At 35.2% G+C, this 144,179-nt stretch overlaps 11 protein-coding genes and 1 long non-coding RNA gene across 20 annotated transcripts in view; 6 read left to right on the top strand and 6 right to left on the bottom strand.

Annotated features, from left to right (window-relative positions):
• Positions 1-3,418, top strand: part of LOC141648227 (uncharacterized) — a 4,368-nt gene extending 950 nt beyond the window's left edge. Inside the window, exons 5-10 of the mRNA XM_074456739.1 lie at positions 136-164; positions 1,169-1,205; positions 1,289-1,345; positions 1,481-1,557; positions 1,682-1,755; positions 3,171-3,418. Of these exons, the coding sequence (XP_074312840.1) occupies positions 136-164; positions 1,169-1,205; positions 1,289-1,345; positions 1,481-1,557; positions 1,682-1,755; positions 3,171-3,190 (294 nt within the window). The 3' untranslated portion in view covers positions 3,191-3,418. The remainder of the gene's footprint in view (positions 1-135; positions 165-1,168; positions 1,206-1,288; positions 1,346-1,480; positions 1,558-1,681; positions 1,756-3,170) is intronic.
• Positions 3,419-6,906: 3,488 nt separating this feature from the next.
• LOC141648226 (ubiquitin domain-containing protein DSK2b-like) lies at positions 6,907-13,859 on the top strand. The gene is made up of 8 exons (XM_074456738.1): positions 6,907-7,362; positions 10,045-10,809; positions 11,286-11,491; positions 11,564-11,677; positions 12,543-12,601; positions 13,032-13,060; positions 13,147-13,236; positions 13,325-13,859. Exons 1-8 carry the CDS (start codon positions 7,149-7,151, stop codon positions 13,471-13,473), a joined length of 1,626 nt encoding a protein of 541 aa, XP_074312839.1. The 5' UTR covers positions 6,907-7,148; the 3' UTR covers positions 13,474-13,859.
• A 1,618-nt stretch (positions 13,860-15,477) lies between these two features.
• On the top strand, positions 15,478-24,693 carry LOC141648225 (uncharacterized). The gene is made up of 4 exons (XM_074456737.1): positions 15,478-15,604; positions 19,381-20,127; positions 20,480-20,563; positions 24,446-24,693. Exons 2-4 carry the CDS (start codon positions 19,434-19,436, stop codon positions 24,538-24,540), a joined length of 873 nt encoding a protein of 290 aa, XP_074312838.1. The 5' UTR covers positions 15,478-15,604; positions 19,381-19,433; the 3' UTR covers positions 24,541-24,693.
• Positions 24,694-24,848: 155 nt separating this feature from the next.
• On the top strand, positions 24,849-26,445 carry LOC141646356 (zinc finger protein ZAT2-like). Its single transcript, XM_074454267.1, has one exon. The coding sequence runs from the start codon at positions 25,091-25,093 to the stop codon at positions 26,264-26,266; it is 1,176 nt and encodes a 391-aa protein (XP_074310368.1). The 5' UTR covers positions 24,849-25,090; the 3' UTR covers positions 26,267-26,445.
• A 38,773-nt stretch (positions 26,446-65,218) lies between these two features.
• LOC141648222 (protein NLP2-like) lies at positions 65,219-69,587 on the top strand. Of its 2 annotated transcripts, XM_074456732.1 has the most exons (5): positions 65,219-65,416; positions 65,777-66,826; positions 66,977-67,024; positions 67,250-68,222; positions 68,597-69,587. In XM_074456732.1, exons 2-5 carry the CDS (start codon positions 65,909-65,911, stop codon positions 69,436-69,438), a joined length of 2,781 nt encoding a protein of 926 aa, XP_074312833.1. In that variant the 5' UTR covers positions 65,219-65,416; positions 65,777-65,908; the 3' UTR covers positions 69,439-69,587. The 2 variants fall into 2 exon arrangements, with proteins under 2 accessions (XP_074312833.1, XP_074312834.1); XM_074456733.1 differs by having other exon boundaries at positions 65,219-66,826.
• LOC141648223 (pentatricopeptide repeat-containing protein At2g17140) lies at positions 67,512-73,982 on the bottom strand. 2 transcript variants are annotated; one of them, XM_074456735.1, is made up of 5 exons: positions 71,402-73,982; positions 70,156-70,646; positions 69,928-70,015; positions 67,686-67,810; positions 67,512-67,609 (listed from the first exon to the last, which is right to left on the bottom strand). In XM_074456735.1, exons 1-2 carry the CDS (start codon positions 73,891-73,893, stop codon positions 70,520-70,522), a joined length of 2,619 nt encoding a protein of 872 aa, XP_074312836.1. In that variant the 5' UTR covers positions 73,894-73,982; the 3' UTR covers positions 67,512-67,609; positions 67,686-67,810; positions 69,928-70,015; positions 70,156-70,519. The 2 variants fall into 2 exon arrangements, with proteins under 2 accessions (XP_074312836.1, XP_074312835.1); XM_074456734.1 differs by lacking the exons at positions 67,512-67,609; positions 67,686-67,810 and having other exon boundaries at positions 69,782-70,015.
• A 2,916-nt stretch (positions 73,983-76,898) lies between these two features.
• Positions 76,899-81,001, bottom strand: LOC141648221 (putative serine/threonine-protein kinase PIX13). Its single transcript, XM_074456731.1, has 6 exons — positions 80,619-81,001; positions 79,429-79,754; positions 78,251-78,386; positions 77,977-78,119; positions 77,753-77,876; positions 76,899-77,556 (listed from the first exon to the last, which is right to left on the bottom strand). Exons 1-6 carry the CDS (start codon positions 80,689-80,691, stop codon positions 77,132-77,134), a joined length of 1,227 nt encoding a protein of 408 aa, XP_074312832.1. The 5' UTR covers positions 80,692-81,001; the 3' UTR covers positions 76,899-77,131.
• Positions 81,002-95,153: 14,152 nt separating this feature from the next.
• Positions 95,154-102,256, bottom strand: LOC141648224 (putative serine/threonine-protein kinase PBL21). Its single transcript, XM_074456736.1, has 6 exons — positions 100,995-102,256; positions 100,320-100,507; positions 99,813-100,002; positions 96,928-97,319; positions 95,908-96,324; positions 95,154-95,381 (listed from the first exon to the last, which is right to left on the bottom strand). The coding sequence occupies exons 1-5, from the start codon at positions 101,080-101,082 to the stop codon at positions 96,055-96,057; spliced, it is 1,128 nt and encodes a 375-aa protein (XP_074312837.1). The 5' UTR covers positions 101,083-102,256; the 3' UTR covers positions 95,154-95,381; positions 95,908-96,054.
• Positions 102,257-104,830: 2,574 nt separating this feature from the next.
• On the top strand, positions 104,831-108,921 carry LOC141648220 (uncharacterized). 6 transcript variants are annotated; one of them, XR_012545952.1, is made up of 8 exons: positions 104,831-104,922; positions 105,015-105,313; positions 105,494-105,588; positions 106,155-106,272; positions 106,511-106,546; positions 106,838-106,896; positions 108,003-108,099; positions 108,834-108,921. It is a non-coding gene; the product is annotated as an uncharacterized LOC141648220 (long non-coding RNA). The 6 variants fall into 6 exon arrangements; XR_012545954.1 differs by having other exon boundaries at positions 104,831-105,313; positions 105,513-105,588; XR_012545956.1 differs by having other exon boundaries at positions 104,831-105,313; positions 106,158-106,272.
• An 8,828-nt stretch (positions 108,922-117,749) lies between these two features.
• LOC141648219 (uncharacterized) lies at positions 117,750-119,974 on the bottom strand. The gene is made up of 4 exons (XM_074456730.1): positions 119,618-119,974; positions 118,932-119,038; positions 118,377-118,579; positions 117,750-118,024 (listed from the first exon to the last, which is right to left on the bottom strand). The coding sequence occupies exons 1-4, from the start codon at positions 119,809-119,811 to the stop codon at positions 117,920-117,922; spliced, it is 609 nt and encodes a 202-aa protein (XP_074312831.1). The 5' UTR covers positions 119,812-119,974; the 3' UTR covers positions 117,750-117,919.
• A 3,667-nt stretch (positions 119,975-123,641) lies between these two features.
• On the bottom strand, positions 123,642-125,284 carry LOC141648217 (uncharacterized). Its single transcript, XM_074456727.1, has 2 exons — positions 124,880-125,284; positions 123,642-124,100 (listed from the first exon to the last, which is right to left on the bottom strand). The coding sequence occupies exons 1-2, from the start codon at positions 125,216-125,218 to the stop codon at positions 123,834-123,836; spliced, it is 606 nt and encodes a 201-aa protein (XP_074312828.1). The 5' UTR covers positions 125,219-125,284; the 3' UTR covers positions 123,642-123,833.
• A 1,566-nt stretch (positions 125,285-126,850) lies between these two features.
• Positions 126,851-129,068, bottom strand: LOC141648218 (uncharacterized). 2 transcript variants are annotated; one of them, XM_074456728.1, is made up of 4 exons: positions 128,623-129,068; positions 127,933-128,039; positions 127,423-127,625; positions 126,851-127,065 (listed from the first exon to the last, which is right to left on the bottom strand). In XM_074456728.1, exons 1-4 carry the CDS (start codon positions 128,919-128,921, stop codon positions 126,961-126,963), a joined length of 714 nt encoding a protein of 237 aa, XP_074312829.1. In that variant the 5' UTR covers positions 128,922-129,068; the 3' UTR covers positions 126,851-126,960. The 2 variants fall into 2 exon arrangements, with proteins under 2 accessions (XP_074312829.1, XP_074312830.1); XM_074456729.1 differs by having other exon boundaries at positions 127,933-128,015; positions 128,623-129,006.
• Between the last annotated feature and the right edge of the window lie 15,111 nt (positions 129,069-144,179).

Here is a 144,179-nt window from a genome sequence, read left to right as displayed (position 1 = left end):
AGACCTTAGTTTAGAGCAGAACTTAAGATCAAAGAGGATATCTCCGTGTCGTTGTTCTTACAGTAATAATGAAAATTGACGTTCTCTTTTGTGTTCATTATTGTTGATCTCCTGCTTTTGTTGTTAACATTTCAGGTTCAACAAGCTTTCTCGGACTTAGAGAGGTAATTTTATCAAGTATGGACTATGGAGTACTTAATGTTGCTATCTGTACATTTACATTTCAGACTCTCATGGTTAGAAGTAGTAGACCATTGTCATCATGGTTTCAGTACAAAATTATTGAGGAGGTCTGTTGGCGGAAGATTGTGAGCTAGACTTTTGACCAGTCTTAGTTTTTTTAAATAAATCATGTACTTCGAACTCCTAGATTTGTGAATTGTGATGTATAGCAGTTTATGATTTTGGGTGAATAAAACGAGGAAGGCGGTGTACTAGAAACTGTACTATGCATAATGACGTGTCATTGGTGACCAATAGAATTGAATCAAGGTCGCTTATGATCCATGGAGGCTTAGTAATTACTCTTATCTTGATTAGATTCAGCTTAATAAGTTGCACTCTTACCGACTTGCCTTCCTGAGATCTTCATCATATTTTGCTTGCTGCTAGTCTTCCTTATTGATTATCCAACTTACACTTGCCTTTGTATATCCTCTAATTTTTTGCTTGCTTGTGATTGTCCATCACTGTACCATCTAGCATATAAAAGACTGCCAGTTTTTCGTTGGCGGTAAGAGCCTATAAGCTATTTGGCATATTAGCAATGGTATCCATATGAAGTCTGTACTTCAAGGCTATAACAGTAGGAGTTAGATTAAACCTTTTCAAATGACTTCCCCCCTTTGTCTCCATTTGTTTCTCTAATCACCGTCTTGTTTTTAAGTCAGTGGCTTTTACTCTTCCTTCTTTCCAGTGGCATATGATGCTATTTTCATCATGCCATATCACTTAGGTTGTTGGGTATAAACATGGATAGAGTTACCTCGCTATTCAAAGTTTACATATAGCTTTGCTATGTAGAGGATATTTCTGTGCACATACACAAGGGTGATTTTAGTGAAAGAATTACAAGTCACAGTTTTTTGCTTATCCTTGTAAATTGAAATCTTAAAATATTGCATTCTTTCTCTTGAAAAGCTTATCTAATTGGAGTTTTGTGTCACAGGGGCCGAGGATTTCTCATCCATGATGATGTTTATGAGGTAGTCTAATCAATCTCAAACGCCCATGTTCCAATGAGTTTTTGCTTGCTGATACTTGAGTTTTTTCGCTCGTTTTTTGCCAGGCACTAGTAAAGCTTGGGTTCTCGCTTGATTCTCCTGCCTTTTATACAGCTTGTGAGGTGATGCATCTATTATAAAAAAAAAAAAAAAAGGACTTTCGTTACATATCATACAATTTCATTAATATTTCGTACTTTCTCATTTAACTTGTGATATTCTCATTTATCAACATTTCTCTTTCTCTTCTTCTTTAGAGCTTTGATCAAAAGAAAAATGGGGAGTTTCGACTGGATTCTTTCATATCTTTGTGCACATTTGTACAATCTGCTCGGTAAGTGGCTTTCAGTTTTGAGATCTTTATAATTAAATAGGCGCCTATTGGATTTCAACTTTGGCGGACTTGCATTGATGGAGACTTATAAACATTTGACCTCTGACTCTTAATAACGTTACAGCAATCTTTTCAACTCCTTCGATACGAGTAAGCAAGGCAGAGTCACCCTTGATCTAAACCAATTCATTTACTGCAGTAAGTATCTACTGTTTTTTTCCCGTCCATTTTTTCATTTTTTTTGCTGCAAGTACGAAGGCATGGCATTAGTATATTTGTCATTCATTTTGATTCTTATATGCTAGAGACAGTGGAAGAACGAAACATCTGATACTCAGTATTAACAGTAGGTCTCCCTTGTGACGGGTCGGATCTTGCGACGGGTATTATGTGAGTGGAAATGGGTAGAGGGGACAAGGTGGGCGCCCACCCCATGTGCTCCTTCTCTCACCCTTATGGGTTTTGTGTGAGACGATATGGTACCCGTCACAAGTTTGTGACGGATACCCTCCGTCATAAGGGAGAATTTGTGCAGTATTAAACGTTTAAAATATGTGGCATTCTAATAGATTTAATGAGTTACAGACTTACAGCAATGAATTGGACAAGGAGAATTTTGTCTTTTCTGGCAATATTCTGGAGAAGTAGATTTACTTGAGATTACTCAAGTTCGAGTATGTTGAAATGGAATTGATCTTCCAACTTTTCTTTGTCTGATAGATCATCTACAAGTAGAAGGTTTACTTCAAGTAATAGAATGACTGCTAATTACAGAAAATAGATACTGCAAGTAATAAAATGACCATCAATAATATAAACCTAATGCTGTGTGGGACATGATTAGAAAGTTGTGGCATTTATCTAATTACGCTACTCCACCCAAAACTGAACAAATATGATACCCGAGTACTCTAAGAGGCTCCCGTTCATGGCGAGATAAGTTAGTGCTCAGAGTTACTTAGTCCTACCCTTGCGTTGAACAAAAATAACCCTTTTCATAATTGTGCAGTGTCTTGTATAGACTAATTGCTACTCCCTCCGTCCCGTTCATTTGTTTACCTTTCTATATTAGGAGTGTTTTTTATGTATGATTTGATCATCCATACCCATCATGATCCACTTGTCATTCCATAACACTAACTACAAGGGGTCCCTTCCCATCTCCTTAATAATTGTGCCAAAAGTCCAAAACCAAAGGTAAACAAATGACCAGGACAGAGGGAGTATTTCACAATAGCAAAAACGCAGACAATTTAGTGAACCATCCATCGAAGATTAATAAACTCAATTCTGTACCATATGCAACCATCAAACTAACAATTCTAATCTTTTGTCCCTATCACGTATCAACCAAGGGCTTGTTTTTCCTCTTTCTAATAGTCAAATTAGCAGCAACTCTAAACGAGTACCTCGTAGTTGACATTATCAATTATCAATATCATATGAAGTTTGAAGTGACTAAAACAGCTTTCGGGTGTGACTGTAACAACCGAACTCTTAAATGATTATAATTGAAAATTCTGTCATTTGCGTTTTTTCTAACGTTTAGATAAAGTGATAATCGCAACTGGTCCTAATGTATATTATCATTTCATTATTTTTGGTGGTTGCAGCTGCGAATTGTAGGATATGAGAATATGAGAGAGATGGCACTCACCTTGCACATTTTCGCGTGAAGGCTTTTTGTACATGCCTTTGTGTTTGTTCATAATGTACCATCTTCTGTGTATGCATCGATATGTAATCATCTCCTTTCTTTTTCTTTGTCCTGCTGCTGTAAGTTTCAAGTGATAGATGTTGTAAGATGTACTGTATAGTCTACAACGATTTATGTTGTTCTGGCCTGAATTACTTCTTGAAAGATTTGATGACATGAAAATCTAGTGAATGCATCATGTGACAAACAGCCTGACCCATCATCATTTACAAAGATCACACAGCAACGTCACCGCAGTGTTTAAAGGTTTCCGTAAAAAACTGCAAGGTAAGGACTAAGGAGGATCAATGAACGCAATCGTAACCTTGTTTTAAGGTTTTAAGAGACAGACTATTTCTAAAGGAAAATGAAAAGGCGCCACCCGGTGACACCCAATTTGGGCGCCACCCTCTCACATTGGGTGAGTGGGGACCCCTTCAATTAAAAAGGGTTGTGAGAGGGTGGCACCCAATTTGGGCGTCACCTGGTGGCGCCCTATCACTATCCATTTCTAAAACTCTGCAGGTTGAAAATTGCACCAAAAATTACTCCCTCTGCCCTGATCATAGTTAGTACGTACTTGTAATTATAGTACACAATTTCGTTTTGTTTCGCCATAATTAGGCTGCAAGAACAATGTGCCTTTTTGTCTCCTACAAAGATTATATGCGAAACGCAAACACCATGCACACGACTCACACGACTACATGGCGGTAGGGCAAAGATTCTCTCCATTTCTTTCTCTCCATTTTTTGTCCATTTTCTCTTATAATTCTATATTATATTAGTATTCTACAATTATCTCATCAATCATTTACACCGATCCGTTAGATTGTTTTAAAATATAATCCGGGCCGCTAAGAGGAATTGGAAGGAACGAAATTGAGAGGAGGAAAAATAGAGAGGATCTAAATTGATCGTAGTGGTAGACATAAGACCTAACAAAACTAATCCAACCCGCACCCGAATTGACCGATCCTATCCGCTTCTACCCGAATCTTAATGTCGCATAAGACCTGACAAAACAATTAGTCTCACTATAGACGGATATATCCGTCTAAAGTAAAAGACGGGTCAAATATGCTTAAAGTGGTGACATTTTTGGGTCCCATCATACAACTTGTCGCTTGTCTTATGCTTAAAATGAGTGAATATTTGGCCCGTCTATAACTATAGACGGATATCTCCTGTCTATAATGAGAATTTGCACTGACAAAATTACCCCACGCACCCTTATCTGACTCACAATCTTGCAAACTCGAACGGACACGACCCATATCCGACCCGGATGATAGGCTTAGTTTTTTTTTTTTTTGGGTGTCAAATGAGGCGCAAGGCCAATATAACATAGGAGAGATGGTGAATCGAACCCGTAACCTATTATCACGATACCTCAGTCTTAACCATTAGGCCACGACCTAGGCATACAATAATTTCATCCCCTAGATGCAAAATTTGGAATATTCAAGTTCTAAACTCATTTTTTGTACTTTGTATTAAGATTCTTTCCTATAACCAGTTCCAAGACTATACAACTGGATGTACAATGAGCATTGTACATCCAAGGGTATTTTAGTCTTTTTCCAAATGTTTTTACAAAAAAAATAAAATAACATAATCCAATTTTGAATTCAATCCTCCTACTTTCTCTGGCTGCTTCCATATTTTTCTAACTCCTCTCCATCTTCATCCATCATCCACTTAATGAATCATATTCTCCTTTTTATTATTATAATGGAACAAATCATATGACGTAACTCGTGAGGGGAAAAAAAATTTATCCAAAATTTTTAATACATGAAAATAGTTGAAGCTCGTATTCTTTTTACATTAGCTCATATTTTTATCTTTATAGCTCATATTCTTATGTGCTCGTATTTTAAAACTCTTGATCCTTTTAAGCTCGTATTCTTTTTAAATTAGCTCGTATTCTTATATTAATAGCTCATATTCTTATGCGCTAGTATTTTTAAGCTCGTAATCCTTTAAACTCGTATTTTTTTTACATTAGCTCGTATTATTATCTTAATAGCTCGTATTCTCATGTGCTTGTATTTTTAAGTTCGTGGTTCTTTTAAGCTCGTAATCTTTTTACATTAGCTCATATTCTTATCTTAATAGCTCGTATTCTTATGTACTCGAATTTTTGAACTTGTATTCTTCTAATAATAGTTCGTATGATTGGTGTAGAAATTTACCTCAAATATTATTAGATCCATTTGTCCTTCTTGATGATGATGTAAATTGCTTCTCGTTCACCAAAATATTATTAGATGCGTTTTTCCTCCTTGATTATGATGTCAATTGATTTCTTTTCACCATATTAGAATCAGAATTACGGATCGTTTAAGAGAAATTTAGAGAAGAGAAAGAGGGGGTAGGGTTTGTCGGCTGGAGAGAAATCAGAATTAGGGAAAAATGGAGATGTGTAGAATTTTTTTTTTGGGCTTAAATAATTTAATATGTAATATATGGGCCTGATGTACCATGCTTCCTGTACAACAGGATGTATGATCTTATTTGTGCCTATAACTGGTAGTTAAATAAAAAATCGTTAATTAAAATTACAGAGCACTAACGTATAATACCGAATCTTAGCGAGTTAATGTAACCCTCTTATACTATCTCACATACTTCCTTTTAAACTTTAAAGGTCCATTAAATTAATAGACTTTACATATTGTATATGGGGGTAATGTTAAGATTAATTACCAGGTTATAAGTCCACTTTATTTTATAGACTAATAATCCGTACTCCGTATTAAATAAAGAGTATATTCGCCCTCAAAGTTAGAGATAGAAGCGCGAAAGTAGTGATTAGCCTCCATAACTTTCACCAATTATGAGATTAAGCCCCATAGCTTACAAATATAGCAATTAGGCCCCATAACTTTGAGTAAAAGTGAAATTAAATCCATTTTTTTTATTTCTAACCAAAATTGCACCAAAAAAATCAATTTCATCCATTTATACAATTTATCAATAGAATAATTTTTTTATATATTTATAAATTGTATGAAATTTATTATACATTTTGGGAAAAAAAATATTCGAGTGAATTACATAAAATTTATAATTTGTAGAGAAATTTCATACGTTTATATCAATTATATTAGAACTAGTATAAGTATTTTATCTAAAAACTATGTTAATTACTAAATTATATAAATACTTTTAAAATATTAAAAATTATTTATGTACAATGAGTCTAAATATAAAATGATTTAATGATATATTTTTGTTAAAAATAAAAATAGGGTTGGATTTCACTTTTTGTCAAAGTTATGGGGCCTAATTGCTACATTTGTAATTTATGGGGCTTGATCTCACAATTGGTAAAAGTTATGGGGGTTAATCTCTACTTTCGCGGAGATAGAAGTGAGTCGTACGCCCGTAGTGCATCGTGCCTCGTGCTGGCCCACTATTCTTGAGGGAAAAAATGACACGACCTAGCCATATCATGTCGTGACAATTCCTCTATTTATGCTTTATTTCTTTGAATTTTAGGCGAGTCCATACGTGCCGTGTTTGGACTAGACACGGTCTTTTTTTTCAAACTTCGGTCCAAACATGAGCTATAGCACACGGCCCACGATCCATGACATGCCGTACCGCGTTAAATCGTGCCAATATGAGCCATGGGCCGTACTTGAAAGCCCATTAATCCGCGTATCCACTTCCATCTCTAGTCAAAGTGGATCCACCCTCTGGCCTCTTGGCTAGTTAACTTCTACTTCCCCACGTACGCTCGTCAACCTTAACAAAACACCATGGCGACTGGATGAATCATAATAACATCCACGATAATACTCTTTTTTTCCCCTAGGGTTACAGTTTCAATCAATTTTCCCCCAAATCGATCACGAATCGACTTTCTCTCTCTCCACCAATCGCCATGGCGACTGACGGAGATTCCGGCGGTGGAAATGAAGTTTCCGTCAATATCCGATGCGCTAGTGACTCCAAATTTTCCGTTAAAGCGACGCTTGATTCAACCGTCGGAAATTTCAAGGTCATTGTTGCGCAGAGTTGCGATGTTCCTGCTGAACAACAGAGATTGATCTATAAGGGTCGGATCTTGAAGGACGATCAAACCCTAGCTAGCTATGGTAATTTAATTTTTTACCTTTTTTTTGAGTTTTTTTTTTCTTGTGTAATTTGATTGATCTTTTAGGCAGTGTTAGCAGTGAATGTGATCAATTGAGTTTGTTTGTGGTTATGATTGATGTAATTCAGTGGCGGAGTCAGGATTCGATGTTAGTGATGAGTAAAACATAGTTTAATATTTTCAGGAGGCAAATTAGTTATTAGTTCTACCATACTGGCAAAGCTTGGATTAAAAAAATTTCCAGGTATTGTTTTTTTGTGCTGAATGGAGCTTGTTTGCGGTACTGAGTAGCTAATTCAGCGGCGTAGGCGCGTAGGTAGGGTTAATTGTAAATTCTAGGCGATGAATTAGTTATTAGTTACTCGTATACTAGTGGCGAAGCTAGGATGTGAAAATATCCTAGCTTGCTATGGTGATTCTTCCCTGTTTTGAATTTGTTGTTCTGTAATTTGATTGATATTGTACGTAGTGCTTGTACTTTTTGTTATGAATGGAGTTTGTTTGCGGTATTGACTGATGTAATTTAGTCGCGAGGCTTGGATTCAACCCTGGAGAGGGGTAAAACATAGCTGTAAATTGTAGAAGGCGAATTAGTAATATAACTTCCATTGGCTTGGAGATTGACAACCTTGCTAGCCCTATCGTGCTGCCACTGCTGTAGGTTTTATAAGGTTCAGTCTAATAACAGCTCCGAATAAGGTTCTTTGGCTGTTTGGGAACTGCCGAATTAGCGATGGTGTCAAGACTTAAGAGCATGTTTATTGCGTTGTTGATGTCTTAAGCAATGTTTTCAAGTTTTGTAGCTATTTGCTGCATTGCCCTTTTTTATTCCCTTGTATTCTGTATTAGTTTTATGAATACGTTCACATTAGGTATACTTTTGGGTGACTTGTTTGGGGATTCTCACTTCGAACATAGTTCAATTTATTTAAAAACAGAAGTTTATTACTCCTTAGATATCTTAAAATAAACCTTTTTCTACACACTTTTTACTCGGTAATTGTGATAGCTGCTACTACTCCCTCAGTTTTTTTATCATCCCAATGTAATTCTACCACTTTTTAAGAAAAGGGAAACATTGACCAACCTACCTTTCTCACTCTCACCCATCCCCCCTTAAGAGCCCACTACGGACTCTCATTTACCAAACACTACCCCCACCTCCCAGCACCACCCACCATCGTCAACATAACTGACCATCCTCTACCACTTCTCAACACCTCTAACCACGACTGACCACCACCACCACTAGCAGCTTCAATCAACACCAGCACCATTTATCGCCACCGATCATCTTCCACCACCACCTAACACCACCACCAAACACCACCACGTTGCAGCACCATCATCTGATCACCTCTTAACACCCCCAATCACAGCGCACCCAGACCACCTCAAAAACACACGAAGCCTCATCATTGGACCAAATCTGGTGGTTATAGGGGCTGACAGTAAGGAATGGAGATGTGGAGGGAGATCCACTTAGGATCTGTGGGTGGAAGTCAGCCAAGAGGAAGGTCACGATGGAGGTGGGCGTTTAATGGGAGAAGTACGGAGTATACTGGTGGTCCTCGTGGTAGGCGGCTTCTTCGGAGAGCAGAGGTGCAGGTTGTCGACTTCTTGCGTGTTATGTGGGATTGTGGTGGGTGGGACTGTGGGAGGTGGGGTGGGGTGGGGTTATGTTATTTTATTAAGGTGTATGATTGTAGTCAGTGGGGGCAGCCTATGGAATTACAGAATGTTCATTGGGTGAATTTGGTAAAAACCGTCAAATTTGTTGCCAAATAAAGAAAGAATAAGATGTGGGAGGAAAAGAAAAAAAACTTGCTAAAAAGGAAAGTGGAAAGAAAACAGAAATACATTACACTCTTAGGAGGCAATCTGCACCACTCTGGCAGAAAGCATGCTATTGGAGTGTTTAGTGTGCCGTGATGGACTGATGGAGGCCAGATCATGCCTTTCGAGGATTTTTGTTAATAACATGCCAAATTTGATTGTTTTTCTTGGCGGATAGCCAAATTGATTGTAGAAGAAAGATAAATTGAATTAGTATTCTACCTTTTTTTTTGACGATGCATTGAGGCACTGGATTGATTATCTATTGCCAGGTAACAAATATGCTCAATCCTATCGAGCCACAAACCAGTTTATACTTATATGTATCATGACACTTGCTTTATATATTTTTTATCAGATATCTATCAATAGCGTATTAGGTGCAGATGTTGTGTATTCGTATCAAATTAGGCTACCTTATCTATTGTGCTATCGATTCTCTCTGTTAAAAAAGTTGATTTTGTTATGTAGTGCTGGTGTGGTGTATAGCTATCTTTTACGCCAAGCAGTGGAAGAAAGTATGAAATAATATGTTTATGTCCCACTTTTGTTATATGCTCCTATATGTTTACCAGAAAGACAAGTGAGTCTTTGATTAGTTTAGAGTTAGCTTCCAGTAAGCATTTTCGTGCCACTATTTTAGTGTCATTTTTGTGAACAGGCATTATATTAGCAGTCAAACTTATTTTTCTATTGTGTTTAGGTAATTTACATTGGTTTGCACTTTTGCAGTCAATGGCTTCAGCATTTGCGTAGTTTTGTTTTGAACTTGTGGTGGAACTTCTTTCCTATTATCTTGACTTAATAGGTTCATGCATATAAACTTCTCTCTGTTCTTTGTTGGTAGGATTACAAGAAGATCATACCATCCACATGGTTCGTGGCTTTGCTCCATCTGCTTCGACCACACCTCCTGCGACTGCAAACTCTGCAGGAACCGACACTACTGCTGCTACTCGAACTGCTGCCTCTACAGAAAGCGGAGGCTTGGGAGGTGCCGGTCTTGGGGCATCTTTATTTCCTGGGATTGGTCTGGGTGGTCTTGGCGGGACAGGGGCTTCTGGTTTGCTTGGAGCTGGAATTCCAGATCTCGAACAGATGCAACAGCAATTAAACCAAAACCCTGATATGCTGAGAGAGATAATGAACATGCCTGCCATTCAAAGTTTGATGAATAATCCAGATCTTATGAGGAACCTGGTTATGGATAACCCTCAAATGCGTGAGATCATTGACCGTAATCCTGAGCTTGCTCACATTTTGAATGACCCTAACATTCTCAGACAAACCCTTGAAACAGCTAGGAATCCTGACCTCATGCGTGAAATGATGCGGAATACTGATCGAGCGATGAGCAACATTGAATCTTCTCCAGAAGGATTTAATATGCTTAGACGCATGTATGAAAATGTTCAGGAACCATTTCTGAATGCCACCACAATGGCTGGGGATGCAGGAAATACTCGAAATCCGAGCTCTTTTGCTGCTCTTTTTGGGACTCAGGGCGCTGCTGGACAACAAAGGGATGGATCTAATAATCCATCCACCACAGGATCGGAATCTGGTGTTCCAAACACTAATCCGCTTCCAAACCCTTGGAACAATGCTCCTGGTGAGTTTCTTTTCTCTTCATTATGTCTGTATTTTTTTTGGTTGGCTCTGTGATGTTACAAGTACAAATTGTCTTTGGTCTGGTATGTTCAATTCCACAAATTTATTTGTTTCTTAAGCAAGTCAACAGTGGACAAATTTGTTCTAATATCACTTCTATTCAAGTAGCTTTATCCTTTTATATCCGGGTTGGTCGAACAAAAAATGCCATGCGATCATTTCTGTTATCGATGTTAACAGAAAATAACTGTTTATTGATGCACGATGTGAAAATGTTTTGAATTGTGGTTGATTTCCTACTCATATTTGATGCATGAAGAAGGTTGGGTTTTTATTTATACTGAGTGGTAGACTGGTAGGCAGTGTTTCTGTGATACTTCTGTGTTCACAGTTTACAATTTATTCTTGGTCAACCTTCAGAAGGTAAGGCATCCTTGATCCTAATTGAAACCGTTACGTATCTATTTCCATTGTTAGGTGGTACTCAGACAAATAGCGCTCAGAGGACCAATCCATCAGGTGAATCTAGGCCAGCTCCTTTGGGCGGTTTAAGCAACCTTCCTGATCTGGATCATATGTTTGGTGGAGTTCCAGATCTTTCGTCAATGTCTCAAATAATGCAAAATCCAGCAATGTCACAAATGATGCAAAGCGTTCTCTCCAACCCACAATTTATGAGTCAGGTACTTGAATGAACTTTGTGTTAGTATATGTACCTTCAAATCAGATAGCTAATAGTTGGGTTTGAATTTCAGATCGTCAATACGAATCCACAACTGCGTGCTATGACTGAATCAAACCCTCAGCTTCGAGAAATGATGCAAAATCCTGAATTGCTTCGTCAGTTAGCTTCACCTGATACGATGCAGGTAAACTGCTCTGAGGTTTTGCATTGCTTGTGTAAACTGTAAAGTTATTCTCCAGAGTCTGGACTTTGGAACAATATAGTTTTCTTTTTATTCAATATCTCCTTCTCCTTGGGCACGCTACTGTCCAAACTATCGAATGAAGTTGTCTTGAACTAGTTGGTTAGGATAATGTCTAAGTTAGCTATATGTTGGATTACTATTATCCTCTCACTATCGGAGCCTTGGAGGGTAGAGGCTGCTTGGGGACAGCTTGCCTAGGGTTTACTTGTATTGAGAGTAATTGTTATCTAATAATGGATGCAAAATACGAAGGAAATAGGAGGTACTGGTGGTGGTGGATTGACAAAGGTGATGAAGATGTGCAAATAACTACTTCATTAAGGGAGTACTGGTTAACCACCTTCTCCCTCGGATAATATATCACCCTCATATCGGAATAATAATAATAATTCCCTTATGACCATGTTCATCGTCCGTTGACCACACCTTATCTTCCCTTCAACACTATTGCTTTTCTTCTCTCCTTCGTTTTGAGCGAGCTGATAGGAGTAATTTGGAGTTAAATACACATTCTTCCACCACCACCAACTACTACAACACTCCCACTGCCTCAAGGCCCCCAACTAACGGGTGGATCTTATGAATGCACACTTCCAGTCTAAACCTTGTATTAGACACATGGAGAGGGGCGGTTGTTCGATGATGGAAGTTTTGATAACCGGCTATTTCTCATTGACTAATTCACAGTATATAGGGAGTCGTTATCCTTTATTCCGTCTTACTTTTTTTTATCTAGGTTATCACTTCATAAATGACCTTTTTTTTTCTGGAGTACTTGAACCTTTTTTTTTTGGGTTTTTTGCAGCAAATGATGACTCTACAACAGTCACTTTTCTCTGGTATGAATCGTCCTCAGACAAACCAGTAAGTGAAATTTTTTTCCTATTCCTTGTTGAAGCCGATGTTGTCTCTTTTTAAGAACTTAACATTTGTAGATCTTTTATCGAGAGTTCCTGTGTCACAGAATGGTCATTTGTAGTTTTGTACATCATAAATAGCTGTGGAATATAAGATAGTTTAGGCTAAATAGTACAGAGCCGAATGGTCATTTGTACATCATAAATAGCTGTGGAATATAAGATAGTTTAGGCTAAATAGTACAGAGCCCTCTCTTCCGAAAATAGTCCAGTTGTGGACCTCATGCAGCTTTTCTCTGTGTCACTCTAGTTCCCACCTGCCCTAGATCACCATGTGTCTAATGCTTTACTGTCAAACCGTTTTTTTTTTTAATTTGATATTAACATAAAACAGTATTGATAACCTATTTCCCCGTGATGTTTTTTCTGGATTGCAGAGATTCATTGCAAAGTGGTGGCACTACAGGTAAGCTGTCGGTTACACTCATTTTCTGAAAAATTAGTTTTGGGATTTGCGTTGTTTTAACTTATTAATTTGTATTTAATTCACAGGTAATACAAATAACATGGGTTTTGAAGCATTGATGAATATGTTTGGTGGTCTTGGTGCAGGCGGTTTAACTACACCAGAGAACTCAAATGGTTCACACCTTCTCCACTCCGACCTACATATAATGTTTATGTACCAAACTTTGTTCTCTCTTACTGACTGTACGTTAATCTTTTGCAGTGCCTCCTGAGGAGCTCTATGCAACTCAGCTAACTCAGCTTCAAGAAATGGGCTTCTTTGACACCATAGAAAATATACGTGCCCTACAAGCTACTCGTGGTAATGTTCATGCTGCAGTAGAGCATCTTTTGGGCAACTTGGGTCAATGATGTTGAGTTCTGAAGGTCCTTCTGCGGACTCTGTGGAACCCATTGATAATAGTGTCTTGCTGAAGAGAAAAAAAGACAAGCTTCTACTCGAGCTTGTGAATAAGCAATACTTGGTACCACCACACCACGAGTTGCGACTCTGGATCTAGGCTCGTATTTCCACTCTTCTTTGACCTCCTTTCGTCAAACTTTGTACATGGGACGGTTGTGATTGTTTTTTTCTTTGGATCTTTGAGTTGAATTTTGTCGAGGATCGTCCTGTCACTATTACATGACCAGAATGCTTATCAAATCATAGGTTGTTCAGCGAATTCAATTTTGCTGGAAGGAAAACATTTTCATAGTTCCATGAATTAATGAGTTTGGATGAATTTCTAGCGCCATAATTCCTTTTTCCTAAAATCTGCGTTCTTAACAAATCAAATATTCGGATTCTTTTATTTGGTTTTAGTATGGCTAGGAGAAAATATTTTTGCTTATATTTCGAAGTTATAGATGTTGAAGGCTGATACGATCATACGAACCAAGAATCTTAATTCAAACTATTGTTCAACACTGTAGTAACCAATTTTATTTGTGAACAAGAATCGATCCAACTTGACCGGAGGTCACAGCGTTACACCTCAATTTCTCCCAAGAGTTGGCAAAAGCTGACCCGATCCGAGGAACCCGATCAGATCCACCCGAAACCCGACCTGATACAACCCGAAAATTGGGTGAACCGACCCGATCCGATAACCGATGACAGCCTTATTTTTTCCAACCCGAACCCGATATTTTCTCAACCCGATAGATGACCCGATAATCAACTAGCTTAATAATGGTTTAAATAACACCAAATTGACATTCATTCTAATTATTTTCACTTACAACTACAATTAATACACTCTACCCATTATTTAAACATAAAATTACCATTTAAAACTAAATATATAAGACAAAATATATGATGATAACCTGACCCGAGACTGACCTGATAATGACCCGACCCGACTTGTCACCCGTTGATGATCCGACCCGAAGATGACCCGACATGAACCGAACCGACCCGAACCCGTCACTGACATGACGTAACCCGAACCCGATATGACCCGACTCGCTTTGACCCGACCCGTAACCGACCCGAGTGACCCGATTGCCACCTCTACGTGTGAGGCAATCAATGAACTAACATAGAATTATTGAGAGACGGTCTTTCACTAAATTTATTAAGAGATGGTCTCTTACTAAATTTATTGAGAGATCAATAAAAAATTGATGAAAAAATACTACAAAAATAAATAAAATGGATACCGTACATTATAAAGTGGGCTACTAATAAAAATGGTTACGATGTAGAGGTGTTCATTGGTCCGGGACCGGACCGGACCGGACCAAACTCTCTGGACCGAAGACCAAATAAGGGTTAGGAGGTGGACCGAGGACCGGACCATATTAATATTGGTCCGGTCCGGTCTGGACCATAAAAACACGTGGATCGGACCGGACCGGACCAAATGGACCAAATATTATTGTCATTAACATGTTTTACCATATAAAACTAGAACTCGAGAAGTTCGTAAGAATCAAAATAAACAACATTATTTTCTTACGAGATTTAACTACATAATTACACATATTATAATACGTGTAAACAAAGTAGAAAATAAAATCAATAAAATCACAAATTTAAAAATTTAAAAATTCTTTTATTACATAACTTCGATCTATGTCATCTCTCAGCGTCTATTCTTAGTCCAGACCGAAGACCAAAGAAGAAAGAAATAGGTGACTGTGACCGGACCAAACAAAATTCGATCCGGCCTGCAGGTCGGACGTGTCCGTCTTGGTCGATCTTTGGTCCGGACCACTGAATGAACAACCCTATTACGATGTGACAAAGTTCCGTACTCAATACAACCCGACCTATCGTAACTCGAAACTCGTAAGTCGTAACGGGCCCGAATGAACCGATTACTATCTCGAGTCTCGATTGATATTGCCCGACAAGTTCCTTTTCCATTGTCAATATAAAGGAAACAAACAAACAAAGCAAGTTTTGGAAATCACCATTAATTTACATTGCTGAAGCTCAAGTTCATTGTTGTCTTCTTCCAAAACGACGCATTCCAATACCTTTCACAAATTTAGGGTATGAACATCATCAATATCCCTCTTTCTTCTTTATTTAATTTGGAAAATTTTATTTCTTATTTTGTTAATTTACTGCTTCTAATGTATATATTCAACATGCACTACTTTGTTCTTCATCAATTTGTCTTGTAATGGTTTTTAACTTAGATTTATTAGCATAAATGAGCTGTTTTTTTATCTCTAATTTATTAATTTTGGCATATTTAGGACAATTTAGCTGCGTATTATACATTTTATGGTAAATTACTGAGATGGGTGGTTGTTTTTTATTTCCTTTGATGTAATTTGGTTAACGAAAAGAACATTTTTTGTCAAATAATGAATTACGCTTTCCGTCTGAGTCATTTGTTTACCTTTTATGTTCATTGTGACGAAGGGAGTTAGGGAGTCATTTAGTAAAAGTGGAAGTTTTTATTTTTTTTCATGCTTGAAGCAAAGTTGCATACTTGCATTTAATTGTTGAAGATTTGTATAGTTGTGTTTCAGTGGGATCGATAAAAGAAATGAATCCCTCTTGCAATGTTCCCAAATTCGGGGTTTATTGATTTTCAATTGGATTGATCATTGTATTAGTTGTATAATACGGAGTACTATTAATTCTTGAGATTCAAACACAGAAAGTGTACTTTCGAGGAATTGTGATTTTAATATGCACCCAAAGGCGTTTAATTAGTTTTTGAAGATTGCTCAGGAAAAAGATTTTTTCTTTGTTAGGGTTAGCATGTTTCCGTCAGACCTCTCTAGACGCACACTGTTTTGGTAAAAATTTACCGGTTAGATATTAATCTGTAGGGTCAAAGTGATCGTCTATGATTTTAAACAATTTAAAGGAATTGATGAGCAAAAATAAGAGACAACGAAAGGAAAAGTGACACTAGAGAATTTTGGTGACGCGGAAAACCCGTTGTGGGAACAATCGCGGGGGGAGTCGGAATCCCGCCAATAATTGCACTATGACCACGAATAATTCTCGCAAGTAAGTATAACACTGTTTTTCTTTTCTAATAAACTATCTGAAAGAAACTTCAAAACGATGGCCTTTGCTGCTGCACGCTTTTCTCCCTTTATAGTTGACTTCTTAGGGTTTCCTCTTTTCAGGGCCCTGGACGCCCGTTGCGAGGTTCCTGGGACGGTTACCCCTTTTTTGGGAGATAGTTGTTCTGACTTTTTCTCCCCTTTGACCGGCTTTTTAACTATCATTAAGTGTGTTTGTTCACTTTTATTTTGTGGCCCTGATTTTGCCAAGTCATTAATCCCATCACACTTGCCTTTCTCCACTCGGTATCTGCCACGTGTCACTTGGTAAAAATTGTAAATTTTTCCCCTAACACACACTATCAAGACTCTCATGGTGTTGTTGCTTTTATTGTAACATGGTTAATTAATTCACCTTTAAGGGCTTGCTTGAGATGGAGGTAATTATTACTTAGGTAATGGAGCCTAAATGAACTAAAAAATGGAGGAAAGTCATACTGGTTGGAGATAGAAATGGGGGAAGATAGTGTAATAGCCGTCCCATTAGGGGAGTAATAGTTACCTACCTCCTCTCCCAAGTAATGTATTACCTCCATATGAAGGTAATAATGTGTTACAATCTTGACAAGCAATGGTGTATTGGCATTGGATTGGTGTTAGTAGTTATAAGTTTGAGGAAAGTGCATTAGTTTTTCATGATTAAAATGTTTCAATTTCATGGTGATATATGTTAAATTTTGGATACACTCATGGGTATTATAATGCAGTATCGGCCGCGATTGCAAAATCACGGACTTTGGCTATTGCGGATGTAATGTAGAGGGTTGCGGTTACCTAATGCGTTAAATTTCCACTTCGCCTTAAGATCTAAAGTTTGAGTTGATTTTCCATATTTGTAGTCTATCTTCTTTATCTGGTGTCTTTTTTTTCGTTCCTCAAATACATCCAGCATTTTGAAAAAAAAAAAAAGAAATGTCTCCCAAACTCTTTTACCGAAAATAATGGTTGTCATACATTAAGTCCTGGTAACAATGTTAAGTTATTGCAATATTTTGATTATCTGGGGACATGGCCAAAATATCGGCGTTTTAATGGGAAATAATGTAACATGAGATTCCGTACCGTAAAGGCGTTGCATGAAGAGGGGGATTATAATACCATTTATGGAGTAGATAAGGAAATATTGTGCTTTATAGGCGTATGTGCATGAAGAACTTGGTATTATCTGCTTCTGCAGTTGTATCCATGAAGCAGTTGTAGTTTCCATTTTCTGGTTATGATGCTTATGGTAGATTAGTTACTGGATAATGAGTATCTATTATAGCTGTATATTGTTTTGAATCTTCCAAAAATGTCTGAAGTTTGTACTGGAGAGGCAGTGATGCAATGTAGGAGATGTTTCTGCCTTCTGGTATAATTTTGAATCCTGGAGTGCAGGTCATGTAGGTGTTGTGAATTAATTATCTTGATATTCTTAGGCTACTAGGTCGACTTGTAAGTTCAACAGCAAAGTCCATAAGGGACTAAGCATGCATTAGGTGGATGTGGACTATTACTCATTGTGCCTTTCGTTCTTATTGATTGGTGTGAGGGAGCTGGTACAACTTTTTTCTGTTTTTCTATCGATATATAAATTTTAAAGCCATTTCAAGTCTTTCAAATGTCTGCTGACTCTGGCAACTTTATAATCTCTTGATTTGGAGCATCTGAATGGCTTTATGAAATTCATTTTATGGGAGTATGAGTTAGTAATCAATGACACTGTTATGGTGTTGCGTCTCAAAATGACAAGTAAATTGTGAAGTATTCACATTCGAAGAAACTTAAATCTTGAGATGTCCAAATCTCCTTGGTAGTTTCGGTAGGATAACAAACTTAATTCTTTCACTTACATCCTGCAAAATCCAAGATATAACCAGACTATTGGATGTAAGCTAGGCACTAGCCACTCCTCAAGTTTTGACTCATAGTAGTTTTGGTTATTAACCCTGTAACATAGCCCAGTTTTCATTTTGTTGAAAGAGCTGAGCTACCTCCATCTGACGTTTCCAATGAGCCTAATTCTCTTAACCACTAAACATAAGGGTTATTCTTAAGGTCTGAGATCCCTCATAGTCACTTAGATATAAGTATTCAGCTGTCTTACTCTGTCCTACAGGTATATCGTTTCCAGCCATGATTACTTTCAAGAGAAGTAACAATATAGGAGCAGGTTTATGTAGAGAGCAGGAAAAAGAGAGAAAGCAGGAAACTTTCCTAGGGAAAACACAGTAAAGAAGACAGAAAACCAAGTAGGAAAGGAATGATGGAACATTCTCACAGATTTAGACTTTTTATAATGTAGCCAATGACTCACTATTCTTTTGACTGGAAGTACGTGGAATGTAGTAAACAGCTCAGTAAACCGTCTAAAATAGCAGTCGTTCCATCAAACTATCACACGATTTTCGTTATGGGTTATTCGTAAACACATCCTTATTCTTAACACATGGCTGCATAGGTAAAGGCGTAAAGCTACATACATCTGACTTAACTTACCCTGCCATAGGATTGGAAGAAATCTATGAGGCACTAGGGTATTTTTATGTTGCTGGTTGACTCTTAGAAATTTGAGTTGTATAAGCTGTGCATATTATTCTGAAATTCCATCTCTGTTCTATTATTGCCCGTCTGTTCTAAGCTGTTGTTAATTGTGGTCTACTTGGGTAACAGGTAGAGTTTTCTCCTTGAGTGACCTGATTACAGTTTCAGGCTTTTCCGCGAACCTAACATGCTTTATGATTCACATATGTTGTACAGGCTTTTGTTTTCCGCTGCTTGGAGATCCTTCTTCATGAGCCGATACATTTGAAATGGCCCAGCAAAAAGTTGACTCTAAAGTTAGTGAAGTAGCACTAGGTAACGAAGAAGCTGTCTTGTGTAGTCAGGATAAACAACTTCCAGTGCCTGTAAAAAAGATACCACTAAGAGATCTTCAAAGCGACAATAATATTGTAATGCAAAAAGGCCCTGGCATTCCTCTTGTTCTGAAGGAAGCAATCGCAGGGCCCCCTAAAGTTTCTGGCACAAAGCGACCTTCCGATGCTCAAATGAATCCTCACCAACAATCACCTAACAACAGTGGAGCAAATGGCCGTCTTGTGTATGTCCGAAGAAAATCAGAGGGCGAAACTGGTAAAATTGGTAACTGTGAGGTTATAGCTGACAATAGTCAATCTCCCCAGAAAAGCCAGCCTGGACATCAAGATGGGCCCCAAACAAAATCTTTGGATAAAGAACTACCAATACAATGCCAAACTGAAATTACACCAATTCCTACTTCCCCTACGATGTGTGTTCCGTCTGCCAAGCCTTCCATTCCATCCGCTTTTGGAAGTTTGGATTCTAAATTGGTTTCTGAAGAACATCGAAGTCACACTGTCCCGTTGCCTATCAATTTAGCAGCTGAAACTAAAGCTAACGACCAGAACTGGGAGGAGAGGTATATTCAATTGCAGATGTATTTAAGGAAGTTAGACCAATCAAGTTTGGAGGACCATCTTCAAAGTAAGTCTTTCTTTAAGTATAAGCTTCAGGTTACACTATCTTCAAATTAGTCCCTCCATCTCATTTATATTGTCCTCATATACTTGACAGCCAAACAAGGTTGACTTCGACCAATAGTTTCTCACTATATATTATAATTACAACATTTTAAAAATGATGACATGAAAACAATGGGCTTTGATGAATCAAATCTGACAAATTTTATATTATAGCTCTATATGTATTTGGAGAAATTCATGGTCAAAGTTATTATTTGGTTGCCCACCAAAGTCGTATGAGGACAAGAAATTTGGAATGGCAGTTATACGTCTTATGTGCAGGCTTAAATTATTAACTGTCTGCTATCTGTCAGTGCTTCGGTCTCTTTCAGCTGCTGAGCTTAGCAGACATGCCATTGAACTGGAAAAGCGAGCTATTCAGCTTTCACTAGAACAAGGTGTGTGATTTCGGTCCTTCCATTCCCTACTTGTGGATAACATATATTTACTCTCACGAATGTTATAATTGTTAATTACACGTAGTTATTAGCTTGCTACTGTTTTGTGCCAACATCATACCTTGACAGCTTGACTTGATAACTGCATATGGTCGTTTTGTATTCAAATGGCTTGACTATAGCTCTAGTTTGATTATGAATCTACTTTGAGGTTTCTATTTGTAGTTCAAGATACTATCTTTCCTTTTTCCCGGTATGTGGTTATTAAGGTGCCCTAAAGGTTGTACTGTTGTAGAAGATCGAGTAATCAATATATGTTTTCCATATTATTGGGTCACATAGGCTTACTGAATTCTATTATTTTTATTTTTGTACGAGTACCAAAATACAGGTGAAATTGTTATATTATGTCTTCTATGTTATGATTTATGATATCATGCACATTTTCAATAATATGGACAACAAGTGATGCCTACTGACATGGTATCGGAGGGGCGTACTGGACTTTTTTATAAGAACATTTTTGTGTAATTTTGGCCTTAAATGAAGTGTCCTTAGACACGCGATATGCAACATGCGACACCCCAGCCAAAGTGATGTGTCCAAGTAATTTAGATCCCCACGTGCATGCTCAACATGCCTGCATTCAAGACCACTTCGTCCCTTATTTCAAACTCTCTCTAAGGTGTCATGTATAAAGGTAATGCTTATCTTAACTCCATAGCACATAAACATAGTGTTTGATAGGGAATATACTGTCATCCTTACAATGTTCATTTGACTTCGGCAGGGTGTCTTAGGAAGCTCTCTTGAACTTGTATTATTATAGTATGTACCCTAAAAATTTCGCCTCGAGAGACAATACGGGTGGCTGTGTCAGATTAATTTGAGATGATTAACGCCAACTCATAGACACCTGAAGATTACCTTTTTACCACATCCGTGCCGTATTTAACCTCCCAGTGGTGTTTCGGCACACTTTTCCCACACCACGGGAGATATCATAGATGACTCCATATAGCACTCTTTATTGTTTTGTAATGTATCAAATGTCATTCCAACCGCCAATGTGAACTCTTAGGTGTTAGGATGACTCGCAACAAATGTGATATATTCTGACACGGTGTCCCGGGACTCCGGGAGTCTATTTAAGTGCATGTATTCTAGTTTTCAAATTTCGCCTCTTGGGACCATGTCTAGAGACCGTGTCAGAATGAATAATTATTGGCACCAACGTAACTTATAGATACTCTTAGTGTCCTTTTCCCTCATATGGTCGCTGTTTAACCGCCTAGAGTGTTTGGGTACACTGTTCCATTACCATGGAACATATCAAAGGTGGTTTTATAGTTTTTACTCAATTTTATTGTTTAATTATGCATCATTGTTATCCCCGTACTCCCATAGCCAATAAGTACCCCTAGGATGGTTTCAAATAATTGATTCAGACACCGTACCCGTTGAAGCCATTTAGCCTTCAAATTTTGCCTTTGGGACACAACCTCGAACAACTATGTAAGAATGAATTATGTTATCAATACTAACTCACACACCCAAAAAAAAACTTTTGTGCTACATAGGGACCCGTTAACTACCTAGTAGTGTTTCGGAAGACCGTTCTCGCACCATGGAAGTTATTTAAGATAGCTGCATAGCCCATAGCCAACATGAACCCTTAGAATCGTTCTCCAACAGTTACTACATGATTCAGACACTGTGCCGGTTGAAGCTGTCCTATGCGAGTTTCATACCCTAGAAGTTTTGGTCTTTTGGATGACTTTGGGTGACCCTATTAGAGTTGATGTTGCCAACACTTCCTTATAGACACCCTAAGAATAGTTATGAACCACATGGGTGCCCGATTTAATTGCTTAGTAGTGTTCTAGCACACTATTTCCGCATCACAAAAGATATTGAAGATGATTTCGTACACAACTCCACAGCCAAATAAATCCCTAGGATGGTTCCCAACAGTTTTCATCCAGTTCCAATGGTGTTTCCCATGAAAGTTTCTTGAGCGTGTATAGCCTTCCTATTTAGCCTCTCCAGACTATGCCGGCGAGCGTGTTACTATGTTAGAATGAGATTATTATTAACTCTTAGACACTCTAAGACCACTGTTGTTATACTTGTGTGCCCGGTTAACCGCCACGTGATGTTTCTGCACACCCTTTCTCACCAAAAAATATACTACTCCATTCAACTCCACTCTACCTATTTGTGTTTTGCACAAATATTAAGAAGGGTGGGATTGGGTGGAAAATATTGTAATTAAATAATAGGGTATGATGCAAATAAGTAGGGTATGAGTGGAAAAGGGTGGAGTTTGATGTAAAAGTAGTGGGGTATGAGTGACAAATATTGTAAATGAGTAATGTGATATGAGGATAAAATGGTCATTTGACATTTCTTTTTAGGAAATAGGTAGAGTGGAGTTGAATGGATGAAAAAGGAAATATGGTAGAGTGGAGTTGAATGGAGAAAGTATCAAACATGACTTCATAGTTCATACACCATAAAATTGTTTGATAATGTATCATTGTCATCTCCATAGCTTTATATGAACTCACAGGGTGATTTCCCAACATGGTTTACTTTATTCGGTCACCGTGCTCTGTTATAGATGTTTGTAGTGTGTATAGTAGCCTTCAACTTTCACCATTTGGGATAACCTTGAGTGACTCTGTACTAATGAGTTGAGGCATTTGGGATAACCTTGCGCGACTTTTTAAGAATGAGATGAGGTTCTCAAGACTTACTCAGACAACTAGGGCTTCTTAACTGTCACATAGGTGCCTAGGTTATCTAACCACGTAGTAGAATCTCGGAAGACATCTCCTGCACCATGGAGTTGTCGAAAATGAGTTCGTACACCTTTTTATCGTTTACAATGCATCAATTATTATCCCCATAGCAAGTGTAAACCCAGCAATTTTATCATATTCTGATTCTTATACCGTGCTGGTTGAAATTTGTCCCGGGCGTGTGTTATATACTTTATATAGCCTTTTAACTCTTTAACATTCCATGAGACCATGACCTCGGACATCTATGTTAAAATTAGTCAAGGTTGTCAACACTAGCTCAATAATAGTCGAGGGCTACTTTATTGCACATGGGTGCTCAATTTAAGCGCCTAATGGTGCTTCTGGTAGACCCTTGCACACCATGGGAGATATCGAAGATGGCTTTATACAGCACTTTATTGTTTGATAATGCATCGATTGGTATCCTCACTCCCAAATGTAAACCCCTGGTATACTTCCAACAATTTTATTTAATTTCGTCACGTGCCCTGTGAAGCTGTTTGAGTTTGTATCATAACCTTCAAATTTCAGCTTTTAGGACGACAATGGACAGTCGTGATGGAAGGAATTGCGGTTGTTAACACCGACCATAGACACCTTAAGATTGCTGTAGTTCGATTCCTTAAGGCCATTCAAACTTGGGAAATTTATTTGCTTTACCTGTTACTTGTACTCCTTTTTCACATGTATATTGCAGTTCAGTCATTGCCAAACCTGGCTGGCAATAACAGGCGGTGATTATCGGGCAGGCCAGGTCATGACATAAAAAACATCCCGAATATACGGCTGAGCCAAGCCGGAGGGGTCTGGCCATATAATCACCTCGAGGGCATTTGTCTTCTGAATGCTGATAATAATTCACCTTTCATTCCTCGAATCTGATGCACCTTTGAATCCTGATGTTCCTGCTATATAGTCTTGGGACTGACTGTTGGTAGAGAGACAGGCATACATTAGAAGCTCTATCTATTATATGCAAATGTTGGAGCAGATTTGTCTAAATATAGTCCTATACTCCTATCTGACTAAAGAAACAGAGATTTATTCCGCTCATCTTACTTTGTCTTCTTGTCAGGAAAGGAGCTGAAACGCGTCAAAGCTCTGAACGTGCTCGGGAAAACACTAAAGACCTGCAATGCACCTGCATCTCAACAATCACCACTCAACTAATCCGGCCTGACACGAATATCCATCTGTTGTTCACTATTCTTCACTGTAATATCCCCTCAGATTTCGAAATTTCGATGAGCTTAAGTTATAACTCAACTGTGAAATGTATCAACACTGACTTTTCAATTTATGGTCCAATATTTTCCCTTCAAACATGGGCTCTTTTCATGCAATTTACCTTTCATTATTTTTTTTACCAATCCACAGGCCCAATAAAGCAGCAGTAACCAAGGGACAAAATAAAATGGTAAATTAGTAACTGTAAAAAAAAAAATCATTACAAGAAGACAAGAGCATATTCCCCACAATGGCCCCACATCAACTAACTTCCTTCCTATGTTCCTTAAGGCGCCAAAAATAACCGTCAGTAACCGTTAATGGATGAGGACATGTAACTGCCAACTATGTCCCCCCTCTACAAAACCCACTCTTCCTCCCATTTTCACCTTTTTTCCTTTTCTCCTTTCTTTTTACCCCATTATTTCACTTGCAGTAACAATTTTTTACCCTTAAAATTTCTTCACAAATTTCAGACAAATTATTATATTCCATGGATGGAAACAACAACAACAACAACAAGCCTCCTCCCCATCTTTCGTTCCGGCCGCCACCCCCATTAAACATCCAACCTCTCCGCCCTCCTGTTTCTGTTCCTTCCACTGCGCAACTCGAAACATTTTCCGTCACCCCTTTAAACATCCAACCTTTCCGTCCTCCTCCTGTTATTACTTCCACTGCACCACCCGAAACTTTTTCTGTTTCCCCTTTAAGCATCCAACCTTGCCTTCCTCCTGTCCCATTAACCTCGTCTCCTTCTTCCTCCAACCACCGTCGTAAACGCTCTAAACTCACCCGCACTGACAACCCTACTCCTATCACCACCGATGCAACAGCATCAACATCGAGGGGCCCATCAACATCAACGAGGGCCCCAACAAGAAGACCTGACCCTGATGCACCGAAAATTACTCGTCCATGTACTGAATGTGGCAGGACATTTTGGTCATGGAAAGCCCTGTTTGGACACATGAGGTGTCATCCTGAACGACAGTGGCGCGGGATTAACCCGCCAGCGCACCTTCGTCGTTCTCCTCCTCTTGCTCTTCCTCCGCCTCCTCTTCCTACTCATACTACTTCAGAGGATGACCGTGAGGTCGCTACAAGTTTACTTCTCTTGGGGTCCTCCTCTACGGGTGCTGGTGATCGTACGGACAATGTATCGATTCCTACGAGATTCGAGTGTTCGAGTTGTAAGAAGACGTTTCCGACTCACCAGGCTTTAGGGGGACACCGTGCAAGCCATAAGAACGTCAAGGGTTGTTTTGCCATTACAAGGGGAGTTGAAGAGGGCAGCGGTGGTATTATGGAAGGGTATAATAGTAATTACACTCGGAATACCGAGATGGATCCGAGATTGGACTTGGGCCTTGGAATGGGAATGGGCCTGGCCCATAGGTGTGGCATCTGCTATAAACTTTTCCCAAGTGGGCAGGCCTTGGGTGGGCACATGAGATGCCATGGGGATAAAAATGACGAACCCTCGACATCGTCGGTTGGAGTTGGGCTTGGGATTGGCCCGGTTACGCAAGTCGCCGAGACCCAACATGGTCTTGATCTTAATCAGCCAGCCCGAGAAGAAGAAGCGGGCCGTCCTGTTTGTTCTGGAAGTAGTAGTAGCAGCAGCAGTAGTGGTAGTATGGAATTAGATTTGAGATTAGGAATATAATTAATTATTATAAATTATGATTAATGATGGAAATGTTATATGTTGTTGTACAATTGTGTAGTTATATTATATTATTATAAATGTGTATTAATTAAATGATTAATGATTTGTTACTAATTATGATAGATTGTGGAACATAAAGGTGTTTGATGATATGAATTGATATGTGGATTGATTAGTATGTTACTATGTTGGTGATTGATTTAGACATGGATCGATTTGTAAATTTAGATAGTCTATAATATTATATGCGGTTTTCCTAACGTGTGCCTTAGAACACACGTTAGAAAAACCAAAATGCGGTATATGTTTGATAAAGTAAATTTCTGCATTATTTTATTCTCCGCTTAAGAATTTTATGTGTACTAGGCTACTAGCAATTGTGTATAGCGATGTTTGTCTATAGAAAACATGTATCACATGCGTCTTTTTATTCAATTACGTGCTCATGTTGGCCATTCGATACATGGTGCATGTCACAGGGCTGATATGGTTCGAACCCAAGTTGCAAACACGCATGCCACAGAGCTTGTCATGTTTAACGGACTAGTTTCAAGATTTGTATCGAACCTTTATAAAAAGGAGTATGTTTTAGGGTGTTTTTACGAGTTTTTATTAGTATTCACAGTTTCAATTCAAAATGTTACGGTTGTTCAAGGACTTCATAGGCCGGCCGAGACATCATAATTGCTCCAAACTTAGCACTAAACTTGTTAAGGCTATATATAGTGCGTGCTTTATGGCGATTGTTGGGTTCATTTCTATCTTTGGATTGGTGAAGTTGACTGTTTTTTATTTTAATTTGGATTGTGTGGGTTTGAGTTGGCTTGAGTTGGGTCTTCGGTGTGGTTGGCTGGTCTGGAGGTGGTGGTTTAAATTTTATCGATGTCATCACCAGTTAATTTTCTGTCTTGTTTTTATGTTCTAATAATCTCCTTCTATAGGAGTCTTTATTGTATTCTTGGGGCACGTTCGAGGTTCTTGGCTGGGAGATTAGTTGGGTTGAGCTCTCTAGTCCTTCTTTTAAGTTTACTTGGTTCTTTGGGTTGGTTTTTGGACTATTGGGGTCGATCACCATGGTGTAAGAGATTTTTCTCTGTTGAAGGCATGCAGGCTTGTTCGGCTCGTTCTTTCCCTTTTCTTTCTACGCTCTTGTAGCGTAAGTGCACCTGGTCCGTCCCGCTGGCCTCTGGAAATTGTTAATAAAGTTGTTGACGTGGACGACGTTGCTCGTGTTCAACCTATTCTTCATCATCCTGCCCTCGTTACTCCAGTTTGCTTTGTTGTAATTTTAATTTTAATAAATGTATGTAATCTTTAAGTTTGGCTTCGAAGTACTAGTTTTGCTAGTCGGGCCTTCTAGTGCAACTTAGTCAATTAGCTTGTTTGGTAACTTTTGGGGTACTATAATAATCATCCTTTTTCTATCTGTAAAAAAAAAAGGCAAAGTTTACACAAGATGGAATATAATTGTTAAGCTATGCAACTAATATGTAACTCGACCGGTTTAGGAACTATAAGCCTAACACTAGGTACCTAGAGATAGTTGTTATTATCATGTTTACCTTAATTGGGTTACGGTGCTCAACTACGCGCTCACCTGTACAAGGAAAAGCAACTATTCTATAAATAAGCTTGTATTATTTGGGAATAATATGGCATGCTGGCACTTGGTAGGTACTCCTATAATAGAAGAAATTAAATGTCATTTTATCGTCAACTTTTATATTTAGTACTTTCGTAAACTAGGATTAAATTTTACATATGTAAAAGCACGAAAAAGAAAGAAAAGAAAAGAAAAAGGTGAGGTACATTCAAGCAAGCAACTAATATAAGTAAATCGTCATGACCCATGACTAGCTCACTACTCATAAAGGACCATGCAATACATTCGTGTTGTAAATACATATTCAAAATTTTAAGGAAGACAATCGGTTTTCGACATAAGATTCATCAAATCATCAATAAATAAGGTTTTGGGTTTGAGATATGAAAATGTTAACAATCTAAAATCTCATGAGCACAAACTTTTAAACCTATAGTACAACAACAACAACATCAGAGCCTTAATCCCAAAATGATTTGGGGTCGGCTGACATGAATCATTCTTTAGAACCATCCATAGGTGAACGTACACCTCAAAAAGCGAATAGAAAAGGGAAAATGAAAAATAAAGGGGGAGCGAAAATGTAATGAAAAGTCAAGGTAAACTTACAGGTTTTAAAATCGAATTTCAGATTTCTTTTATAAAAACTTAAAATTTAAATCGAGAGAAAAGATTAAAACGATTTTGAAAACCGAAATAGAGTTAAGGATTCGGAATGCCTTAAAAGTAAACCAAGTAAAATATATAAGAAAGTGGTCGGTAAAAAAAATGTAATAAAGGAGAGAAAAACAAATAATTTAATTTTTTAAATTAAATAAAAACACTAAATATGTCAAAAAAATATCAAATACTAGAAATCAACATGTATCATTTCCCTCCATTGTGCCCTCTCCGTCACCATACTCTCCTCAAGCCCAGAAATCTCATATCGTGCTCTATCACTCTCAACCATGTCTGTCTCGGTCTTCCTCTACCTCTAGGGACCTTTTCTGTTCTCCAAGTCTCCGGCCTCCTAACTGATGCAAAATGTGATTTATAAGTACTAGCAAAATGTGAAAGCCAGTTGTAATAATTCCGATATAAATCCTTACAAAACTCATAATGAGCAACAAAAACACCACCTTTCACTTATTAGTGAACAACTACCTTTCATTTTATTTTTGGCTTTCAACTACCTTTTATTTCTTCATTTTGCGAAAAACTACCAAAAATCCACTTCCGACGGAAAAAAGTCAAGTTTCCGGCATTGACTTACCATTTCATGTTGAATCTAACTCTTTACTTCATAACCTTAATAATCGAGGATAAAGATTGATTAAACCTGACATTAATCACCTCAATTTGTCTATCTCTTACCCGAATCAAAGTCCTAATCACCGAAACAAAATTATCATTGATATTAATCTTAACATGGTAAATAATTCTTCAACAATAATGATCTATTATGGCTTTGTTGGCAAAATTAACTCCTAGTGTTAACTATTCAAAAATAATCATGGATTCACTCGTAGGATCACTTGTGTGCGACTATCTCATTAGTTTTCGTATACCCACCATCTTACCATGAAGAGAAAAAAAGTACTTTAATATGACTTAGATGGACAGTAGGTTGATGAATCATGAGTAGTCAGGTTGTTGAAATGTAAGGGTGAAGGTGAAAGTGGTAGTAAAGGTGACGACGGAGATGGAGATGGAGATTGAGATGGTTGATGCGTTGATATTGCTTTGAACAAACTTTTGATAAGGTGTTGGGCATGGAGATGAGCTTTTTCGGATTTTGTTGGGTGAACAATGGGAGAATTATGAGTTATATGTGTGAAAAAGGGAGAAAAGAGCAAGTCAACGCCTGAAAGTTGACTTTTGTTCGCCGGAAGTGGATTTTTGGTAGTCTTTCGCAAAATGAAGAAATAAAAGGTAGTTGAAAGCCAAAAATAAAATGAAAGGTAGTTGTTCACAAATGACCCTAAATAAAAGGTAGTTTCTGACAAAAAACCCTATTAACAATGCAAAATGCACAAATTTTAATTTATGACAGGAAAATTGTTTTTTTTTTAAAATGATAAAAAGTAATCATTATCTGATAAACAAGAACTTTCGAATAACAATAACTTTTAACCGTCATAAGAAAGATCAACTGAACTAAAAATATATTAGTTTTAAACCCGTGCAAAATTGCACGGGTATGTATTTGGGCCTGTATTAATGTTTTTGGATGTATTTTTTTTTTTTTTTTTGCATTTCTATTGTACTTATTTAGTTGGTCTAAATCAGCGGTCTACATAATTAATTTTTAAACTTGTTACAAATACGTGTTCACATGCAATGGTTTAAGAGGAAATAAAAAATGATATTTTTTTTTAAAAAAATATATCGTACTATCTAGTTTTTAAAATTATGCATTTAATTTATTCGCATTATATGTAATTCAATCCCGTAATTAAATGGAATTCCTTCTCGTAATTATGTAATTTTTTTTTTTAAAATTATGTAATTCATTTATTTGTAATTAGTTTCATTTATTCCGATTTGCAATTCATTTCGTTTATATGCCATTAATTTCATTTATTCGGAATGTATAAAATTATTTCATTGTATTTGTTCTAAGACGGAATTTGTCGCATGTTTGTATAGCCGGAATTCTGAAGAAATAATACATTGCACAATAACGGGTCTCACAAAACATATATTTCCAAAAAATAAAAGTTGAATTATTGACGTGGCACGCTGGATTGAATATTGTCTTCTGAATTAATAAAGATAGGATTGATCAAATAAAACTACTTTTGAGAGATGTTACTTTCCCAACTTGGCTTGTTAAAATGAAGTACTTGGAATCTTTAAAACAAAATAAAAATAAAAAATTATGAAAGGAATCTGTTGTGTTTGGTATAACAATCCAAAAGTATCTTAGTCTGATTCCACGTTAGGTTTCGTATCATGGGTTTTGTACTTGAAAATGAGATTCTCGTAGATTTTCTACTCTTCTTTTGCTTAATTATTGAGGTTTGACTTAATTAATTAGTTTTTGTGTACATCATGAAAGCAACATTTTGCTATAATTAGGGCTGGCATTTTTATACTCCTCTTCTCAGTCATTTATTTGTCTTTGATTTTAGTATAAAAATCAAGGAAAAAGGAGGGATTAATTATTAGATGACAAGTGGATCAAATGAAGTGTGGATAATGCAATGACCTATCAAAGATATTCCTAAAATAAAAAGACAAACGAATGACTGAGACACTCCGAAATAAAATATAACCGAAACGGAGGGAATACCTCATTATTGTCTCACGTATGACGTATTATATGAAATAAGTATTTCCTAGTACTAAAATAACACGCTTTTGCTCGTTACGAAAACAATTGTCATTATCATACCATATATATCGCGTATATATAGAAGAAATTGTTTTGTCTATATATGGAGAAAATGTCATAACGAAAGTATTTATTATTATCATTATCCCAACGTTTATAAGGAAAATTAAAAAGGGCTAGATTTATATATGACTTTTCCTCATCAATAATAGAAAAAATTAATTATTAGAGAACTGAAAGCATGAGTACTACAAATAAAATCATGAAAAAGAAAGCAAATAGCCACATAGGTGCAATATTGCAAGCTAAGGAAAATGAATGAACATATCCCAAAGTCGATTAAATTTAGTTCGCTAAATAAAAGCACAAATACATCATCGTCCCATATTATGCAAAGAAAAAAGAATAAATTAGTTTTAATATTGAAATAATTTTTACATTATGAAAAAATTACACATTGCTACCACCCGATTAATTTTAGAGAGATTCTTAATTAATAATCCACTAATTTTTATATGAGAGTTTCATGATTAATTTTATCATGAGATATCTCTTGCTTAAGTAGTTATTGTTAACTAGTTTAGATCCCGTGCAATGCACGGTATTTTAGATTGTATTAATATATAGAACTTAGCATTATTAATAATTACACTTTAAATTCACTGTTAGAGACTACAATATTGATGTGTTATATTAATTATTAAGATAGAAAAGCGAAAACTTGAGGACAATCTTATAACGAAAAATCAAAATATCATTACATTTACTAATTTTAATAAAAATTGTGTTTTTAGTGTTGTATTTTATGGAGATTTTCGTATTTTATAAAATTACACTAATTAGTATTTCGGCCATGTATTTTTTAAATAAGAGACAAAGATAATTGTGATGGAGAAAATTCTTTAATATAATAATTAAAATAAAAATGGTTAAAATGTGATAATAATAATAATAATAATAATAATAATAATAATAATAATAATAATAATAATAATAATAATAATAATAATAATAATAATAATAATAATAATAATAATAATAATAATAATAATAATAATAATAATAATAATAATAATAATAATAATAACAACAATAATAATAACAACAATAATAATAATTGATGGGGCATATTCTGCACCGCTGACCAAGTCAACACACCGAGCAAGGTCAAAGATATCCACAAAGAAGTCAACGACTTAGACAAACTAGCCGATGCATCCCATCGGCTGTCACCCGGTCTCGGCCGACAACCCGCCGGTGGACACATATCCGCGTACTCACATCCAAGACCCTCGGCCTGCCATAGGTCCATCGGTACCGAGGGAAATGTCTTTCCACGATAGCCACTTGGCCACTTGGCCACTACGTGACAAAAGGTGAAAGCCTATAAATACTCCTCAACCTTCTTTGAGGAAGGAATCCAACAACTTAACCTAAATACACTATTCATCTGGTAATATCTCCCTTATCTCTCTACAACACATATCTAGCCAAGTAACACAACTTAATCCTTTAAGTTTATCGACTTGAGCGTCGGAGTAGTACGCTTGGCACAAAGCCAAGCCCTCGCCTTCGTTCATTGTTGCGGAGAGAGGCCGAGAGGGACGATAGAAGCAAGAAGGGTTCAACTCAAGACATTATTCTACAAGCCACGGGTGGTAACGATACTTGCTCTCGAATTACACCCTTTAACAATTGGCGCCGTCTGTGGGGGAAAGACACTAGAAGCTAGTCACATTCATTCCCAAACAAAAAAAAAAAAAAAAAAACAAATCAACAAAAACCCACCCAAAAAGCTAAGAAAATGTCGAAACAACAAGACGCAGTCGCGACCGACGAAACCGCGTTCGCCAAGATGATGCTTTCAACAACTCGAGTCGTGCGCCCTCCACCGGCGGAGTAATCCAACCGAGTTCGGATGCCAATAATACCCGACACGCTTGCCCGGCCAACCAGTCACCATCATGGGACGGTGGTTGACGTAGCAAAACGAAAATGCTCCTGGACCTAATCGCATACGCCCGCTCACACATCCACGCCGACAAGAGCGGCGGAAACTCGTCCCGAGAGACTAGGGCCCTAAACGTGACTCCAAGAAATTTGAACGGAGCACTAGGAGAAGGCGACCAAGCCAAGACGCCGGGAGCCCAAAGTGGGCGCGGTAGACCTAAGTCCTTCCCGCACTCATGGGAGGACAGCGTCCCCACCACACGAACGAGGCTCACCCCGAAGGAGCCGAGGAGTCCGACTCAAGAAAAGCTGGAGAAGAAGTCCGAGTCGAAGAAGGAGCCCCTCCCGCTACGAGGGGAGGAGCCAGGTTAGGGATGCGAGGAGCCGATCGCCGCGTGTCGTTCGACACGTGGTTAGGCAACCCCTCAACGCCTACGTCCTAGAAGTCCCGGTGCCAACTAAGCTCAAGCTGCCACCTATTTCATACAAAGGAGATAGTGATCCATCCGACCACGCCGAGGCTTTCGAGTCTTACATGTCGGTATGGGAACAACTGATGAGGTCTCAGTGCCGAGTTTTCCCAACAACTTTGCATGGGATGGCTCGGAGCCGGTATAAAGGGCTCCCGACGGCTCGGTGTACTATTACGCCGACCAAGAACGCCTTTCTAGCCCAAAGACTCTTGCAACAAGAGAAGAGTCGTAGAGACATCCGACCTCCCGACTATCGACAGAGGGAGGCGCGAGTCTCTCCGGAGCTATGTGAAGAGGTTTGATGGAAAGGTCCGCAGATTCGAGAAATTAATCCCGAGCCGGCGGCCTTCGCGGCTGATGAAGGGCCTCCCAAGGGGAGCCTTAAAAACGAGCTCATCAAGAGCGGAGGCCTGGGCTTGACGCCGCCGGGAAGTTGGCCGACCAAGCCATCAAGGTGGAAGACTATCACAAGACCTGGGTAGATCCCGGCCAAGCCGAGCACTCGTAAAAGAAGAGTCACAGGCAGACAGATCAGGACGAAGGACGCCGCGACAACAACGGTTCGCGGTCCGATGGAAGACGCCGTGAGAATAATAGATCACGGTCGGACAGATCCGACCGGAAAAAGACTCGGCGGGCGCGGTGGAATTCGAGAACGTACCATCGAGGCGGTATAGTGAAAAAACCCCTCTCGTCGTATCGCCGCCGAGGTCTTCGCCCGAGCAAAACGAGGGCCGAAGTGGGAGAGACCCCCAAGCCAAAAAGTGACAAAGTGACACGAGCCAAGATCTTGTGAGTACCACGCCACACCGCCATTTAACCAACGATCGCCGCCATCCGAAGAATGCCATAGAGGAACTGATCCGGAAGGGAAGCCTCGGCAAGTACGTTGCAAAAGGCCAAAAGACTGACGCCGGCAGTTCAGATAAGAAGTCCGTCTTCGAGCGGATAGGAGTGATTCATGTTGTCATCGGGGGCAACGAGAACGGAGGGTCCGCTCATGGGCACAAATGACACCTAAACGAGCTATATCAAAGGCCATCAACTTTGTGCCCAACTCGGGATCCCCTCGCAAACATCCCCGATATGACTATTGGAAGAAAGGACTACGAAGGGGTCATCGCCCCTCACAACGACCCGCTTGTAGTCAATTTGGACATATCCAACCACCTGGTCAAGAGGTGCCCGATTGACACAAAGCGCATACACGAACATCATGTTTAGAGAGTGCTTTCTCGGCCTCGGCAAGATCAAGGACTTGAGCCCCCGCACCAACCCCTATACAACTTCTCTGGGGCCGGCCTGGTGCCGCCGGGATCAATCGACTCCGGTAACGTTCGGCGAAAAGAACGCGGCTAAAAACGTCCTAGCTGAGTTCGTGGTCATTGACGGCTCGTCCGCCTACAACGTTCTCATAGGCCGAGTCACCCTGAGCGAGGCCGACGCAGTGATGTCCATCCGGGCCCTAACACTGATGTACGTCTCGGACCGGGGGGAAGCGCATAAGCTCGTCTCCAAAAACGAGAAGGATGAGGTGGTCAACGTCCAGATAGCTGCCCGAGGATGCAACATGCAATCCCTCAAAGAGGCGAGGAAGTCCGAAAAGGAAAAAGCCCGTCCTTACAAAGGAGGGCGACCTCATGGATACAACTAGTGGTGACCGGGGAGGTGTGCTGTGATGAGCCATTAGGGCATTGGTAATCTCGTAGAAATTTATGTGGCTCCGGAGGTGTCCAAAATAGCTGTGGACACCCCAACGCATGTTTTTACCTAATGAAAAAACATCCAAGCCTTCCCTCAAAGCAAAATTTTCCCATCAGTTATCTATCAAGAAACCGACGCCGGCTCACACTGTCATACCGACAAGAGTGGCAGTCGTTGCGAAGAAATACAGCGCCGTCGTCGCAGTCACCCCAAGTAGTAGACGCCACTAGCGATCACCCGAAGAGGTAGACGCCGTCGCAGTCACTCCAAGTGGTAGACGCCACGTAACACGCTATCAAGAAACAGATGCCGGCTCACACTGTCATACCGACAAGAGCGGCAATCTCTGTCAAGAAATTAGCGTCGTCGCAGTCACCCCAAGTAGTAGACGCCACGGCAGTCACCCAAAGAGATAGACGCTGTCGCAGCCTCCAAGTGGTAGACGCCACGTAACACGCTATCAAGAAATCTGCCGGCTCACACTGTCATACCGACAAGAGCGGCAATCTCTATCAAGAAATTAGCGCCACACAGTCACCCCAAGTAGTAGACGCCACGGCGATCCACCCGAAGAGGTAGACGCCGTCGCAGCCACTCCAAGTGGTAGACGCCACGTAACACGCTATCAAGAAACAGATGCCGGCTCACACTGTCATACCGACAAGAGCGGCAATCTCTATCAAGAAATTAGCGCCGTCACAGTCACCCCAAGTAGTAGACGCCACGGCAGTCACCCGAAGAGGTAGACGCCGTCGCAGTCACTCCAAGTGGTAGACGCCACGTAAAACGCTATCAAGAAACAGATGTTGGCTCACACTTTGTCATACCGACAAGAGCGGCAATCTCTCGTCAAGAAATTAGCGCCGTCGTTAGCCACCCCAAGTAGTAGACGCCACGGTCCACCCAAAGAGATAGACGCCGCAGCCACTCCAAGTGGTAGACGCCACGTAACACGCTATCAAGAAACAGATGCCGGCTCACACTGTCATACCGACAAGAGCGGCAATCTCTGTCAAGAAATTAGCGCCGTCGCAGTCACCCCAAGTAGTAGACGCCACGGCAGTCACCCAAAGAGATAGACGCCGTCGCAGTCACTCCAAGTGGTAGACGCCACGTAACACGCTATCAAGAAACAGATGCCGGCTCACACTGTCATACCGACAAGAGCGGCAATCTCTATCAAGAAATTAGCGCCGTCGCAGTCACCCCAAGTAGTAGACGCCACGGCAGTCACCCAAAGAGATAGACGCCGTCGCAGTCACTCCAAGTGGTAGACGCCACGTAACACGCTATCAAGAAATGATGCCGCTCACACACGTCATACCGACAAGAGCGGCAATCTCTATCAAGAAATTAGCGCCGTCGCAGTCACCCCAAGTAGTAGACGCCACGGCAGTCACCCGAAGAGGTAGACGCCGTCGCAGTCACTCCAAGTGGTAGACGCCACGTAACACGCTATCAAGAAACAGATGCCGGCTCACACTGTCATACCGACAAGAGCGGCAATCTCTATCAAGAAACCGACGCCGCTCACACTTGTCATACCGACAAGAACGGCGATCGTTGTGAAGAAATACAAGCGCCGCAGCCCACCCCAAGTAGTAGACGCCACGGCAGTCCCCACAAGAGGTAGACGCCATCGCAGTCACTCCAAGCGGTAGACGCCACGTAACACGCTATCAAGAAAACGACGCCGGCTCACACTGTCATACCGACAAGAGCGGCAATCAATAACGAGGAGCACTCACCGGCCGATACCGTCACACCTAAGAACGGCAATCATCCTCAAGAAATAAATACCTCGACGGTCTCTACCAAATGCGATCGATACTCGCAAAGTGATCAAAACGCCTTAGAAGCGTCGCACAGTTGAGGAACACACTCTAAGACCGCCTCGGCCAAGCCAAGGCGGAAACAGAGGCAAAAAAAAAAAAAAAAAAAAAAAAATATAATAAAACAAAAAACGCTAAGTACAGATTGAGATGCTCAACTATTAGCACAAGGGAAAGGAAGATGAGATAAAGACCTCGGCCAGGCCGAAGGCGAAAGAAACGAACTATTATTAGAAGATAAGTTACAAGATTACAAGTGAAAAGAATACAGACGACGGCCGTCCCCACAAGGATGAGCCGAAACACAACCTACCAAAGTTGTACAAAAAAAGCAAAAGCTACAATTATGTTCATGTACCAAGAGATAGCGGGGAGGAAGGGCTGAGTAATTGGCCCCCGAACAGCTGAAGCAGATCTGCTGTAAACTTGTTCTCATCAAGCAGCACATGGTAGTATGTGAGGAGCCGAAACAGATCCTGTCAGAACTTGCTCTCCTAAGCCTCGCTGCCCGCCATCGATGTCGGTAGCGCATCTTCTTCATGAGGCAACCCAAAGACTTTTCTAGCGCCTCGGCCTTGGCCTCGGCGACCTCAAATTGCCCTCATCCTTTCGGCTTCTTCCTTAGCCACCCTAGCCGTCTCAGCAAGAGCTGCTTTCTCCGCGGCCGCCTCCCTCTGCATCTTCGCCTTCACCGCCTCCTTGGCCTTCTCCACCGCGGCTTTCTCTTTAGCCTCGAGCTTATCATCAAGCGAAAGACGTCGAACCCGCCCCACGGAAAGAACCATCAAGAGAAAAAGCTCCCGATAACTTCCCTAGCAAAAAGATCTTCGGCCAAATCCCGGAACTCGGCGCACAGTTTGGGGAGCATGACGGTTTGGAGCATCTCGATGTCCACCTCCTTTTGCTTGATGATGGCCTCTTTGCCCCGAACCACCTCCGCCTGAGCCTTAAACAGGCCCCTGGACTCGTTCCTCTGCTGGAGATAGAGGTCGGCACGCCCGAACAAGGTCACATTTCCTCGGCGACTTCGCGCCTTCGGCCGCCGCGGCCTCGGCCTTAGCTCTCTCGGAAGGACCTCCTTTTCGGCGTCCTCCCTAAGTTTTCTCTCGGCCCAAGAGCGCCTTCTCGGCTTCTCCCTAAGCCTCTCGCTCATTGAGGAGATCCAGCTTGCCGACGCACCACCCTTTAGTGGCGTTACGCTCATGAACAAACAGAGCCACGGCCTTCTCTTGCTCCATAAGACGAGCACCGGTAACCACGTTCCACCTCGCCAGCTCCCTAATTAGCTTCGTGCCTTCCTCTATAAGCTCGGAGACGGAAGCCTTCTGGGGTGAAGGGACGGTGGTGACAATTTGACCACTAGCCCGCGGCCGGGAGACGAAAGCCTTCGGGATGAAGGGTTGACGGTGGCGCCTTGTCACCAACTGCGCGAGGACCCCACCGCCCGCCGCCTAACGTGAGCGTGAATAGCCGATCTGCGAATGTGTCTGCAAAATTCAATTAAAACATCAGTACCAACATTGACTTATCGGAAACACCTAATGGCACGGCTAAATTTAAGCCACAAGCTAGATAGGTACCATGTTTGGCCTTTTTGACCGGAGGAGGCACTTCCTTGCCCGTGTAGAAGTCTGTCCCTTTCCTCTTACGGATAAGGGGAGATCCTCTGCGTCGAGTCCCCTCATCGGGAATATCAACAATCTCCACCTTCTTAGGGGAGGGGATGGGAGTTGGAACCGGTGTCGACACCGTTGCCGCTGAAAGCTTTGTTTTCCGCGTCCGACGCACTACGCCGCTAACAACCTCGCCCGCCTCCTCCTTGCTCAAGACCTTCACCGCTGCCCATAAGATCATTCGGCGACGTCCTGCGGTCATGGGCTAGAGCCTTGGGATGCAAGTTAGCAACGGTTTTATCTCTGTGCAGCCCCATTCTCCGAAGGATATCCTCGGATAGTCCGGTCCAAAGTGATCTCAAAAAGAAACAAAGAGTCAAGTAGAGGAAATAAATCGAGGTTCGAAAAGCAGGAACATTGAGAACGGTGATGGGCCTCACACCGACCCCACTCACCCCGTGCTAGGGCCGGTATGAGGCCGACATAGCAAAGCGGCTCATCCCGAAGAATGATCTCGTCGGGGAATCCATCTCTTCGGATCCCACTCTTGTCCACCTCAAAGAGCCTCATTGTCGACCTCTCATCCTCCTTGAGATGGACCTGCATCCATTTTCGAGATGCTTCCGGTAACCCATCCGTCATGCTCCGCCCTAGTCTCACACCGCAAATTAACTTGGTTTGGAAGGAGCGGGCGGATAGTCATCCCAAGACTTTAACGTACACCCACCGACCTTGCCAGTCCTTGCAAGAAGAAAGTTTGTCAACAGAGACATAACCCTGCTCTGTTTGCACACTGTACCATCCGACGCGGCCAGAGATCGATGGTTTAAGATGATGAAGTCGGCGGAATAAATTCACCGTCGGAGCCTCTCCTTTAAAGAGACAAAGCCGACAAAAACCGATTATGGTTCTCATAGCCAGGCGGGTGCGGTTGGGCAACGGCAACGTTCATGGCTCTAATTATGGCCATAACGTACCCATTCAGCGGAAACCGGAGCCCGTACTCCAAATGCCGCATGTATACGCCGATGTGGCCCGTGGAGGACAACAGACGGATCGACCCTCCCCAGGATAACAATTTCGTATCCCCTACCAAAGAAAAAATGGCCCTCGAAAAATTTCTCGAACAATCGGCAAGCTTATGGGACCAAGCACGATCAAGGCGAACCTTACGAGCATCGCCGTGATCCATGACGCATCTTGTCTCCCTCACTAGGACGAGACCTTTCCTCCTCCTCACCGAAATCATCACCAAAATCACCATAAGAATCATCATCCTCCCATTCCTCCGAATTTGAGGATCAACTTCGAGAGAGAAGGAGACCTAGGGCCCCCGACGCAGTTTACTAGGTCCAAAGATCGCAGAAGACATGATTCACAACAAATTACTTGCAAGAAAAATAAAAAGTTTGCTTGTTTACCTTAAAGAAAAACACTCGCCGGATCAAATACTCCGAAGATTAAGAAGACGAAGACAACCCTTGAAAGTTTGGAAAGATGAAGATTTTGGAGAAAATTTTCGAAAATAAAATGGAGGCCAAAATCACGGAATAATTGCCCTATTTATAGAGAAAAACCCATGAAGAAGGACCAATCAGGGCACAGCCCATGAAGCGTCAACCAATCAGCGAACATACACGTGTCAAGCATGCAACCGCGGGATGTCAATCGTTAATCAGCTTGAATGTCAATCAATGCAACAGTGACCAAGCGTTTTCAACACGCCCATTCACATCTCTTCGATTTCATCTCCCTCAACAAATTCCTAGGTATCTAGTCTCCGCCGCCACCCAATCAACCAAGCTAGGAAGCACGGCCGGGGCAATCAAAATCAACCGGACTCTCAACCCCGGTCTCGGCCAACATCATTTCTTTTCCACATCGGATACCCTTTACGCATCCATGTGGAGGGGGGATATGGTGTATGATACGGCCTAACAAGAGCCACGCCGATGCACAAGAAGAAGCCGATACAGAAAATTTGCGAAAATTACTTGCGCAGAATATACGCTCAAAGGTACATCGGAGCCCATACCACGGCATAGACTACGCTAGGGGCAAATTGATGGGGCATATTCTGCACCGCTGACCAAGTCAACACACTGAGCAAGGTCAAAGATATCCACAAAGAAGTCAACGACTTAGATGTGCCTAGCCGATGCATCCCATCGGCCTGTCACCCGGGTCTCGGCCTGACAACCTGCCAGCCGGGACACATATCCGCGTACTCACATCCAAGACCCTCGGCCGGCCTGCCATAGGTCCATCGGCCGAGGGTAGAACAGTCTTTCCACCTGATAGCCACTTGGCCACTTGGCCACTACGTGACAAAAGGTGAAAGCCTATAAATACTCCTCAACCTTCTTTGAGGAAGGAATCCAACAACTTAACCTAAATACACTATTCATCTGGTAATATCTCCCTTATCTCTCTACAACACATATCTAGCCAAGTAACACAGCTTAATCCTTTAAGTTTACTGACTTGAGCGTCGGAGTGAGTACGCTTGGCACAAAGCCAAGCCCTCAGTTCGTTCATTGTTGCAGGAGAGGCCGAGAGGGACGATAGAAGCAAGAAGGGTTCAACTCAAGACATTATTCTACAAGCCACGGGTGGTAACGATACTTGCTCTGGAATTACACCCGGAACAATAATAATAATAATAATAATAATAATAATAATAATAATAATAATAATAATAATAATAATAATAATAATAATAATAATAATAATAATAATAATAATAATAATAATAATAATAATAATAATAATGATGATAATAGTAAAATATATAGTAATCTTACAAACTGACATATATCATGTAATATAGCATACGTAAAATATATGGTAGTCTAAAGTATTTAAATGTAATATATTTCTCTACAAATATTGAGAAATAAGAATTACTTGTATAAAGTAGGCCAACATTTGTATAGAATAAATAAAAATTTAGGCCTAATATTTTAGAATAACCAAACCTATTTACTATTAAGGCCCAATTTGTAGTTGATGGTGATTTGAGGGGAAAAATTCCTAGTTTCACCTATTCATTTAGTAAATAAAGGATTACATATTTTCCTTTTCCCTCCCTTTTTTTGTTAGTTTATCATGTGCTCGGAGTTTATTCTTGTTATGGAACTGTCTTAATACAGAAATAACACGGTGTGATATTTAAAAGTAACAACTAGTTTTATTACCTGTGAAATTCACGGGTCTAGCTATGTTGGGACGTTAGATTGTTAATGTGTTATGCAAGCCCATATTTGCGATCGCACTGAAAACTGAGGACAAAAAAGTCTTGTAAGAAAAAAGAAATTGTATTAATCAATACGTATATTTGTATAATGCCACTAATATTGCTAAGTTTATTAGTGTTTTGCCACGATCATTGTTATTATTCTTGTTGTCTTTGATTTTTTTTAAGTCTTTTTTTTATTATACTCCCTCCATTACAGTTATTTGTTTTATTTTATTGTTCTTTCATTAAAAATATTTGAGTTACGTAATTAATTCAACCAAAAATAATTTTTTAAAATAGAAATTTTTATATTTTTATTTGCAAACTATAATTCAAGGTAGATTAATCGGTTAACATTGTATTGAAAGAGTATGGTGCGGATTATAAACGTTGAAAGAATAAAGATTATTTTATCCGTAAAATTTATTCTAACAATAAAATTTCAAAATTTATTTAGTATTTATTTTGATGTTTAACGATTGTTTAATTACTTTGAAAATGAAATAACATTTTATTAACGGATTTCTTTAACTTTTAAATAAATTAAAAATAAAATGAACTTGTTAGATTCTGAGCTTTACTAAGATTAGAATTGGCTCAGAAATCTCGAGCTTCCGTTTCCGAGCTCTACTAAGCTCGGAATCGGCTCGGATTTGGTCCACCTAGGCTTTGAATCAGTTCGGAATCAATTTTGACCAATTTCAAGCCGAGCTTTGACCGAAGTGATTTTGAGGGCTCTACGAGCCAGTTCAGATCATTTACAGCCTTAGCTGACCTCTAATGGGTTTGTTTTAATACCACATAAGCTAATATACAAACCCATAATGGGATTTGTAAAGTGTGTCAAATGAGGCGTCTGACCTATCGTTGGAAAGCTAAGAATATAAGCTTTCACGTCCACTTGGCATTGCATCAATAGGAGCTATAGAACTCATGATATACCCATTTGAAGTTGATCCTTATGCAAACGAAGCTTCAAATCTTCAATTGCTTCATCCTTTTAATTCTTCATGTCTTACTTAGTCTTTTTTTCTTACTTGTAAATGTTTTGTACTATGGTAGACTTGAAGACATGTCTTTGTTTCCGATCATTGCTCAAAACTCCATAATTACCACGACACTCAAAAAACGGCAATAGTGACGTAAATCATGTAAAACCGCACCCCAATGTCGCTTTATTGTACTTAAAATATGCTAAATAGATAGTAGAAATACGACTCTAATCAATTACTCATTCAATTATTTAATTTCACAAAAAGATAAATCAAACTAAAATTTTAAAAATAAAAAGTTATACTATAAAAGGATTTTCTACCTAGTAGTTAGTACCCTCGTGCTTTTTTTTCTTACGTGGTATCCCTTTACTTTTAAAAATATCATGGATACTCCTAAACTTTATAAATTGTTCGCAAAATACCCCAAAATAATAAAATTCGAGTATTCTGATAGTTAAATTTAATAAAGAAAGTATATTTTATATGAGTGTTGAAGGTTCATAAATGAGAGTGATTATTATATTCTATACAAGTTTTTGGAGAGAAAAAGTGGGAGCAGAAATAGTACTAAGGGCCATTACATGAACCTTGAAAAGGTTTGTTTGAGCTCGGAATTTATGAAGGTTCTGAGCCAATTCCAAGCTCACCCAAGTTCGAGCTCAAATGGGCTCGACTAAACCCCTAAGTTCATCTATTGGTGCTGCTCCGCTTGTTAGTCTCCCATGGGCTGGTCTTGCTTTTGAGCTTTAAGTTTTATTTATCCAAGGTCTCTTTAATGACCCAAGAAAATACACGTTTATCAAAAAAGGAAATCAAAACCCTAGAAAATATCAAATCAAAATCAAAACCTGATAAAAACATTCCCAACTTCAGTTTCAATCATTTCAATTTCCGTCATTTCAATAGTATGATGGTTTCCTTAGAAATAAAAGAAGAAATAAAAAGGAGTATCGTAAAGATGTGCTTACACTTTTTTTGCAATGTAAGTGTTTCAATCATTCTCCTTGAAGATAGTTGTAGCATTTGGGATTTTGCATTTTATGTTAAATTTATCATTTTTTTTATTCGCATCATGCGATGATTCGGATTTGCGATTCTGTGACATGACATTAAAATATATTTATTTTTAATTTGATTTAAACTCTTCTTTTATTAAATGTACGGATATTGAGATGAACAGATATTGTGTTGCTCAAATTGGGTATGGGTGTCAGACACGGGTACAAATCAAATCCATCAAAGCGTGTAGTATCAAGCGGAATAATCACAAGGGTTTGCGTCTCAGTATCAAAATTGCATTGATTGTTCTTGGCGCAACTCTTCTGACAGTGATTGCTACGATATCTCTGTTAATCAATACGTATATTTGTATAATGCCACTAATATTGCTAAGTTTATTAGTGTTTTGCCACGATTATTGTTATTATTCTTGTTGTCTTTGATTTTTTTAAGTCTTTTTTTATTATACTCCCTCCATTCCAGTCATTTGTTTTATTTTATTGTTCTTTCATTAAAAATATTTGAGTTACGTAATTAATTCAACAAAAAATAATTTTTTAAAATAGAAATTTTTATATTTTTATTTGCGAACTATAATTCAAGGTAGATTAATCGGTTAACATTGTATTGAAAGAGTATGATGCATATTATAAACGTTGAAAGAATAAAGATTATTTTATCCGTAAAATTTATTCTAACAATAAAATTTCAAAATTTATTTAGTATTTATTTTGATGTTTAACGATTGTTTAATTACTTTGAAAATGAAAAGCCAATTTTAATGATTGTGTTTAATTCTACAAACTCTTTCAACAATTTATCTTTTTTTTTTATTAAAATAAAATAAGATAAATACATAAGGATTTGGTTTGCAAAAATTCTGTCAAAGGGAATGTGATGCTTTGTCATGCCTTTTTTACTATATACTAATTTAATTTCTCGTGAAAATCACGTAAATTATTTTTTATTACTTTTGTAATGGCTTGATATTCACATAATTATGTTGAGTTTTTTTTTGTGGTTGTTATTGTAACATTTTATTCTTTTATTCTTATTTTGACTTTTGTTACGAAATTATATCATTTTTGCTCGATGACTGAATTATATTTTTCTTAGTCCAACTCTATCAAAATGATAATAAGAAGTGTTAATCATAGATATATATTTATTTTTATTTTTTTCTGTACGTTTGCAAATAACAATGATATTTTATAAAGTAAATTATTATTTTCCCTCATTTTCTATTAACCGTTGTAACGTTTAATTATGTAAAAACAATTTAAATGAGAACTACTTTTGTACCCGCGAAAATCGCGGACTTGTTCTATTTGTCCCATTTATTTGCTTTTGTTGACGTCCATCTTGAACTAAAATATAATTTTTTTTTATCGCGAATAAGCTATAAACCAAACATTTGTAAATGTTTTCTTCTTTTACATTATTTTTCATGATCATAGTAATATAGATAGAAGTTTTAATTTGAATTTTATTTCCATATATTTTAATACATGTTAATATTATTCATGAATATTTTGTAGTCAACAATTTAATGTAACTAATTTTATAACTATAAATGTTTGTTTAAATTTTTTGCAAATTTGTTATTTTTATGTATTTATGATGTACGTCATAAATAATTAAACTAAAAACGGCTGCGTCGTTAGGTCGATAAACAAAGCACTCCAAAATCGCGGTTACATATCTGATAGGTTTTTTTAAGAAAGTAAAATAGCTACTATTAATTTAACTTTTCCTCAAAATTTATATTTTTTATCAAAAATATACATGTAAAATAGAGAATCTCGCCGATGATGAATGATGATGCTTTGTAAGCCAACTAAAAGAGTAAAAAATATGTTTTCGTTTTTCACATTTAGATCCAAACATGTAATCTCCACTTTTTAATAGTCTCCTCGCAATCAATAATCTGCAAATTGAGATAGTTAAAATTAAAATTAAAATTAAATAAGCATCATCTTAATTACAAAACTAACTATACAACTTATTAAACGTTTAAAATTTTAAAATCTTAAAAGATAGAAATATGGAGTACTTTTAAGAAGACTATGTACGTTTGAATCACATGCACATATACACCTTATTTTTCACTTTTTCGCAAGTGTGCTAATTACAATATTTAAGATGGTTTTGAAATAAATCAAAAGTAACAATATGAGAAATTGTGAAGCTTTACAATCCAAGTTATTGGATTTTTCATTTACCACATATAAGACCTTTTAGCTATTATCTTTATTACTAATGAGGAATTATATGGATAAATTTTACGATTTAAAATTTTAAATAATGAGAGTAAATTCTTAATTTATTTTTGTAATTTAGTACATGATCTTATGGTTTCCACTAAAAAATATTATTAGTAGCTTTATAATCCAAATTATTAGACTTTTTATTTACTACATATAAGACCTTTTAACTACTATCTCTATGGTTAATGAAGAGTTAGATGGACAAATTGTACGATTTAAATGATGAGAGTAAATTGTTAATTAATTTTATAATTTAAATCATGATCGGTATTATGATTTCCATAAAAAAATATTAGTAAATCTTATGAAGAATTTTAATAAATAAGTCTGATGTAGCCTTAATATTAAACAATGTAAAAATGACATGTGAATTAAAATTAGATGTTTTGAGTAGCCTTTTAACTATATTGCATTTTTTTTTTACAAAAACAGAGTTATAAAAAAACAATTTACTAAGATCCTTTAAATTCGAATTAAAAACTAAAAATATTTTGTTTTTGTATCAAGTGAGACAATTACGTACCAAATAAGTTTTAATATCATTAGAACATGGTTCAAGGACGGATATCAAGTTTTTGTTCAACTAAATCCTTCTCTTACCTACACATTTCCCATGTAGTTTTTTTTAACACACTGATGAGTCATAATTATATACATATTTATGCCTCCCCTTAATTACTTTTGATACGGTTTTCGTGCTAGTTTATATCATTTACATGTCTTTTATGTTAGAATGTCGATACTTACGCCTTTTGATGTTTAATGCAGGAATGATGCATTTGAGGAGCAAAGGAATGAAATGGGCATCACGGAGTGGGCATAAAGGGATACACGAAGCATGGCACGAGAATCCATAAGAATGAAGGAAGAGAAGTTAAGAAGAAAACACGAAGAAAAAAGCTTCTTATTACAAGTGCCTACTTTGAAAAGCCATATCTCGAGTTCTACAACAGATTTTCAAGTGATTATAATTGGAGGTGAAAGCCTATCCTCTTAGCTTTCCAACGCCGCAAAAATCGCTTGTTTCTGACAAGTAACGAAGAAATGGCGTCCGTTTGAAATTCAGTGCGCGAAGCAGGAACTTGGTGCCTCGATCGAGTCAACCTTGGCTCGATCGAGGAACTTCATGCTCGATCGAGTCACCTCCGACTCGATCGAGGAACCAACCTAATAAATAAACTTTGCAATGTCGAGAGTTGGGGTATCTGGGAATTGGTGCCTCGATCGAGTGCACCTTGGCTCGATCGAGGAACCACTAGTTTCCGCAATATTCTGCAAATTTCCTTAAGTCGGTTATGACTACTATAAATACCTAAACTCGTTCTCTAGGTTATTTTTATGCTTTTATTTCAGTAGTTTTAAGATAGCTACCTTAGAAAACTCTCTCAAATACTTAGTTTAGTTTAATTATTGTTCGGATCTATTGCCTTTAATTACGGTATTGTTCTAATCTTTCTTCAATTATTATTTCAATTACTTGTTTATCTTTATTATTGTTCATCATGTTTTCCATTACTATTATTGTTATTCTTTCTATTATGCGTAGCTAAATTCCTCATCTAGGATGAGGGGGATCTAGGTTAATTAAAAAGGGAAAATTGATTAATTGCTAGGGAAATCATATAAGTTGTCGTTTGATTGTTGTTCTTATTCTAGTTAATTGACTTAGGCCTGAGTTGTTAATTAGTGTAGCGAATTAATCCTTTCACCGACCGGGTTAGAATTAATACAGGCTGCGATAATCAAATAGATTGTATCTAATTATAGCGACCGCATGTTAGAATCGATCTAAAGGGCATAATAGAGTCGACCGATCTTATGACCTTAGACAGCTTGACAGATCTAGCAATTGATTAATAGACTCCATATAATTGACCTAGTGAACCGGAAATCCTAGACTTTTAATATCATTGTTTTAAACCCTTTAAATTACTTGCAATTAGTTGGTTAGCATACAAACAAAACAAACCCCCAAATTGGTTACTTTAAGACAGATTTAAATATAAATAAACTAGATAATCACCGCCTCCCTGTGGATTCGACCCTGACTTACCGCTAGCTATTTTGTTAGTAGTAGTTTAGGTTTACTTTGATTAAGGTGATACGACTTTAGCTTTATCAAATTTGGAAAGCTAAGAGGATAGGCTTTCACCTCCAATTATAATCACTTGAAAATCTGTTGTAGAACTCGAGATATGGCTCTTCAAAGTAGGCACTTGTAATAAGAAGCTCTTTTCTTCGTGTTTTCTTCTTAACTTCTCTTCCTTCATTCTTATGGATTCTCGTGCCATGCTTCGTGTATCCCTTTATGCCCACTCCGTGATGCCCATTTCATTCCTTTGCTCCTCAAATGCATCATTCCTGCATTAAACATCAAAAGGCGGAAGTATCAACATTCTAACATAAAAGACATGTAAATGATATAAATGTTGGGAAATGTGTCCTCAACAATAGTGCGATCACATGATTTAAATATCATTATTAAATCTCATTTTAAGAATACATGTGGGATGTAATATTTTATCAGTCCCACACATATCGGTAATGAATGGGTGACTAGAGTTTGACATTACTGTCGTGCGACGGTGGTGATCAGTTGATCCCCTTAGGTCATACCTATAGGGAAATACTCTTAATTGATTATTTAATTAATCGTATACCGATACGAGTTAATTAAATTGCTTAAAATTGACGGATGATTTTGTGAGTATAATTTACGTATCTTATTGTAAATATGATTAAATGAGACACAGTCTAAGTAATCGAATTGTTTTATTACTTAGATGAAATCATTGTTTATAGAAACAATTGAAACGGAATGAATAAATTATTATAAATACAGAATGTTGTAATTTATAATTTGGAAACATTTTTGGCACAAGTAATTACGAACTACTAGTCAATTTTGTAAATGACATATTTTATGAATATGTTGATTTTTAATATGTTAAAAATACATTACATTGTGACATGTCATGTAACATGTTACATGTGACAAAATTGACAAATGACAAAATAAAATAGACCATTCATTTTATTATGAAAGTGCCGAAATTAGAGGGAGTGTTGGGTTAATATTGTGTTTTCATATTAGTGGAATACATAATGATTAAAGACTACCTACTAGCCTTGCAAGCCTAAGCTTTTGAGAAGAGCAAAAACAAAAGGCATTGGGCATGCTACCCAAGGCCATTTTTCGGCCACCCTAAGGAAAGAAGAAGAGTTTTTCTTTTTCATTTGATTATTCATTCATAATTCTTTTACAACATTTCTAGTGTAAAAATGTCTCTCTCTCTACATATTGTGAAATCTAGAGAAATAAAATCTCACAAAAACACCGCCTCTTGACCGAGATTTTCAAGAGCCAAAATACAATTTATTTTGTATCATTTTATAGCATAACTAATATTATTACTAGATCTAAATAATATTAGTTATTATGAGTATTCCTTGGGTATATGCTTTTGGGAGGGATTCTATACTTGAATCTTGTTCATCCATAAGGAAAGTTCAAGAACTAAGTAAGGTAGGTGACCTTACTAGTGCCCAAATATCCGAAAAACACATGGTGAGAAATAGATTTTTCCTTCTCTTTAATTAATGTTTGCATGCATAAGATCATTAGTTAATTTTATGACAAATTAAATTAAAACATATATGAATATGTTAAGTATATAGATCTACTTTTCCTACAATTGGTATCAGAGCCTTGGTTGTTTGCATGCAAATCGGTTAAAAGTTTTTCCGAGTTATAAAGATTAACATATAAAACTTGTAAAATTTTGTGTTATTATGATATATCACGAAATTAATTCATGCATGTTAAAATTTCTGGTCCTAAAATGTTTTAGGATATTTTGGTTAAATTTACGGATTTTTATTGTTCATTTTATACAATAATGGCATTTAAATGTGATTTTATGAGTAAAAATGTCATTTTCGGTCTAAAATTAGCTATACTTTGAATTTTCCAGTGATTTTTGGATATGTTGTCACATATATTATTTTGAGATAACCTGTAAATTTTCATAAATTTTGGACTTGTTATGCTCGAAAAATGGATTTTTCATTATTAAATTCGGATTTAGGTGAAAAATAGGTTAATATGAGTTAAATTTCGAATCTGGTCATAGAAATTTAGTATGTTGTCACATGCAATTTTACAAAGTGTGTGTAAAATAATGGGCTATAGTGAAGTCCTTTTGCATGATTTATGGATTTTTGAAGAAAAATAGCATAAATAGTGACATTATTAGTGAAAAATTAATAAAACATAATCTATGACTAAGGAAAAACGTCCAATGTTGCATTTTATTATATTTTTCAGATCTAAAATTTAAAAATTAATGTATATAATTTTTCACATATTTTTATGATTATTTTAGTTAAAACCGATAAACCGCAACATTGTTTTTCCGGAAAAATTTCGAAATTTTTAACCTAAGTTTTTGAAAATTATGAGTGTCATGGTATTTTTCCAGAATGTTCATGAGTTTAAATTTCAAATTTTGGATTTATTTGAAATTCTGTGATTTATTTGAAGTTTATAGCTTATTTTTGTAATTTTTAGTCCATTAATGAACAATTTTATAAATATGAGTTAATTATGGTCAAATTATTAGTGAAGACTAAATTTTGAGTCCTAAGAGGTTAGGGTAATTAACTTATGCATAAATATGAATTTATGTAATTTTTGTGATTGTAAAATGTTGAAATCACGCAAATCCGTAAAAACCGAGTAATATACGATATTGGCTAATTAAAGGCGATTTAGCATAAAATTGGGCATGTTCTTGCATATTATAATGCTGCATTTTCTTTATGATTGTCATAATTTTAATTTATGTAATTTTTGAATTATGTAATTTTACTTAGTATGGCCTTAGATTTTAATTGGTATTACCCGAAATGTATGGGAATATCGATTCGGTTGTAATTTTTATTGTGATCTCGTATAACCGTTTTGTAATTTAATAGATTTATTTTATTTTAGTTACAAATGTATAATAGGAAATTATGTAATTTATTATGTAATTTTAATTATCTCGGAGTTCCCAAAGACGGATTTCTTCAAGATGGCGATACATAAAGACGGTATTACCTCGAGATGCGTGTCACAACCGAAGTTCAAGGGACCAATGGAGTTGGTTTCCGAATATGTAATATTTAAATAGTTTTTCTATTTTAGGAAGGCCATACTAGGATTTATTTTATGCTTGCATTTTATTTATATGTCACATGCATCGCTAAATCGCCATAACTAAAACATGCATCATCTTCTTTCATCGAGTTTATCGACCGTGTCAATTAGAATTATCGTAGTTCACCGCTTTAGTTCACTTAAAACGTGATAGATAATAAATTGACATGACCTCTCACTAAAACAATTAATTGAGACATAGCCTTACTAAATAGTAGAAACCATGCAAACCTATTTCGCGAGGGAGTGCACTCGGCCCTACCGGGGTACAAACCTTGTTACGTAGGGGAAGTGGGTGATGAATGTTAATCCACCGAATCCATGTTGATAAGGGATGAATCGGCCCTACCGTGCCCAAGTTGATGTGAATTTGGATCATGGACACATTTATTCGAAATTTGGGTTGAACTCAACAAAAGTTTTTGATAAGGGATGTATCGGCCCTACCGTGCCCTTGTCAGATGTGTTTTGGGCTAAAGATAAATGTTAATGTAATTTTATCGACCAAGAGTTCTAAAAGTAGAATCGATTAAAGAGTTAATCCACCGAGTTATATTGATAAGGGATGAATCGGCCCTACCGTGCCCAAGTTAATATGAATTTGGATCTTGGAATCATTTATCATAGTTGGGTAGAGGTCACTATGTAAATGCTTTACTTGTTATTTACAAGTATTAATAAAACGATAAATGTTAAGTTTTCCACTATTCCGTTATCATATTGTTCTATTTCTTTACCACAATTCATATACGATATCATTTCGATTTTTGATTCAAATCTCCTTAAAACATCGTAACTAAAGACAAATATGAATTTGCTTCTAAAACCTCAAATGAACCATTGATAAGGATCTCTTGTAAAGAGTATAGATTAAAGTTATTCATTATCAAACAGGTTTTTGATTCATGACTAACACTTCTACTTACAATGGATTATGTTTCAAATACTTAATTGAATTAAGTACCTTGAAGCGATAAATTGTTTTGGTAATTAGTTTTGTCAGAATTCGTAATTGACCAAAATAACGCAACCACTTCAATGAAAGTTTTAAGACTAAAACGAACAAATGAAGAGTAATCTTCATGAATTCAATTTTGCTTCTCAAAGCAAAGACTCATTGAAATGAGTGGGAGCATTCTCTTAAACCGTTAAGATGAGGGCGAGGTTCAAGAATTAAAGATAATAATGGAATTGATACAAGGTAATGATAAAAGTAAAGTTGTTGAGAATAGCGATACTAAACCTATCAATCCCGACTGATAAAGTTTCCATTGTCTTAAATGTTGGACACGAGAAAGGAAACTACCCCAAATTATTGAAGTATCAACAAGTTAGTTGTGGGACATCTAATGAGACCTTCTTCTTTAAATGTTTATTTGATTAAACATAAATTTTGCTAGTACTACTTCGTCAATATTAGAAACCGGTGGTGGTTTACATCGTTGTACTTGATACATAGAATGATTAGAATATGACGACTAGCATCAATAATGACGAGAGATAGAGTAATTGTGTACTCAATCTAGTTTTTGGATTTGGAGTTGTACTTAATTGTGACTATTAAGTACATAAACTCTAAATAAGAATACAAACTTGTTAAGATACAAAAGAGGTTTCACTTTTGTGACCCTTTACACCACGATTTGATATATGGCTAGCCCATTATCAAGGTGATAATATTCTAAACCAAACTAGAACGATATATCATGAAGATGATGCAAGACTCAAATTGGTAACCCAAGATTAAACCTTAAATTTTGGAATGATGAACGCAAAGAGTTATCGACTACTCTTGAAACCATTAGATTGTTAATGGTATATGCGTATCTTGTATTCAAAGCAAGATGTCTCGTGCCTTTTGGTTGAAAAGGAGATCGAGGTTGTAAACCATTGATCCAAAATAGGTTGATCATTTTCTTTTACCAACGATTTAAGTTGACGCTAATGTGTTCACTTAATAAGGTAAATAGAGAAATCTTTGAAGAATTTCAAAGAGTTCAAGGAATCACGATTTAAGTCGTGATGGGATTATCAAAGTGAAGACTTTGATATAAGCCAAGGGAAATGTGATATAGTATCACAAGTTAATCTCTCTTAGCACGCATTATGGAATAATGTGTGATTAGATAAGAAATCAAACGCTATTCGATATGGTTTGAACTTCAATCAAGTTACTTTGAGTTACTTGATCCTTTTGGGGATTTTATCATTTTTGTCTAAATTATTTTTCCACTAAATCGAATCATATGAGATATGAAATGGTAAGGGTACCATGTTTGTAAGTTTTCACAAGAAACAAATGCTCATTTTTCCCTTTCAATTATCACGAGTACGACGGGTTTTGGGCTCGTAAAGTCATCTTTCTAAAATACAAGTTTATTTCTAGAAGACAGAGTGGGAGAAATTATTCAAGAGCCACAAAGAATGTTATGTCGCAAGAAACTGGTCTTTCTTGGCTACATGAGACGTTTTGTGTAAGACGTTTCTTCGAAACCTAGGAGGTTAAATTCGTCACTTGTTAAAAAAAAAATGATGAATTCATGCTACTTTTAAGAAATTAAAGAGCTTATAACTTACAAAAGAAATTGTTTGATTCAAGTTGATTACTTCTGGAAAGTAATCAACAAATGACTTACATAAGAGTGTTTAAGTCACAACTCAATACAAGGCTTAGAGCCATGAAAATCCGAAATAAAGGCTTGATTAGTGACAAAGGGTTTTGCACTAATAAAGACAGTTTTCAAGGCTTGATTGGTTGCAAAGAGTTTCGCACCAATTGAAATGCTTAAGTCTATTTGGATCTTCTTAGGGATTGTGTTTCATTATTATGAAATACATAGCGAGTGAATCTAAAACCCACTTCTTCAATAGAAGGAATGTATTCAATACATGTCATAAGTTTTATAGATTCTTGCAATTCTAAGATAATGTGAAACTTAAGAGAGGGTCTTAAGTAGGACATGAGTTAGAATCAATATTTTGATCATGTGATAAAACATTTCTCGATAAGTCGAGAAGTTGTGTTTATACATGAAGTATTAGTGGGAGTTACGAAAATTTTAATTAGTCCGATATGTGGATGACATATTGATCATTGAGAATGATTTAAGACTTTTGGAGTAATATAATACATCTTTAATATCTAGATTTATGAAGATAAATCCACGTGATATTAGCGTCAATAAGAAGTCTTATGTTAATAAGATTCATGACTAGTTCAACCAAGTTGAACATATTTGATTGATTCCATCTGCTTCCGCTGCCAAATCAATTAAAAGGAAATGATGTATAACACTTCATATACTTTGAGTATGGTGAATTGTTTTCAAAATCGAATTCAAGTAATCTTTACCTAGTAAACCATAAAGATTACCCTTAAGTGCTTACAGAAGCATTAAGGAAGAAAAGCAAAGTGTTTATGATGCAATTTTGTGTAAGGGTGTTACACAAATAACAATTGACAATTGAGATTGCGCATGGTTTCCGACAAAACCATAATCAAAACACATTAGGATGGTTAAGATACCATTGTGGCAATGTTAATTAAGAAGTAGATTTTCTAGAATAGTTCTAGGCAATAAAGAACAATGAGAGATATTTATAACGGAAATTGAGTAAACTTGCAATCATGAGATGTGCAAGAAGGATGAGTCCCGCACACTGTGAAAACAGTGGGAGCTATTCTTAGGCTAGAGGGCCTATGTCTTGATTGGATCTCGACACGTACTCAGAAAGTTTTGTAATGCAAATGTATACATTACAAAGGAAAACGAGTATGTAGTAAGGTTGAGTAAGGTACAAGAAATTGATAAAACCTACTAACCAAAGCCTTCTCAAAGGCTTAACATGATGAGTCATGTCATTTCAATTGAATTGAAATGAACAACTACATACAAGATCAAATTAGATTATAGAATATGAAATAGTAATCAGGCATTGACTATTCATATGTGATAATCGCATTTGTCGTTCGAGTTTTTCTTTAAAAACTCATTTTATACTTTGTTACATCCAAACGGGTTGTAGTGACAATTGAACCCCGTTAAAATGAACACGGATTAACATTGTATTCGCCCATAGTCACTTGTATGAGGTGGCGTCTTGAAGTGACTAGAGTGTGATGCGATTGATGGCAAGTTCAAGTGCCATAGAGTCATGTGAGATGACTAGTCGATCACATAGGCAGACTGTTAGGAACATTTTGTCGGGCCTAATGACCGCTTATAGAGTTCTGGCAAATTTATATAGCCTGGTCGTGGCGAGAGCTGCTATAGTATTCTAATGAGTCGATTCTTTTGACTAAAGACTGTTCGCCTAAGATGGCACAGTTTCAGATTAACTTTGATTTGTGTTACTACGACCTTCGTAAATGGGGTCAAATGGGCATATTTTGGGTTATGATGGCTGTGGCTAGTCGAAGGGAATAAGTGCGATAGGAATTGTCCACCCCCTTGTCAGGGTTAAAAAAATATCTCAGGGCCACTCGAGGAGTAATGAACTGGAAATGCGTGGCCACGCTCGGAAGATATCTATGATAGATAAATCCGGTCAACCAGTTATTCTCCAGATCGAGGAAACCACTCTCGATATGATCACTTGCAAGTACGACCCGAAAGACACCTTGCATTGAGTGGGAGATAGTAATAGGACAAGATAATTGGTGACGCACACTTGTCGAGGACAAGTGGGAGATTGTTGGGAAATGTGTCCTCAACAATAGTGCGATCACATGATTTAAATATCATTATTAAATCTCATTTTAAGAATACATGTGGATGTAATATTTTACAGTCAACTGGTCCACACATATCGGTAATGATTGGGCGATTAGAGTTTGACATTACTTTGTCGTGCGACGTGGTGATCATTGATCCCCTTAGGTCATACCTATAGGGAAATACTCTTAATTGATTATTTAATTAATCGTATACCGATACGAGTTAATTAAATTGCTTAAAATTAACGGATGATTTTGTGAGTATAATTTACGTATCTTATTGTAAATATGATTAAATGAGACACGGTCTAAGTAATCGAATTGTTTTATTACTTAGATGAAATCATTGTTTATAGAAACAATTGAAACGGAATGAATAAATTATTATAAATACAGAATGTTGTAATTTATAATTTGGAAACATTTTTGGCACAAGTAATTACGAACTACTAGTCAATTTTGTAAATGACATATTTTATGAATATGTTGATTTTTAATATGTTAAAAATACATTACATTGTGACATGTCATGTAACATGTTACATGTGACAAAATTGACAAATGACAAAATAAAATGGACCATCCATTTTATTATGAAAGTGCTTAAAATTAGAGGGAGTGTTGGGTTAATATTGTGTTTTCATATTAGTGGAAAACATAATGATTAAAGACTACCTACTAGCCTTGCAAGCCTAAGCTTTTGAGAAGAGCAAAAACAAAAGGCATTGGGCATGCTACCCAAGGCCATTTTTCGGCCACCCTAAGGAAAGAAGAAGAGTTTTTCTTTTTCATTTGATTATTCATTCATAATTCTTTTACAACATTTCTAGTGTAAAAATGTCTCTCTCTCTACATATTGTGAAATCTAGAGAAATAAAATCTCACAAAAACACCACCTCTTGACCGAGATTTTCAAGAGCCAAAATACAATTTATTTTGTATCATTTTATAGCATAACTAATATTATTACTAGATCTAAATAATATTAGTTATTATGAGTATTCCTTGGGTATATGCTTTTGGGAGGGATTCTATACTTGAATCTTGTTCATCCATAAGGAAAGCTCAAGAACTAAGTAAGGTAGGTGACCTTACTAGTGCCCAAATATCCGAAAAACACATGGTGAGAAATAGATTTTTCCTTCTCTTTAATTAATGTTTGCATGCATAAGATCATTAGTTAATTTTATGACAAATTAAATTAAAACATATATGAATATGTTAAGTATATAGATCTACTTTTCTTACAATAAACTAGCACGAAAACCGTATCAAAAGTAATTAAGGGGAGACATAAATATGTATATAATTATGACTCATTAAACTCCCCCAAACCATCTCTTTGCTTGTCCTCAAGCAAAGCAATACACAATACAAAAGGCAATCATACAAATGGCGAATAAACGACTCAGAGCTAATGTTTAATGCACATACAAATCCCAAGCTATCCATATCTCAGAATAAAGTAATGACTAAAGTGTACCAATAAAACAAATTCAAAGGTACGGGAAATAGAAAACATAGCTCAAGTCTCAGTCACCATACTATAGACAAATGCCAAATACCTTTCGATCTTGCAAGACAAATTAGTCGGATTCTCGCGGATTCACTCATGCACTCATAAATATATAGGGTGAGTTATATGTGAAGATAGAAAGAAGTAGAAACACTCACTCAACTTACGAAACATGCATGCAATCTAATGTGATAGGGATTTCCCCAACTAATATGCAATCATCATATGTAGACAAAAGTACATGTATCAAGGACAATAAGGGTGGCAAATGGGTTAAAGGAATAGAAGTGGTTTGTGCCAAAGCACGTTATGGATATGTGGAGCTAAGACGGTAGTCGCAGCGCTAACCCAAACCATATCTAAATCTTAAAATAACAAATGAACCCAACTTAGAGAAATGATCTCAACTTTACAACATATGAGAGCTAACAAACTACTCTCCAATTATACATTAGACTCTAACAACCATCTTTTTGATCCTTGACAAAACCAAATGAAGCAATCTCTTTTCTTTTCTTTCCTCTTTTTTCTATTTTTTCGATTTTTCTCTCTCTATTTTTTTTTCTTTTTTTTTTCGCTTCATATTTTTCTTTTCCAACACAAGGATACAACACAATCGCTAAAAGTATTTTGCTATACCCATATGACAACAATAAGTCCCAACCCAACCATAATAGCAAAATAATTATGATAAACAAGCAACTGCGACTGTCCCGAAAAGGTAGGCAAATTCTTGGATTGTAGCTCATAGGATGTAACTTAAGATTGGCTACAAGGGTTCAAACGGGCTAACAAAAAGGCAATTGTAAGGCTTATTTGAACGGTAAGAACGCATATCCACATGTATTTAGTCAAATGAAAGCAATAGAAGTATCAAGAAATCAATGTCACACTTATGCAGTTTGATATTACACATTCCACAAGGAGAATCCACACTCAAGCCTAATTGACAATGAGACCGGTTTATTGATGTTCCTGGTCTAGGAAGCTCTATAGACCTCAGAATTTAAGTAGTTTACCAACGTAATTGTGTCAAATCTAATCAATATAAGGCATGTCAATACGGTTAAGACTTGAATTATGAGCTTTGTTTTCATGGCTAACGAGTCAAAACAATGTACATGGACAACTATATGGGATTCTAATGCAAAAACAATGCAATTTAACATCATTGTTATCTAATTCACCAAGACTCGACCTAAAACAAAGGAAAAACATGTTTTTGTATTTTATAAATTTTTTAATTTTTATGGATTTTTATATAAAAACACACAACAATAACTAAATCACACAACATAATTAAACTCCTCCCCCAAACCTAAATGTCACAGTGTCCTCAATGTGACGCCTACAGCATAGCAATCACACACACATCCAGCAACCTAAAGGACACTACTAACAAAGGCAATGGAAAAGAAATAGATAATACAATTAAAGAAGGTACAAGGGAAGAGAATACCGGGTAAGAGCTTATGATTCCCCCAAACCAGCTGCAAAAATAGGGGAAAATAATCAACCGCGCAATTCCACATCAAGTCAGCTACGAAATAAACCCAAAAATGTGGTTACTCCATCGAGCCTCGTCTTACTCGATCGAGGAACCTATTGTCGTCCCCTTCCTTTCTTTATATATCAATTACCCGCAATTGGGAACAATCAAAACATCTCAAAGCTCTTAATAGTCGATCATAAATCTGCGCATGTGCTACACAAAAGCATAAATAGCACCAAGATATAACAGGAGCATATAAAATCAATGTTAAAGACCGTCTCAGCATATCAAAATTTTTATGACAATTATAATAAAACCGCATCAATTTGTTCGTCCAACCAAAAGAATAAGGAGCATCAAAACACAAAGTAGAAGTTATACGAGGTAATTTCTCACTCACCACACTAGTAATCCTTATGAAGTTATTGTCAACAATTACCTCTTGGTCAGGAGGTCTACCACTCCTAATGACAAAATCGGTGGCAAAAGAATATATTACCTCTATCGTGCTAGGAGTATTCACCGACTCATATACCTTCGCGTTCCCTTTGTTGATAGGCTCTATCCCATATATTTCAGCCTCTAAAGCATCCAACTCAGCTTTCCAAATGAGAGATTCATCTGCACATGTCTCAAAACATATCAAAGCATCTGAAGGGTCCTTAGTAGGGGTCCCTTGTGCAGAGTATTCATCAATATCATCTTCAACATCAGAAACATCAAAATATGCATTCTGCACAGGTGTAATAAAATGAACCTCACTAGACTCAAAATTAAAATCAAATTCAATAACTGAAGGGGAAGTATCAAAAGAAAGAGTCAGCAAATCGTCACATGAGTCCCATTTAACCTTAAAATCTTCGAATCGCGCATCATCGCTCTCCTTATCCCAAGATTCATCACAAAAGGGGTAATCTAAGGGGTCTGTCAAGTCTTCCTCATGTGACTCATTGTCTGTAAAATCGTCATAGAGGGGTTCTAGATTGTCGTCAAAGAAGGGGTTATCAACTGAGCATATGGTCTCATCCTCTATGTTTCCCTCAATATCTTTTTCATTCTTTAAAATGGTTTCTATGGTCTCACCCACACCCTCATCCATGTATGGTTGAAATGAAAAATTGGGTTTAATGCATTCAATAGCAAGCCATTCAAAGAAAGAAAGGACATCTTCAATATTCTTACCACCAAAATCTCCCATACCTATGGAGTCAATATAGGCTTGGGTTTGTCTGTTCATACCTTTTATGATGGTAAGGCACATACTAAGCCGTGGAATTTTGGCCTCATAATTATGGGAATGAATCCAATCATTCCATCTATGCATGTAATCATGGAAGTTCTCATCTTCACCCTGTAGAAACTCGATGGAAAACATTAGAACGGTCTCAAGGAACTAGTACAGTGTTCCCTGAGACAAAAGACAAACTAAACAAAAACAAACAGAAAAATTGTTGCCTCCCCGGCAACGGCGCCAAATTTGATAAAGCTAAAGTCGTATCACCTTAATCAAAGTAAACCTAAACTACTACTAACAAAATAGCTAGCGGTAAGTCAGGGTCGAATCCACAGGGAGGCGGTGATTATCTAGTTTATTTATATTTAAATCTGTCTTAAAGTAACCAATTTGGGGGTTTGTTTTGTTTGTATGCTAACCAACTAATTGCAAGTAATTTAAAGGGTTTAAAACAATGATATTAAAAGTTTAGGATTTCCGGTTCACTAGGTCAATTATATGGAGTCTATTAATCAATTGCTAGATCTGTCAAGCTGTCTAAGGTCATAAGATCGGTCGACTCTATTATGCCCTTTAGATCGATTCTAACATGCGGTCGCTATAATTAGATACAATCTATTTGATTATCGCAGCCTGTATTAATTCTAACCCGGTCGGTGAAAGGATTAATTCGCTACACTAATTAACAACTCAGGCCTAAGTCAATTAACTAGAATAAGAACAACAATCAAACGACAACTTATATGATTTCCCTAGCAATTAATCAATTTTCCCTTTTTAATTAACCTAGATCCCCCTCATCCTAGATGAGGAATTTAGCTACGCATAATAGAAAGAATAACAATAATAGTAATGGAAAACATGATGAACAATAATAAAGATAAACAAGTAATTGAAATAATAATTGAAGAAAGATTAGAACAATACCGTAATTAAAGGCAATAGATCCGAACAATAATTAAACTAAACTAAGTATTTGAGAGAGTTTTCTAAGGTAGCTATCTTAAAACTACTGAAATAAAAGCATAAAAATAACCTAGAGAACGAGTTTAGGTATTTATAGTAGTCATAACCGACTTAAGGAAATTTGCGGAATATTGCGGAAACTAGTGGTTCCTCGATCGATCCAAGGTGCACTCGATCGAGGCACAATTCCCAGATACCCCAACTCTCGACATTGCAAAGTTTATTTATTAGGTTGGTTCCTCGATCGAGTCGGAGGTGACTCGATCGAGCATGAAGTTCCTCGATCGAGCCAAGGTTGACTCGATCGAGGCACCAATTTCCTGCTTCGCGCACTGAATTTCAAACGGACGCCATTTCTTCGTTACTTGTCAGAAACAAGCGATTTTTGCGGCGTTGGAAAGCTAAGAGGATAGGCTTTCACCTCCAATTATAATCACTTGAAAATATATTGTATAACTCGAGATATGGCTCTTCAAAGTAGGCACTTGTAATAAGAAGCTCTTTTCTTCGTGTTTTCTTCTTAACTTCTCTTCCTTCATTCTTATGGATTCTCGTGCCATGCTTCGTGTATCCCTTTATGCCCACTCCGTGATGCCCATTTCATTCCTTTGCTCCTCAAATGCATCATTCCTGCATTAAACATCAAAAGGCGGAAGTATCGACATTCTAACATAAAAGACATGTAAATGATATAAACTAGCACGAAAACCGTATCAAAAGTAATTAAGGGGAGGCATAAATATGTATATAATTATGACTCATCACACACTATGTTAATATTATGAGAAGACAAAGGAAGCATCACCTACAAAAATAGAATAAGAAACAAACATACATTTAACGATAATTCAATTAATCTTGTAAGAGGGTTTACATTAAGATAATATAAAATAAATCTACCACAAAGCGATATTAGTGGATAAATTACAAAAAACTGTGCATTTTACAATAAGATTATATAAATTACACAAACAAAACTCGTAGAACATACCTTATGTATAACGTAATTAACTGCACAATCCAACTTTGTAATAATAAGAAAATTGTACCATTCCCTCTGCAAAAATAAATCAAGGTGAGAAATACAAATTGACATCAATAAAAGTTATTTAAACAATACCAAATAAAACACAAATCTTATGTATGATATAACTTTATTTTTTTCACAAATGCAAATGATTAATAAAAAGTATATGCAATGGAAAGTTTCAATAACATATGAATATGCCAAAAGGTTAGAAAAAGATGGTAAAAAATAAAAGTGCTTATTTTAAAGACTTTATTTATATTAACTTAGCATCAAATAAGGAGATAAATTTTAGGAGGGAAAATGAATCATCAAAAAGGAAAAAGAAGAGCTAAAGAGAAAATGAAGAGTAAGAGATGAATAAGGGGTCATAAACGTGATAATAAGTATTCTATCTTAATTCTATGAATGAATATTATTAATTAGTCATATATTATCAAATGAAAGTTTCTTAGTGATTCTACGCTGTCGCATGTCTTATACATATGCTCAAGGTAGCTTTTTTATATTATTGTATAGAGATGACATGTAGATTATGATAGGTAATTTAGCATGCCTTTAAGTTAGATATATAGATTTTGTATTTAGATTATATAGTTATTGATTTTACATACATAAATATGGAGCAAGGAAAAATGTAATGTAAAAGGTTTGCATGAGAGTGGTTTATAAATTATCTTATGAAATTAAAATAAGACATATAGTTGATGGTTGATAGTTTGACTTACTTTTTAATTATATTTATAGATTATCAATACTATATATTAAATCCAGAAACCAAAGGACTTCAATGTAATTAAAGAAAGCTATACAAATTAATTATACTATATAGTTTTAAATTAATAGCACCGTGTGATGGACCCGATTAAGGGATCTCAATGCAAATATTATATAGTTTGGGTTAAAATTAAATTATATAGAAGTTTGGTAATTTTCCTAAACATGGTCAATTTCCTTAAAATAAAATAATTCATTAAGATGGTCAATTTCCTTAAAATAAATTAAGATGGTCAATTTCAAGGAGACTAAAAGAAAGAATATGCCTGGTAATTTTCCTAAATATTTATAGAAGACTAGAAAATGGTCAATTTCCTTAAAATAAAATAATTAATTAGTATAAATATGCACACTTATGGTATTAATTATTATCATCATAAAATTATATATTAAATCTAAAATCTATGCAATTTTATAAAACTTTATAGTTTATTAGATGTATAGAGATGTTAATTATTTAACATACAAAAATATAATAAATAAGTTATAAATAATTCAAGTTAGATTCCATAATATATAATATTGCATAATTATTTTGATTTGATTTAATGCATATATGTAATATATTTAATATAAATATATAATCCTCTTAAAATTGCATGCATGCCTTAGTAAAAGTAATTTCATCAGTAAAGAAAAAGAATTGTAGTAACATTGGATATAGTTATATGATAATAATCACTCATTTGAATAGTAAAAGTAACAATATTATCAACGAGATTAGTGAAAGTGGTAGAAACAACAACGAGAGTAGTGAAATAATCAAATATTAATGCGGCAATAGTGAAAGTAACAATAATTACGGTGGGTGTAGTGAAATTATAAATATTAATGCGGCAGTAGTGACAGTAACAATAATTACGGGTAAGTAGTAAATATTATTACTATTGTTTCATTATTAAGAGTAAAATATTAATAGCGAGAGTAGTGAATTTGTCTCAAAATTTATTTCGTTGTAATTTTAGGATATGTTATAAAAAATATATTAATAATAAATTTATGGGTTATGTAACTTTAAGTAATTTTATTTAATGAAAAAAAAAATTAATGGTAAGTAGAGGAAGCCCGGGCGAAGTCGGGCACCAATACTAGTTATTATTATTATTAAATCCACTTTGCATGAGAGTGAATTAAAAATTATCCTATGAAAATATGAAATTAAAATTATCTAAATTTAGTTTTTTACCATTAATTATGAGAGTAACTTTTAAATGTGGAATTGGTAATTTTTTTTCATGTGTATTACTATGCTAGTATTTCCATGTGGACTATATTCTGACACGTCACAATTAATTGTTGTCATATCACATTTGTCTACGTGGCGTTTAATGTCTAGCCTTTTAATAATATTTATAGATTTATATTTGAAAGTAATCATTTTAATTCTTATAAAATGGTTATTATTTATCATAAAGCAGTCACTTTTTATTTGACGGTATATATACAACGGTCGTACACTAAAACTAGTAGTCGATTTAAAATTCCGAGGCAAGAAAGATTCTTTTGAGGATATGTAAGTTGTAACCAAATGGTGGTCCTAAACCTAAATAGGAATCATTGTAGTAGACTTAACCTCAATTAGACAATTAACCACCACTTTTATTAACTTTACAGCTATTAATGTCATATATTACTCCTAATTACACTACTCCAATCATTCAAAAATACTCTATAAACTGCAAAAAAAAAAAAAAATGAACTCAGATTCCCATTTTGTGACGGACAATATCCGTCACAAGTTTGTAACGGCTTAAATAAAACTCACTTAGGTAGATAAAGATAAGCCATTTGTAATTTTCTAAGCACCCTCACTTTTGTTTTATCTACCTATGTGGATAATACTTACCCGTCAAAAGCTTGTGACGGATATAGGGAGACTTACTCGAAAAAAGAAAAAAATCTCCTAGCATGGGGACATGAATACATGATGTAAGAGTGGATCCCACACAAGTAGTGCCACAGATAACAATAAAGATACAGTCCAAACTATGACAACTATACCCCAGAATGCTGGAGATCCTCCCCTATTTAAAAACAGATCCCTTTTTATTCAAGCAACTAACATTTTAACTACACATTTTCATAACATTAACATCATAATACAATTAGAAAGCTTCTGCTCATTTTCATGGTACTTTGCTAGTTTTTTTTTCCAATTATCGTCGTCGCTGTCGTCGTCTTCATCACTGTAACATAGATATACATACAGACATACATACAGACAAGTAAGTTTGTTCTCTTTCTCTCTTCCAGTTTGTTTTGCTTAGCGCAACCGATAGTATCAATATGACAGTTCATGTTCAGCCGACTCCAAATCATTTCGGGACTAAACTGTCATCTGTGTTGGTTTAGATATGGGTCATAGCATCAACTTTATGAATCTAGGTACTTCTATTATCTGTACTTATCTTTTATTCCATTTTTAATACTTTTGTTCATGTCTTAGAGCATACTGTAATTCAGATTCATAGTTTCTGAATTTTTTTAGCTATTTACTCTTACGCCGCATTTATAAGCAAGAATTAGCAAATATTTACATTCATTTGGTGTAATTATGTGTCTGACAAAATTTACTGAAATTGCAGTTCAAAGGTAGCAGTTTAGCAGAAGTGTGCACAACTCAAACAATTCAATTCCTCAGATTTTAACCAAAAAAATAGACATTGCACGGTTTGCACCAGATAGTTGTCTGTTCAATACTCGGAAAAAACGTTGGTATGGAAGATGGGGACTTTACCACTCCTAACTCTCCCATGTTTGGGTATATGGACTATGCTTTCGTTGACCGATTTTTGGATGTAGAATGCTGGTCACCCACAAATGATGGATCAGACCTTCTGCAGCTCGACCTATCATCCTCTCAGAGTTTCAGTTTCCCTTTGAAACCCGTGCCTCATTTTGAGGAGACGTCTAGCAGTTCGGTCTCTAATCCTGGTCAAAATACCAGCATCTACCAAGATGCAAAGGAAAAATGGAGTTTTTTACCTGAAAACCCTTCTCAGATTGCATTAAAGGAAGAACAGGTTGCAGATTCACAGTCTCAGGATCGGAACGCTTTTGTCACAACATCCAAAACCCTAGATCAAACAGTCAAATTCAGCTGGGAAACTGATGAGCTCAATAGAATCTTATGGATTAAACCAAAGGTAAATTCAGGACATTCTACCACAGTCAAACAAAGGTTGATGTTGGCAATGTCTCACCTGAAGGAATTGAATATGAATAGAGATGTGCTTATTCAAATGTGGGTTCCTGTCAAGAAAGGCCCAAACAGTTTCCTGACAACAGTCGAGCAGCCCCATTTCTTTCAACCGACCAGCAGCCGTCTGCTAAATTACCGAGATGTGTCCGAGAAGTACGAGTTCTTGGCCGATGAGGACTCTAAACGGGCTCACGGGTTACCTGGGCGGGTTTTTCTTGGAAAGGTACCTGAATGGACACCTGATGTGAGGTTATTCAGGCAGGAGGAGTATCCACGGGTCAAGTTTGCACACAAATATGATGTTCGAGGTTCTATTGCTCTTCCGATATTTGAGAATGGCAGTGACAAGTGCTTGGGAGTGCTCGAGGTCATCATGACTACCGAGAAGTTCAATTATCGTCCTGAACTAGAAAGTATTTGTAAAGCTCTTGAGGTCTCTTCTTTCTTACACTGTAAAAACAATCCATTTGAATCAGAATTTCATCATCTTCTTGCAAATTGAGTCTTGAAGTAACATAGCTAAGTATGATACAATAAATTCTGCATTCTTCAGTAGCTTATACGTGAATCCACTTTTCTGCAGACCGTTGATCTTAGGAGTTCGGAAAATTCATACAATTCCCAAGAGCAGGTAAAATGATGCTAATATTTTCGACTTCAATTAGCTGGCGATATATCTCTTGAAAATCATTAATGAGAAAAGCTCATTTAACTATAAATCCTAGCACATACCTGTTAACCCAGTGGCTTGAAAAATAACTGCTTTACTTATTAGGAAACATAGGCCAGTCTTTACTCTTTAGTGATTCACCTTTTTGCATTTGAAGAAAAACCAACCAAACTTCTTTCATTTCAGGCTAGAAAAGGATCCTACGAGGCAGTAAGACCTGAGATTATCAATATTCTGAGAACTGTATGTGAGACGCATGACTTACCTCTCGCGCAAACATGGGCCTCATGTTCACAACAAGGAAATGGAGAATGTTGGCACTCTGACCAGAATGGTCCTTGTGTTTCAACAATTGATTCTGCTTGCTATATCCGTGATCAGCGAGTTCTTGATTTTCACAAGGCTTGTTCAGAGCATCACCTTTCACGAGGCCGGGGTGGCATAGTTGGCAAAGCATTTGAGACCAACCAGCCATGCGTTGCCACCGATGTCAGAGACTTTAGCAAGATTGATTACCCTCTTGCGCACCATGCCAAGATGTTTGGACTCTGTGGCGCAGTAGCAATAAGGCTTCGTAGCATCTACAATAAAAGGGATGACTATGTTCTGGAATTCTACTTACCAACAGATTTACAGGAAACAGGGTTAAGTCTCCATGGTAGGGTCTGGAAATCGATTTCAACGGTGATACAGCAAACTTGCCGGAGTTTGCAATTTATCACAGCCAAAGATTATGAGCCACCGTTCCTAGTATTGGATGACCAGACAGAAGACAATGAGAAAAAGCTGCAGGTTTCAGCTGCTAAAAAAAATCAGCAAGAGACTTTATCACTATTTTCACACATTACAGGCCCTCATGAAATGGGTAAAAAGATAAACTCATTATTCGAGGAGGAGCCTAGCAAAGAATTTAAATTGTCAACTAACTGGAGTAACACTGAGCAAGCTATACAACTAGAGAGGGTGTTTTTAGACCGTGGAAACATTCAGCAAGATTCTATGGCTGAAGGTATATCTGGTGTATCATCTGGAGGCCGAACTCCTCTTGGTTTCAGAAATGCTGGAAAGCGGAGAACTGATGTTCAGAAAACGATCAGTCTAGAAGTACTAAGGAAATACTTCGCCGGAAGCCTAAAAGATGCTGCCAAAGACATTGGAGGTAAAGCTAATATTGGACACCAATATGACTCGAGTATATACTTGTATTCGACTGTCTTGCACCTTCCTACAGTATACCTGTCCTCTGTTAGTTCGGAAAAAGAGAACCAGAAATGCAAGTCCTTTGGTCTCACTTCCCTACCATCAGACCTTTCTGTGTCGCACTAATATAACTAACCAGCTATGCTACTTAAACTCGGGTATATAGGGTGTCAAATACAAGTACATAAAGCATTTGACTCGCCATGTCTTAAATCGAAAGACGCGAAGACTGTCATAAAATGAGGGTACAGGATACGAGACATTCTCTAGGCCGAAATATAATTCAGAGTATCAAATAGCCCCCCATTCACGTTTTATTTTCCTTGTTTGCAGTTTGCCCTACTACTCTGAAAAGGATATGTAGGCAGCATGGAATAGCCAGATGGCCTTCAAGGAAAATCAAGAAGGTGGGACATTCTCTAAAGAAGCTTCAACTAGTAATAAACTCAGTCCAAGGAGCTGAAGGCTCTATCCAACTATCTTCCTTTTATACAAATTTCCCGGAGTTGAATAGTCCGAACACACCACTACAAGGGGATCAAATTCCCACCATAGGCTTGAATGATCAATCAAAGCAACACCCACCTGCTCAAGCTGAAGGCAGCATTTTCAGTTCTGGAGCCACATCCTCCAACTCCGCTTCCACTTCTTCCAGCCAAACTTCTATTTCTGGACATTGCTCCCCAGGTGGAGCAAAGATAGCTACCACGATAACAGAAGACCTTCCAGGGCCTCTCAAAAGAGAGAGAAGTGAAGCAGAATTACATATTTCTTCAAAGAAAAATCATAGTCATGTTCGCATAAGATCTGAGGGCAATAAATCTCATGATGAGAATCGTCCTTCTGAATCCCTACCTGGTTTGAAGATGGCTAAAAGTAGACCTTCAAGAAATACAGGTGTTTTCAAAGCCAAAGCTACATTCGGAGAGGAAAAGGTCCGCTTCACCATCTTGCCAAACATGGGTTTCAAAGACTTGCAGCTAGAAATGGCCAAAAGATTTGGTTTGGCGGACTGGACCAAGATTGGTATCAAGTATTTCGATGATGATGGGGAATGGGTTCTGTTAACCTGTGATGCTGATGTAGATGAATGTATAGATGTATATAAATCATCCGAAAGCCACACCATCAAGCTCTCCCTGTCTCATTTTACAAGCTCCAGCAGTCCAATATGAAGTACTGGGTTTTCCTAACTACAAATTACCATACTTTGAAGGCAATGGAACTTTGTTGTACAGCAGTTTATGCAGTTTTTGTTCTTGTGTTTTGCTAGTTGTTAAAATTAATTGTAGCAGAAGGAAACACTTAAAGTTCTTGTAGGTAATAGGCACGGCTGTTGACTATAGTGAACTTCCTCACCAATAACAATCTAATAAAAACCTTGTACTCTATACTCAAATATTTTGGTTATTGTTTTGCAATGAACACTGAAAGAACGGGATTACAGTTTTTAACTATTAAGGTAAAGATGTTAGATGTTATGACGACGGATGTAATAGTAATCATCACAAATCTTCATCTAAACAACTTTCTTCATATCTATGAGTTATGAGATATGTTTCAAATGGTGTTTTGGGGTAACCATGACATATGGCTTAACATAAGGCTCCTGTTTGAAAACTTTAAACTACAAGTAATACAAAAATCACAGGAGGATAATTAACCTGCTTTCTCCCTTTGTTTCCCACTTTAAATCGTAACAGTACTTGCAGAGTTACAGCAGCAACATTGCAGGCCAATGGAACCTGAGATCTGAGGTAAGAACACCAAAATTAGCTCTAAATAGAAAGTGAAGCATGAGAAATACACTGAAAACAGAAAAAAGAAGCAAAATCATATAGCTAAGAAGGTGGAAGAAGAAATCATATACATCTTAGACCAGAGAACCCTACCATAGCCTCCGTTAAGATTTGTTATTGTCATGTCATCATCATGCAGAAGGATGCTCGAAGGAATGGAGTGACGCAGACTTCGCACCACAGAATACAGATAATGAGATCGGCAGATGACTGTCTCACATATCTCTGCTTAAACATACACTTCATAACTTAAGCAGCTTCCAATTTGAGTACATGGATGTTCAAATACTGAAAATCCTTTAAAACCCTCGCCACCCCACTGCTATTTTTCTTCTATAAAATATGGAGTGAGACACAAACTTTTTCAAACCCTCAAAATATGCTAGCGAATGTAGCTATCTTCAAGACAATAACCTGTGCTTCAAATTAACACACACTAGTGAAGTAAAACAGAGTATCAACCTGTAACCTCCCAGTAGTCACTTTTGTTTCTTCTTGAGGGTGCAAGATCTAATATGCTTCCTTGACCCCAACCCTTTTGTACTCGCTTGAGAGTTTTTAATGTTATTGCACTGCCGTCATCTCTGTTACCAAAAAAAATTCAAAAACAAACAGAATATAAGCAGTTAGCCGAGCCATCATAGCATCAAACTCGTGAAAGTTATAGCATTAATCCCCTCCAATGTTAATAGTTTCATAAATCTTGATGACTAGTGATTATAGAAACTAGTGTAGATCCCGCGCAAATGCGCGGTAAATATAGGCATTTTAATTTTTACTGTATTACTTATAAATTTTAGATTTATATCTCATGAATTTTTATAAAAAATAATAATATTAAAATTAATCAAGAGAATTAAGTAATTCCATGAAGTGTGTTTTTTATGAAAATATTTTAACTACCTCAAATTATTTTAATAAATTCTTTTTTCGTCACGAAGTTAATAATAAGAGATACAGTTTATATGTATTGATTATAGTTTTATACCAATTTTGTTTTATTTTGTTAAAATATTATATTTTTAAGTTTAATGATGAAAAGATTATTTTAAATGGAAAAGTTTAATAAGTGAAAATCTAATTTGTTTCCATATATAAGCTTGAACACTTTGGAGGGAAAATTTTAGAGAAGTTTTATTCTCTTAGTATATAGGAGGATTCCACACACTGATAGTTTCATCAAAAGACTGTTAATGCTGAGGACAAGTAAATAGACAGGGTCTCAGGGAGTATTTTAACAACATCAATCCACAAATGAAGTATTTTGATATAGTAATTCAGACATGTAGGCAAGCAGACAAGAATGAAAGTCGTGCCATAAAAAGAGGTGATTTCATACCTGTGTATTATATTTTTCCATTCACTTGCGCCTTCTTTCTTCAGCTTTACATGACTACCGCCAGCAATATCATCACAAACTTTGTTTGTGAAACATCCCTCTGGTGACATTATCAACATCCTCTCGGCAAATTTATCTGCTTCGTGTTTCTTTCCAGTGTCACGTAAGGTGTCAATCACCGGCATGAATGCTGCAGGGTCAAAACTATATCTTCTATTGATTAACTTGAGGAGAATCTTAATAGCATCATCCAACTTTTCATTCTTGCAAAAGCTGCCAATCAGCTCCTTATAATTAAATTTTTCGATACAAAGACGCTGGTCTAGTGCAACTTCAAACAATTCACTGGCTTCAACAATTTCCCCTCCAAGAAATAACTCATTAAAAAAGACACTGTAAAGTCCTTCCTTGTGGCCACATGCACTAATAGCAATCTCAAAGACTTCTTGTGCAGGTCTATATTCACCTTCTCCACAGAAGGCTTTAATTAGCAGGCTGAAAGAGTAAATATTAGGAGCTACACCTTTCTGAAACATCTCATTTAATAGAGACATAGCATCATTTGTTTGGCCAATATCACAAAGACAACCCATTATAGTATTGTAGGTGCTTATGGTAGGAGTGACACCACGTTCTCTCATCTCATTTAGAAGCCCATACATTTCAAAAATTTGCTTTTTAGTCGCCAAACCCATGATTAAGCAATTGTAAGTTTGGAGCGTCTTGTCAATCCCCCTTTTCTCCATGTCTTTAAGAACTCGAAATGCAGATGATACCTTCCCAGTTTTACAGTAACTATATATAAAAATATTATAGATTATTGAATCAGGGTATATATTTTTCCCCACCATCTCAACCAGCTTCTTTTTAGCATCTTCAAGCCTGCCAGCCTCACATAACTCTTTTATTATGGTTGAATATGTTATCAAATCAGGAACACAGTTTTTGACATCGCCCTTGATATCTACTAGGCCAGTGTACATATTTCCTAAATCACCAAGAGCTGCCTTTCCATAAGTCCACATTCCATCAACAATATCAATAGCTTTATCCAGCTTTCCACTTTTGCAGAGACCACGAATAACGATGTTGCACGTTACAGTATCCAAGTCATAACCTTTCTCATTCATCTTTTGCAGCAAGATCTCTGCTTCTGGTATTTTTCCCTCATGCCATAAACTATGAAGCAAGATATTGCAAGTATAGATATTAGGAAAACAATCCATCCCCATCATCTCATTCAGAGTATTGTTAGCTTTGTCTACCATACCTCTACTGCAATATCCTTGAAGCAAAGAGCTATATGTTATGGTGTCAGGTTGTACACCATTACTTTTCATTAAACTAATTAACATTTTCGCATCAGAAAGCATACCACTCTTGCAAAATCCATCAACCAAAATGTTAAAAGAGTATATATCTGGTTCTAAATCCTTTTCTATCAACTCTCTGATAACTAGTTGTCCTTCGAAAAGCTTCCCTTTCCTCACCAGTCCCATCAACCATATATTATATGTCTCCAAGGTCATCAACACATCATTTTTCTTCATGGTGTCAATCAAAGTCTTAGCTTCCTCAAGCATCCCTACCTTACAAAACCCGTCAAGCATTACATTAAACGTAACAATATTCGGTCTAGGCAATCCTAATGCATTATCTATCTGCATATCCCTGAAAATCCTCGAGGCCTCTAGCATCTTCCCCGCCTTACATAAAACCGCAATCCTAGCATTAAAAGTGATAACATTAGGACTTAAACCATCCTCCTTCATCTTCTCCACCAATCTCTCAGCCTCATCATCCTTTCCCTCCTTACAAAAGCTCGAAATCAACGTATTATACACAACCTTATTCGGAATCAACCCAAACCTCCTCATTTCCTCCAAAATTTCCAAACCCTCTACCCCACGCCCCGCCCTACAATACCCACGAACCAAAATCCCAAAACTGAACTCATTCGGCTTACAACCTCTCTCAGACATTTTATCAAACACCTTCCGTGCATCCTCCAAATGACCCGAATCACACAAACTCCTAATCAAAAGATTAAAAGTGTAAACTTCCGGAGACACCCCAGCAACAATCATATCTTTATACAACAAACCAACCCACTCAACCTTACTCTCCCTTATTGACGACTCGAGAAGCACATTGTACAAATAAACAGGAGGTGGGGTCTCAGGGAATTGTTTCCTTGTCGATTGGAACTGCGAAACCGCCTCATCGACGAGGCGGGATTTCGCAATGATCACGATAAGGGAAAAGAGGGAATTGGGAGATGATTGTTGGGTTTTAAGGTGGGTGTGAAGAGTAGTTAATTGAGTGTGCATTTTGGCGCGAATTAAGATGTTGGCAATGATTGGCAAGCAAGAATGTAGTGAAAACGATGAAGAATTCGGGTTTAAAACGATGCGTTTGAAGATCTGCCATGCCAATTCTGGGTTTTTGGAGTTCTTGAGAAGTGCTTTGTTTAGTGCTTTTGATTGATTCATAATGTCAAGTTTTGAATGGTGTTCGTTATGTTTTCCGTTGGGAGTTTTTCATATGATGGGAACGGCGGGAAACGCTAATTCTAGTAAGAGACGGTTTTACGGGTGAGATCTGAGAAAAACGATTGTACATAGATGGCCCACACTTAATGACTTTTTGAGTTTTTGTGTATTTTTTTAAAGTTCTATAGAGTATATAAATTACATTTTAGTTTTATGACCTCAACAAATTTTTCTGAGTTAACACGTAATTTTTTTGAGTTATAATGTAATTTTTTGAGATTAGTGTTTAAATAATGAACTCAAAAACTTTATAATCCTTTATCTATAAAAGTTGAAACCAATAAAGCTCTCCTATTGGTCAATGGTTTTTAAAGATTAAAAAGAAAAAAAAAATTAAGGTAGGACCCCCATGTTCATCATACACATTTAATTACCTTTTCTCCTATATTTCATTTGATTTGCTTTTCTTTTACTCCTTTTCAAACTACTGAGTTTACGATATTTTAATTTTAGTTTTAACTTTTTTTATAATTACATATACATATTATACATATATATTTTCCTAAAATGTTAGGAATACATCTGAACGAAAACAATTAAAAAAAAAATACAAAATGAATAAAATTACAAATTATTTGTACTAGTTTTCTTATTGATAGGTACCCAAATAACATTCATATACAAAAAAAATGCAAGTCTCGATAAGAATTAAAGCACATTCATATAATTATAATTCATAATGTTAAGAAATATACAAAATTTAGCAAAATTTGAAAAAGATTCATATAATTATAATGTTAAAAAAAAATACATGTTGAGCTTATTGTGTTGATGATGACAAACCAAATGTTACTAATGTTTCTCTTAAGTTTTCTTAATAGGATTTACAAAGATTGATGATGATCAAAGTAGAATGAAGCCAAGGATGAAGATCGTCTTGTATTGTTTAAGGGTCCATAGGTTCGAGTTAGAAAAATATTAACTTTGCTATCTTGAGGAAACAAAGATGTCGCCCATCGTTACCTTCCGGACGGATGAACCATTATTTTCAAAAGGAATATATTTCTCTTTTATTTAATTGTGGCATCTCATCTAACTAATTTAAGTAATTAGATTAGTTAGTAAGATGTAAGTTTTGCCTAAACAAGTTAAGATTCCAAGTTTGTGTTTTTGAAAACTTTTTAAAGACTTCCCCTATTTGCCCAAGTCACATGTGTGACTCTTGGCAAAGAAGGAAAGAAAACTTTTCTTGCTTGATTTTTTGACTACCCATTTTGGTGCAAGGAAAATGCTTTTGACTGAAAACTTGTGGCTTGCTAAACTTGATTTACTTTATATTAATTTAATATAAAGTAAACTCCACCCTTCTTCCTCTATATAAAGAGATGCTCATTCTTTGCATAAAACACACTTTCATAGCTTATAAAATCTGAGAAAGAAATTGAAAACCTTTGCAAAACCCTTAATGCTTTCAAGTATTTAAAATCTTTTAAATTGCAAGTTTTTCATATTTCTTACAAGTCTCAAAAATGGTTCATTTGTTTAAGTATGGCTTAGCTTAATATCTTTCTTCTCTTAGTTGATCGAAAATTGATCTCTCCCGTTCTTAAGTGAACAACTTAGAGATATTTGATCCTATAACTATTTGAGAACTAGATAGAGCTTAAAGAAACGGAGTAGTTTCTTGAGTAGCACAATCGGAGTAGATTGTGGGGATCTCATTGTAATAGAATAATTGTAGTTAGAGTTAATTACATTATCAAATTATTAATGAGAAGTAGATTGGACGTAGGCCTATAGAGTGTAGGCGAACCAATTCAAAACGATTGTGTTGAACTTATTTCGTTTATTTATTTCCCTTGCAATTCTTAGTTTGTCGTTTTTATTATCTTGACAACATCTACTATCTTTCACGTTGGTCATTGTTTACAGATTTATACAAAGACAACAAGTTACTGATCCGTTACTGTTGCCTTCATCACAACCAACGACACTTCTTTTAATCTCCATTTAAAAGAGGTTGTGTTAGGTATTTGAGATATCATTTCATTTAACTAACTTAAATCAATTAAGTTAAGTTAAAAATTTTAAAAGGTACCTAATTCACCCCCTCCCCCTCTTAGGTACTTCGGGATCCTAAACTCTTCAATACACATGATAAAGATTTTAATGATTATAAAAAAGTACCAGCACTAATTTTCTTATCTTAAAAAAAAACCAGAAGTCTTACAAAGCATTATTATGAGACAAAAACATTTATTTAGTAATCAGGCATCTACAATATCATATTTACAACTTCAATACCGTCATTTGAATTTAACATTTAAATAAAGAAGCTCAATTCATTATATGTGGTTACAATAATAAATAAGAGGCCCGATTAAATTCAATACCGTCTCTATGGACAATTTATATTATTACGATATTGAACACTTAACATCTGTTGTTACGACCCGTGCATTTTTTTGCACGGGTGTAAAACTAGTAAAACTCAAAAACTATACCATTACTACATCAGATGTATAATCCAATTATTGGTGAGATATTTTTGTATGAACCGAAAGTTCTAATTAAATAAAAGTTTCAATGTTTCACTAATTCAACTTTGATGATTGGGAGTTTGAAACATTTTTTCATTTTATGAGTAGTAGATCAAGGGTACGTTTGGAACATTTTCCGTTTAGCAGATAAAAAATAACGATATTATAGTTTTATAAAAAAAAATGCAAATGTTTTGAAGTATAACCGAGCAATTATTGGTATCAAATTATGTGAAAATTCACTTTAATAATTACATTAATGTTTAGTTTTACAGTTCTTTAAGTAGAAAATGTCATCTATTTGGATGAAGTTTAGCTATTTCGGAGTTTGGACCCTGATCACCAAAGTAATACGAAGTAATATTTTCAAATCTCAGGTCTCCGAACTGGTTTTCATAAAACCGAAATAAAATTAATCAAATACATCTCAAAATTTAAGTTTATCTAATAAGAAAAACCATTAGAAGGGCTAAACAAACTCGTACATCAAACATGAAAAATAAAGAATTACATCATCTTTTTAGCTAGATAGCACAATAATTACACACATACAGTGATACAACTAAAAGTTACATTTGTCCCAGTTCTCATACAAATAGTCGATTTACGATTTTAATGGAGACGGGAAATTTTGATAGTACAATTATATCATACATATTTCACGAAATAAAAAAGAGATGAAACATAACCACGTAAACTCATCGAGATTGTAGAGAATTGTGATGAGATCGAATCCCATTAGGTCGATGGTATTGCTGACCATGGGGACGAATAGCATTACCGGTTGAGGTCCTTCTCGGCACCTTTGGTTTTTCATCCATGGTATCAATTTTTATCAGGGTGTCGAGAACTTCTTGCATTGACGGTCTAGCTCTAGGTTCTTGCGCAAGACACTTTAAGGCCAACTCTGCAGTTGCTATAGCGGCTTTTGATGGATACCTTCCCTCCAATCTAGAATCCATGACGGTTTTCAACTTCCTCTTATCGGCTAAATATGGTTTAATCCAATCAGCCAAACTATGTCGTGCGCTAGGACGAGTTGTGTCAAGCGCTCGTAGACCCGTGAGAAGCTCCACTATAACAACCCCAAAGCTATACACATCACTTTTGATGTACAGGTGCCCTGTTTCATATGAGTATCGCATTAGTTGGATGTTAAATCTCAAAAAGATGGGGAGTAACGCAAAATTCATCTAGTTGCCTTTTTTTTTTTTTTTTTTCTGTGACAGCGGAATTTGGTGCAATTCCGAAGAAATTTTCATTTAAAATTGTAACAGATATTAAAACTGTACCGTGATCATGAGCTCATAGGAAAGTACCTGTTGCAACATACTCAGGTGCAGCATACCCATGTGTGCCCATCACTCTTGTTGTAACATGAGACTGACTTGCAGACGGACCCAATTTAGCTAGGCCGAAGTCAGAAATCTTCGCGTTAAAAGACTGGAATCAATAAGTTCAAAGATTAGAATTATACGTAAGAGCACTACGGAGTAGTACGCAGAGTACTAGCTAAAAAAAATCACTTAATATTTCAGCTTACCCCATCAAGAAGTATGTTAGAAGCTTTAATATCACGATAGATAACACGGTCATCAGAAGAGTGCAGGAAAGCGAACCCACGAGCAGCACCGATGCCAATTTTAAGCCGCAACCCCCATGGTAGTGGTTGGACCATGGAGCCCCCTGTATAAATATCAAACTTATTAGGGTCCGATTCATTTCTCTATATGGAAAGAACTGTAATTACTATGCTATTGTTAATTTCAAACAAATTTTATTCAGAAATGTTCTTGAATCTCGATTAAACTACTTACGTCCAAACAGATGATTCTCCAAGCTTCCTCTTTGCATAAACTCATATATAAGCAACAACTCTTTGTCCTCCCAACAATATCCGAGTAATTTAACCAGATTAGGGTGTGAAAGCCTGCCTAAGAAGTTCACTTCCGCCTACAAAAGAAGACAATTACCGAAAGATTAGAATGTGTTGCTTGGCTTAAACAACCATAACCAATATTTTCAAGCAAAACTTGATGATACCGACACCTTATACTATTTTATTAGTAGTTGGCCTTTTATTTCCATTTCGGTAGGTGAGACTCCTCTTCAGTTTCACAAGAAGGGAAAACTACAAGAGTTAACTTTAACATCTTTAAGACTTTAATAACTCACTAAATAACAAATCGAGCACGCGAGTTAAACAACGATAACCAATATTTCAAGCAATTATCGTGTTTCGGCCACTACGACTAAGCATAGACTCCGTGGCCAACCAATTTAGAAAGATGCATAAAGTAAACATAGGTCAAACAATTAAATACTCTCAAATTGTCCTCTTTAAAATATAAAATTGGACATAAACTGATCACCAGAAGAAATGCATTCATCACCTACCAATCATTATCATCATAAATTAACCAATTTTGACCGTTACAGCTCACACACAACACATAAGAATTCACACTTAATTTGAAAGCAAAGTAGTCAAATTCGATTAATTTATGATCTGAAAACAGTTCATTCTTATTCTAATAGCAACAAAAACCGTCACTTCACGCTATTCCAGCCTAGCCCCTAGGTTACCAAATGTTGCCTTAAAGCGATGTGGTACAGCACCTGCCATCAAGAGCTCACTAATACGGTCTGACAGTAATGTCCGACTAACAAAAGCTCGACCCCTGGACATATCATCACAAATCTCAAACGAGGCGGTCTCACAATATAGTTATTTTGCGACTGCCCCAAAATCCAGCAATACATTTAACCTAACCCTAGCAAAAGTTTCTCGACTCCTGGACATACGAGACGATCTCAGAATATAGTTTTTCTGAGACTGCTCCAAAACCTATTACTACCTTTAACGGTTTAACCTAACCCGAGCTAAAGGAATGTCTGATAAATTCTACGGAGTATATGACAAGTCAACTAGGATACTAACAATAATCCAATTTAATCAAAGTGGCTTTAAATGAATATTATCAAAGATTTATACCTCCCATTCTTCAAACCCTTGTAAGCTCTCAGAATTCAACTTCTTGATGGCGACAACCACACCGCTATTACTCTTACTACCGTTCTTGGATTCTAGCCAGCCTTTGTAAACTTTGCCAAAACCTCCCTCACCCAGTAAAGTATCAGGCTTGAAATTCCTCGTGGCGGTCTTAAGTTCTTGAAAGGTCAACTCTCTTAGATTTGGGGTGGGTAAAATCTCACCATTTGGAGCTCCATCTTCGCCTCTCGATACTAAGAAATTACTCTTGCTTGAATCATTGCTGCTGCTTGTAATTGTTGATGTTCGACTTGATTGAGATATACCGACTGCAATTTTAGGAGCCTAACTGTTAGCAAAGTACATGACATTCTAATTCCCAAATGGTAGATCAATCACAATTCACAACAGAGTTAAAACTTCCAAGGTAGATAAACAGTATCAACAACAAAATTACCCAGATGACTCCCTTTACACCCAGAAATTTCAACAACATGATGAATTACTGATCAAAATATCTGGGATTTGTGAAAAATCAGAAGCTTTCGCCTCGGAAACAGCCTCTATACTAGCTAGGGGTAAAGTTACCCACATCAGAACTTCCCAAATTCAAAGCCAACAGATTTCAAGGGTCTCAGACTTGAGCTAAAGGGTGATATGAGCTAGATAATTCCACAAATTCATTGCAGGAGCAAAAGCAACATAATTAGCAAAAAAAACCACAGAGATAATAAATTCATTAAATTACATCATAAATATTCAAACAATTGATCAAACTCAAACAGTGAACCAAACCCAACAAATTTTAATGGGGTTTAGACTAATTAAGCCAAAATTTTAACTAAGTCAACTCTAACAATGCTTGTCTTACAGGAGCAAATTAAATTTATCACCACAAAATCAGAGAGATTAATCAAACATACTTACAATCTTACATCATAATCATACATAAATACATCAAATTAACCAACTTTTATGTGGTACACACAATTCAAGGACAACAACATTACCTCAGTGTCTTAATGACTCACAAATTGCGAGGTAAGGAGGTAAGGGGGTTAAATATATGCAGCCTGACCCCCTGTTGTGTTAGCAACATAAAGACGAATTACCAGAAATTCAGCAAACCCATCACCAAACCCACTACACAAATCAATAAATACACAAAGATTTGAACTTTAAATAATTAGTACCTGATGAACTAAGAGTACAAGTAGTTTCAGGAGTTGGCTGATTTTTAGCTAGAGAACCCCAACAACAACCCATCAGTATAAGCAAATACTATAACTTTTTTCTTTTTTTTATTTAAGTATTTTCCTTCACAAAACTTTACAATTTTATGAAATAAAGAGATTAAACTTTGTGTATCTTTTTATTCTATATTTATGTATGATGATCTAGAAGAAATGACAACTTCTTTTCTTGGTTACTTCTTATAAAATCATCAAATTCAAAAAAGTTGGAGAAAATTGATTTGGGTTGGATATAAATAATTAAGATGATTGACCAAAAGAGCATAGCAAAATTCTCTGACTTTAATTAGCTAAGCAACTTTTTTGGTCACACATACATTTTTGCCCCATCTAAAACGGTCCATTATATATATGCATCTCATATCCTATTTTGTCAATGGAGGGACCAATTAAATCCATTTAATATTTTTAGTCAAGGGAATAAGTTTTTTTGATTAATTAATTCTTATGCTCTCAAGAAATTCGGTTAATAATGTCATTACTAAATTGGATGTGTTTCTTGGATGTGTTTCTTGGATGTGCTTGTAATAAAATATTATATGGAACATTCTGGCTGTTAGTTGACACAAATTCTCATTATAGACGGACACTATCCGTCTATACGTATAGGCGGATACCATTTTCCCTCACAAAATACTCATTTGTCATAAAGTGGAAAGCATATGGGGGTGCCCCACCTTGTCCCCCTACCCATTTTATTAGAGGTCTTTACCCGTCTGTTCACCCCACCCGTCTATACCAAGACCTATTGGTTAGTTGAACGCTTTTTAAGCAAGTGTCTAGGTTATCGTTTGGTTGTTATAGGGGAATTAAGCTCTATAAATTTAAAAAAAAATAAAAAAAAAAATTGGGCAATTCATGTGGATTGTTCAAAAATTGTTTGGTACGGAAATTAAATTCATGTGGTAGTTTCCACTTACTTAAGGGATTAGGTAATCATCAAGTTCCTATGGAAAAATTAGCAATACACGTGATAAACCAATTCATGTAATTTTAGATAACCAGACAAACCTCATTTTTCCAACTCACAGGAAATTTCTAATTCACTCGTTTTTAAAGTGATAACCAAACAACACCTAGAAGTAATAAAATAGGTGATACTTTTTTAATTAAACATTCTCTCAATCATATTAATAAAACAATATTTGGTTTACAAAAAAAAATGATTTTTAGCATAAATTGTATTTATAATATATTCTGCATTGTTTTAAGGGGCCAATTTTGAGGTTTCGCACAAGGTTTTAATAATGATTAAAAGGATATAAAAAAGATACACTCTGTTCCGGTTATTTGTTTGCCTATTTCATTTTGATGTGTTTTAGTCAATTGTTTGTCTTTCTATTTTATGAATGCTTCTATTTTATCGGTGTCTCAGTCAATTATTTACGTTTCTATTTTAGAAAATATCTTTGATGGACAATTTGATTGATACACACTTAGTTTGGTCCATTATTTGTCATCTAATAATTAACATCCTCGTTTTACCTTTATATTTGTGTCAAAACCAAATATAAAAAAACGATCGGCACGAAGAGAGTACACAAGAATGATTTTTTTTAGATGGGTCATTGTCCTCATTGACTCATTGTTTATAGATCCATATAACATGATTAGCAAAAGTTAGAACGAGTCAGTTGATATATCCGAAATTATGGTCGGAAAACAAAATTTAAGTAGAATAACATGTACGTACTAACATACGAACATGATTTTATTATTGATGCAAGTGGGAACTTCAATGATAATACGGTGTACGCAAATTCTTATTTCAGATAATTACGTTTTGTCTTAAACTTTAGACGGTTATATTTTATGGTTAATCGTAACCACTATGTTACAGCTAGTGTTACAGGTAACTTGTTTTTCAATTATGATCATATTTGACTGTAAAATTATTATAAAATCTCGTCTTATTATTTCAGCTTAAAACGACCCTTCTGAAACAAGACCAACAACTGGACGGAGACGGAGTAATATGCTACGGAGTACTGTATTTATCAAATTATATAGATGTTGACAAATAATTTGGTAGCTAATGTAATCCTTATGTCAGTTTGTGATCACAAAATTTGTCACCATGTGTTTTTAACATTACAATATTGCATAGGTTTCGCGAGGTAACATTATTTTTGCATTTAAATGTCTTGCACTATCATTCCTATTAGTTACGGAGTACGTATTACTTTGGACGGTGAAAAGACACTCGTGTAAGAAATTAGAAAATGGTTTATGAGAAAAATAATCACTTGAGTTTTTAAAGTTTTTGCTCTTTTAGCTAGTGAGATTTTGTGAACAAGATAAATTCAAAGTCTAATTTCAAAGAAGATTGATTTATTGATTTATGTAAGAATATACGGAGTACAGATTTACAAAACTAATTAAATCCTACTAGGTAGAAAATTATGTTAATGTAATAATGTTAGCATCTTTCCATTTTAGAAAAAAAAAAATATTAACATCTACAATAAACATTATCGTTGATGGTTTAAAAATAAGAATGAGCTCCTACGCCTCCTAGTAGGTGGATGTTCAGTTGAGTTCAATGGCGGATATATATATTGACTTCGAGAGTTCTTGTATATCGACAATTTTTCATACTGTAAAAAACAATAAATCAATATTCTGTATTTTTTATAATATAATATTTCTAAAATATTTAACTATATCACCGAAAATAAATTTTTCTTGGACCACCATAAGACATCTAAAATGAATTTAATGAAAATTGTTAATACATAGTTATCGGTGAACTGAAGTTCCACCATAAGACAAGTAAAATTTAGCAAAACAGTTTATCAATTTATAATATTCAATACGAAACTATATAGGTATAATAAATTATACTCCTTCTGTCCATTGATTTCTCCCTCCCAAAATAAAGGAAATGTAAACTATTCACGGGAATAGAGGAAGTTTTAATATATTGATGGAAAATCGAATCAATTACACCCTAACTTGGTATGAGTAGTGAGATTTATCCTAAAATCCTACATTCCTAATTTTCTAACTACGCTATTATTATCTTTGTACAATGTTAATTATGTGTCGATATGTGTCATGAGTCAACTAATGTCAACTTCGTTGGAGTTAAAATCTTGAATGATGTAAACTTGGTAACGAAGTGAATAAAAAGGAGGGACTAAGTCAGAAATGAAATGAAATAAAATAGAGGGACAGAGTCAGAAATAAGAAGGCAAACCGTACAAGAAATACTGAAGCTTCTCTTAAATTACTAGACTTGGTCATATGTGTGCTCCACCATTGACTCGTTGTTATCATTTCCCCAATCAAGTCTAGTCAAATACTCCATTTATGTTGAGACTTGAGACCAAATCCTTTTAGATATCAGCTCTAGATTTGGTGCATTCTTATTTACAAGTGATTTACATGATTAGAATTAGATAAGATTAAATTTATCTGTAATTACTTTCACCGTTTTAATTGTTTGTTTATATATGATTAAAATATTCATTATAAAACGATAACAAATTCTTGTTTATAACTGTTACTCCCTCCGTACCACACCAAAGGTAACGTAGGAAAAAGTGGAGTATTTAAGAAAAGGTGGAAAAAGTAAGGGTAAAAAAGAAAAAAATAGGTGAGATATGTAATTGTGAGTTTAATTGTGGGTTGGTATGTGGGGTATGTAATGACATTTTGTGTAAATATCAAATGGGTATAAGGATAACTTGGTAATGTTGTGGGCCAAATAAGGAATGTTACCTTTGGTGTGGTACGTCCGTTTATAGTAAGTGTTACCTTTGATCTGGTACGGAGTGAGTATAATTTATAAATGAGAATAATTTATAACGAAATTGTAAAATCCTCAAAACTAACACTTTTTTAGGGGTGCTAGTGCATATTATCCCCTCGTTGTAACTAGGATTGTAAATAATGGTGGGGCGGCTAGCAGGGACGCTCGCCCTTGCTGAGCGATGAAAATCGCAAAAGTTTTAGTTAAAATTTTCAAAATTTGTTCGAGCTCCCCTTATACTATTACTCGTTTGCCCCCGCTTAAATTAATTCATGGCTTCCCCACTAATTGTAAATGATCTGAGTCGGCTCGTTGAACCTTGAAATCGGGTCGAATCGATCGTGGCTAAATCTGAGCCGATCCCGAGCTCAACAAAACTCGGCTCGGAAGCTCGTTTATAGTTATTTGGTATAGTTTTTATATTGTAAATTGTAATATTAATTTCAAATTTTATGTTACTTTGGCATTTATAAGCATATTACAATATATAATTTTTTTTAATATTTTATATTCTTATTTGTTTATAAAAAATATTATTGTAACTCTTACATAAAAGTGTGAAAGTGAAAAGAATATAACGATTAAACGAGCTCGAGCTTCAATTTCTTAGGCTCGAAGAACTTCGAGCCGAGCCCATGTTAAAACACAACATTCCAGACCGGTTCGAACCCCAACTCATCCAGCTCGAGCTCAGGTCGCCTCGATTACAGCCCTAGTTGTAGCTTACAACGGTTATAAACAAGGCACCAATTGTAAAAAAAGATAAATAAATGATAGAGAATCATTGACCAGTTTGATGTCAGATATCATAAATCATCCAAAAATAGTAACCTAACTATTATTGAAAAATTATTAGGATATATAGTAAAAATGTAAAATGATATGTGCTCGATTAACACATGCTTATTTGGAAGAGTACTCAAGTAGTTGTTGATAATAGTACTATGTAGTATGTGGTAATGATTTTGTATGTTGTATAGGATGTATTGATGACAAGAGGATGTTTTAGCCTAAGAGTTAAGACAAATATATTATGGGTAAAAGTTGTAGGTTCGATTACGTGAGAAATAGGAAAATTGTGTTTTTTTTTTTTTCATTCTAAGCAAGTACAAAGTTAATTTATATGGAGTATATCTTGTCCCAATAAATTAACTCATTTATTTTTAAAAGTTGATACGAGGATCTAACCTAAACATTCGTGTTGGGTTTGTGCCTTGATTCTGTTAGTCGCCGTTTGAACGACTATGCGGGGGTCGGTATCCGTATCTGTTATTGGGTAGCTCTGCCTTGGACCTTTATTATGTCATTCTGTATTAGGCCTTAGAGAGTGTTATATAAACTCTCTAAGCCTCTACCTAGCAGTCATACCGTCTGAATCTGTAATCTGAAAACTCCTCACATATAAATAAAACTCTCTCCCTTCTGCCCTGTGAACGTAGCTAACACACCGTTAGTAAACCACGTAAATCTGTGCGTTTTGTTTTTATTGTTTATTTTTGCTCTTTCTTACTTCTATTATAACAATTCGTTATCAAAATATACACGCAGATTGAAAAGAAATGTGTCTTCGAATCACAATTACACATCATCTACTCATCTACTCATTAGTCATTACTTAGGACAATATTACATAGTTTCCTAGCACAAATTTAAGTTAGAAAAAAGTGATAATATGAGATATTTGAAAATTAAGAATCCTAATATAAAAATATTATTCTTGACGACAATTTTTTCTTTCTTGTGCCAAATAAACGGCAAGGGTGATAAACTAAACTCAAGATCTATTATATAATATCTTCACTTTAGGATCGAAATACACTTTAGTTTTCACTCTAATCCTTCAAGGTAAAACATTTAGGAGTTACGAAGTATTTGTGATTGAGAATTGAGTTTGGCACTCCATCAATGAAGGAAAACGTGTTACCAAAAATATATTTTCCCCATTTGGGGAACCAGCAAGGAGGTGACAATAAAGTGTTTTGACAAGTGTTATTATTTTCTTCGACCGCAAGAACGACGAAAATTCAAGTGCTTGAATAATTGATACAAAACGTAAATTGTGTGGTTGTTGCTCTATGACCTACGCATTTCTGTAAATTCGGATGAGAATACTTGAGTAATACTCCGTGGTCCGTACCGCAAACTACCAATACACCATTACACCAAGTCACCAACTTCCTTTGGTTTACACTTTATTGTTCACGAAAAACTCGTCTTCTTCTACACAGAGCGTGGACGAAGATAATCCGTAATTACTGTTAAAATTATTATATATTGATTGTATATTTGTATAACAATTCTTTTATATGTTATATGTCATTTTTTAATGTACTCCCTCCGTCTCGGTTAATAGTTATCTATTTTCTTTTTGGGTGTTTCAATGAATAGTATCTATTTTCATTATTGGGAATCTTTTTTGGGTCATTTCTCATGTGTATGTGGCGTTAAGAGATTTTTGTGGTCTAAATTCACCCATATTTGTTTCATTTATCTTTGTGCCAAAAGCAATAGATAACTATTGAACGAGACGGATGAGTAGTAAAATAAAGAATGTTTTAACAATCAAAAGGCTGTTTTTGTTGGAGTATGGTGTTGCTCCAAACTAAAATGAGATAATATTGTCCCAAGCAGGAAGAATAGTGGGGGAGTCTTATCTTTATAAATGGATGTGCTTTATCTATTGTTAACTAGACTATAGCGGAGAGACTCCCCGTGCGCGCCGCCGACACCGCCCGGTTCGTGACACGTGCGTGGTGGGGCTATGTTTTTGCTCCGGGTTCAAACTATTTCCTCGGATTCTAACTGTTGAAATTCTAGTCGTTGGAACATTATTACACAAAATAATCATACTAATTTACTTTTTTATTGCAATTGATTACTGATTTTATGACCATTAATCTTGAGATCTTTTGATATTCAATGTGACTGTTTGAGCCTATTTTCTTGTCTATAAATTGCTCTAACTTCCACACTTTTACATCATAAAAAAATACACAAACATCTCTGCTTTAAAACCCCATACGACTTATACGCTATACATCTTATTAATCGCCAAATAATAGAATGAATATTACTTTATAAATTATTATTAAACCTCGTACGATTATATTGTTCAAACACAAATTATTGCAATTTTAGATCATCCCCAAGCAAGGTCAATTGCTAGGTCATGACCTTACTTGGTCACACTAATCACTAATTAATCAAAAAATTATGGTGACCTTTGGAAAGAGGAGGTCAATTTGTGACCTTAGGAGGTCAATTTGTGACCTTTGGTGGAGTAAATTGACCCAACTCATGACCTATTGGTGGCGATATGTGATTGGTTGACAATATTAATAATAAATAAAAAAACATATATATGAAAATGTGATATAATGTGAAAAGATGTAATTGGTTGGAAAGTAAAAAATGATTGGGTTGATGACCTAGGTCGTGACTTTCTGCTTGGGAGGGTAAAAGTAGGTCAATATAAATAAAGTGGGATTAAGAGTAAACCGAGTCGCGATCTAATTAGCGCGACCTCTAATTGGGGATGGTCTTATAGTGCAAGCCTTATGATCCAAGGCGGTTAAGTAAAACAAAAAGTAACTTTTGAACATAGTGACGATATGAGCAGAAAGTCAGGATGACAGCCTTACATTGTTGTTTGTGTTTTGTACGAGTGTGACAAAGCGGACTGCAGAGCTCATCCGTAGACACTGTTACCAAAGGTGGGTTCAAAGCGACGTCGCTTTGTAGACCCCACTTTCACTATTCAACAAGCAATATAAACGGGTAACAGTGAGTGGGCCCATCCTTTGACTTTGACTATTTCATTGCATCCTAAAGTCATCTCCACGCTATATATTCTTGGCTTTCTTTTTTCCTCCAGTTCCTACTTCAATTCTAGTAGGAGGATTATACATTTAAGGTACTACCTCAAATTCTATAATTTATGAGCATTATAATAAAGTTTTTGAGTTTTATTTTAAAGTTTTTGAGTTTTATTTTAAAAATTTTGAGTTTTATTTTAAAATTTTTGAGTATATTCACTTAAACATTAAATTCTAAAAAATTACAATAAAACTCAAAAACATTACATACTAGTTTGAATGCCCGTGCGTTGCAACGGGTTAATAAACTTATTTATAATGCAAAAAAAAAACGTTATAAGGGTTTAATGTTTACATTCTATGTCTAATGATTGGTTTACATATTATTAAAATATCTCTTTCAAAAAAAATAAAAGATTAATATATACATGGGTTAACTCTTATTTATAATCATATAATCACCCTACCTTATACTAATCTTTCGATGTGAGACAATTCTATTATTTATATGTAATATATTCACCAAACTTGGATTATTTTTCTGATGTGGGACAATTCTACTATTTATACGTAATATATATTCATCAAACCTGCATTATTTTTCAATGTGGGACAAATAACATACTCAGAATTACACTATCTTTTTTCCACTTAGTTCGACATCCAACCAGATCCCGAATACCGAATACGGACAATTGCTACTCATTATATCTAATAATTATATTTAAATTTAATAATATGATCAAGTACTCTCCATTAATATTTGTACGTCGTTTTTCTTCAAAAAAAAAATTTCATAATTGAGATACGGAATTTTTCCTTGGTACACCTTAATTTTGTCAGGTTTTCCATGTTACCCCTACTTTTAAGAATCTACCTACGGTACCCTTGAGGTTCCATTTTTTTGCCCATGGTACCCCCTAATGTAAAGGTTATTAAATGAACGTTAAGTTTGATGGCGTGGCAATAAAATAACAATTAAAAAATAATTCCCCCTTTATTGTTTTATTGGTACGAATATCTCTCTCTTTTAAATGAAAATTTAATTAACTATATCATTATAATATTAGAAATTTCTCATGGTAACTTTGAACTTTGATAGATTACACATGGTACCTCTAATTTTATGTTTCTACAAATGGTACCCTTGTATTCACCTTTTTCTTTCTCAGAATACCATTTGACAACTTCCGTCATAAGCCCATTACTCTTATGACTTGGGGACGCCTTTTTCTTTTGTTATCTATTACACAAACACTTCATTATCTAATTCCTAAATCCATATTTTATTTAATAAACTAACATTTAATACCTAAATAACAAAACACAAATAGCATGGCATGCTCAATTACTCATCTAGTTACTCACATTATGAAAATAAAGTAAACACAAGGGTATTATATGTAGAAATTTAAAATTAGGGGTATTATGTGTAATCTACCAAAATTCGAGGGTATCATGAAAAATTTCCGTTATAATACTGACCATTTTATCGCACCTCTTATATAATAAGTATACTTTGAGATATTAATATATTTGGGGTGATACCTAAGTTCCAAGGATAAATCCTATTTATAATCATGGGATCACCTCAGCTTATGATAATCTTCTGATGTGGGACAATTCAACTATTTATACGTAGTATATCTTTATCACACCTACATTCTTTTTCAATGTACAATAATATCTGTAAATAATATTTAAATTTGCATATTCAAACTTAAATTTAACATACTCATAATAACATACTCATAATAGTATGTTATTATGAGTATGTTAAATTTGCATATTCAAACAATAGTATGTTATTATGAGTATGTTATTTGTATATTCAAACTAAATATAGACAATATTTAAATAATATACAATAATATCCGTAAATAATATTTAAATTTGCATTTAAATGAGAGATATCCGTACCAATAAAACAATAAAGGAGGTATTATTTTTTAATTGTTATTTTATTGCCACGCCATCAAACTTAACGTCCATTTAACCGCCTTTACATTAGAGGGTACCATGGGCAAAAAAATGGAACCTCAAGGGTACCATGGGCAGATTTTTAAAAGTAGGGGTAACATGGAAAATCTAACAAAACTAAGGGGCACTACGGGAAATTTCCGTATCTCAATTATTTTAATTTTTTTTTAAAGAAAAACAACGTACAAATATTAATGGAGAGTACTTGATCATATTATTAAATTTAAATATAACTATTAGATATAATGAGTAGCAATTGTCTGTATTCGGTATTCGAGATCTGGTTGGATGTCGAACTAAGTGCAAAAAAGATGGTGTAATTCTGAGTATGTTATTTGTCCCACATTGAAAAATAATGCAGGTTTGATAAATATATATTACGTATAAATATTAGAATTGTCCCACATCAGAAAAAAAAAATACAATTTTTGTGAATATATTACTTATAAATAGTAGAATTGTCCTACATCGAAAGATTAATATAAGGTAGGGTGATTATATAATTACTAGTATTGGTGCCCGGCTTCGCCCGGGCTACCTCTACTTAGCATTAATTTTTTTTTTCATTAAATAAAATTACTTAAAGTTGTATAACCCATAAATTTATTATTAATATATTTTTATAACATATCCTAAAATTACAATGAAATAAATTTTGAGACAATTCACTGCTCCCGCTATTAATATTTTACTCTTATTAATGAAACAATAGTAATAACATTTCACTACTTGCCCGTAATCATTGTTACTTTCACTATTCTCGCCGTAATTATTGTTACTTTCACTATTGCCGCATTAATATTGATTATTTTACTACTCCCGTTGTTTCTACCACTCTCACTAATCTCATTGATAATATTGTTACTTTTACTATTCAAATGAGTGATTACTATCATATAACTATATCCAATGTTACTACAATTCTTTTCTTTGATGACGAAATTACTTTTACTACTTAGGCATGCAATTTTAAGAGGATTATATATTTATATAGATATATTATATATATGCATTAAATCAAATCGAAAGAATTATGAAGTATTATATATTATGGATTCTAACTTGAATTATTTATAACCTACTTATTATATTTTTGTATGTTAAATAATTAACATCTCTATACATCTAATAAACTATAAAGTTTAATAAAATTGCATAGATTTTAAATTTAATATATAATTTTATGATGATAATAATTAATACCATAAGTGTGCATGTTTATACTAATTAATTGTTTTATTTTAAGAAAATTGACCATCTTCTAATCTTTTATAAATATTTAGGAAAATTACCAGACATCTTCTTTATTTTAGTTTCCATGAAATTGACCATCTTAATTAATTATTTTATTTTAAGGAAATTGACAATCTTAATTAATTATTTTATTTTAAGGAAATTGACCATGTTTGGGAAAATTACCAAGCTTCTATATAATTTAATTTTAACCCAAACTATATAATATTTGCATTGAGATCCCTTAATCGGGTCCATCACACGGTGCTATTGATTTAAAACTATATAGTATAATTAATTTGTCTAACTTTCTTTAATTATATTGAAGTTCCTTGGTTTCTGGAATTAATATATAGTATTGATTGATTATGGAATCTAACTTGAATTATTTATAACCTACTTATATTATATTTTTGTATGTTAAATAATTAACATCTCTATACATCCAATAAACTATAAAGTTTAATAAAATTGCATAGATTTTAAATTTAATATATAATTTTATGATGATAATAATTAATACCATAAGTGTGCATGTTTATACTAATTAATTATTTTATTTTAAGAAATTTGACCATTTTCTAGTCTTCTATAAATATTTAGGAAAATTACCAAGCATCTTTTTTCTTTTAGTCTCCTTGAAATTGACCATCTTAATTAATTATTTTATTTTAAGAAAATTGACTATCTTAATTAATTTTTTTATTTTAAGGAAATTGACCATATTTTAGTCTCTTAAAAATGTTTAGGAAAGTTACCAAACTTCTATCTAATTTAATTTTAACCCAAACTATATAATATTTGCATTGAGATCCCTTAATCGGGTCCATCACACGGTGCTAGTGATTTAAAACTATATAGTATAATTAATTTGTATAACTTTCTTTAATTACATTGAAGTCCCTTGGTTTCTGGATTTAATATATAGTATTGATAAATAAGAGTTAACCCACGTATATATTAATCTTTTTTTTTGAAAGAGATATTTTAATAATATGTAAACAAATCATTAGACATATAATGTAAACATTAAACGCTTATAACGTTTTTTTTTTTGCATTATAAATAAGTTAATTACCCCGTTGCAACGCACGGGCATTCAAACTAGTATTTATGAGACTCAAATTTTTTTGGGTGGATCATAAGTTCCAAATATGCCTCCTATTTATAATCATAGGATCACATCACCTTGTACTAATCTTTCGATGTGAGACAATTCTACTATTTATATGTAGCATATTCACCGCACCTACGTTATTTTCAATGTGGGACAAAACATACTAAAAAGTACACAATTTTACATATTACGAAGTACACCATCTTTAATATGTGCAAAGAATATGAAATCTATACTCTAATGATAGCATTTTTTACCACAAAGCTAATTATATTATTTTCATAATTTTTTTAACGATATTTTTTTGCCAAATGAAATGTAAAAGGTTGATATAAAAATTGAAAATATCACTTGAATATAATTTAGGAAATATACATATTATAATAATTAAAAGATTCTCCACTTTATTTTTTACATTAAAAATTATACTTTTCTAAATTGATTTTTGATGATGTGGACGCTCTCAGATCGCTCGAAAAAACTCTCTTTTATATATATATATAGATAAGTTTAGTTAAATTTGAGTTTTGACGGAAAAAATATTAAAATCTAACTTATAAATTTTAATATGCTCAAAAAAATACACATATACTCAAAAACAAATAAAGTTTGAGGTAATAAGCTAAAAAAAAAATACATATATGCTCAAAAAACCAAAAAGTTGGAGGTACATCCGATGTATGTTCCTTTTTCTCCTTCAATTTCGACTTTAACATTGCCATTTTGTTAATCGGATTTTCTAACATTAAGAAGTTCAATTCCGACTTTAACATTGCCATTTTGTATATCGGATTTTTTAACATTAAGAAGTCATAATGATATGCGGAGTATTTTTATAAACCTTAATAGGTTTAAGTGGGTTTAACCTCGATTTAACGTTTTTTTTTATCTAATACTCCCTCTTATTCTCTAACATCTTCCACATTTTCTAGAACAGCAAATTCACAAAGATCTTCCACTTTCCTTATTTATCTATCTTTTGTTGCTATAATATCTCATGACCTCACATTCCTCTCTTATTTTCATTTACATTCACATATCATTCTTCCACTAAATTCTACCTAAAAACAATTGTGGAAGAACATAGAGAATAAGAGGGAGTACTATCTTTGTGTCATCCTAAGGTATATATCATGAATCGTTGTTGATAAATACTCTTATAACTATGAATATATATATATACTCGTAATAAATGATTTACAGTAAAATATTTGTGCAAATTTGAATTAAAATTCAAAAAAAATACGGTGTATGAACAACAAAAAGCCTCGTAAAAGACGTAAAACAGTAGAGTATACATTACACTAGTGAAAAAATACTTGTGTCTTTCAGGAGAACGTCCCCTTACATTCAAAGAAGGAGAACCAAAATAAAAATACGGAAGTATTTTCCATACTAGTTATTTTCCATATTAGTGTATGTTACCATTGACTTTATAAAGTCAACTTCGTAATGCAATTATTACAAAGACTAATTTAGTAGATGAAGATTGAAGAATATGAAAATTTAAATAGTCGCGTGAAACTGTGTACATACTACATACACGAACCACCTGGTTGGACTGCTCCTACTTAAGCGTCATTATTTCATTGAAGGTTAGACTGACCTACATGCATAATTAGATCCACTATATTATAGATGGCAAATTCTGATTTATGACGGATATATCTGTTTTATGCTTAAGATGGGTCAATTTTATCCATATGGGGTGGATAAGATAAAAGTAGAATGCATAGAAAAAAACAAAACATTTATCCTACATAACCGTGTGGTATGATATTTGACTCGTCTTACGCTGGAGTCCTTTTAAGTAAGAGTAGCTGATTATAAATATTTATAATATCTGTGGGCTTTGACCACTTCTATCAATCTATCATTGCTTTGGAACAAATAAATTATTAGGGGTTGTTGATTAGTGATTACATTTGATTTAATAAAATAATTGGTGAATCACTTGATTTTTTAAGGACCGTTTTATCAAAGTAATGGGGGCTAATCGCTACTTTCGTGTATTAATAATAAATAAACTATATAAGAACAATTATACGACGATTCTGGTTGTGTTGGAGAATTACTCCGTAGTAATTAACATTGGTTCATCAACATGGACTTATTTTCGACATGGTATTTATTTGTGTACTACATATTAAGTATTAAATCGACTTAGACTACATTAGTCTGAGTATGAATTACCACATCTAGAATTCGATCAAAGGGACTATCGTAATCAATCAACTTTAATCAATATATTTGAGATTGTTAACACCAAGCCGAACACGTCGCAATACTACTTTTCTGCAATCTGGTAGCCCGATTAGCAGTGGACAATGTACAACCGCATCCATGGTGAACTAGTCTAGAAGTCCAGCAAGGCCCAACAGGATGAAAGCCCAACTAAGGTGTTAATTGGTTTTAAATACAGCGAAGTATCCCCGTGAATGATCTAGGGTATAAAGAGGCACCGGAGATTCAGGACGCGATAAGGGCTGAAGTCATACAAATAAAACCCTGTGCAAAAGGTGTATAAACCTGTTTTGATCTTAACATCATATAAATGATGCAAAAGGTGTATAAACTATAAAGAAGATAATCTACTCATACTCACTATTTTAATTCAACTAAAGTCATACAAATAAAACCCTGTGCAAACACTTCCCTTGTCCTTGATTTCTCACTAACTCAAAACATCAACTTACGACAGTATCATCGGAAACCTATCAGGTAGTCCCCATGAATGAAACAATTGTGAATCCCCTAACACAATCTACTATGAACAGACCGATAAACCAACCCTATGCGTTCACCTGCATGAGTGGAAAACAAATTTATGAGAATATGATTATGATTAATGCAATGAAATATACTTTGGAGGAGATGGCAATAAGAACAACAACAACGAACAGCCTTATTTATACGGGCCAACAATGATTTATCATTTGAAACGACTAAAGTAGCGAGGGAATTTGGGGAGTAAGGTCATAATGTAAAACTTAAGCTAGTCAAAAAATTCTAAATCAGTTGGTTTTATGTAACAAAATCAGTAAAAATTTAAATATTCTCGCATCTTATACAATAAGAAATTAAGAATACAAAAACTTGTGGTAGACCCGTCCTCCCTAAAGCTAACTACGCCTCTGTTTGAAACCCTCAACCTCAAGTAAAACAGTGAAAGAAAACAGGAAAAACACGAGAAAAAAAGTTGCATATAAATTAATTTTTAAAAGAGTCGCAGAAATGTTCAAGAAATTTCTAAAAAAAAAAAAAAGAAAACTGAAAATAAATATTACTTGTATATAGTTAAAAAAAATAACACACCAATATGAAAGTCACCTGGTTTCTAGAAACGGAAAATCCAGAACTATCTGCCATTCTGGTATCTGGGACAAACTTCTTTCACTGTATAAACAAGTAAACCTTCCACTTTCACCCCTTTGTACAGTGGATGATTTTATTTTATTCAAAGGAAATGAACCTCTGCTAGAATCTACTTCGATCTCGTTGCATGGGTGAAGGTTGCAAAGGGGATCGGTTTCCTGAACTACCTGCTTCGGGATTGTAAGGTTGAGAAGCTAAATATTCAAGTGCCACAAGCACATCAGTAATGAGGGGCCGGAAAGTGGGCTGTTCTTGGAGACACATGGCAGTTATTGCGATAGCGTGATGGAAACACCGCGTTGGAAATCGACCCTCCATTGCCGGGTCTGCCAGCTGTCCAAACTTCCTCCGGTCCTTGAAGAAAGGGCGAGACTGCAGTCAATCAAACCAATAGAATAAGACTGGGATGTGTATGTTTCAGATTTTACTCCAAAACGCTAAATGCCGGACATGGGTGTGTGTTGGGAAAAAATTCAGGTTATTGGCCGAAAATTAAGTACTGAAATGCCGTGCCAAGTTGGGAATTGAAGGCTGTTGTATCGACACAGCCAAGGAAGTAACATAAATGAAAATTAATACCTCAAGGGATTTTAGCAACATTTAAACCAATGCCTCAATGGCTCCTGGTTAGGGCACTGTAAGGAGGGGTCGGATGTATGTACCCTAGTCCCTATTGTGGAAAAAAGAGAGTGGTTTACCAATGAACTATTTTGCTTTATTCTATCATGTTTTAAAGACAGAGAATAAGGAGTCATTGAGTTCATTGGTAATGGAGAAATTAATGTTCTGTCAATCAATTGAAAGACAGGGGCTGAAGCTCATTCCATGAATAAAAAAACGACCATGATCAATTTGTACGAAAATGGATATACATGCAACCAGAGGTTTCTTGCTATGGACATGGAATCATTAAAAACAAGCTAACATTAAAATTATTGGACAACTAACAAGGATTTTTAGAGAAAGGAAACTCACCCAGTTAACTAAGTTCTGCTCAGCACGACTCCTGTTAGCATCAATTGCCTTCCGTCCAGTGATAAGTTCCAAAAGAACGACACCCAGGCTGTAAATGTCGGATTTTATTGCCAGTTTTCCACTCATAGCATACTCTGGGGCACAATATCCATAAGTTCCCATGACTCGAGTTGAGACATGGGTGTTGTCGCCAACAGGTCCTAGCTTGGCAAGTCCAAAGTCAGAGAGCCTAACATTAAACTCATTGTCGAGCAGTATATTTGCTGGTTTCAGGTCGCGAAAGATTACAGGTGGATTGGCTGTGCAGTGAAGATACTCCAGACCTCTAGCTGTACCGACTGCTATCTTTATGCGAGTGTTCCAGTCTAAGGGAACCTTATCAGGGCTCAAGTCTGATAATAATTAACAGCACAAAGAAAATGCATCAATATCATATTGTGTAAATAAAGTGGGGGGAGTAAAGATACAGCATCGAAATATTTTGAATCTACCCCCTAAGTTGATCATATGTCTCAGATTCGACTCAGTTCAGAGTTCAGACCCTGTGGTCCTATTCGGCTTGCATTCAGACTGAGCCGGATGGTTCGTATAAAAGGGGAAAAAACATTCTGAATATCAATCGATCAGTCTACAGTTTTCTATTCTATGGACGCAAAGAGATATTTAACCAGATGTCACGGATTCGACTCAACTGTAACCCTGCAGTCCTATGCGGCTCAAATTCAGTCCGAACAGGATGGTTCACAGAAAGGGAAAAACGATTCCGAAAATCAATCAATCAGAGTATATTTTCTATTCTATGGCAGTCAATAGAGCTTCTCAACATATTCATCTCATGCATCCGCTAACAGCATCTTCACCTCATATCTTACTAAATGCTAAATTTTATTCGGTTTCCAAAGAAATCATAGTTAGTACTTAGACTTATATACGGTAAATTCCAGTTAATAATCATCAAATATAATCAAGCAACGCTATGCGATACAGTTAAATTGGTAAATTAGTCACAATCATCTAAGATCATTGCAGAAGTTCCAGTCTCTTTTTGCTCTTCAATTGACTAGGAAGTAGGAACCTATCAGTACTATGTAGGTCTGGCTTAATAATCTAAGGTCATGGTCACCTATAAAGACAAACAATACAAGTAGTACTCCGTAGTAAATATCTATGCCCTACCAGTCTACCACCACAATCAAGCCCTTCTAGAAAATAGAAATAAACAGCATTATTAACCCCATTCTTCAAACAAGGACAACAATAAAATGCTATTACAAATACATTGCTATCGGGGCCACAATAGTAAAGAGAAGAATCTAGAGTGCTATGTCAAACCCCTAAATACTCGCATAATCTAAAGGAGAAGAAAAAATGGAATTCCCTATGGCATATATTAATGTGCTCACCGTTTCTGTCATGGCTCATAATGCTTCATTTAATGCACTAGAATCCCGAACTACGTAATCTTAAATCTTAATCATCTTAGCCTTTCCTAATTCCATATGTTTTAATGCCCGCAAAATCACGCAGCTACAAGCTGACATCAACTCTTCACATAAGAAGGTAATGTTTCCCAACATTAATTCAAAGAACATGCAGTCATCTCTCTGAATCTAACAGCAGGGGTCTATGCTTTGCACTCTACTATCTTTCTAGGAGGTACATATTCACAAAGTGACATACATGATGAAAATTGGATGACTTCTACTTCACAATATAAGAAATACATATACAAGTAGTTTAGTGGGCCATTTTTCTTATGTCATCATATACCAAAGCCAATGATTAGGGAAACTAATGCAATCGGCCATTCTGCAGTATGTGCGCTCCCAGGAAAATGTGAAGATCCAAGGAAAATTAAACAATGTACTACTGAATAACATGCTAAGCATCGCCAACAACTTCATCTCCTCTATAAGTTAACGTCTAGTCTAAAACTTCCACAGAAGCTAAATGTCTTGATTTGAACTGTTTTCACTAGGAGAAAAATACTCCACCTAGCAAAGGCTTTACCCAATGTCAATATCACAATGCAGCACATGTATATTGTTGCAAGATAAATTATTCAGCCGAATCCAAAGTAATACTGATGCATCAAAATTTGTGCGTCCATCGCACAAATATATAATTCAATAGGTTTCGGCAAATCTCCCTTATAACATTCCAGAATTCAGCGCACTTCCTTTAAATGTGCAGAGAGTCCATATACCTAGAAAAATATCCTGGAAAACCCAAGTTCTTTCCTTTCAACATCTCATATTTCTGGAAAGTATTTGCATTCCAAAGAACTCAAGACTTGTTACAGTTACCAGTTCGGCTTGTGCAAATATCCTCAAAAGCACAGCTAATATCTCACTCTGTAAATAGGATTCACATAATCTATCAACTCCTAATTGACAAAATTTGAAGTTAGCATCCTCGGATATCACTGCTAGTGAATCCACCGTCGGACCTGATGTGTTTATTGTCAATAGAACCTTGATTGTAACCTAACCATCTAAATGGTCGTTGAATGATTCAAATTAATTCCAAGAAACCAAAAGAAAATGGAAAAATGAACAGAAAAGTCAACCTAAAACAAATGCAAATACACTGCAAAGATAGACCAAGCCAGCCGATAAAATTCTCCTAAGACATGAGGAATACCCAATTTCATGCGAGTATGCGACTCATAAACAGTACACTGTCATCCATGTCAAGGAAGTCACATTATCGCTCACTGACAGTTTATAAGCATTTGACCCGAACATTCAGCCACACACAAATAACTTCTTATGCATCATGCAAGCAAACTAACAAACATTGTAGGAAGAATTAACTTTATGAAAACGACATTTATTGCATAATTGTATAAACAATCCTGCAAAATACGACTCAAAGTTGCTTACCGAATAAAAGGTCTTCCAAGCTACCCTTAGGCATGTACTCGTAAACTAAGAGTTTTTCATCACCATCAGTGCAGTAGCCTTTTAGTCTCATGAGGTTTGGGTGGTGAAGAAGGCTTAGCATGAGGACTTCAATTATGAATTCCTGACTTCCTTGCAGTCCTTCATGATTTAATTGTTTGATTGCCACAATCTATCAAGAATAAACAAATGCAGACTATTATCAAACTGAATCTCATATAGATCGAGAAATTTCTTACCACGCTATTATACACCATAGCCAATTAGATTCTGTTTACGGGAAATTATGTCATCAACTTTACAATTCTAGTTTTCTCACCAACCGCGTTAAATAATAATGCAGCCTACCTCTGAATCATATGAATATAAGGACTATTAATGCTCATGTTTTACCCACAAAAGCAGTTCAATGCAGATATCTAAACCCGAATATACAGAAGAATGACAACAAAAATAAAAATCAAAACAAGTTAAGCAACAACTACCTACCTCCCCTGTCTCAAGCCTTCCCTTGAAAACCTTCCCAAATCCACCTTCACCAATCTTATTAGCACAATTAAACATCCCAGTTGCAATACAAAGTTCGCGGTATGAAAAGCTTTTCGCTGGACTTTTAGCTCGGGCAGCCATGTCATAAGCTCTAGTACCACCAAAATGTGCATCCTTGCTAGCATTTTCTACACAAAAAACACACACATTATATCCAACTTTTATGAATAAAAAAACCTTGAAACAAAATTCTTACATGTCTTCACATTTACTAAACAACGTAATTAAAGAACACGGATTTAACGTGGTTCACTAACAATGTGTTTAGTTACGCCCACAGACGACACCTCCTACCGGGTTGTTCGTAAAAAGGGAGTTAACCCATTGAGGGCATATCTAACATCACCAAATGAAACAATCAATCTCATCCTAAAAATTCTCTTTTTTACTATAATTTGCATAAATCAAGCAATTCAACACAATTACACAAACAAGTCAACATCATTTAACACCAAAATGTCAAAATCATATCAATTTCATACTCAAAAAAAAAAAAAAAAAAAAACACAAACTCTTGTTTAAGACCGTCGTAAGTCAAGACGACACTCACAACCGAGTTAAATAATGAAACGTTATAAAAGTAAGCAACTTTTTGTATAATTGAAAAAACAATACCTGAAGCAAGATTAGCAGATCGAGCTCTATCAGTATCTTCAATCTTGACAACTTTTTTGCGTGAAACAAGGAATGAAAAGCAACCCATTTTCCTTGCTTTACAAAATACAATTAAAAATTAAACTGACACTAATTAAAAAAAACACCCAAAAACCTTTTACCCAGTAATTAATAAACCTTAATTACTCAAATTAACAAAAACCCATCACTTAAAATCATGATTAACAGCATGTTGAGATATTTGTCGATTTGTTAAGATATCGACATATCATAATTTGGGAATACAGTATATTGAAATATATCTTAGAGAATAATATTGTGATTTTTTAGAATTATACTATTTGGTTAGCGATATTAAGTGATCTTCGGTAGAATTATACTATTTGGTTAGTGCATTGCAAATACAATTGAAAAAAAAAACCCAGAAACCTAATTACCCAGTAAACAAGCAATCTTAATTAGCTCAAATTAACAAAATTAATCAATTAAAATCATAATTAACAGCAACCCAGAAGCTAAATTTCATTAAACAAAAATATGATTAAATAATTTGGATAAACAGAAGAAAACAATTTTTTTAGTAGATCTTAATGAACTGATGAACTGAAGCAGAGAGGACAATTAAATAATAATACTATGTACTGTAGTAATAATGCAACTATCATATCATAGAATAAAACAGTTTTGTGTGTATTTATGTAAGAAAAAAAATACAAAGGTGACACCTTTAATTGAGAAAATGTTGCTAAGAAACAAATAAGAAAGGATAAGAATTGTCTGAAAGAGGGGCAAATAAAACTCAATATTATGTTGCGGATTTTTAGGGGTAGTGTGGATATGATCTTATGGGAAATTTCCGGGGTATATTGTAGAATTTAAAAAAGACGGGATATTATGTCGAAAACTCGCAAGAAATATGAAGGGATGAGATTATTATTATTAATAATAAAAAGCTGGAAGATTTAATTTGCAGAAAAATCAGTGAAATTTATTGGCTTTTAAGAGCTATAGTTATTGTGTAGAAAATAGAAACGGTCCTTCAGATAATATATTTCGTAATATCTAAATTACGGGATATTACTTAGAAAATCGAAAAACTCATGTTAAAATATTGAATATCCGCAAGAAATATGAAGTGAAGAGAGTATTAAAAGAAAATTCAGAAATTTTAGTTACGATTTAAATCAGTGAAATTTATTGGGTTTTATGAGGTATGGTTATTGTGTACTTGAAAAAATGGTCCTAGAAAGAAAGTTTGAATTAAGTTAATAATGAAGAATTGAATCCCTTTTCAATTGATTGGGTGCAAAATTGACTTTATAGGATTTTGTTGGCATTAAATAAATCAGCAAGTTTCTCTTGTAGTGGGCATATTCGTCATAAGTTTGCGATGATTTAAATACTACTCATGTGGGTAGATAAGACAAAATAGAATGTTACTATATAGACACTCTGCTTTTATCTTCTACCCACGTGAATAGTATTTGATATGTTACAAGCTTACAACGGATATACCCGTTACAATTGAGAATTTGTGTAAATTAATTAAATAAATAAAAATGAATAAAGATGTGGGGCTTTTTTAGTTCAACCATAGCATTAACAATTGACATTGATAATTGTTGTAGGTCGTTCTCCATCACTTTCACTCCCTAGACCACAATCTTTTTCTCTCAAAATAAATTTATTTGATGTTCTAATTGTTCTTTTTCCCAATATAAACGTTGTGGTGTGAACGTTGCTATTTTTCCAAATTTCAAATTTGAAAAAAAAAAACACAAATTGAGTGATGTTTTTGCCATAGAATTATGTAAGGGAATTTAAAGTCGATATGAAGCTATAAAGGAAGAAGTACTTCGTTCAAATCCCCTTAAACTAAAAGAATAAGAAATCTCTAAAGTTTTCCAAATTAAATGAATTAGGCTATAAATGGACTTCATAAAATCATATCTACAACTGGGTCATCTTGATTAATTTCGACTTAAGTTATAAATGGGCTTCATAATATCATATCTACAATTACTTGTGATATTTTTTTTTTACACTTTAACTTAATATCCATCTTTGCTCCATACTATATGAAAACTTAAATTTTGGTTACTTTTTTTTTAATTGTTTATATAACGCCTTCAGGATATAGTAATATAATTAAAAACAACGTTTTATTAAAACAAAGTTAATAAAATAATTTTAGTAAAACCGACAATCTTATACGGAGTAAAAAGTGTTGAACAATTTCTTTTCTAGCTGCGCTCTTAATACAAAATTACTAATAGTAAATTTTATAATTAAATTTCAAATAGAGTTAAATACCAATAGTATAATTATTAAATTCTCTAATATTCTTATCTAAAAAACCGCGCATTTGCGCGGGATCTATACTAGTTTAATTTATTAGGTTTGTTTTTTTCGGCTAGAATCAAATGGATTGAATGGAATGGAACCGAACTAAATGAAACTAAACTTAACTGAACTCAAGTGACTTGAAATCAAGCCAGAATTAATGAGGTGTTATTATTGTAGATAATATTTGTAAGTGCTTCCTTAATGACCATTCTTGGAATATTGAAGTGCATCACATCTATCGAGAGGCTAATGGCTGTGCGGGCTGGCTAGCCAACCGGGGTGTGTCCTAAAATCAACAGCTAATGATTACTGGCGCAAACGATATACCGAGGCAACGGGATATTGGCGATGTTAAGTGCCCTAGGATAGTTCCCTTTTGATTGTGCTTTTTAGTTCTTTTTTTCTTTTGTTTGGTTGCTTCTTTGTCATTTCTGATTTTCCCGCTTCGTTTTACCAAAAAAAAAAAAAAAAAAAAACTAAACTGTAGATAATATTTGAAGTACGGAGTCTAACAAGGACATGTAGCCTATATCCTTATCCTTACCATTTAAAAAGGGAGAACTTGTGCGACTGTAGCAATGAATAGTGCGCGAGCAAGTCTCCCCTCTACCGTCAGATCTTCCCTTTGTATCTCGTCCGTCCTTTTGTCCTGTACTCACAGCCACACTCTTTACCTTTTCTCTGTGTCCCTCTACACCGCTCATTCTCATTCAACTCGCTCTTCTCACCCCTCAATACCACTCCCTCAGCAAACCCTACCCGCTCTAATAAAAAATCCTCTCAAAGGTATTTTCTATGGATTCCATTTTTATCGTTTATTTCAATTTGATTTTGTTATTATTTTTGTTAGGATATTATAATGATCCCTTTGTTGGATATTGATTGTTGTTGGTGCTATGTTAGATTTGTTATCTCATCGTGTTCCTTTACCTTTTCGTGAATCTGATTATGCCTTGATTGATTTTGGATCATTATTTCCAACGATGCAAATAGTTATATAATTATTATTATTATTATTATTGCAAATCCCAGTATTTTTGTTCGGAATTTATTATTGTTGTTGTTGGTGGTGGTGTTGTTGTTGAACTTTTCATTGTGCTTCGTATAGGATTTATGAGTATGTCGTCACGGGGTATGGGGTTGCCGTTGGTGAGGGGACTGAGGCGGAAATTATTTTTATTACTACTGGTGGTGGACGCTTTTCGGTATTATTATTATTATTATTATTATTATTATTATTATTATTATTATTATTATTATTATTATTATTATTATTATTATTATTATTATTATTATTATTATTATTATTATTATTATTATTATTATTATTATTATTATTATTATTATTATTATTATTATTATTATTATTATTGCTGTTACTTTTTTTTTGATTTATTACTGTGATACAGTCGGAGTTGTGGCCTTCCTTTAAAAGCTCATATATTTTGTTTGTCATTGTGATTGCGATTGTCATGGGTCATGGAGATCGGGAGTATAAAGTGATGGCAGGGACCCATTTGAATTTCAGCAATAGTTCTTGGTGTGTGTAATGGACACAGGCCAGGGGGTGCCATTAGTGAAGGTGATGATTGGGTTACGTCTAACACCTGCTTATTTAATTACTTATGTTTGCTGTCTTTTTTTAACGACGTGTCCTCATTTTGATATTGAAAGTGGAAGATGGTTGGAATTATGCTGGGCTTCATCTCTCATTCTGCCTCAAATAATTGTAATTTTTATTGCTCATTTTCTCTTTCGCCTCATCCATCAAACCATTGTCCCTGGTTCCTCCGTCATATGGTGTCCGAATATCGTGCAATTGACTAGATTTCGTGGCCCAATTCACCTGGGATTTGTGGTCCGTCTCAGTTTGTCGTTTTGCTTGGTCGTCAGTACCACCAGAATATTCTCTAGGTTGTACGTCGCTTGGTGTCGACATTTATCAGAGTGCCGTAGAAGTTTGATCTTTCAGGGTATGTCTTGTAAGTCGACTTGATTAACGTTCTGCCATAGTTGGTTACTTCAACTGTTATTGCTATTATTATTATTATTATTATTATTATTATTATTGTTTTGTTACTATTATCGTTGTTGCTATACTTATATTCTGTGTGCTATTATTTTTATTAATAGTAATCTATAAATGTTAACAGATTCGTCGTCCTTTACCAGATGGTGGAGTTCGGCAGTCTATTTGGCCTTAACTGTTTCCTGCTGCTTGCAAACTTGCTTATCTCCATATTCTTGGGTATTCGTCTCTTTGCTAATTCATGTTCATTTGTGTATCAATATCTGCCATGTAGCAATCTTCTTTGTGCTTAATACCGATTCATAGATTAGATAGTTAGGCCCGTCACTTTTGATTCTGGGATGTGATAGTTTAGCTCTTGTTTTTTATAGGTTTAGCTTAATTTTAGTGTTAATTTTTTGATTGGATTGTTTGATGGCTGCTTTTGAGGACATGATTTTGTTCTCCTTGTTGGCATCTCTGCATCTAATTTCAGTATTCATCCATAGGTTTTATATAACATTTTGGGTGCATTAAAGCTGCTTAGGAATGTTCAGATTTTAATATTTTTGGAGAGTAAAGGTACATTTAGAAATCAGTGCGTAAAAGTACCATCTATATTATTGTATTCTGGTGTTTTTTAATCAATATTGTTCAAGTTGAACCATTCTTTTGCCATCCGCGTTGAGTAATTTGGGGGTTTTTGAATCACTAATGTTCAAGTCGATGCATTTTTATGCCACCTTCAATAATGTATTATAGGCTTTTTAGGTCACTAATGTGACTATTTTTTCGTTCCATGCTAGGAGTTTGTCCGCGGGTATCACGACTAAGGTCATCCTCTACATCGGGTTGCTTGATCTGGGGGTGTATTTATCAAGCTCACCATTGAACATCCCAATAAACCTCATTTCTCCTATGCAGGTATTATCTACATGTAACTTTTGATTTGTGTTGTCGCTTATTTATTGTGTGTGCTATTAACTGCTCTGATATTTGGCTTGTGAGGCTTTTGGAACTTAGCTTTTACAAATGGGTATGGGGAGATGATAATCGTGTGGGTTTTAAGGAGTAGTTTATTTTTGTACTTGTGTATGTTTTTGGGGTTTATTTTGGGCTGATCTGATCATAATTCCTTTGCTTGATGTTTCTGGTATGCTAGGTCTACGTCTGGAACTTTCACTCGCTCATCATTCAGGTGTGCTGCTCAACTCATTAAAAGAATGCACTTTTACCTATTGTAGCTTAGGAATAGATCCCATTGTTCATCCACTGACCTCACCTAACGTTTCGAATCATTTTCCTGTGCTCAATTAAACCTCTACCCCGCCTACTAGATTGACCCTCTAGGATAGGACCAACCTATTTCATCCTTTCGGATGAGCGAGGTGAGTTGTGGCCAACGACTTTCCTCACGACATTCAAATTTATTTGGTTTCCTGCTTATTACTATTGTCTTCTTACTAATGGGGCATGTTTGTTTGATTAGGTTAATGTTTAAATATCGGGGAATCCATTAAAGTTTTCACACCTTGCTCAATCTATCAAGTAAGGATTTCTTTGTTTTTAAGTTGCTTTTTTTTTGTAGAATGGTTCTGATTTCTAGATCTGAAAGTGTGGTCCACAAGATAAATTGGTTTAGTGGGTAGGTTTGTTTTAGCTGGTTCTGGTTGTGTATACCTTTACATAAAAGTCACCAGGGGCGTGTACTATTCATATTAACAGTTATCATGCTCTACGTTTTGGTTGTGTTTCCTTTCTTGCGCGCCGTGTTTTGCTATTGGGCTGTCAACCTGTGTTGGGCTACTCTTATAGGCCTTAGCACTTTGTCCCTTTTCTCTCCTAAACTCAGTTGAGCTTATTATTTCCCTCGATTATTTCGTGGGTCTCTTTATTTGCTCGACAGCCTCTCTATCTCTCTCCTTACCATCGCATCCTGCATTTTTCTTCCCAATCGTGTTCTTTAGGTGTCCTTTCCCTCTCTTTCCTTCCTAATTTTTTTATTGCTTTTTGGTTTTCATCATTCGCACTTCTTTTTCTTTAGTTTTCCTGCATTTATTTGATTCTTTTTGTTTTGATTTACGTCAATTTAGTGTATATTAGGGTTTCTTACTATTTGTTGCAAAATTAGGATTTTATATGTGTTCAGATAATTGATTGATTGACGTCCTGTGATTGTTTTTCGGGTTTGGTTATATGTTGTTGGTGTGCTTGTAAAGAATGTAGGTTTGGTTAATGCTTATTGCTTCTCAGTTTTCTTTGTGTTTGAGGCGATATTCATGACTAATTTTACTGCTATCTTCATCCATCCTCTATACCCTTACCTTTCCTTTTGATTGGAGGTATAAGGTAACTGGGATAAGCCTGCGATTATCACCTACCCAGATTTAGCGTTGAATTGTCAGTAAATAAGTTGATCCTTTCACTTTTCCTCCTTCAGATGACTGTTTGTGTTTATCTATGACTTTCGGGTCATTAAATAAAACCAGTAAATGGTGTGGTTGGTTTTAAAAGCTTTCAACAGTTTTTTAGGTTCAACCGTTAGGATGGTTTTTGTCTTAGGTAACATTGAAACTATTGTAGTGACATGGACTAATAGTTGAGATCTGGTGATGTTTAAAGCCATTTACTTATTCTGTTGCTTGTCTTGGCAGATGCATCCCGTTTTCAAGGATTATTTATGTGCTTGGGCGCAATGTCGTTGCTTCTCTACCATTCTGGATTTACCATATCAGTCCAGCTGGACACGAGGTCAGTGTCGTGTTTAACTTAAATCTATAACTCAAGTTACTCCACCGGATACACAAGTTGTTGAACTTTGCAGTGTAGTTCTATTATGGTTCGTCCCAATATCTCGAGGGCTTCTACTTTGTAGTTTAGGGGTGTAACTAAGTCGATTCGAGCTGGACCCTAATATCGGTCGGATATTTAAGCTCCGGGTCAGAGCCCTTGAACCTAAGGAGTTAAAGCTCAAGCTTAAATTGAGCCCGGTACCATATGATTTAGCTTTATGTTGCTAGATGATTTAGAGTATGTTTTCTCCAAATCCTGAATGTAATTCATTTGTACAGAACTAAAAAGCATCTTGTTGTTCAACCTCCAAATCCTGTAATTAATTCGTTTTTGTCACAGCTGAAGACACGGTTGTTGATCCACCTATTCTTATTTTTAGCGGAATTACCGACTCCTAATTGATACCTAGAAAGTTCCTCCTGCCCTTGCTGCTTGCTGTGCAACAGTACTTAAGTCAGCGGAGTCGCGATCTATGCATTTTTCGAGTTGAAGCGACTGAATAAAAATACTTCGCTTTACTTTTCTATTCACATGCTAATTTAGTATAGGAAACTTTATTTTCCCTCATAGGACCTGTCAGATTTCCTCCTACCAGTTGCTAATGTTCTATCCTTTAGCAACTCTTTAATTATTATCCCTATGCTACAGTCTCTCCCTTTCTCTTTGTTTTTTTAATTAAATTGTGTCCACAGGTGATTGGGTAAAGGTGGGAAGAGCTCTATTCCAAAAGAAGTCAAATATTAACTGAATGTTCAGTCAGGTATATACTCTCATCCGAAGCTATGAAAGTCGTTCCATACTATAGGAAAACTATGCATTTTTGTGCATTCCATACCCGTACTTCCATTGCACGTAGCAAATTATTAGCACAAGGGAAAATAATATATGTATTCAAAAGCAAGATGGCTGCAATGGGACGGGGTTGAAGGTAACCACCATTAGGTGATAGAGAGGAGATGAAAGTCATACTTAGTAGATAAGAAGTACTATGAAAAGGTTAACATTATGTTGGCCAGGTGAGAGCCTGAGAGGCGGGAGGCTGGTAAATCTGTGAAAAGAGAAGTGCCAAGAAGAATGTTTGGGTTGGTAGAAAACAAGTGTATGATCAAGTTTTTCCTTCATCGACATTCCGTGACCATGTGTGTGTGAGAGAGAGAGGGTATTGACCGTTCATATTCTTGCCACACCAGGGCAAAGTTAACTAGAGTGCTGAGATAACGAACTCCATACTCTAACCCTTGAATTAAACTATTAAAGAGTGTTGAGATAATATTGTTGTGGTGGAGATGGTGATGTTTAACTACGTAGGGGCAATATTGGATGACCAAGTTGTTAATTCCAATTTTCAGTTTACCCTAAAACAATAACTACTTGCATACCCAACCTAAACAATATATAGTACCATCAAACTTAAATTTATACGTAATGGTTCTTGTTCATCCTTGCATATTACGTAGGGTAAACAAATGAACCGAGGGAGAAATATTCAATCTTAGTAATCCTCATACCATACGTTTTCACTCAACTTGTCCCTATATGATCGTTTATAGTGATCAGCGGACACTTTTAATCGACATACACACATTTTAAATTAAGTTATTAAACTGTATTATTCGTAAACCAAAATCTCCTTCCTGAACAAAGTGGAAAAACATAGTGGCTGAGAAGAGGATAAATGTGTCCAAATTTCTTAGTTTGTGTTGCATTAGGATGAGTCTATTTGGTAAGACTTTGTCCCTAAAACAGCTGATAATATATTACTTCCTTGATTAAAGATTGCTAGCTATATTGGTCGTAGGGTGGCCAGTTATCTTGCATGTATTCTTCCTTATCATTTCGCTTATTCAAATTGGATGCGAATTCTTTGGTGGCTCCGTATCTTACCTTTAATTTCTATTATTCGCGCCGGTGGTTACGGTTGTCACCGAGGGAGGCGGAAGTTGGCGTAAAGTTCGGGTTATTGATCATGGCATTTAGCATTTCAAAGTGCCTCGGTGTGTAACTATTTCATCATTGCCGATTGATTAAAAACATTACCCTTTGGGACTCATATGCTCTCAACACTCGGTCTTCCGACTTATATTCGATCTTTTACGGGTATTAAGTATGCATCTGTCTCGACCATTTGTTTATTTGTTTACCTCTGATTAAATTATCCATCACAAATGATAGAAAAAGGTAAACAAATGACTGTGACGGAGGGAGCAGTATCAGAACAATGCTATGGAAAGTTACTTTTGGGGCTTCTCCGTTCTTCTCCTCTCACAAACCAATAAATTAATTGTTTTGATTGCATATGGGTAATATATCAGGAGGAGGGCATAGAAGGAGGAATTCAAACTGAATTGATGATCCTGAATCTAAGATTTAATCACCAAGAATTAGGTTAAATGATGGTAGATTATTGGCATATAGAGAAAATGGGGTTGTTAAACAAATGCAAGCTTTAAGATTATTATTGTTCATGGTTTTGGTAGTAACAAAGATATGAGCTTTTTAGCACCTCAAGTATATGATCTCAAAACCCTCCTCTTTTCGGTTTTTTATTTGGGGTTTTACCGTTGTTGATGATTTGATGCTCGATTGTATGTTTGTTGAATGGTTGAATTCTTGGTTATTATTCTGATTGAGTATAAATTATTTTTTTAAGACGGTTGTAAGCTTGCAACGGATCTACAAAGAACCCATGTAGTCAAGTTAGTAATGAGCATTGATGAGTATTAGAGGTAGGTTTTGGAATTTGTTTCAACTTAAGACGGTCTCAAGAGAGATTTGTAAGCGTGAAAAAGATCTAAAGAAACCCATGTAGTTGATTAGTAATGAGTATTGATTTGTGTTATAAGTATGTTTTTGGATCCATTTCAACTTAAGACGGTCTTAAAAGAGATTTACTATCGATTGAATGGTTGAAAATGGGAATTGGGTAAGCTTTGCTGCAATTGGAAGTGATATTACTGTGATGATTGCAAGTTTTGTATATTTAGAGGAAGGCAAGAAAGATGTAGTGGCTTAGAAGAGAGGAATGTGTTATCGTCCAGGAGTACTTTTTGAATATATCATATTTGTGTGATTTATTTGTTATAGATTCGGGGATCGGATTTAATGAAGGAATTTAATGTATCATTTAAGTAGCATGATTCTCTTTTGTTAATGTCGTTATCAAGAACTATTGTTGAAGCAGTTGGTCCCCCACCCAAAAGATGTTTGTTTTTTGAGCTAAGGTTTGTCTTTGTCTGTGGATTAGCACAAAGGGATTAGACGAGATGGTAATGCAAAGATCATCATTCTGAACTTCGGTTTTTATTTGAGTCTTTGCTTGGGATAAAATCAGCTTGATTTACAATGATAAAGTGTCCAGGCTTAAGATTTAAATGGTTATGTATGATAGAGCGGGCTATGGGGAAAGTGATCCAAACCCCAAAAAAGTCGCTAAAGAGTAAAGAGTGAATCGTTAGATATTGAGCAACTCACAGATCAATTATAATTAGGACCCAAGTTCTATGTGATTGGAGTATCTCTGGGTCATATCCTACTTGGAGTTGTCTCCAAGATATACCGACAAGTAATAATTGCTATTAACTTTTTTGTTTCAATCGGTCAATTTAAGTCATCACAAAGCATCCCTTTGCATGGCAGTGAGTAGTAGTGAATTAGATTGAAATTAGAATAAGGGAATGGGTTAAAGGAAAATGAGTGTTGAAGAGTAAAAGAAGGAAAGTGAGTAGATGGCAGTAGATGTTGAGAGTTTTTTAAGAAAGTGGCTCTAGGTAGATGTGAGTTTTTTTTTGTCACCATAGGTAACATTGAGTGCCCCTTACATGTGAACCGAAATGCAGAAATAAAGGGTTCGTTGCAAGTTGTAGCCTAAAGGTAGAATAGTAAACTAACAGATTTATTTCAATAGGTTGAATCGGTCCCGACACACCAACCCCAGACGTAGGCTATAAGAAATCATTCGGGGTAGTAGGACGATGCATTCCGTTCGGTGGAAATGTGCCATTTTTTGCTTTCTGGCTAAAATGGTAATTATGAGACCAAAGAAGTGGGAAAGATATGAGGTAGTAAGGCGGAGGGAGGCACGCCTTATGATCAGTAGGTAGTTCAGGGGTGGTAGAGGAATACAAGGGTGTAAAAAATAAAAGGTCCTAAGAGTAATGAAGGGAGTGAGAGAAGGTTGAGAGTGCTCTGTAGGGATAAGTACAGTTTTCGCAGTCGACGGACCCAGCGATGCCGAATTTGTGGTGATCCTTCATGGCTTACAAGAAGCTCGAATGATTGCCGTATTGTCATCGATGCATCAGAAACTAGGGCGGAGTGACATTTTATTTTGTTCTTGTTTAATCTGAATTCTCAGGTCGTAAAATGAAATGGTTTGCTAGAACTTATTTATTTGTTTGGTGTAGTCCTTGCTTATTTCATTTTATTGTATCACAGATCTTGTCCTAACCTTTCCTGATTACATGCTTAACTCTCTTTAATGAAAATACAAAAATAAATAATTATCTCACAAGAAAACACGTCAATGAGACTAGCAAACACAGCACAAAATGATAAAAATTGAAACAGAAAAACATTTAAGTATTACAATTCATGCAACAGAGCAAGTTCTCCTTGGTTTAGTTTGTTGACCCATGATCTATTTCACCTTAATTAAATCTCCTTGATTTAGTTATTATTTCTCATATTGGTGCGGGGACTATGATTCTAATTCACCTTTACTTTTCCAGGGGCGAATAAGGATGGCAGTGAATGGAGGCTTGGGAGGCTTAAGTGTCAAAATGGTTGGATGGCAGTGAATGGAATGTGGGGAAGGTATACGAAAGTGTATTAGGAATGGAAATTAACGAGATCACTAAAATTCCTATATGCATAGACCCGAGGGAGGATGAACTGATATGCCATTATTCCAGGGATGGGGTGAACTCGATGAAGAGGGGTTATGCTTTCATTTGATGGTGATTAGCCGTGAATAAGCCTCAATAAGCGGTGTAAAGAAGCCTCGAAGCGAGAAGAAAAAGACCCCATCCGGAATGCTATTTGGAAGATTGAAACCCCACTTTAGGTCGGATCTTTCTTTGTGGGTGCCTGCTGATTGCTCTGACGCTCTTCCTTGTGGCGCAAATTTAAAAACGGAGAGTACAAGATTTAAGGCCTACCTACAGCCGATGCAATTCGACAATTAGGCCGGAGGTACATGCTCTAATTTAATGTCTTTTTACCAAAAGGGTCTGGGAGTCTATGGCCATTGACACGGGTGAAGCATGGAGTCAATTCAGAAATAATAACAAATGGAGCTGAGGTAATTTGGAGGCAAAAGATGTGACGGAGTTAACTAAAAATTTTATGGTGCTTTGGGCAATGTGAAATGGTAAGAATACGGTAAAGCATGGGGAGGTTGTAGGTGAACCATATGTTGTTCTGAGAAATGCATAAAATATTGGAACAATTATTTGGAACTGGTGTATGGTGTATAGTGCAGGCACTGAAGGCACTGAACTACTGAAGAAACTCATATAATGACAAGGGATGTTGTATGGGGGGTTAGTTGTGGTGCGGGATCACTTGGGATATGTAGGGGTCGCAGCAGTTGACCAGGAAAGACATAAGTGGTGCACTGATATTACGGAGGTAAAAGCTGCGGTGTTGGGTCTGATAGTGGCAGGGCAGATGGAGGTTCGTTCAGTAAATCTAGAATCCGACTTTGAGCAATTGATCTGAATGCTTGAAGCACAAAGTACACTTCCCAACTACACGGGAAATGTTAGTGAAGGGAATTCTTGAATTAGGAGCGCCTTTTTGAATCAATAAGTTTCAGTTTAACGTTGTATAGTGTTAGCCGGACAACACTACGAATGCTTTCCATTACTAATTTCATCTTACTCCAACTAACCTCATATAGTTCCAGTATGGAGGGCTGTTTTTGGAAAAGCACGAATTAGACAAATAAAATTGCTCGAGCATACATGTATAAGTATGTATTGTACATTTGTACGCGAAGTCAATGAACTACAACAAAACTTGGTGAAAGTTAACAGAAACGGTAGTGGAGGTCCTTAAAGCTACGCTATTAAATTTGGGGTCCTTAAATAAATCCACACTATTGCAAAACTTGGGTTCTTATTGTTGTGTTTACTCTATGTTATATGTCTGGTTGTTGAGTGGCGTTTGTTCATATGGCAATGCCGCTAATGTGTTGCTAAACTATGTTGTATCATGTATTTTACAATGCACCATTGCAGTCTTAGTAGTAGAGTACTTGTCGTTTTTAATACGAATTTTGCGGAATGTGGATCGTAATATTCATTTCTGTAACTACGCCTACTAACGAGGTCACCAACACGATTATCCAAATTGGGGCACCGCGCCCGGGAGGGCGCGGAGCAACGACTAGTACAGTGAAAAAAATGATGAGTTTTAGCCAAAAAAATCAAAACTCGTATAACTTCTTTTCTGTAAAAGTTTCAACACATATCCGACTCCGCCACTTTCCCGAGATAACAATATCCATTTATTGTAGGAGTTTTGAACTACTCACTTAGCCATACTCACTAATTAGCCACATTAATATAGGAGAGTAATAATTTTCTAAAATATATCAATTGAGTTGGGAACCTCCAAAGTTGTAAAAACAACTCTACTAAGTAGAATTTTAAAAACGGATTTTCTAACATGTGCCCTTAGGGTACATGATAATAAGCTAATTAGGGAAGGTTTGTTGAGAATATATCATGACAAATTAGAGATAAAACTCATATTTATCATAATTAGTGATATAATGTTGAAAAGCTTTCCATACTTAACTTTAACATGTGCCCTTAGGGCACAAGTTATATAGTATTAAAGTTATTTCTTAAAATTTCTAAATATCATCATTTATAATTCACCCGTTTATGATAAACTCTACCAACTCTAAAAACAATAAACTCTAGAAATCTCGATACATATCAATCGCTCCACACCGAAATCATAGAGGCGACACGGGACATATTACACAAAGCCTTAAATTACTTACTTTCTAGTCATACGTCCCCAAATTTGTATTTTATTTTACTCACATTGTTTTTAAAGTATTATTTGCCAAATATCACCATTTGCATTTTTGTAGCTCTAATTCTAAACGTTACTTGTTATGGTCGAGTAAAGTACATGATATATGAGGAAATAATTTATTAGTTTTCAACAACTTGCATTAACTATTTGAACAATAATTGGGAAGCAAGGTTAATTTTTTTCCATATTCGTGTGTGAAAGGAAACTTTTATCATGTCCCACTATGTAAGATTAGTTTGAATGTTCACAAATTATTGCACGTCATATGGAATCAATAAGCTAATCGTTCACATGGATAATGAGTCTTGTATATTCAGCTTGTCAAAGAAGAATAATTAGTCAGCAATAATCTTCGGTCAATATGGACATGAATGGCTCGGTCAAATTGGAGTATACCTATCGTGAATCTAATCGTGTTGTTGATTGACTTGCCAATCGAGGGGTTAATGCTGATCTCAATCCCACTCTACTTAATGCTCCTCCTATGGAACTTCGACCTATTTTACGAGAAGACATTCTTGGAGTGACTATTCCCCGTGTAATACTTAGTTAGTCATCGGGATTCGCCCCTCTTATGTAACAAAAAAAAAAACTTTATTTAGTTTTGGACATTTTAGTATGCCTGAAAAGCTAAAACTATAGTATAATAACTTTAAAATAAATAACTCGTAATCTTAAACATGTTAAATAACGCCAAATTAAAGTGTTTTGGATAAATCACTTGCCCAAATTGAACGAGTCATAGAAATTCGAGCCTTGTCAATGTTCAATTCCATACACTTTAACAATATCTTTACCTTTTTCTATCTATACAAAAAATAAGAATTTTAAGATAAGAACGTTATATTGCGTTTTATTTTTTATAATTTTAATACTCTCTTTATTTACTTATACATGACATTTTGTTTTATAGTTGTACCTTTGACAATTTGACGTTGACGGACGACGGTAACTTTACCAATATATGTTTGCCCAGTCATTATAAAAATTATACTATTATATTAATATATTTCTTAAGAAAAGGACTTTGATAAGATGATATGTACATTTCATAATGTTTACTACTCATATATTTTATTATGTGAGATACAGAAAAGAAAAGCGAGAGTCTTGAAATATGAGAACAATTTACATGATGGTTACAAATTTGATAGTTCTAATAAAACTTTATAAATTCTTATACCAAATCAATACATATTGTATTTCTAACAAAGCAATAAAATTTAGTTGTTTAGTAGTTTAGTCTTATCAATGTTCACTTAATTTTTTTTTTTTTTTTGGCAGCTGTAAAATTATAAAGTTTACATACTAGTACAAGAGTAGCCGTACGACCCTAAAGAGCCATACATAGATACTCCAACATTATTGAAAAACGAAATACAACTTTCTATTGAACTTGATAGTGAATGAATGATGAATCAAGCAATAGAATCCAGAAGGCTTAAATTGTTTACTTTAAATGGTAATTCGTACAACACTTGGTAGTTAAGAAAGCAATTTTTAGATGAGCATGCAAATCCTTTTCGTGCATGAATGTCAAACACAAGCATGAATTGTATGTATTCAATTCCCAATGAATTAATTCCTAGTTACAAATATGGAAAGTACGTAAGACTAGCAACTTTTTACTATTAGATTCATTCAGTGATGTCGTAATGAGGTAATCAATCACTACACCAAGTTGAATTAATTAAATATTTATATAAAATATTTTTCTCAAAATAAGAAATATTATCTAGCTAATAATAACCATAATTCTATGATTGTTTTTGAAACAAATAATGCAATAATAATGATTTGAGAGACCGAAGTCCTGAGCTCATGTGTTGAGAGACAAGGAGGTCACAATGTCACATGTTGACACAAAACAACATACATAAGCTATGCTTTAGATTTGATTGATCCTATTAAAACCTTAGCCTCACCACTCATGTGTATCCCACCTTAGAGTATGTCGTAGTTATTGGCATCATCTCATTGTTCTTTTGTTTGAGTAATTGAGTTGGATAAGTTGGATCTGTAAGTCTTCCTTAATATGACACTTTTCGTTTTAAATGAAAATTTGTGAGATTGGATTAAGCCTATTCCATCTTAAATAGGTCAGAGTTATGATACTCCCTACTTTCTAATAATTTTCAAGTAGAAGTTGTATTTATGAGATAACGGTCAATATTTATCATCATTTAAAGTTTTTTCACAAATTTCAAATTTCAAATAATTATATGCTGGAACAGAGTATTCAGAATCTTATTTTAGCATTTATTATATGCAAATTTATCTAAAATGTAAGGATCACCAGACATAATGAAGTCATGAAATTCGAGAAGTTCCATGAAATAATCCATCAATAAATCCATTAAGAGTTCTTTGGAGTATAAGGTAAATACTATAAGAGTTGTTTTCTTTAAAATTCAATTTCGATATCCGGATAAGAGCAATTGTTGATATAAAAGCGATTGAACTATCACAAAGTATACTTAATTATGAGGTTAATGAGTTTGTCTAACGTATCAAACTGTTACAAATAAGGCTTTGGCATGGGTAAGAAACTAAATAAAAAAAAAAACCTCAAAAAAATTGACATTCACATAACAATTGTTCAGAGTAGTTAGTTAATCTTTGCAATTAGATAAGAGTACAATAGGACATAAATTACTATGGAGTAACATTTACAAATTGCAAATACAATTGCATGTCAATATGATGCAATTAGCTAGGCTTTCAAATGTTAACTTTTAACACCTTCATTAAACTTGTCATTATGTTCAATTGTTTCAATAATAGGCTCTATCATCTCTTCCACAATCTCTACATTGTGCTTCACCACATCAATCTGCAATCACAAGAGAAACAAAGTAAAATGACTTGCTAAATAAGTTGCGCACTTGCGCTTTGTTTTATTATTACATAGCAGCTCTTTCATTTAATATTTATATCAAAAATCCGAAATCAATGTATTTCTAAAACTAAGTACATTTGACCCTTATCACATTATTTTCAGTAGCTATTTAGGTACTGAGTGGTTATTGCATTTGTCAAATTAAGTGCTACTGGGTAATCGTTTTTTTACCATAGAGTATCCTCTGTCGATATTTGAACTTTTATTTTATTCAGGGTACTAAAGACAACTAATTAGCATGACTTATACGTATGAATTTCAAGTGTATAAAACATGAGTATCAAACCTTGTGGAATATTTCTTCAGCTATATGTGCATCCTTAGCTGCCTCCTCAGAGACATGCTCAACTATCAAAGCCGTTTCCTTAAATTTGTTACCATCAGGAAGAATATCCGCCACCTCTTCCGATACCTTCTCCATTACCGTGGCCACCTTTTCCACCACGACTGCCGCTTGTTCCACCTCCTTGATCACTACTTCTGCCTCTCCTAATTAAGGTAAATGAATGTTAAGATGTGAAGTACGTAACACGTAAAATCATGTTTTTGATGGATAAAATTACATAACCATATGATTAGGGCCTTGCTAATATTTTGGGCCCAAAGATCCCAACAATATGTTTTGAGCTGTGGGCTTTTTCGGGCAAAATTATAGCCCAATACCAAAAAAAATTAGCCCATACCTATCTTTGCTTTTCTGTAAGGAGTAAGGTGTAAAATGGTTTTACAATATCACCCTTTTTTTTTTCTTTTTTTTTTTTTTTAGAATTTGTGATTTATTTTAATCAAAGATAGATAAATACTTTGTAAGTTTTAATTATTTAGGAAAATGGTGTCTTACCTCCTATTTTGAGGAGAGCTGCCCACTTTGGGGTCCAAAATGCTAGAAGTAGAGAAAAAACAGAGCCAATAACCAATTTGAACTTGCCAAAATAATCATAGATCATCCTGCATTTGTGTTAGACTTGTCAATTATCATCATATAACCATTTTTTGTCAAATGTTATCTTAATATTAATTTAACTTCTCACCCTAAAACAAACGGACTCGACACAACATCATCTCATGTCAAATTGTTCTCACAATAGTTTAAACCTGAATCCCGTAAATTAGTGATTTATATTTTAATCAACAGAACCAACTCATACTAGAAATATATCACCTTTTATGAATAAAGACATCATTTTGGCCTTTTGTAGTCAATATTTAAGAATTGACCATAATATACTATTCTATAATAAATACCCAATGTATAAAACTATAATATGAATATATGATCCTAAAATAAATAAACTTTTCATGAAAAAAAAGTCTTTCAAAAAATTATATCATCAATTAATATTTATATCTGATTGTAATATTTTATCAGAAAATATTAATATTTTATAGTAAAATGGTTACTTTAGTCTGTCTTTTAACTTTAGACGGAAATAGACCAATGAAACAAGAATTTGCCTAATGCTTAAAAACAACATGAGCAAGATAGCGTCTTGTATATGAGTATATCTTGGTTGTAGGAGGGAGTACCACATAGGAAAACGGCCAGGTCCAGGAGGTGGCGGAGGACGAAGAGACGGAGGCTTAGATAACGGTGATGATGAAGATCCTCCATCGTTTCCTGAAGAAGTTGAAGCAGCATGAACAAGTCTAAGACCAGTTAATTGCGTGTTTCCAAACCCATTATTATTAACTCCTACTCCTTGCCTCGCAGCAGCTACCATGTAACTTGGATCACTTGGATTATTAGCAATTGATTTTGATCGATATAGTCGAAAAAGCTCTACAACACCGCGAATTTTGTATGATCCTACACTATATTCTTCATCCCTTTCTTGCAAATTGTTTAATTTTGCACTTGAAAAACCAAAATTACAAGTTTGTTTAGTAGTTTACGTAAAGACGGTGTGGTGTGTCTTATAACTAACTGTATATATAAAGAATTGTTCATGAAACGTACAAGTACATTATTGCTTATATAGGTCTAAAGAGTAGGATGAAATAAACAAAATCGGCTTATTTAAATGCTTGTACTACTCCTTCCGTTCCAGTCAATAATTTACATTTACTTTATTTTTTCCTCACAAAATAAAATAAATGTAAACTATTAACTGAAAGAGAGGGAGTACCTTTTAATATTGTAGTTTGTAATTTGTGAATAACACATTCTTTTATTGATAATCGTTGGTTAATATACGCAACCATATAAAGAAAAAAACATTATAACATGAAAGTATTATCTAGAGATCAGAGGTTATATTCACTATCTCAATCAATAGTTTACATTTGTTTTATTTTCCCATCCCAAAATAAAGTAAACGTAAATTATTCACTGGAACAGAAGGGGTATATGGTTATTGTGACAATTTGGTAGAAGTATTCACAAGTAACACATTTTGGTCTTAAAATTAAAGCCAAATACCATTAATTTAAGCAACACTTGCGTTGCTTTCAAGTTATATATTTCCAACCCTTTTAATCCCTTGTAAGTTTTGCTGTTTTTGTTTGGATTTAATCTAATTTTTTAATTACAACAGATGTATTTTAATTTTCCCTTTTTTTAGCGTTTATCCGTCGTAAGTTCACGTTTCTTTTAGTTGTTAAAAGTTACTCCTTCTGTCTCGGTGAATAGTTACTTATTTTATTTTGTAAAGACTGAAGAGAAAATAAAGCAAGTGTAACTATTGATTAAGACGGAGGGAGAAATACAAAGAAAGATTTTATACTCCATCTGTCCCGTAGTAATTGTGTAAGACCGTGTCGCAGAGTGTGAGACGGTCCCCTTTATGTAAAAAATAAACCATTAATTAATAAAAGTAAACCGTCATACAGTGTAAAACCATTTTAGACTATAATTTGTGCCACAGTCAATACAAATTGTGACAAAAATAAAGGTAAACAAATGATAAAAGGGCAAGTGAGGGCATATGAAAATTCGAGCTAATAATTGGACTAATCCCCTTTCCTTGGTTTTGTAAAAAAAAAACAAAGGTAAACAAATATAGGAGAGATGGAGTATATTCCAATCTAATGTTTAAACTTATAAAAAATTGACAAAGGGATAAATAGGAGGACAAGTGGGAAAGGAGTTTAAAAGATTTCTTTATAAAAACAATCACAGAAAAAAAACCAAATGTACTTTTAATTTAGCAAGTCTATCTTATGGCGGACATATCCGTTACAAATTTGCGACGAGGTATGTCAAGATCAATGTCGATGCTGGGGTAAAGGAGGGTGAGGGAGTGGGGACGCCGGACGGGTGTGGTATGTCGCGGGCAGAGGGGAGAAGTGTTGTGGGGGGTCTCGGTTGGGCGTGTTCAAGAGTGGGAGGTTCATGTTGCGGAAGCGGTTGCGGTTTTGGATAGATTGGAGGAAGCAGCTGGGCGTGGGATCCAAAAGATCGAGGTGGAAAGCGATTGCTTACAGGTTGTTGAAGCTATTAAAGAAAGGAAGCTTGGAAGAAGTATCTTTGCGGCGGTTATCGAAGACATTATTGAGTTTAGTAGTAGTTTCGAGTCAGTTATTTGGTTACATGTGAGTTGCGTCAACAATTGTGTGGCTCATGCGTTAGCTCATTGTGTTCCATGGGTCACTGGTAAGGTTTTTTGGGAGGATGGGTTACCACCTTCTGCAAGTGCAACTGTAACTTTTAATCGTTTATTAATAGAGTAAAGCCTTTGGGCTGTTTATTTCAAAAAAAAAAAAAAAAAATTCCTGGAATGTTTAATTCAAAAAGCTTTCAAAATTCCACTCTTGTTTGCTTTAATCTTCTTGTTTGCTTACCAAATAAAATCTTCATCACACATTATGATAACATTTCTGTTTCCTTCTAAAGCGTTTCATTTGAATACGATCTTTAGGCCTGTTTGGCAAACAGCAGAAGCAGATTTACAATAGCAGAATACGGTTGGCAGATTTTAACAGCAGGTTTGACCATCGAATTAAATTAGCATAATTAAGAAACGTAATTGCTCATTCATGGACGTATTTTATTCTTTCACGGACTTTTTGCCATTTGTTTTCCTTACCTTACCCCCCCCCCCCCAAAAAAAAAACAAAAAACAAACACTCTCTAATTCTCTTCCTCACAATATTAATCAAATCTGTCAGATTAATCAACTATGGATGCTAGTTCTCATGTCAATCAAATAATAATCTCTTAAATTATTTATTTACTTTATTAATGATGTTATAGTAGATTAAATTATTTAGTCTAATGAAATTAGGGTTGGTCTTTACCACTAAAAAAGAAGGCCCGAATTCACAAAAGGAAGAATTCTGTCATTGTTGACCATTGCAAAAGAACACCCTTTATAAATCTTTGCTCAATTAACTCTAGATGTGTCATCAATTGATCGGTTGGCCATGCTAGATGCGTGACAATTGAAAAAATCAGGAGCTATGGCGTTGTGGGAGGAGGATCTGTGAGATCGTCTGATAATGGTCGGTCTGAGGAGGTCGTCAAGACCAGTCATGGCTCAGGGGAGGCAGCGATGAGGATAGTGCAGCTTACGAGTGGTGGTGTTTGGATGGTGGCAGTTAGGGTGGTGAGATAATTGGGAGAAATAATTAAATTGGAACAAAGGAGTAAATGAAAGAATTAAAATAAGAGGGGTATAATGGTCATTTATGTTTATGAAAGAGTAAAACTTGTCCATGAATGAACACCACCCTTAAGAAAATGTTTTTGGTAAGTAGAAGATTATAGGACAAATCTACCATTTCATGTATAAAATGAATACTCCCTCCTATTCTTCTTTTTCTTCCCCTTTGGATGGGGCACAATATTTAAGGAAGAGAATAAAATATGAATTGTGAATTGGGTGGGGTTTGGTGATAAGAGAGAGGAATGAATAAAATAAGGAATTGTGAGTTGGGTGGGGTTTGGTGATAGGAGAGAGAAATGAATAATTATGAATTAAATAAGGAATTGTGAGTTGGGTGGGGTTTGGTGATAGGAGAGAGGAATGAATAAAATAAGATTAAAAGTTTCCAAAAAAGGAAAGGGGAAGAAAACCTGAATAATCCGTTTTAGGAAATAGGGAAGAAAATAGAGAATAGGAGGGAGTATGTTATTACAATATGATAACATCATATTCAAAAATAGTAGATTCCGGCAAATATGCTATCTGAAGATGCCATTAACCTAACACTTAAAATTATTAGATTGATAGGTCAATCTATTATTTACGCCGTAATCTACTAATTTCACCTAATATATTGTTTACCAAACAGCGCCTTAGTGTGATAGTGAAGAAATAGGCCCGATCAAGGAGAGCGCCGAAATGGTTTACTATTTCAGCAAATAAAAAGCCAAACACATGAATTTGGTCACTCTCCATCATAAATGGCAGTTCAATAATTCCAATTCATGAGAATACATAGATTGGGAGATTGGTAAGTTGTCTGGTTATCATTTACATGAGCTGAAGCCTGAAAGGGTCTCTATTAAACCAAACAACTTTTGCCAATTAACGTCATTGAAAACTCGTGCGATGAAACAAATGTCCATCGCAGCCGCAGAGATGATAAGTTGGGAGTCAAGCCCCGCATAGTAAGAAATACCAACATATTTTGCATTTCATCGAATCAGCAAATTCTTGGTAGAGAATCACAGTAAGATTCAAGACACAACCAGTTACAGAAGATGCATTTACAAGAACTATATGGTTGCATTATTTCAGGGAACCTACATATTATATATAACTGGAGATTTATCAGGTAAGATTATAAGGCATTAAAATATTCATACAGTGGGTCTTCGTTCAAAAGAATCCCCTGCGTCCTCGTCACAAGGATGGGCTTGAAAGGCAGTGACCATAGCATCGGGAGGACCACGACGACAACGCTGCATCATCTCATCCACAGCCTCAGAGTTGCCGGAAAATAGAGCTTCCACTGACCCGTCTCTTCTATTTCTTACCCACCCTTTTAAACCCAGCTGGGTCGCATTTTCAATTGTCCAATTCCTGTAGAACACACCTTGGACTCTCCCCTTAATAGCACATCTTACCTGCCCAGAAGGAACACCAATTTCTGATAAACCAAACTAGTTGGCTATGAGAGTTGAGCACAATTGTCCAATAAGTATCTAGACACAAACATTCGCCTACAAACAACAAGGAAATGTTGGTACTTAGTACTCCTTTCGCCCCCGGTCATTTATCTTAACTTTTGAGCAATACCAAATTCTGGCTATGTTACTGGATGACATGTTACTTAGATTGAATTTTTGTGCAAGGAGGCACTAAAAAATGATCAATTTACACATTAAATAGAAAGATATAAAAATGATCTAAAATTTGGTCCAACAGAATAGCCGAAATCAAAATTTGCTGATCTTTTCTAGAGGTATTGTTGTATTAGCATGTTTTAATTGAAGCGAAATCAAGGGATCATGTTACAGTAAGGAATTGTAATTGACTCCCTTCCCTTTGTATGCATCCAAAAAACCAATTAGTCTTGCTGAAGACGGATCGGAGCAAGTGACGGGTAATGTCACTCACAAAATGGATAGGGGGACAAGGTGGGGGCACCCCATGTGCTTCCCTCTCTCCTCTATTTGGGTCATTTGTGAGAGGAAATGGTATCGTGACGGATACGTGCCGTCTTTAATGAGATTTTGTGCCAAAACAAAGGGTTAAAGAGTATAAATTTTCTAAGATTGTTAATCCCTAAAAAGAAAAACATCAGAATATGAAACCTGAATTAAACTTGAAAACCAATATATAATCACAAACCCAGAAGAATTCCATATGATAAAACAATAATAAATAGAAGAAAAAGTCTCACAGTCTTAATAGAATCTTTATGATCATCATTCTGAGACATCACCGAAAACCGAAGAGAAGATGAACAAGATCTGTAGAAAGGAAATACAGAAAAAGGAGGAACACCAAAACAGCTGCAAATCTTGCGAATATTATGATGACTATTAGAAATAACAGGCAATGAAGTAACACAAATACTGGTGAGTCCTCTAACATTTAGTAACCCATAAAATGTGCTAGTTTTGTTGGGATTATTGAAAACGGACCTCATAATTCGGGTTCCTGAACAATTTGGGAAGGTTCTTGCCATTGAATTGAATTGAATAAATGTGAGAGCAAAATGTTTGACAAAGATGCCCATTGCTGAATGTCATCGGGTGTCATCTCGACTGTTCTTTCGCCAAGAATCAGGATAATAATATTTTGGGGCCAAAACTAAACCTAACAAACGGGTTAACTAGGTCGGGTTATATTGGGTCGGGTGTCATCTCAACTGTTATATTGCTGAATGTCATCGGGCTTGAGCCGGGTCATTTTAGGTTTGTTCAACTATTTTTAAGTTATTTGTGGATAATAATCAATGTACAATAATAAACACTTAGGCCGGGTTATATTGGGTCGCGTCAATTCTGATTCAAGTCAGGCTCGCGTCTTGAGTTCGGATGTCTGGTCAGGTTATTCGCGTTGGCTCATTCAGGTCGGCTCTATTTCGCCAGGTCTAGGCACAATGTACCTATGTGTAGATCAGACAAACGGGACAATCGGGCCGAGTTTGATACTAGGAGTTCGAACCGGGTCAATTTTGGGTTGGAAGCGTTCAGATTTGGTGGGGTTGGGCCATTTTGGGTTCGAGCCATTTCCGCGTCAACTATTATAAAGTTATTTATGGATAATAATCATTAATTCAGGTCAAGTTCATGTGTCAGGTTATTCGAGTAGGGTCATGCCAGGTCAGTTTTACAAGGTCTACTCATGTGACTTTTATTTATTTATTTCGACACGATACTTTTTGTAACATAAGCTATGCTTTAGATTTGATTGATCCTATTAAAACCTTAGCATCACCACTCATGTGTATCCCACCTTAGATTATGTCATACTTATTGTCATCATCTCATTGTTCTTTTGTTTGAGTAATTGAATTGATAAGTTGGATCAGTAAGTCTCCCTTAATATGATACTTTTCGTTTTAAATGAAAATTTGTGAGATTGGATTAAGTCTATTCCATCTTAAATAAGTCAGAGTTATGATACTCCCTACTTTTTAATAATTTTCAAGTAGAAGTTGTATTTATTAGATAACAGTCAATATTTATCATTATTTAAAGTTTTTTCACAAATTTCAAATAATAATAATTATATGCTGGAATAGAGTATTTAGAATCTTATTTTAGCATTTACTATATGCAGTGTGTGTTTGACCTAGTTTGTAAAAGTGATTTTGGACTCAAAAACACTTTTTGGCCAAACATATTTCTTTCTAAAAGTTAAACAAAAATTCTCAAAAGCTAAAAATCCATATTTTTGCCCATAGAAATAGAAGCAACTATTTGTTGTTTCTGCTTTTGAAAAACACTTTTGAAAAATTAAGCTTGAAAAACAAAAACTCATTTTTAAGAATCAAGGCCAAACATGCTCGCAAATTTATCTAAAATGTAAGGATCACGAGACATAATGATGTGATGAAATTCAAGAAGTTCCATGAAATAATCAATCAATAGATCCATTAAGAATTCTTTGGAGTATAAGGTAAATATAAGAGTTGTTTTCTTTAAAATTCAATTTTGATATCCGGATAAGAGCAATTGTTGATATAAAAGCGGTTGAACTATCACAAAGTATACTTAATTATGAGGTTAATGAGTTCGTCTAACGTATCAAACTGTTACAAATAAGGCTTTGGCATGGGTAAGAAACTAAATAAAAAAAACCTCAAAAAAACGACATTCACATAACAATTGTTCAGAGTAGTTAGTTAATCTTTGAAATTAGATTAGAGTACAATAGGACATAATCAAATAAATTACTATGGAGTATTACACAATTACAAATTGCAAATACAATTGTATGTCAATATGATGCAATTAGCTAGGCTTTCAAATGTTAACTTTTAAAGCCTTCATTAGACTTGTCATTATGTTCAATTGTTTCAATAATAGGCTCTATCATCTCTTCCACAATCTCTACATCGTGCTTCACCACATCAATCTACAATCACAAGAAAAATAAAGTAAAATGACTTGCTAAATAAGCTGCACACTTGCGCTTTGTTTTATTATTACTTAGCAGCGCCAGCTGTTCATTTAATATTTATATCAAGAATCTGAAATCAATGTATTTCTAAAACTAAGTACATTTGACCCTTATCACATTATTTTAAGTAGTTATTGAGGTACTGTGTGGTTATTGCATTTGTCGAATTAAGTGCTACTGGGTAATCTTTTTTTTTACCATGAATATTCTCTGTCGATATTTGAACTTTTATTTTATTCAGGGTACTAAAGACAACTAATTAGCATGACTTATACGTATGAATTTCAAGTGGATAAAACATGAGTATCAAACCTTGTGGAGTATTTCTTCAGCTATATGTGCATCCTTAGCTGCCTCCTCGGAGACATGCTCAACTATCAAAGCCGTTTCCTTAAATTTGTTACCATCAGGAAGGTTATTGGCCACCTCTTCCGATACCTTCTCCATTACCGTGGCCACCTTTTCCACCACGACCGCCGCTTGTTCTACCTCCTTGATCACTACTTCTGCCTCTCCTAATTAAGGTAAATGAATGTTAAGGCCTTGCTAATATTTGTGGCCCAAAGATCCCAACCAAACGTTTTATGCCATGGGCTTTTTCCGGCAAAATTATAGCCCAATACAAAAAAAATTGGCCCATACTTATCTTTGCTTTTCCTTATTAGGGAGTGAGTCGTAAAACGGTTTTATATACATTTATCACTTTTTTTTTTTTTTAAGAATTTGTGATTTATTTTAATCAAAAGATAGATAAATAACTGCGACGAACATATAATTGGACTACTTTGTAAGTTTTAATTATTTAGGAAAATGGTGTCTTACCTCCTATTTTGAGGAGAGCTGCCCACTTTGGGGTCCAAAATGCTAGAAGTAGAGAAAAAACAGAGCCAATAACCAATTTGAACCTGCCAAAGTAATCATAGATCATCCTGCATTTGTGTTAGACTTGTCAATTATCATCATATAACCATTTTTGCCAAATGTTATCTTAATATTAATTTAACTTCCCACCCTAAAAACAAACACAGACTCGGCATAACATCAGCTCATGTCAAATTATTCTCACAATAGTTTAAACCTGAGACCCGTGAATATTCACTTATGTTTTAACCAACAGAACCAACTCATACGAGAAAATAGTTTGAACCTGAGACCCGTGAATATTCACTTATGTTTTAACCAACCGAACCAACTCATACTAGAAATATATCACCTTTTATGAGTAAATACATCATTTTGGCTTTTTGTAGTCAATATTTAAGAATTGACCATAATATACTAGTCCATAATAAAATACCCAATGCATAAAACTATAATATGAATATATGATCCTAAAATAAATAAACTTTTCATGAAAAAAAAGTCTTTCAAAAAATTATATCATCAATCAATATTTATATCTGATTGTAATATTTTATCAGAAAATATTAATATTTTATAGTAAAATGGTTACTTTAGTCTGTTTTTTAACTTTAGACGGAAATAGACCAATGAAACAAGAGGGAGTAGTACCATAAAGGAAAACGGCCAGGTCCAGGAGGTGCCGGAGGACGAGGAGACGGAGGCTTAGGTAACGGTGATGATGACGATCCTCCATCGTTTCCTGAAGAAGAATAAGAAGCAGCATGAACAAGTCTAAGGCCGGTTAATTGCGTGTTTCCAAACCCATTATTATTAACTCCTACTCCTTGCCTCGCAGCAGCTACCATGAAACTTGGATCACTTGGATTATTAGCAATTGATTTTGATCGATACAGTCGAAAAAGCTCTACAACACCGCGAATTTTGTATGATCCTACACTGTTCTTCATCTTGCAAATTGTTTAATTTTGCACTTGGAAGACCAAAAAGACAAGTTTGTTATTAGTTTACGTAATGATTGTGTGTCTATAACTGTATATATACTTATAAAGAAAGAATTGAGCATGAAACGTACAAGTATATTGTAGTTTGTGATTTGTGAATTAGCAATTAGGTAACGCGTTCTTTTATTAATAATCGTTGGAATCTATATATTTTTTATATACGCAACCATGCAAAAAGGAAAATATTATAACATGAAAGTATTGGATAGATATCAGAGGTTATATTCACCGTCTTAGTCAATAGTTTACATTTTAGTTTGTTTTATTTTCCCCTTCCAAAATAAAGTAAATGTAAATTATTCACTGGGACGGAAGGAGTACGTATATGGTTATTGTGACAATTTAGTAGAGGTATTCACAAGTAACACATTTTGGTCTTAAAATTAAAGCCAAATACCATTAATTTAAGCAACACTTGCGTTGCTTTCAAGTTATATATTTCCAACCCTTTTAATCCCTTGTAAGTTTAATTTGCTGTTTTTGGTTGGATTTAATCTAATTTTTTAATTACAACAAATGTATTTTAATTTTCCCTTTTTTTAGTGTTTATCCGTCGTAAGTTCACGTTTCTTTTAGTTGTTAAAAGTTACTCTCTCTGCCCGGTAAATAGTTACTTATTTTATTTTGTAAAGATTGAAGAGAAAATAAAGCAAGTGTAACTATTGATTAAGACGGAGGGAGAAATACAAAGAAAGATTTTATACTCCCTCTGTCCCGTAGTAATTGTGTAAGACCGTGTCGCAGAGTGTGAGACGGTCCCCTTTATGTAAAATATAAACCAGTAATCAATCAATCAATATCTATTTCTATTTAAATTAATAAAGGAAACTTTTTTCGAGCGATTACAAAAAGTCCAACTTTTTGAAACTACTTAAAATAATTTTTTAATGGAAATATATTTAAAGATAATAATCAAAGATGTAAATTGATTATTTATTGGAAAAGATAAAACAACCAAATTGTACGACTAATCAAACTCTTAAGAAATAGTCGGTCTATATAAACCATGAAGGTTCGTACATTCCCATCAATTAACTTAGCATAAACCTATTTTTGCTTTGAATGGAATATTTGTATTTGTATGTATTTTTATATTGTGAGATCTAATTTTATATTTTTTATGATTTTCCAGGAAAGCAAGAGTCATTCAAAAGTCAGTAATTGAATTATTTCAACATCAACGATAAAATTTGTATTTTTACTATGATATATAATCATAACGATAATATTGACGGTAAGTCGATAACTACCCCCACTTATTAAGAACATCTATTAAATCATATCGATTTATTTTATGATTACTTTTGCAGTTGTTATCACCCCGTAAAGAAGTATATTGAGTGTATAAGTTACTAATAACCATTGTTAAGTTTCGGTAGCAGCGTAGCACCAGATGGCGCTCTATCGTCATCATTAGTTACAAGCTAATAAGAATATTTATAATAGTTGGGCCTCAACCAAAACCTAATAGGAATATTTATAATAGTTGGGCCTCAACCATCACCTTAAGGTAGTTTTGGTTGAGATGGTTCGGTATCAGAGCCAGTGTGACCATAGGTTACGGGTTCGAATCCTGGCAACCTCAAAACTCCTCAAAAACTCGAAGTGGAAACCCAGCACACAGTACGAGGGAGCCGGTGCACAACTAACCACTCTTCAAGCCCAACGGACATTTGAGTGAGGGAGCGTAATAGGAATATTTATAATAGTTGGGCCTCAACCATCACCTTAAGGTTTTGATTGAGATGGTTCATCTTTCACAAGCTTTTTATAAAAATAAATAAGCAAATTACAAGTTTAGTTACTTTTAACATTGTGCAAGACTCACTTATACATGGTGAGGCGATCTCAAATTTTGCGATCGTTCCTTAGTAAGAAACTTACACTTTACACAAAAGGATCATCTCACAATATGAGAAAATCAAAAGTTGGGTAAGCGGACACATTAATAAAGAACGACTAATTATCCTTTGATACGGTCTAACAATAACAATATTGTGAGACCTCTCACACAAAAGATGGTTACTTTTTTTCTATTTCTTTTTTCCCTTTTTTGGTTAGTAATTAATGTGTTTTATGATTTGTATAATTAATATAGCATGTATTTTACTTTGAGTGTCAACCGTAAAAACTTCAACAAAAAAATTTACACCATGATGGTTTTTACTCCATGATGGTTTATAGAACTCAATGCATAAAACATAGACCACAATCTTGGGTACAACAAGCTTTATTGACGGATTTGTATGGAGTATAAGCCCTCCTCACTATGTGGATGCTACGCTTGGATCCAAAGAATTTTGATTAAATTTGCATGATTAGCTATGATATAAACAATTAATTTGATTTCATCATATTTGATATTAAAGAAATAAAAAAATAAGTGTTTCAGAGGATTGAGACTATATAAGTTAATAAAAGACTTGAATTAATTAACATAATTAATTTTTATATGAGTTAAAATGAGATAAAAATATACGTTGGTATCAAAAGTCATGTTTGCTAAGCATTTGGAAGTGTTGGTTTGTCTATAAAACAAGAAGAAGAAAATAGGAGTTCGGCTAGACTTCAAAGAACTATAAAATTATTATCACAAATAAAAATAGTTTATACATGAAAGTATGAAACATAAAATTGAATTTATTTTCCATGTTAGTACGGAGTATATGATAGGAATTATCATTGGTTTTTCGTTGTTTTTGACTCCTTGGTTATACGGAGTACTACTTTTTAGTTTTTACTGTACCCACTTTTCACCTTGATTTCTTTTTATTTTACCTCCGATATTGTGTGATATGATCATGACTAGGTTTACTATTCGTTTCTATATTTTATAAACGGTGGACATCATGTTTACACAAAAAACCAAAGTATAAAAGATAGAATTTCATTATTTAAAGAACCTTTTTTTTTTCTTTATCAAGAATAGGTCTCCGTCAAAAGAAATATTGAATAGAGCTATTTAAATGACACTTCTTATATTTTAAAAATTTTTAAATTCAAAATGTACATACATTTCTCTTTGAGATTTTGTTATTTAAAAAGAAAAGGAAATTGTTATTTAAAAAGAAAAGGAAAGAAAATTGCAAAAACGCTATAAGTTGGTTACTATAGCAAACGAAACAAAATTCATGAGTATAGTGTGCAGAAACGCAAATTTAAAGATGGTTAGTGTATCAAATAAAGAAGATATCATATATTTTTTTGGGTAAATTGATTATTATTCCCTTATACAATTCAGTTTTTGAAACTTAGTCCCTTATATAATTTTTTTTTTAAATTTACCCCCACCACATGTAACTTTTATCAAATATTGCTCCCACTTAATTATTCCGGTAACAAAAAAGAGAATATTTCGTCCAAAATTTGGAATTGATACTAATTATTGTTGTTTATTATTGTATTGCCCTTTGCCTTATTACCTGACCAATTTAAATCACCTTACTCCCTCCCAAATTTGCTAAATCTTTTAAGCTATCTACCACTGTTTAACGAATTTGGGAGGCCGACGATTAATTTAAATTGGTCATGTAATAAGACAAGGGACAATACATTCATAAACAACAAGAGTTAGTACCAAATTTCAAATTTTGGTTGGAATATTCTCTTATATGTGACCGAAAACATTAATATGAGAGCAATATTTGAAGAAAGTTACATGTAGTGGGAGTAAGTTTCAAAAAAAATCATATAAGGGGGTAAGTTTCAAAAAATGAATTATATAAGGGAGTAATAATCAATTTACCCTAATTTTCTATACATCAAGGTTTGTTCAATGAGTCGGCCAGGACAAACCGAGCGAGGCAGGATTGTTGCGGCAAAGGCACAACTGGAACATGAGAGTATGAGACCAGTCTGGTCGGGCCAGAGTACATACCCGTCTCTATTGAAAATTACATATAGGCTCGTGCATCGCACGGACATTAAATCTAGTATATCTATCTATCTATATTAATAAATGAAGCTTTTTTCGAGCGTTTAGAGAGTCTCCAACATTTGCAAAACACGTCAAACTAATAAATAATGATAAATAACTTTAACTAAAAAAATAAATATCTTATGCGATGCTTAAAAAGATAAGATATAGATTAACATATTTTTTAATAGTAGTAATTGAATTGGTGTAGGTATCAACGTATGATTTTGCATACGTATCAATGTACTCCTATAACACTATAAAATAAACAATTTCTTTATGCGTAGGTATAATGCATCACACATCCACGCTCTTTTTATGTTTACCGTTTTGTCACTTCCTTTGATTATATGATTTTGCATTTATGTTAATTGCGGTTGTAATTCTTTGAGATAGCGTTTTCGACTCAAACATGCATCTACTTCGTTGAATCGACACTTTAGTAATTTATAGAGTATATGTATTTGTTCAATAGTAATTTTTGTATAACAAATAAGATAATTTATATTCTATTGCAGATTTTTGCATGTAAGATGGAGTCCTTGGAAAAGAGTTGAGTTATATCGTCCAGAAGTACGTTACGCTTAGCATATTTATATTCTATTGCGAATTTTCGCATGTGGGCAGAGAAAGAGTTGGAGTCCATGAAAAAGAATTAAGTGATATCGTCCAGAAGTATGTTACACTCAGCATACTTATAGTTTATTGTGAATTTTCGCCTGTAGATGGAGAAAGAGTTGAGTTAGATTGTACAGAAATATGCTAGAGCCTGTATGTTTACAATTGTCATGGTATTGGGTTATTACATGTCATGTAGGTGGAGAAAGAGTCAAGTTAGATTGTACAGAAGTATATATGGTACAATTGGCATATTTACAAATCGTCATGGTCATGTTGATATATTGATAGTGCTAATATGTTCCTACCTCTAAGTTGATCTAACCTCACGATTGAATTCTTAAAACTTATGATTGTACCTCCATCATATTGTAAGCTATTATCTTTGTCGTATTTTAGTTTGGTTATACGATGACCAATTCCGATACAAACTACTACATTATACATATTTTTTCAGTTTTCACCCATTTCCAATTTTTCATGGCTGTCTTAAGAGTACCAACCCTAGATCTAATATCCATGAAATTTCATGAGTCCTATGAAACTTTTCGTAACTATATGTACTCCATCTATTACATCTCTTCAATTATTTGAGTTGCATCTACCTTTCCGACGGTTCTTCCTTTAATTTACGCCCTTGTTTATTTAGTTACACTTTTAAAGTTCGTTCCTTTATAAAATAGAATTTTTTTATAATCTCTTTGCTCTAATATAAGATAGGATAAATTATACTACAAGATAGCACTTCACAATATTTTATTCCTTATATATTGGAACTGTTTCAAGATACTCTTTTTCTAAGGAAATAATGGCAAAAAATGGTAAAACTTGACAAAGAGAATATAACGAATATATATAAGCAGCTAAAGACCAAAAAAACGGCAGCCAAGGACTATGACAATGCTGAAATGAAAATGACATAAAGCAAAGAAAGTAAACTAATAGTCCAATCTTCCTTGTTTGTAGCTCAACTTCTTATTTATGATTATATGGACTGATTGGGGGCTTCAGAAACCGTGTAAGACTTTAATTAAACCTTATTAGTAGCTTGCATAGTGAACGTATGAATTGGTTAGTTAAGTCCTTCGTTAGGAATTGAAGTCCTTTTTTATTTGTTTTATGAAGTTGCATCCTAATATACTATAATCTTGAGATATCGTATTTTGATAATAATATAATTTCATTTAAAATATTATCAGGTAGTTATCAAATTGAATTCTAATATTGTTCAAAATATTTTCTAAAAGTTGTATTTGTATTCGCTCAGAAAAAAAGAGCTCCCATTATATATATAGATAGTTAAGTAGGTACATGTACTCGTGTTATCGTACTCTGTATTCAAAGACATGTAATAACAGATTATAACCAACGCTACAAGGTAATATTATGCCATGTACAGTGTATGCTCAATGTTTTTTTAATATCTCTGTGTAAGGATAATCATGATTTACTGTGTACCAGGAGAAACTGTCATAGATCATTAATTGAATTCTACAAGCATTTTTTTGTTGTTACTTATATGAATATATAGGATTTTGCCACATAGAAGAGAACGATGGAGCAGCAACAAACGATGGATTCTGTAACACCACCAACACACAATACCCTTGCGACCCCAACAAGAAATACTACGGAAGAGGACCTCTTCAGCTTACCTGGAACTACAACTACAGTCCTGCCGGCCAATTCATTGGTTTCGACGGTTTAAATGACCCTAAAATTGTCGCAGATGATGTTGTTACTTCATTCAAGGCCGCCTTGTGGTACTGGATTACCAATGTGCACTCAATGTTGAACCAAGGTTTCGGAGCTACGATTCGAGCTATTAATGGTGCTAAAGAGCGCAGTGGCCAAAACCAAGATGAAGCTAATGATCGAATTCAATTGTATCAGCAATATTGTGGTGTTTTTGGTGTTGATCAAAATCTTTCATTCTAGAAGATGAACCATACCTTTGCTCGGTTTCATGCATGCATAATAAAGTTCAACAGCTTTTTATACGTTTTATGTCATTAATAACATTGGAATATTTACTAATGTGGAGTTTCGTCCGTCTCAATCATTCGTTAAAATTATTTTATGTCTTTTACTGTATACTGACTTAAAATTATTTGCGTCTTCTATAGTTCTACTCTTTATTAATAAAAGAGTCCTATGAGAGCTAAGAGCCTAAGACACTAGGTGTAATATACTGTATATACGAGTAATGAGTTTAAAATTAGTTGTGGGAGGTGAAAATTATTGGAACGAATTATTAATGCAACAAGGCGGAACTTGGGTTGTTGTTGCGGGGGATAAAATTGTAGTGTTCCGAGGTTTAATATATACGGAGTATATACGAGTAATGAGTTTAAAAAAACGTTACTTTGTGGAGCATATTAATCTTGGGACTTCTTATACTTTATATCGATATTTTTAACTATATAAATGATTTTTTTTCACGAGCAATGGAGAGTTCGAATTTTTACGAAATTCTTTCAAACGATGTGAGATACTCCTAAACCTAAACAAAAACTGCTTCTAGGCTCAAGAATATTTGAATGTCGGAATTTTAACAATAATCTGGTAAGAAAACATCTTCTCTAATCATATGTGAGAATTCAAAGGATATAAAGCTCAATATCTAATTAAGGCCGGTTTACCTAAATTCAAATTATTCGCCTCTTATAGAACTCACTTAAAAATGGAACACCATATAATCTGTGGCGTAATCGCAACATTGCAAGATGACACTTTAGTTAATATACAATCATCTCAAACTAATAATACGGAAGACTTTACATGAGGGAGTGTTGTTATCTTACTAAGATTCTTAGGTTAAAACATTAATCTCATAGATGGGTAGAACACTATATCAACAAAGTAGTATATAGTTACGACCATGAAAAAAAAAAATTGGTTACTACATTATATACGACAAGCCATTACAAACAGGCCCGTGCATTGCACGGGCATTAAATCTAGTTATTTTATTAAATAAAGCTTTTTTCGAGCGAATACGAAATTCCAATTTTCTTGAGATACTTTCGCCTACATACTCACTCAAACACCTAGGCTTTATCAAACTTTATTATGGTTTGAGGTTTGTTTTCGAAGGTAGGGTTTAAAGGGGTACGTTTATAAAACAATTGTAAGGGAGTGTTTCAGTGTTTGACGTGGATTATGTTAGTAGAGTTGGTGTTTTGTGTTTTTTTTTTTTAAAATTTTGTTTATCAATTTATGAATTTGTTACCGTACAATACTAGATGATAATGATGATCGGTTATGTATATATTTGGATTGCATTCTTGATTAATGTTATTCTTTTGGTGTTAAGTAACTAATTTTATTTTTGTTTTTTAAATATTCCTTCTCTATAAAAATTAGCTAATGACGATTGGTTAGTATATAGAGTGGTGGAATAGTGGTCAAATACTAAAAGATAATCACGATAATTAAAAATAAATTACTAAGATTAATCTTGATGATAAAAGATAATCTTGATAATGATTTCGCAGAGATTTATATCCATACATACAACACGGGGAGTTGTAGTGCCCTAGAGTTTACCTAGGGACAATATTGAATAATTAAAACTTTTCTTTACTAAATTTAAAAATGAGAAATAATTGTAGGAGAAAATTTGAAGGAGAAAACAATAAAAATGGGATAGAGGGAGTATATTACTCTTTACAAATACGTGATAACCAAAGTATACACATTACAGACTGTTGTTTGAACAACATAATATATATAGTTGGAATCTACTCGAGTCTTTATGATATCTTTTACTATTTTATTCATATTTTATCTCAGCCAATTCAAGTCATTATATCTTATGAATCAAACACTTACATGAAGATTAAAGAGAGATTCTCTGCACTAAAGTACGGAATGTTGAATGCAAAAACAATCAAAAACCTAAAAAATAAAGCATGAAGATAGTACACTTTGAATATGATGGGAACTCAATTATTGTTATAATACAATGAGTATCACATTAACATGGGTCTCTCTTTATACAATTTTGCTTCCTAAATTAAATCAACACTTCCATGCACAAGTCTCGATCTCTAACAAGAAAAAACTTAGTCGGGTTTTAATGTGGAGTATTATGCAAGTTTGAGTTCTATATGAATATCAATTAAATTGATAATTACGATAGAATATTACAAATAGGCCTGTGCATCGCACATACATTAAATCTAGTATATATATAAAAGAGGCTTTTTTCAGGTAATTCTAGAGACTCCAACTTTATAAAACTACCTAATTAATTTTTATTTAAAATAATATTATGTATAATTATCCCAATATTTGTAGAGTTAGTTATCTCCAATATTTGTGCAAATTCTATCTAATATTTGTGCAAATTCTATCTAATAAAGTTTTATAAGTCCACCAACTTTCCTATTAAACGCTTCATACCGAGTCTGAAACAGATTTCATACCCATATGACCTCTTTAAATAATGTGGAATAAAGGAAGAGATACTCACCGGGAGCGGTCTCAGGATACCGAGTGGAATAGAAATATTTTGAAGGCCAGAGCACCTGTCAAGGTTCAGAATTTTCAACGGACATGACTTGATAATATCGTGTAGCATATGTTTGTCTACAGCGACCTCTGATAAATCCAAGATTGTAGCGAGACAAGCTTCAAGTTTTCATAATATGGCATTCTAACTCTACTCAATTTCACACGGGTCAAATACACCAGAACCATAGAATAGGGTTCCCGTCTCTCTGAGACGTTTGTTAGGGTTCAGTCTGGGTAACATGTAACCAAAACTTTGAATGCATCGTGTCAAATGTTAGCCACATTCATCCCATTATCTCAACTGTTTTTATTGCAATGCATTGGATAATAGGACACATATATGATGTACGAGTAGTCTTACATTCAGAACTGTTTTTATATATTCACGCCATCAAAGATTTGACGTTTCATTGTGATTTGTGACTAAGGCTGAGAATCGGTCCAAGACCGGACCGAACCAGACCAAACCGGACCGGACCGAAGACCGAAAATAAAAATTTAGTGGACCGAAGACCGGACCTAAAACTTTCGGTCTTGGACCGGACCAAACCCGAAATATTTGGTCCGGTCCGGTCTTGGACCGAAATGGACCTAAAATTAATTTTTTCACTATTTTGTATACGACAATTACATTTTAATTCCACTAAATAAAATGCATTTAAATAATTAATCGACTCTTTCTATGAAAATCATTGACAATACTAATTTATAACGTCTTTTGAAGATAAAATATTAAATTTATTCATAATATTTTTATGTTGCGTCATTAAAAACATGAAATTTGGTCCATTCGGTCCGGACCTAAATTAACCGGTCTTGGACCGGACCGGACCGAAGACCAAACCTTGAAAAAATGAGGACCGAGGACCGGACCAAAATAATTCGGTCCGGGTTTGGTCCAGACCAAATGGTCCGGTCCGGTCCATTTTTCCGGTCCGGACCTAAATTTGCTCACCCCTATTTGTGACTAGAGCTGGCAAGTCTGACCCGACCCGAGTGACCCGACCCGAACCCGAGCAAACCCGACCCGACCCGAACCCGAAAATAGTGTGACCCGAAACCGACCCGACCCGACCCGATGACGACCCGTAACCCGACACGACCCGATTATCGCTGACCGAACCCGACCTGGACCCGACCCGATATTGACCCGACCCGACATCGACCGATTAAATTGATGACCCGACAATTATTAAGCTTAATTTTGATCGAAATGAAAGTGATTTTGTGTTTAGATTGATATGTTTGACTTAGTAATGAATTAATTAAACCAAATAATAGGTTAAAACTAAATTTAATGGTAAAAAATTATAGTAATGCGATTAAGTTACCGGACCCGATAATGACCCGACCCAAACCCGACCCGACCCGACATATCATTTGACCCGAAATGACCCGACCCGATAACGACCCGAACCCGACCCGACTCGACCCGAAAGGGTATGCTGACCCGATATGACCCGAACCCGATATGACCCGACCCGACGTGACCCGACCCAAACTCGACCCGACTGACCCGATTGCCACCTCTATTTGTGACCATTCTTATAATGGTCTATTATTTTTATATTTATTATTGTTTGGTATTTATCACACAAGCTATGAAATTAATTGTATTATTTTTCTTTTTACAGGTTTGTTGATATCTATCGCGGGAAATTTCGTTTATTATACGATAAGGGAGTATATATTTATATATTCATGCCATCAAAAATTTGACGTTACATTGCACCAAAAAAAATTGACATTACATTGTGATCTGCGACCATTCTTATAATGGTCTATTTTTTTTAATATTTATTATTGTTTGGTATTTATCACACAAGTTATGAAATTGATCGTATTATTTTTCTTTTTACAGGTTTGTTGATATCTATCGTAGGATATAAAGTAAGGTATGTTCTCAAGTATTTCAATATAAATTTTTATTTCTTTTACTTTTCTTCATTCTAATGCAGGCTTAACCAAGGGTTTTTATTTGAGATTGGCAGGCCACTATACTTACACACGAGGAATATTGATATATTTTCCAATAAGAAAAATCATACTCAGTATAATCATGTTTATTGACAAATTGGACTTGAACTCATTATGTTAGCCAACATACTTTGTACTATATTATGTTATTGAAACCATAGGTTCTCTTTTTATCAATTTCGGGACATAACGCCTGATGAGTAACACCACTCAGATCAATTATGAAGTCAGTCTCGGATTCATTATTTCTTTGTTATCGTTGTTGGCAGTATTTATTTATCAATTATTATAGTAATGATATTTATCTATGTTCTTAGCGGTTTTTCAATGTCGTTTTGATTTAAGGTGTTTTTGCTCTTTTAGAATGTTATATTTGTTCGACAAATTTAGCACCCAAATTAGATGCTTTAATGTTAAAAACTCATGCCCATAAGTAATCAACCTTTCTTATACGTGTTCTTTTATCCAGAATTCCACCATTATTAATTAATGGTAACTTTTGATGTCGAACTTCTGTATTCATGCAAGTACTCATGCCTACAAGTAAGCCTAGCAAACGAGTTCAGTCGAGTCGGGCGCATGTCAGGTCAAATTGAATCATGACATTTAGAATTTGTAAGAGTTTGGATCGGGTGAGATGCAGTCAAGTGTGTTGTTATCGAGTTATTTAGGATGGTCATGTGAAGCCTATGCTAAAATCATTAGCCTTACACAATATCGATATATTACAAAAAATTATTAACCTAAAACTAAGTGGTAAGAAAAACAATATAAAAAAGTCAAAAATTTCCTAACTAATATAAAAAAGAGGAATGGAGGGAGTATATAATATAATAATAGTACAATGAGATAGTATTACAAAAAGACTAATTAATATTAAAAACTATATGGAATTAAATTTCTCGCAAAATCCATTTTACTTAGTTTTAAACGCAATAGTTACTTAAAACTAAATAGTTATTAGTTTTTCAATATAATAATGCTTAAAAGTTTGATGAATAGTTATTATATTATTTTCCATGTAATTATTTCGTAATTGTGAACACTGTTTAAAATAGTATTAAAAGTTTCATAACAATTAGAGGTGAGTCAATATTGTAACCTGTGCAACGCACGAGCACAAAATCTAGTTAATAATAATGAACAACTTTTTATAAAATTAAACCGTCATACAGTGTAAAACCATTTTATACTATAATTTGTGCCACAGTCAATACAAATTGTGACAAAAATAAAAGTAAACAAATGATAAAGGGGCAAGTGAGGGCGTATTAAAATTCAAGCTAATAATTGGACTAATCCCCTTTCCTTGGTTTTGTGAAAAAAACAAAGGTAAACAAATATAGGAGAGGTGGAGTATATTCCAATCTAATGTTTAAACTTATAAAAAAATTGACAAAGGGATAAATAGGAGGACAAGTGGGAAAGGAGTTTAAAAGATTTCTTTAAAAAAACCATCACAAAAGAAAACCAAATCTACTTTTAATTTAGCAAGTCTATCTTATAGCGGACATATTCATTACAAATTTGCGACGAGTCAAATAATACCCATGTTGGTAGATAAGACAAAACTGATTGCTACTCTTTAAGTCTCTAGGCATCCTACTTTTGTCTCATCTACCACACATGAATAATACTTAACCCGTCACAAATTTGCGACGAATATGCCCGTCACAAATGAAAATGTGTGCTTTTAGTTACCAACAAAATTTCATGATAATACTGTATGAGAAAAAGGAACCATGACTGTACAGCTGTACATGCTTAAGCAAATAATCAAATCTTCTCTTTGACGTCCATCCACATGACATGGACGTGGTAGGCTAGGTTGCAGAGGCACGTCTAATTTTGGACGTTTCCGTGTCGGACACGGACACGTCTTAAACCGTGTCCCCGGTTTTTATTTTAAAAGAAAATGTGTCGGACACGGTTCAACTCGGTTAGACACGGTCCAACTCGGTTGGACACGGCCCGTGTCTGCTAGGCACACCAAATAATGGTTTTGAAAACAAATTAGATTTCTAAATTCGTTTCAGGAGTCACGAAATCACTTCTTTATATCTCACTTTTCCTCTTACTCCTTCTACGTCGTCAGCCTCCCCTTGACTCCTCCGGTCGCCGGTGTTTCTTTGTCGCCGCTTTTCCTCGCCAGTGACCTCTGCTCCGTGCTCACCAGTCGGGTTGAGCAAAAAAGTCCGAACCGTATTTTTAAACCGTACCGAAAACCGAATTATGGAGTCTGAATATTCGGTTTTTTTTTTCCGGTGTAGTAACCGAACCGGAATTTTTATTATAAAAACGGAGCGGATACGGTTGTAAAAAAATTCAAAGCCGGTTTCTTTTTTAGAAACTAAAAAGTCAAAATTAACGTAAATTCAAAACCGAAGACCGGTTTTTAAATCGGTAACCTAATTTTTCTACGTGTTTCTATGCATTTTATTGTGCATCTTTCTTGAAACCAGTTCTGAAAACCGGAGCGGATAAACCGATTTTCGAATCCGGTTTTTAAATTCAGAAGAAAAAAACCGGTTAACCGGATTAATCTGGAGCGGATTCGGTTTAGGGAAAAAGCCAAATTTTAAAACCGGTTACCGAACCGGTTTGCAAAACCGGAGCGGATAACCGATTTTGCTCAGCCCTACTCACCAGTCACCAACTCCCTTAGTTTTCACTTTTCCCTAATTTCTCAATCTAGGTTTAATAAATTATTATCATTCTTCACCTTTTCCCTAATTGTTGTTAATCATAATTATCATCATTCTTCACCTTTTGACTGTGGAAGGAGATAAATGACCTGACGAGTGACGATGGTTATGAAAATGACAATAGAAAGTGCGAGGATGTGGATGGCAAAGAAGGTGGATTAAGTGGCGGTGGTGAGACGTGAATTGCAGAGGCGGCGGATGAGGAGGTGGTGGTGACGAGGATGGTAATTGCACCTTTGGTGGACGGTTGATCTATGGTATGTATGTGTGATTTTGTGAATTGGTAAGGGAAAATAGGGGTTTTCAATTTGGTTTTACTGTTTAACCTTCTCTTAGTAGGCTATTCTCTTTTATTGGGCTCGTCCTATGCAATATGACGGTCCTATAAGAGAGTTGCTGTTTTATTTATTTTGTAAGATTAAAAGTTTATTTAAATTTGGCTTTGTAATTTGAAACTTTGTAATTTGTAAGACATTTGATTTGTACGTATAAGACATTAGTATTGACTGTTTTACGACTTTGTGACCTTTAAATGACCAAAGTTTAGACGTTGGTTGTAATGGGCTTTAAATTCCCTTTATTTTAATATGTATATTGGTTTTTTTTATGTCGTGTCCCGTGTCCTAAAAAAATCGGACCCTGTATCGCGTGTCCGTGTTCGTTTCCGTGCAACCTAGATGGTAGGCATATGATTTTCTGCCAATAGCTTACCTATTTATGGTTTACTTAGCATTCTTTTTCAGGAGTCTTCTGCTTCAAAAGTTATCTATTTTAGTGAAATAAAGAAGGTAATGATGATAAAGGTGAAGTTTTTTTAAATAGATGTTGTTATTCAAAATCCCCTATCTATAAAAGCTGAAGCATTTTAAAGCTTCTTATTGGTTCCTGATTTTAAGGAAGTGAAAAATATTTTATTTCAAGTAGCCAACCACGTTCTATGGAGGGAATTAATTACCTTCTCTCTTCTCTCCACCATATTATAATTACTCTCAAGCTTTCATAAATATTAAGATTAGATTAATGAAAACTATACTATATGCTTTCCATTAATTATTCCCGATTTGAAACTATGTATTGTAAATAAATTTAAATATTTTTCCACAATCTGATCTGATTTACATCAAATATTCCAAGATAGCATAATTATTTTGGAATATCCAGATTATTTGCACGAAAATAATCACGTTGGAAACAAAAAAACCAAACTTTAGATAACTCGGTTATGTTAATTGCACATCAACGAAATTCTTTTTAGAAAATCAAAATCAAAATATGGCAACATTCAGACTTGCTTAAGAATAAAATCGACTATCACAACATTTTATCTGATTATTTTCTTTGAAAAAAGATTATTAGAAAAGAAAAAAAAATACTCCGGACCCTTCATACGTGCTTATTATTCTTTTTTCAGTAGATGGAAGATTCCATTTACCAAAAAGTAACAATAATTACTTCAAAACAAATTGGAAT

This window comes from Silene latifolia, chromosome 3 (genome assembly GCF_048544455.1).
Source record: "Silene latifolia isolate original U9 population chromosome 3, ASM4854445v1, whole genome shotgun sequence".
NCBI lineage: Eukaryota > Viridiplantae > Streptophyta > Magnoliopsida > Caryophyllales > Caryophyllaceae > Silene > Silene latifolia.
This window is presented reverse-complemented; position numbering and strand designations above follow the sequence as displayed.

Excerpts from the sequence above, each read along its gene's own strand:
- LOC141648219 (XM_074456730.1), bottom strand. The coding sequence starts at position 119,811 with ATGGTAGCTGCTGCGAGGCAAGGAGTAGGAGTTAATAATAATGGGTTT. Across the intron at positions 118,580-118,931 it reads AGCTCTCCTCAAAATAGGAG|GAGAGGCAGAAGTAGTGATC; the intron begins GTAAGACACCAT and ends TACCTTAATTAG. Across the intron at positions 118,025-118,376 it reads CTGAAGAAATATTCCACAAG|ATTGATGTGGTGAAGCACAA; the intron begins GTTTGATACTCA and ends TTGTGATTGCAG.
- LOC141648218 (XM_074456728.1), bottom strand. The coding sequence starts at position 128,921 with ATGAAGAACAGTGTAGGATCATACAAAATTCGCGGTGTTGTAGAGCTT. Across the intron at positions 127,626-127,932 it reads AGCTCTCCTCAAAATAGGAG|GAGAGGCAGAAGTAGTGATC; the intron begins GTAAGACACCAT and ends TACCTTAATTAG. Across the intron at positions 127,066-127,422 it reads CTGAAGAAATACTCCACAAG|ATTGATGTGGTGAAGCACGA; the intron begins GTTTGATACTCA and ends TTGTGATTGTAG.
- LOC141648217 (XM_074456727.1), bottom strand. The coding sequence starts at position 125,218 with ATGGGCATCTTTGTCAAACATTTTGCTCTCACATTTATTCAATTCAAT. Across the intron at positions 124,101-124,879 it reads ATAAAGATTCTATTAAGACT|GTAAGATGTGCTATTAAGGG; the intron begins GTGAGACTTTTT and ends CCTTCTGGGCAG.
- LOC141648223 (XM_074456735.1), bottom strand. The coding sequence starts at position 73,893 with ATGAATCAATCAAAAGCACTAAACAAAGCACTTCTCAAGAACTCCAAA. Across the intron at positions 70,647-71,401 it reads TGGAAAAATATAATACACAG|AGATGACGGCAGTGCAATAA; the intron begins GTATGAAATCAC and ends TTTTGGTAACAG.
- LOC141648224 (XM_074456736.1), bottom strand. The coding sequence starts at position 101,082 with ATGGGTTGCTTTTCATTCCTTGTTTCACGCAAAAAAGTTGTCAAGATT. Across the intron at positions 100,508-100,994 it reads ATCTGCTAATCTTGCTTCAG|AAAATGCTAGCAAGGATGCA; the intron begins GTATTGTTTTTT and ends TTTTTTGTGTAG. Across the intron at positions 96,325-96,927 it reads AGCAGAACTTAGTTAACTGG|TCTCGCCCTTTCTTCAAGGA; the intron begins GTGAGTTTCCTT and ends GATTGACTGCAG.
- LOC141648222 (XM_074456732.1), top strand. The coding sequence starts at position 65,909 with ATGGAAGATGGGGACTTTACCACTCCTAACTCTCCCATGTTTGGGTAT. Across the intron at positions 66,827-66,976 it reads GTATTTGTAAAGCTCTTGAG|ACCGTTGATCTTAGGAGTTC; the intron begins GTCTCTTCTTTC and ends ACTTTTCTGCAG. Across the intron at positions 67,025-67,249 it reads CATACAATTCCCAAGAGCAG|GCTAGAAAAGGATCCTACGA; the intron begins GTAAAATGATGC and ends CTTTCATTTCAG.
- LOC141648225 (XM_074456737.1), top strand. The coding sequence starts at position 19,434 with ATGGCCCAGCAAAAAGTTGACTCTAAAGTTAGTGAAGTAGCACTAGGT. Across the intron at positions 20,128-20,479 it reads TTTGGAGGACCATCTTCAAA|TGCTTCGGTCTCTTTCAGCT; the intron begins GTAAGTCTTTCT and ends GCTATCTGTCAG. Across the intron at positions 20,564-24,445 it reads TCAGCTTTCACTAGAACAAG|GAAAGGAGCTGAAACGCGTC; the intron begins GTGTGTGATTTC and ends TCTTCTTGTCAG.
- LOC141648226 (XM_074456738.1), top strand. The coding sequence starts at position 7,149 with ATGGCGACTGACGGAGATTCCGGCGGTGGAAATGAAGTTTCCGTCAAT. Across the intron at positions 10,810-11,285 it reads CCCTTGGAACAATGCTCCTG|GTGGTACTCAGACAAATAGC; the intron begins GTGAGTTTCTTT and ends TTCCATTGTTAG. Across the intron at positions 11,678-12,542 it reads CTTCACCTGATACGATGCAG|CAAATGATGACTCTACAACA; the intron begins GTAAACTGCTCT and ends GGTTTTTTGCAG.
- LOC141648221 (XM_074456731.1), bottom strand. The coding sequence starts at position 80,691 with ATGGGTTGTTGTTGGGGTTCTCTAGCTAAAAATCAGCCAACTCCTGAA. Across the intron at positions 79,755-80,618 it reads TTGTACTCTTAGTTCATCAG|TCGGTATATCTCAATCAAGT; the intron begins GTACTAATTATT and ends CTAAAATTGCAG. Across the intron at positions 78,120-78,250 it reads GGAGAATCATCTGTTTGGAC|GGGGCTCCATGGTCCAACCA; the intron begins GTAAGTAGTTTA and ends ATATTTATACAG.
- LOC141646356 (XM_074454267.1), top strand. The coding sequence starts at position 25,091 with ATGGATGGAAACAACAACAACAACAACAAGCCTCCTCCCCATCTTTCG.